The sequence below is a fragment of the Artemia franciscana genome, chromosome 14, assembly GCF_032884065.1.
Source record: "Artemia franciscana chromosome 14, ASM3288406v1, whole genome shotgun sequence".
Lineage (NCBI taxonomy): Eukaryota > Metazoa > Arthropoda > Branchiopoda > Anostraca > Artemiidae > Artemia > Artemia franciscana.
Genome location: NC_088876.1, coordinates 41,515,482 through 41,659,660, shown reverse-complemented (window position 1 = coordinate 41,659,660; position 144,179 = coordinate 41,515,482). Strand labels below are relative to the sequence as shown.

The 144,179-nt window shown below is 35.4% G+C and overlaps 1 protein-coding gene across 1 annotated transcript; it reads left to right on the top strand.

The window, feature by feature from the left end:
• Positions 1-44,684: 44,684 nt before the first annotated feature.
• LOC136035806 (apoptosis-linked gene 2-interacting protein X 1-like) lies at positions 44,685-139,936 on the top strand (the record flags this gene model as incomplete). The annotated part of the gene is given in 10 exon segments (XM_065717777.1): positions 44,685-44,704; positions 54,021-54,176; positions 72,972-73,199; positions 87,749-87,813; positions 94,071-94,253; positions 106,608-106,830; positions 124,025-124,143; positions 126,508-126,635; positions 128,673-128,829; positions 139,812-139,936. Coding segments are annotated over 10 exon segments (1,404 nt in total), but the record flags the coding sequence as incomplete, so codon positions are not given.
• Positions 139,937-144,179: the final 4,243 nt, after the last annotated feature.

Sequence of the window (144,179 nt, the reverse complement as noted above, 5' to 3'; positions counted from 1 at the left end):
GATTCTAAAGCTTTCCCAGCGGATTTCAAAACGTTTTTCCCGCAAAAATAGAATTTAGTTTTGTCACCAGAATGTAATTTCCTTACTTTTGTCATTCAGTAAGGTAAACGTGTCTTCAACTGCTACAATTTGACTGAAAAGAATTGCATGTACGCCTGCAAGTTTCATTCTGATGTATCATCTACTAGACTATGGCTAAACGAAATGTATATTACTACTACTAACAACTCACCGCAGCACCAAGCCACCAGAGGCCAACACAGCTACGCACCCTCCTCTTCCATCCCAATCTATTCGAAGCCTCCCTCTTTATACCCTCCCAAGAAATTCCCATTTCCTTTAAATCTTTCTTTGTGAAATCCTCCCAACCCAGGCGAGGACAAGCTGCTCCCCGTTTAGCCCTAGATGGGTGGTGGAAGAGGACAGTCTTCGGCAATCTGTCATCCTTCATTCGTAAAGCATGCCCTACCTATCTCAATCTTTCTTTTATTATAGCCCTAGAAAGCGGGATTGAACCACACCTTTCGTACAGCCACTGTCTGAAATATGATCAGTCACCCAGGTATCCAGAATAATCCGAAGCCAATTTCTCTGGAAAACATCTAGACACTTTATCTGCTGTTTGGGGCGCCCATGCTTCAGAGCCATATTTAACCACTGTCATCACAGTACCTTCCAATATTCTAACCTTGGTTTGCAGACTTATCTTACTAATCTTCCAAACTTTCTTTTAATTGTGAAAAAAACAACCAGAGCCTTGGCTACTCTACTTCTAATATCTTCACGGCTCCGACCGTCTTTACTAATAATACTACCAAGGTAAGTGATGCTGCCCACCTGATCAATCTTTTCGTCACCCAACCTCACCTTTCATCTTCACTTATTTCTCGCCTTAGTGACTAATCTTCTTAACAATAATTTTCAAACCTATACTATCGCTCTGAACTTGCAAAACCTGTAAAAGCTCAGTCATTTTGCTCAAACTTTCATCTAGGACGCTTAAATCACCAGCACAATCTAAGTCCAGGAAAGTTTTCTCTCCGTTTGATTTCGAGGTCTCCCATTGCCTTTCCTTTGCTTCTTTTGACTAAGTCCATCAAAATTATTCATAAAAAGGGGGATAGAACACAACTCTGGTTAATTCCTGATTCAATACAAAACCAGCTGCTAACCTCATTTCCTACAAAACCACATTTTCAAAAGAAAGTTTTGTCACTCTAGAAGAAATACAAGAAAAAAATTGTGAATTTACTGCCTAAAAATTCCTAACTATTTAGTCTTAAGTAACTGAAATTACTTTGTTGCCACTGCTTGACTCTCCCTGTCTAGTGTTGCCACTGCTTGACTCGAGTCCCAAATCAACTATTGTGATATGTCGAAACCAAAAAACTATTGTCCCGAGTGCCGACTGGTGGTAACCACAAATTCTGTCCAATGCGTGTCAGGACGCGGCAATTGGTTCAACTCGGGCGTTAATAAATGCGCCCAAATCGGACTAAAGGACCATTCCGGCGAATGGTTATGCATGGAATGTCTTGCAAAAAAAATACCCGTGACTCCGAAGTCGCAAGCATCTCAACCCCCACAAAAGCCTAATGCGAAGAGACCTGTAAGAGGAAGCGGAATCGGCACCTCTTCACCACAAATTATTACAGGACCTAAAACTAACTCTGATATACCGAAAGGGACTAAGCTGTCTGCGGTAAGTGTAGACATTCCCAACTATGAATCCGAAACAATACGTCTAAGTGAGAAAATTAAGACCCTGGATGCAAGTTTATTGGCATGTCAAGCAGAAAATCTAGAAATCCGGACAAGGCACTCAACGTTTCTGTCAGAAATGGAGGAAAAGAACAATCAAATTAAAGTGTTGACAGGCCATTTGGAGGTTAAAGACTTTCTTATAGCCCAGCTGAAACAAGAACTCTCGGTGGCTATCGAAGCCCGCCCTTGTGACCCTTCGCAAATCTCCCGTGACCAAGTTACCGAGTCAACGCAAACGGACAAAGATATCGCTGTTGCTAACCGGAATGCACCCATTGATGATAAAGTGCAAAACATAACATCTAGCCCAGGTGTAGCCCACGAACGTGCGATCTTGTCAGTCGAAAGGAATCCTGGTGATACGTCATCAACTAGTGCAAATGCACCCCCTCCCACGCTCGTAGAGAAAAGTGACGTAAGAACGTACGACGGTAAAACAGTCAGTACCACTCGTAAATATAACATACTTTGCCGGTTCTTTGAACGAGGGTTTTGCAGACTGAAGAAAAAGTGTCGGTTTTTGCATATATGCTTAAATTTCAGAACAAAATGTTGCAACAAAAACGATTGCAGTTTTGACCACGTAGATTTGTGTAGTGTTTTAACTTGTAGCAACAGAGAATGTATTTTCACTCATGTCACTCCTGACTTTCGGAAAACAAGAGCGTTGTTTCGGAAAACAAGCTCCCCCTCCCTGAATACCCCTACTTTAGTATCCCCTTTTAGTTTCCCCCCCCCCTCCCATACACACTTTTCCTCCACCTTTTCCCACCATGTATTGTAACAAATATTGTAGTTTTGCCCATTCACCAAAAGTAGATGATGTTAATTCTCCTCCCTGGGGCCCTGTTCCAGTGTCCCTGTCCAAAGATAAAAATTGTAAGAGCCACTCATCTCCCTTCCACCGTCCTTTTTTAGTGCACCGCACTCAAGCAAAATTTCTCATCAAAGTTCATCAGGCACAGCTCAAAAATTGACAAACCCTTCCCGATCCCGAACTCTCCTCCCTTATCCTTTGCTACCTCCCCCCCTCCCCGCATACAGAAGTCCTATTTCCTCCCCCCTCACATATGCTGCCCTATAACCTCCCTACTCTACCACAAACCAGCAATTCCTTGACGGACATGAATCACTATTCCCAACTAGGCCCCCTTTCCCAGCACCTTACGAAACCCCACTCCCAGCCCATTCGTTTTATCCCTCGTGCCTACCCTGTCAACGTGACTCAGGTCTGAGACTTTTTAATTGTCTTATAATGAATCCTAATTGTTCTCCTCGTGCTTCATCCATATCATTGCCCGTCCCCCCACCCCCAAATCCCCAAGAAAAATCCTTCTCTTACTCTAATAATTCATCTATCGAAGTTGACCCTAATAGTCATCCCATAAAAATCAAATGTGCTCCCTTGGTTCCTTGTTCTGACAACATTAATCTGGCTCCCACTAAGAATCCCACCACACCCTCTGTACCCATTTGTAATTTAAATCAAGTTAAGTGTAAAAATGGTACCTTTGCAGGTCGTTTTAAATTTCCCACACTTTTGTTAAGCAACGCTGAAAGTCTTAATTTTGAAAAACTTAGTGAATTAGACTCCTTTTCTAAAATATATAGATAAGACATAATCGCTATTACTGAAGTACACGCTCAAAATACACACATGTTGAAAATGAATAATTTCTCCCAGTTTATTAAACTCAGACCCCGAAACCCACCCTCTGGGTAAGAAAGGGGGTGGAATTCTTTTCTTTGTTCGTAATGATTTTTATCCTTCAGAAATATTAGTTCCTTGTCTTACTCCCTTTGATGAAATTTTGTGGGTTTGTGTTCGACCTAAGGCCTTACCACGTCCTTTCAATTTGATTGTCCTGTGTTGTTTTACTACTCTCCCGGGCATAGAGCGGCTGAAATAATTAATTTTATTGAAAAATTGCATGGCAGCGCTGACTATGTACTATCTAAATTCCCAAACGCTGGAATTTTCCTCTTAGGTGATGCAAATGAATTAAAACTTGAGTCTATATGTAATACTTTTAGTCTAAAACAAGTTTTAAAAGTCCCTACTACCAAAGGCAATTCTACTCTTGATTTAATATGCACCAATATGTCAAATTTCTACAGACCCGTCACCATTCTTCCCCCTCTCGGAGGTAGTTACCACTTTAGCCTACTCCTATCTCCACTAGCTACAGTTAAACATTCCTTTACTATTACTGAAACCGTCTTTAGACCTCTAATTTTACTCAGGACTCTACAATTTTGGCTCTTGGATCACTAGTGAAAATTGGTCCCCTATGTACCAAGCAAATGATGTCGACCTCAAGGCTTTGTCCCTCCAAAATTTATTGAGGAGTAATTTTGAAGCCCATTTTCCCGTGAAAAAAATTAAAATATGCTCTACCAAAAACCTTACATTACTGCGACTTTTAAAAAACTAATAAGGAAAAAAATTAATTTGTTCAAGCAAGGACATATCACACAGGCTAATGATCTAAGAAAGTTCCTGAAGAGAAAATTGAGAAAGGCAGCTTCTGGATATTACAATAGTAAGGTTAAGGATTTGTATTCTAACAAACCCAAACAGTGGTACTGAAAAATTAAAGAGATTTACGGAAAAAACCCTGTTGAAGTTAATTTTCATCTCCCTGAGCCCCCTTACGAGATAACCAACGATTTGAACCTGCATCTTGCGTCCACAGTACAAAGTCCCCCCCCCCTTTAACTGGCTCAGGTCAAACTATTCCTCCCTCCACCTCTTTCCCCCAAATTTCTCCCTCTGATGTTATAAATAAAATCCAAAAGCCCAAAAAATCAAGTATTTGCCCATTAGACATCCCAATTGACTTAATTAAAGCCTTTTCAGACACAATTGCTGGACCTTTATCTGATATTTTTAACCAAATTACAAAATCCGGTAAATTCCCAAGTTGCTGGAAACTAGGTTTTATAACACCCATCCCAAAGAAACCCATCCCAGTCTGACTATAACCAACATGCGTCCTGTTACACTCAATCAAGTTTTTTCTAAGCTTTACGAAGGGTTCCTTTGTGACAGGCTTAAAATTAAAATTATGCCACGCATTGACGTCTAACAGTTTGTTAATTTAAGAAAAACCTCCACCACCCATTACCTTGTACACTTGATTCGCACGATCCTAAGTGAACTAGAGAAACCAAATGTTTGCCTAAACCTGGTTTTAGTCGATTTCCAAAAAGTGTTTGACTTTGTTGACACACTATCCTAATGCGTTTACTACATGATAACTTTGAAATTGACCCACTTTTAGTAAATATTATTATATCGTTCCTTTCAGACAGATCACAAGTTGTAAAATACAAAAATACCTTCTCTAACCCCCTCCCTAGGTACTGTGGAATACCTCAAGGAACCTTATTGGGACCACTATTATTTCTTGTCATGATTAACGAAATTGGCAAGGAATTCCCCCAAAGATGGAAATATGTGGATGACTTGTCGATCCTTGAAGTATGTCATAGGAATATTAAAAGTGACCCCGTTGAAATCCTAACCCAATGTTCGGATGAATCTAAGAATCTAAATATGACAGTAAATCCCACTAAATCACAGATAATGACAATCAACTTCTTGAAATCTACTCCTGCTTTTTGCGATCCGATCCCAAGCGAAATGCTAGTGAAACATGTTAAGCTTCTTGGTGTCACAATTTCTAATGATCTTAAGTGGGACACACATGTTTCTAATATTGTTAAACAAGCAAATGTTTCACTATCCATTTTTAAGCTACTAAACAAATTTAATTGTCCTAAGATACATTCCCTCCGTGTTTACTTATCCTTTATCAGGCCGTTATTGGAATATGCATGTCCGGTCTGGCATTCGCAACTTTCAAATGAACTTAGTGACAAAATCGAGTCAGTCCAAAAGCGTTCGCTCAGGATCATTTACAAAGAAGGCAAAATTCCATACTTTTTCCTCCTTAAAGCTGCGCGCATTACCACCTTAAAAGAAAGGAGGGACAAAAATTTGCCTGCTTTTCGCTAAATCAGTCATTTCCAATCCCCGTAGTGTGGACTTACTCCCTGATTTTCACAATCCCATTAGACTCCGACTCCCCCGGTAAGCCTCCTTGGCAATCCCAACTTACTCTCCGATCCAAGCTGTTACAGAAAGGTTTCTCAAAAGTTTTATACCCTTTATTCTGGAACAACTAATAATAATTCGTGATTATGTTCATGCCAAATTCCCCTTTTCCTCTATTGCCGTTTTTATTCATTTTTTATTTACTGCAGTGTTTTTGTAATTTAATTGTCAAGTTTACTGATTTGCCCTTTATCTTTGATGATTTTGCTTTTTTAATTGACTTAATGTACTGTTTTGAATTTTGTTTTCTTAGCTTTTACTGACATATAAAGCGAATTTGGCTCTATAGAGCTTGTGATAGCCTTTTGAAAATAAATATTATCTTATCTTATCTACCTTAACCGCAGCAGCATTATTCTCGTACATAGCACTACTCACTAATGTATTTGTCTGGTATACCATACAAGGAATAAAACCTTTGCTAAAGCTCTTCTATCAAAGGAATCAAATACTTGCTCATAATCTATAAAACTGAGGACCAACGGTGTTTGACAGCTAAGGCAGTTCTCAATTATTAACAGAAGAGTAAAAATTTGGTCGACACATCCTCTACCTTTTCTAAAACCGCATTGTCCTCCTCTTAAAACTTTGTCTACAACATCTCTCAGTCTAAGAAGTATCATATTACTAAGGAATTTGCTACCTTCAGAGGCCAGACTAATGCTTCGATAACTACGACACTCACTTTTATCACCTTTCTTATACAGTGGTTTTAATTAAGGTTTTCTTAAAACGTTAGGAACTTCCTCTATTACAAAAATCATATTCATAATCTTCAGTAACTTATTTCTAATCTCGGAGCCACCATATTTAAGAAACTCATTTACCACACTATCAGCACCTGGAGGCTTATTATTTTTTAATCCTTTTAGCACTGTCGCTAATTCTTCCTCACATCTAATCTCACATCCTGCTGCACGAACTTTTTCATTTTCATCTATATCTTTTCCTGTAACTGTATCTCAGTTTAGCACATTCTCAAAATGTTCCGCCCATTTCCCTTTAACTTTCCCGTTCCTATCTTTAACTGGGGTCCGGATTGACTACTCCCTCTCAATTAATCAACAATATTTTTTCTATGATGCCGTCTAGCTGCATCTTCCAGATCCTCGACAATTTCATCCATGGCCTCCACTTCACACCTCCTTAGTTCATATTTTAATGCTTTCTCCACTTTCTTTACATTCCTTTCGTTTTCATTTAATCTATCACTCAGATAATTCTTGTACGAACCCCTTCGCCTCTCTATTAAAAATAAATCTTTTTCACTTAATATTCCTAGATACTGTCTTAACCTTCTTCCCTAAGAAACCATCAGCAACTTCCTGAATTGTTTTTCTAAAATTATTCCAAGCATCTTCCTCATTGTAAAATTTTAAACTTTCAAGTTTAGTATTCAGCTGTTCATGGAAAGTTTCTAACAAATCCTCATCCTGGAGTCTACCAACATTAAAACTTCCCGAGAGATAGTTACCCTTCCGAAATTTCAGCTTTAAATTAACCCTAGAAACTACTAGATTGTGACCTTTACTTTTAATATCAAACAGCACTCCTATATACCCTTCTATCTGGTATTGATCCTACCAGTCTTACTATAGTGTAATGACCCTACCAGTGCTTACAATAACATAATCAATAAGTTTTACTGTCTTACCATCACGCGAGTTCCATGTCAACTTATAGGCCATTTTATGACCAAACACCGTATTGGTTATAACTAGAATGGTGTACCTGCAAAATTGCAACAGTCTGTAGCTATTACTGCTTTCTTTTCCTACACAAAATTTACTTAGGCTGTCTCTATTTCTACTGACCTGGGCGTCAAAACTTTCTAGTAGAAACACCATATTTCTACCTGGGACCATGGTTATTTGCTCCTGTAACTGTAAGTAAAATTTATCTGAGTCACTAGTATATCTGTCAATCGTTTCAACCGGGGCATATTCTGCTATAACTGATACCCTGAACTTTTCAGTCATAAAATGAGCAATTATTTTCCTATTATTAATATCTTTACAGCCTAAACAAGACTTAGTAGCTTTCTTATTCATCATGAGCCCTATTCTCTGTCTTCTAAATCACCTAATTTTATGCTTCCTACTGCAGGGATATGAGTTTCTGAAATTTCCATTTCGAATCGTCTGAATTCGTCAGTCAAAATGTCAATACGAGGCATTTTTTTACGTTGTAACATTCCAATTTCCAATTTTAATGTTCTTTAAATCATTGGAATTATTTTGGCCTCAGGAAAAGCAATGATCCTAGATACCAGTGCAAGACGGGATCACCATATCTTCTCAAGTCTACACTGAAGCGCTTAAGGCGGCTTAGAACCGGACAGAAAGAATTCCCTGGGACCTCCAGTATGAATGGGGGCTTTGTACAATCATAGGCCCATCTTGGACACAACATAGTTTTCAGCACTTGGCGATGCTCTTCCATCAACAAGATTTGAAATCGTGCAAAGACAATTCCAAGCCTATTACATCCAACTCATTTGGTATTCATGCCTACAAATATTATGCTACTACAGGGAGGCAACCCATAGTAGACAAATTTGCTAGGAAGACGTTTTCAGCCCAAAAACGCCTGTCAAAACAAACCAAGTCGGGAAAAATTATCCATTAATCAGAATCCCGTGCAAATGCTGTGTTATTTACTAGGTTATAATTTCCTCGAGGGGCGCCACTCCTCAAGTGGGAAGAGTTTACCACAAGGTCCCCAGTCTTGCAGGTACCCCAAAAGTGTTAAGGCAGCCCTTTTCAGAGGCCGTTATCCGTAGAACTGGATCTTTCGCCCTGCTGCAGTTGTCCTCCTAGAGAGGATCCTTCCACGATGGTGTTCTGCATCACCATGCAATGTAAGCCACTGGGAAAAGGTTAGTAACTCATGGGACGTGTGGATACGCCGATGGGCCCTGTTGAGTGTATATTTGAGGGGGTCTTTTTCCTCCTCGACCTGTATTTATGGGCCGGGCGAGGGTGCCCCAGTTTCTATAATGGACCCCAAGGGACAAGGTACCCCTTGGTTCTTGCCTCCTATGGAGGTATCCAACATATCTGTAAGGCTTTCCTCTATCACCACCTGGCGAGACTCTAAGGGGCCTGGGGAGGACCCTATAGAGCAGTAGACTCATAAAGTTCTTTCTTTGGTATAAATGTTTTTTGGAGGGTAAATATCTTAAAATATGTTTGAAAAAGCTTATGTGATGAATTCCTTTACATTATTTGGTGACAAAATTATATGTGAAAGAATGGGTTGTTAAAAATTACAAAAGTGATTTGACAAAAAACATACCCATAGAATGGGAACCTGATGAAAAAAAAATTATTACAAAAAGTGATAATTTCAACACTAGTAGAACAATAAAATGAGACAACACAGACGACCAACGACTTAATAATGCAAGTGCACTTAAATTTTTTTGTAGAAACACTAGTTTTTAATGGGGCACGTTAGTTATTAATATGAAAGCATTATAATAAAAAGTTGAACTGTGTGTGAAGACAGGGGGTTGGATGGGAAATAGCTTTTCATTTTGAAAACCAAGCTCAGAGATGAGGAGGGGGTTAATCCCTCCTTATATGGGCTACAAGATAATTTTAAAAAATTACTGATAATCAAGTATTAATCAATGTGAGCAAACTAAAATCTTTTTTTTCATAAAGCTCTTTTTTCGGTAAAATTCTAGTTAATTGACTTCTTGCTATCTCGGAAAAGGTTTAGGTTAGGAAAAATCTATTCCCAGTATAAGAGAGAATGGAATGCATTTGTGACGGCAATGTGTATAATATTTTTAAATATCGTTATATACTAAAATATTGAATGCTAAATTTCTGTTTTCTCCGTCCGATTTCTGCTTTTACAACGTAAATTTACCCTTTATTCCCTAATTTCCAACTAATTGCCTTTCTGTCCCTCTATACCCGCAATAAGGCAAGCTGGGCCAGTATCCTTTGAAAGTGTCTAGTGTATGCCCCTCGTGAGTTATGGACCCCTGGACTGAGAAACAATTGAAAAGTATATCATTGTATCCACCCTATTTTCTTCGAATGTCAAACTTCATAATTTAAGATATTGACCCCCCAAATAACATTGACCCCCCCTAAAAAAAAGAGAAAAAAGGGTAAAATTCTAGTTAATTGACTTCTTGCTATCTCGGAAAGGGTTTAGGTTAGGAAAATGAAACTTTCAGGGATGGGTTTACAGGCTAAAGTATGTCCCGGGAAGGAGTTTTAAAGTACCCACCTCCACTCCTTCTCCCTCTAGAGAGCCATTAAATCTGCCTACATGACAGGTAACATGACTATTGACATGACCTATTGAAATTTTGACAAAACAACATTTACCTTAATTTTCAGTTACTAGTTGCTTTTTCTCTGCCTTTACTTTTGAATATGCAATTCCTGTTATTTGAGTAGAATTTTGAGCCACATCAGTGTTTTTTTTTTTTTTAATTTAAGAAATGTATTTGCATCTCTTTAAAACCTTATAAAATGGGATTGAGCAAAGTTATGAAGCTGAAAACAATTTTGTTGTACTTCAATTAAGCAGAGGATTTATTTTGCAAGGTTTCACTTTTATAACACACATATTTTTAAAGGTCATCAAAGGTCAGGACCCTCTAGAGCAAGAAGGAGTGGAGATAGCTACTGCAAAATACCTTCCTGGAGCATAATTCAGCCTGTAGACCCATCCCTGAAAGTTTCATTTTCCTAACCTAAACCCTTTCCAAGATAGCAAGAAGTCAATTAACTAGAATTTTATCCTAATTTGGTTTTTTTTTAATTAGCTTTATCTGAAGTAATATAAAGCATTATGTGCCACTCGAATACTAGGCTTCTTATGGAATTACTCTAGGCATTTGTGTATTATTCAGAACACAATCAATAAGTGAAGTTATGTTCTTTCGTGAAACAAACTACGATGCAGGTACATTTTAATTAAATATTTCATACATAGAGGTGGTTAGGTTGGGTTAATTTAGGTATTTGATATAATTCACCCCCCCCCCTCATAATGTGCAAAAATATAGCCCAAACTTTGGATAAAGCTAATGAAATAAAACAAAATATGATGAAAATATAATTATGCAATTACGTTTGATTCTAAAGCTTTCCCAGAAGATTTCAAAACTGATTTTCTGCAAAAATAGAATTTACTTACTTTTATTACCAGAATTTCAGTACGTTAAACGTATCTTCAACATCTACAATTCGACTGAAAAGAATTGCGTGTCCACCCGGGAGTCTCCTGATGAATTATCTGCTAAACTATAGCCAAATTAAATGCATCTTATTCATGTCTCTGTTGAAGCTCGAGGTTCGAAGAAAATAGACTGGGCACAATCATATAGTTTTCAACAGATCGTTAGTCCAGGGGTTTATAACTCACAAGTGGCATACGCTAGGCACTTTCAAAGAATACTATCCTGGTTTGCCTTATGGCTGGTATGGAAGGACGGAAAAGCAATTAATTAGAAATTAAGGGACTAAATGGCGAATTTACAGTGTAAGGCAGAAATCAGACGGGAAAAACGGGAATTTACCATTCAATTTTTTAGTATATAACGATATTTGAAAATACTATGCACATTGCACATCGAGCCAAAGCTAATATTGTCTGGTATAAAGACAATGAAAACCGGTTATTGTCTAATGCTTGCGATACAGGATCTCGATTGTGGTGGCTATAAGACAAAAGTACCGGTGTTTTAAATGGGGGGGAGTAACTAAGTCATGTTAAACACTTATTAAGAACTTCCGTTGATTTTATTTTTGTTTTTCAACTAAGCGGCTCGTGTCCTTACAGTAGATGATGAGAGTTTATGGATATCGCGTTCAGCATGCTACACGCTATGCGCAGGGGCTATTTTGTGAACAGCTGAGAGTTCTGCACATTTGAGAGCTGAGCTGCAGCATATTGTAGCTGAGAGTCGACACATTTGATCAAATGTGTCGACACTATACTTCGTCTAGTCGTAGGTCTTCGGGGATTTTATTTTTCCAAATAGTCCATACCTTACAATACCATACATACAAGACAATACCATACAAGACCATACAGGTCTTGAAGAAGTTTGACTTTCAAGGGACATCGATAAACCAATTATCTATGGTTACATTTCCGTTGGTACCGCCCGAAGGCTGGCAAAGCTTCAAAAAAAATGGGCCACTTTGGCATCGATCACTTTTTCCTCATTGCTCAGACTTATTTAAATACGGCGTCATAGCAAAACCAATACCTTAAAAATCCCAGTGTAAAAATGGTCAAGCATTCCATGGTTTGGAACTGCACTGAAAATGCAATTTTGAATTGGGGAGTTGGAGAGAGATCTATGGAATTTTGTTTTTCCTATCTGATTTCTGCTTTGCAGCGCTAATTTTCTGACCATAGGCTACTCTTAAGGGAGAAAATTCAAAAGGTAGAAATGTGGGGAAATTAGAATCTTCAGCAGTCTAAAAATTCCTTAAAACTTCAGAGAAGGGTTGGGGAGCCATTCTCTTAATTTGTAAATTTTACGTATGAGCTAACACAGGGATATTTAATCGAAATGAGTCAAAATAAAGTTTTTTTCTAGAAAATCTTTATATATACCGTCTGTTCTTGGTCTCCAACCAACCAGAAATTAATATGAAGGCTTTGGGTCGAAGGCGAATAGCTCCTTGTTAATTTTCAAAATATCAAAGCAAACTCAAAAGGCTTCTTTTAGGAGATGAGCTGATCGTGGGCCATAGCTAATAATAGAGTTAGATACTAAATGGCTTGTTTTAAACATTTCTTCTTTTTTTTCATAAGAAGTCTCTAGCTTGATAACGCTAAGACATGACAAATTGAAAGTCATTTTAGATATCAGAAATGTGGAACAGAGAAGAAACCATACCCTGACGTTTCCAATTCCTAAGAATTTTTTGGAGAAAATATATGATTATATTTTCTCTTGTAAACTTCACATAGGTCATACAATACTATACTTGAGATTCGAGGAGTCTTGAAATGCAAGTTCAGCACCTTTTCTATACTTCCAAAAATGCTTTCAGAAAATTGTGTACCGAAATGCTATAGGGTTTCTCTCCTTTTCTTCTATACTTTTTTTTTACTTGGAACTGTCAAACACCAAGTATTCTGAAATTTAGTTTATATTATAAGCTGAAGCTGAGCATAAGAGGAATCTTCTTTCAAGGCAAAAGCACTTTTCAAGAATTGTCCTTTAAACTTATTTTGTTTGTTAATTTTATAAAAAAAAAAGTCTTTCCAACTGATAGTAAGGAACAAGATTAAAATGAAGGAAAATTATTCCCTATATATTGGGAGTCTTCCCCCGTCCAAATACTATTGAATTCGTTACAAGTTTCAATGTTGCATTTTACTTTGAGTTAAAAATAACCTGTTTTTTATTTGATTTTGATAGTTTTCAAATAATGCTCGGATATATGCCTCCCCCCCCCCTTACCCAAAAATCTCACTCCCGACAAAAAATTCACCACCCGTAAAAAATTCCCCGAGCAATTTTTTCCTTGTTGAAAATTCCCCTTGCAAAATTTTCAGCTGACCATTCCACCGAGAAAATTCTCCTAACTTCCATTTGAAAAACAGCATTTTTATTTAATTACTAATTTTTTTCGACTTAAGCCAGAAGTCTTGTGCTCATTAGAATTGTTTTTATCGAAATCCCCTCCCCAATGGAAAGCTTCTGTCGCACCAAACTCGACCATGGGGAATTTTTTCTGCTTCCAGTCCTCCCCCCACCCTATGGGAAATTCGCCTAGATAATTCCAACTTGGATAAAAATATTCCCAGCAGAATTCTCTCGGAACATCTTTATGCGTAAAATAAGACACGTGCGTCACCAAAAAAAAAATTATGCGATACAAAAATTATTTTACATATGCATTCTGGAAAATTTCCCCCGTACAAAATTTACCTGGGAAATTCACCTCCAAAATTTCCATCCCCAGAGAAAGATTTTCTCTTTGGAAAATCTTCCTGTTGACCCCTCCCAAAAAAAAGAAAACAAAAGTATACTTCCCAACAACAAATACTGTGGGTAAACAAAGGGCAGATTTTGTTTGCCCTTTGTTTACCAGGAGCTGTTTCTTTGTTTCTCCAGGAGCTGTGGGGATGAAAATGTCATCCCCAGAGGCATTGTTATTAGAGCTTTGAACTCTACTCAATAAAATGGCTGTCTACAATTTTTTATCAAACGATTTTTGAGAAAAGGGGGGCATGGGAGGAGATTCAGCTGCCCTTCAATATTTGTCACTTAAAAAAGGCATTAGAACTTTTAATTTCCGTGGGAATAAGCCCTCTCCCGATCTTTTAGAGCCATTGGTATACAGTGTTCATCATGAGCAGTAAAACATTTTTTTACTGCTGTTTTACTACTTTTGCTGTTTTACTGTGTTGAGTTTTACTGCTGATGATGAACACTGTATATGTGTTCGAAATATCCAGTTAAATAATTTTATATCTAATCACTGTCAATAAAAAGGTATCATCCCTATTTTGAACTGTTTTACTTTCGTCATGGAAAGGCAGTGTGGTCTTCGAAGTTATCTAATACTAGATATGAGCTTTAATAAATTATTGTTACTTCCATCCGTCTAAAAAGTTTAGGGCGGCAGCATTTTGTAGAAGTTGTGTTTTGGTTTAGTATGTGAAGAAAAAAAAATAGAAATAAGAAGCCATGAAATGAAAGTTGAACAACTTTTCTTTGCTTCCAGAAAATATTCTCGGAGATTTTCCTATTGAAATGCTATCGTATTTTTCTTCTTTTTTCATACTCTTTAGTTTGCTTCGAGCTGTCCAAAATTAGTTATTATGGAATTTAGTTTGTATTACTAGCTAATGCCTGACAGAAGAGGCATCTTCTTTTAAGGCTAAAGCGCTTTTCAAAAATTATCTTGTGAACTTATTTTGTTCACTAGTTCAAAAAAAAAAAAGTTTTTTCAACGGATAGTAGGGAACAACCTTAAAAAAACAAAGATAAATTATTCCAGATAAGTTTGGGGGACTTCCCCTGCATCGTTTTAAATTTTAATGTTGCACTTTACTTTGAGCTGGAAATACCTTGATGTTTATTTGATTTTTTTTTAAATGATGCTGAGAAATTCTTCCTTCCTTTATCAACAAGCCAGTCCACAAAAAAACTCCTAAATAGAAACCACCAAACAATTTCATCTTCGCTGAAAACTCCCCTGGGTCTATTTCCCTCCGACCATTCCACCAGGAAAATTCTCCAAACTTTCATTTAAAACACAACATTTTTAATTTAATTACTAATCGTTTTCCAATTCAATCCAAAAATCCTACCCTCCTTGGAAATTATTTGTGGGAATTCCCTCCATAATGGAAAGTTCCTGTCAAACCAAACCCCCCATGGAGAATTTCTTCTGGTGCCAAGCCCATTCCCCCTCCCCCTCTCTTGAGAAAAACTGCCTAGATAATTTCAACCCGGCTAAAAGTTTTCCAGGAGAGTTCTCTAAGAATATTTTCACGTGTAAAATTAAGTCACACGAGTCACCAATGAGAAATTAAGCCATACGGAATGAATTTTGCATAGGAAATCTTGAAAATTTCCCCTGTGCATAGTTTCACTAGAAAATTCACTTCCAATGACTCCTCCTCAATCCCTCACTCTTTAGAAACTGACAGTACCTCGAACGTATTAATGTCCCTAATGCAACGTTAGTATTTGTTTTCGTGATTGAAGAAAGTCATAATATTTTGTTTTCAGTTAAAAAAAAAATCCTTTTAGTTCAAAAGTTAGTATAATTTTTTGCTATCAATTGGAGAGATATTTGGAAAGTCATATTGTACTCTTGATTTTTCAGTTCAGGAACAAAGAGGAAATCCATAAATAAGAGTCTATAGGGGAAAAGAAAGCATAGAAAACGTCCTAACTATATCCTCCTTGTTTTCTACCATGAAAAAGAAATGACGTATGGGTGTTGATCAATGAAATCTCTCTTTATCTCCTCATACATTCATTTTTTTTATACAAAATAAAAATTTTATAATCCGCTTTCTTTATTTGGATATTCTTCTATTTTTAAGCCGAAACGTACTTTTTTTTGGCAAAAATAGAATATTGAGATGTGTCTTTATAAAGTTTTTCCTTGAATCTTTACCAAATTGTTCTTATTTGGTATTTTTTTTCAACTTACTTCTTATCTACAATACAGCTAGTAGAGAATTTTTGATAAGAAAAAACTTCTTTGTTTTCACTTTTCTAAGAGAAGGGAAATTTGGCTGATAAACTGGCTTTAAGATAAGACAACTAACTTGTTTAGACGAAACATACACATTTTCCAGCACGTAGCATATACATTTACGTGCAACATCCTATTAACCCCCCCCCCTAAGGGTCTGTGGCGGAGAATGCAGGCAGAACAAATAGAATAACAGACTAAAGAGGAAAAGTAAAATGAAAAACACCCACAGGTGAGTTAAGGCTATATGGATGTTCTGTTAGGATTATTACTAGGCCAATAATTCTACCTAAACCTGAAAGAAAGGGTGGAGCAAACTCTTAATACAAAGAAATTAACATGACATTAAGCAAGAGTCTGACACTCGTCACCTAATTGTCTGTGCTGAATGTCTCAGAAGAACGCGAGGGCTGCTGTAAAGTTGTGAAAGAATGTTCGTATAGGGTTGAACTTAGGGACTTTCATAAAATATTAAAGCTTTAGGAGATTTCTAAAATTAAATAAAACCTTAGGATTTTTTTGGTTTTCATCAGCCGAAATTCATTGCACAAATTTCATCAGCACAAACACATTGTCAATAAAGGTTGCTGATTGACTCGTGATTTTCGTTAGAATATTCACGAGTGGATGTAAATCATTTGCTATCATAAAATTTAAAAAATCACCAATTTCACTAGATAGATCCAAGGAATTAAAATTAAAATCCCCCATTACTATATGACTAACACGTCTCGGGACCTTATCAAGGAGTTCATTAAATCCATCATTAAACTCATCCATGTGAATGCTAGCAGGCTTATACATCATATTCATTAATTTTCGGGGGTTATTAGATTCAGTACCTGCTGAAAAAAAATTCAACTTTAACTTCTCTCTATATACAACAATAATCCCTCATAACACTCTTGATCCCTTCTTTCACCAAAATTGCAATACCACTTCGGCATAGTGAAGTGTGATTTTTGACATGTTGGTTGTACCCTGGAAATTAATCAAACAGTTCGTGGTAACGAACTGTAGTAAGGAGCGATCCGGCTCAATAGTAACCAAAACTCTAAAAAATTGAATTTTGATATCAATAGCTACATCAAAAGAACCGCATTTTAATGCTAATTTTAAATATATAAGTTTTATCAAATTTAGTCTTACCCAGAGAAAAGTTGCCTTATTTAGGAAAATAGGGGGAAACACCCCCTAAAAGTAGTAGTATCTTAACGAAAATGACACCATCAGATTCAGCGTATCAGAAAACCCTACTGTAGAAGTTTCAAGCTCCTATCTACAAAAATGTGGAATTGTGTATTTTTTGCCAGAAGACAAATCACGGGTGCGTGTTTATTTTTTTTTTTTTTTTTTTTTTTTTTTTCAGGGGTCATCATATCGACCAAGTGGTCCTAGAATGTCGCAAGAGGGCTCATTCTAACGGAAATGAAAAGTTCTAGTGCCCTTTTTAAGTGACCAAAAAATTGGAGGGCATCTAGGCCCCCTCCCACGCTCATTTTTTTCCCAAAGTCAACGGATCAAAATTTTGAGATTGCCATTTTGTTCAACACAGCCGAATACCATAATAACTATGTCTTTGGGGATGACTTACTCCCCCAAAGTCCCTGGGGGAGGGGCTGCAAGTTACAAACTTCGACCAGTGTTTATATATAATTAAATAAAAAAAGCAAGTTTTTTTAACTGAAAGTAAGGAGCGATATTAAAACTTAAAACGAACAGAAATTACTTCGTATATGAAAGAGGCTGCTTCCTCATTAACGCCCCGCTCTTTACGCTAAAGTTTGACTCTGTCTCTCAATTCTTCTTTTTAAAACAGTAAAAAACCTTAGCGTAAAGAGCGGGGCGTTGATGAGGAAGCAGCCTCTTTCATATACGAAGTAATTTCTGTTCGTTTTAAGTTTTAATATAAAAGTTTGTTACGTAAGTTAATTCTTAAGTTATAAAAAGTTTGTTACGTTATAAAAAGTTAAGAATATAAAAGTTTGTTACGTAAGTTAATTCTTAAGTTAGGTATATTTTTTACTAATAAAAAAATATATTAAAAATTAAAATTTATAGTTGCCTTTTTGTGTAACCAAAAAATTGCATGGCAACTAGGCCTCCTTCCCCATCCCATATTTCTCAAAATCGTCTGATCAGAACTAAGGGAAAGCCATTTAGCCAAAACAGGAATTAAAATGTAAATTTCATTTTAATAATTTATGTGTGGAGAGCCAAAATCAGACATGCATTAATTCAAAAACGTTCAGAAATTACATAAAAAAAACTAGTTTTTCTAACCGAAAGTAAGGAGCGACATTGAAACTTAAAACGAACAGAAATTACTCCGTATATGAAATGGGTTGTCCCCTCCGCAATCCTTCGCTCTTTACGCTAAAGTTTGACTCTTTACCACAATTCTGCTTTTTAAAACAATTAAAAGCTTTAGCATAAAGAGCGAGGGATTGCGGAAGGGACAATCTATTTCATATACGGAGTAATTTCTGTTCGTTTTAAGTTTCAATGTCACTCCTTACTTTCGGTTAGAAAAACTAGTTTTTTTTATGTAATAAAGTGAAAGAGAAGGATTTACCTGGAGTATATTTAGGTAACGTGATGTCACATGGACATTCCAAGAACATAAATACAAACATTGGTTATTCCACTCATATGGTGCACGCAGATAAACGGTATTTTTTTTTTGCATGGGTGATTCTATGATTAGAATCACCCATGGGTGATTTCTCTGGGCATGGGTGATTCCTCTAGATAAATAATTCCCCAGGCTAAATTGTCCTGCTTCAGACCCAGCCGTTTCTTACCAATAAAAAAGTAAAAATACGCATAAGAAAAGGGAAAAAACAACAACCAAAATAAATAAAATAGTTGCAAAAAAAACAAACAAATAACAACAAAATATACGAAAAATAAGTATCATAACATCTGAGACTATATACATCCAGCAATGGATCGGATTTTCTTGACTGGTGACCCTGTAACAGGCTTTGTCAATGTCTGACCATGATCTGACCATGCATTTTGCTGACCATACTTGTCTTTCGCTGCGTTGAAAATGTACTGGCGACGTTTAGTTAGAGACCAAAAACACCAGTGGAAGCAAGTCTAGCTTTCGCTTTAACCAATTTTAAATACGTTCTGAGACCATACTGACTATGCATGACGTTTGAAAACAAGAAAGGAAATAATAAATGGAAAGACAAAAATCAAATAGGTGAAAACCGAGGATTTTGTCAGCCAATAGCAAAATATGAAAAACAAGCAAATATTTCGACAAAGACCTCCGCCAAGTCGTCCTTAGTGCTCGAAAAATAAGAGAGGAAAAAGAAAAAAAGAAACACAAAAAACAACAACAAAATCTAACCTAATTAAGTGAACTGTACGAGAGAAAAAAAGACACAAATTAGATTTTGTTGTTGGTTCTTCTTTGTTTTTTTTTCTTTCTCCTCTTTTTTATTTTTTTTAGCACTGAGGACGACATGGCGAAGGTCTTTGTCGAAATATTTGCTTGTTTTTCATATTTTGCAACTGGCTGACAAAATCCTCGTTTTCATTGGTTTCAAAAACCAATTTTCAGGCCATATCTTTGCTAGAAATTTTAAAAAAGATCGAAGCAACTCTAATAGACTTTTTTTTTTCCTGCTGTGTTGTTGGATTATTCAAGCAGAGACGGTACAAATTACTCAAATCAGAAAGCAACAGGTCAGCCACTGACATTTTGTTATTTAAAATGCGAAATGTCTACACCAGGTAGCTACTTGACCTCCTGAAATAAAAGACATTAAGCAAGGACTCTTGATCATAATCATCAAACTTTTTCTATTCGACCATTTCTCTCCTACAAATTCTCAACTTGAGTTCTCTGATTTCTAAGGGTTCTCAGAGCGTGCTTAATTTTGCAAACTTGGGAATAAGCTCGAGCGTGACTGAATCATAGACCTGGCTGAATATTATTTCAATAGCCTCTTTCAGTCACCAAGCGTCATTGAACTTTTCAGTCACTTCCTTCCTTGTATTTTCCAGCAGATCACTTTTTTTCTTCTCCAATTGGGCTTCAGTTGCAACTAATTGCTAATAAATCGGGCCGATACTTTTCATAATATTATTTTATTGATATTCTGCACATACTACAAAAAATATTTTGTTTCAATATTTGCAACATGCCTTGTTTTTTAGTTCTAATAGAGAATATTCTTGAATATATTTAATACAGACTATTAGTGACATTCCTAGTTTAATAGTTTTAATACAGGGTGTGGTTTATTTAAATATTGTGTCGCATTTGAAAAACTTGTGTAAAAGCCACAATAAATAGTAAGCCCATCCATAGTCTATAAGATACATAGATAGATAGATGAACTTATTCACACGAAAGCCTAATTGGGCTATGGTGACATTTACAGAACAATGGAAAAAAAGAATGCAACCACAAAACACAAACTGAAAAAACACTAAAACTGATTATTCAGGAAAATCATCCCGATGCCCTATAGCTACCCAGACAAATTTTCCAGCATTATTTGTATCTAACTATCTCCTAATTTTCAAAATTTTCAAAAATCTGATCTCTTCCCCTGACCTCCCAACCAAATATTTCCAGCGTAATTACCTCAATTCCTTACAATCACCAAGAAACTGATGCAAAGACTCATCCACCTCTCCGTACACAGGTCAACTGTAAAGACCATCCCTCTATCTAGCCCTCTCTAAATATTTCCTTCATTCTTCAAAAGGGGTAAATTTCCCCCTTACATACTTTACCCGTTTAAAATATTTCGGACTTAGTCCCATTTTTAGGTAGGTTTCTTTCATCCCGTTTCTCCTCGACTTCCGCATATAGCCCAAAGGACATCTGACAGCGAGGTGGTCTTTTCAGCATCCCAAACCTAAACTTCCTGAGACTCTAACCAAGTAGCAAATAACTTAGATACTGTCCCGACTATCCCTCCTGTCCTCATTTCCCTCATTCCGTTCATAGCCCTTGTTCATAGTCTTGCACAGTTTAATATATACTTTATATGATTTAGCTTCCTCCTATCCTAAAACATCATAAAAATGCTTTATTTAACTAGCCTATTTTCCTCTACCGAAGACATCCTTTCCCAATATTTAACCATATTAATTACCCTACTCTGTCTCATACACTGTGTTCCTATATCCCCTGCCAGTACTAACACATTAAACTTATTATCAAGGCCTAATACATGCTTGAAAAACTTGACTGGATTATTTTAAATTTACCCCCTTAACAAACCCCCAACGCTCAGCCCCATGATGCACAGTTGATCTAACCCTAGCATTAAAAATTTACATTAGTATTCCTAGATCCCTAGTTTTCTTAATACTGCTTTTACTTAGCATTCCTAGTAGTCTATTCTCCCCTACTTTCTGTCATCCTAAGATGTTTCCGGCACAACCTAAGAAGTTTGTATAGCATACAACCTATGTGCTGAAATTCATTTACATTATCTATTGCAGTTGTTTCCAAACTTTATGTCACTAAGTCTCCCTTGAAAATATGTAATCGTTTCGCGCCCTCCCCCCTGAAGTTGCTCAAAAAAATAAAACACAAACATTTTTACTTTTATAAAACATATTCATACAAACTAGTGGCAAATGATGTTTGATTATTGTTTTTAATGATATGGATGTGCTTGTCTATTACCACAAAGTTTAATTATTGGCAAATGATGTTTGATTATTGTTTTTAATTATATGGATGTGCTTGTCTATTACCACAAAGTTTATAAAATCTTTGGTGCTTGTGACGATACAGCTACTCGTAGCTCTTTCCAGAATTAAATAAAAAAAAACAAGTTTTTTTAAATGAAAGTAAGGATCGACATTAAAACTTAAAACTAACAGATATTACTTCGTATATGAAAGGTGCTTTTCCTCCTCAACGCCTCACTCTTTACGCTAAAGTTTGACTCTTTCTCTTAACTCTACTTTATAAAACAGTAAAAAACTGTAGCGTAAAGAGCGGGGCGTTGAGGAGAAAAAGCCCCTTTCATATACGAAGTAATTTCTGTTCGTTTTAAGTTTTAATATCGCTCCTTAGTTTCAGCTAAAAAAACTTATTTTTTTATATTTAATTTCTGGAGGTTTTTCAATTAATGCATGTTTTGATTTTGGCTCTCCGCACATAAATAATTAAAACAAAATATATATATTATTTTTTTTTGTCCAAATGGCTTTCTCATAGTTTTAATAGGAAGATTTTGAGAAAAAAGGAGTGAGGGAGGAGGCCTAGTTGCCCTCCAATTTTTTGAGTACTTAAAAAGGAAACTAGAACTTTTAATTTCTTACGAACGTGTTCATTAGTAAAAAATATACGTAACTTACCAACTAACTCATGTAACGAACATCTATATTCGTATGTTTTTATTGTGTATATGAGGGGTTTCACCCCCTTGTCAATACCCCGCTCTTTACACTAAAGCTTAAATTTTGTCCCAATTGCTTAAGAATGACCACTGAGTCACAAAGGCCGAAGAATAAATAGTTGAATTTACTGATAATACTTTAGCTTGGAGAGCGAGGTATTACGAGGAGGTAAACCCCTCATATGCGTAATTATTTCTGTTTGTTTTAAGTTTTAATGCTGCTGCTTACTTTCAGTTGAAAAAACTTTAGATATTTATTTTTTTATTGTTTTTTTTTTAATAATGCTAGAAAATCCTGCGTCCCTTCATTGAAACTCTCTTCCCCCATGGCAAATTTCTCCATGGAAATATCCTTCCACGTACCCTCCACCTCAGATTCTTCCCCTAACACCAAAAAGATCCCCCTGAAAACGTCTGTACAATTCCCAATAACCATTACTATATGTAAACACAGGTCAAAGTTTGTAACTCGCAGCCCTTCCCACGGGGACTGTGGGGGAGTAAGTCGTCCCCAAACACTTAGTTATTAGGTTTTTCGACTATGATGAACGAAATGGCTATCTCAGAATTTTGATCCGGTCACTTTGAGGAACAAATGAGCGTGGGAGGGGGCCTAGGTGCCCTCTAATTTATGCTCACTTCAAAAGGGCACTAGAACTTTTAATTTCCGTAAGAATGAGCCCTCTCGCGACATTCTAGGACCACTGAGTCGATACGATCACCCCTGGGATCAAAAACAAAACAAAACAAGAGCTAAGAGCTCATATGGCACTTGTGACGAGGCGAGAAGAGCTAAGAGCCAAGATTTCATATGGTATGAGCTCTAACAAAATTCTATGAATCAATAGATTGATTTAAAAAGGAAAATAAGAGGCTTAATGCCGGTCTAGATTTAAAATACGAGCTGTGAGTCACGATGTCCTTCTAAATATCAAGATTCATTAAGATCCGATCACCCACTCGTAAGTTATAAATACCTAATTTTTTCTAATTTTTCCTCTCCCTTTAGCCCCCCAGATGGTCGAATCTGGGAAAAAGACTTTATCCAATCAAATTGTGCAGCTCCCTGACACGCTTATCAATTTTCATCGTCCTAGCACGTCCAGAAGCACCAAACTCGCCAAATCCCTGAACCCCTCCCCCCAACTCCCCCAAAGAGATCGAATCCAGTACGATTCTGTCAATCACGTATCAAGGAAATTTGTTTATTCTATCCACCAAGCTTCATCCCGATTCCTACACTCCAAGTGTTTTTCCAAGATTTCCCCCTCCAACCCCCCAAAGTCAAACGATCTGGTCTGGATTTGAAATAAGAGCTCTGAGATATGAATTATTTCTAAAAATCAAATTTCATTAAGATCTGATCATCTATTCGTAAGATAAAAATACCCCAATTTTCACGTTTTCCAAGAATTCCGGTTTCCCCCTCCAACTCCCCCAACGTCACAGGATCTGGTCGGAATTTAAAATAAGAACTTTAAAGCACAAGATCCTTCTAAATGTCAAAGTTCATTAAGATCTGGTCACCCTTTCGTAAGTTACAAATACCTCAATTTTCAAAATTACCCCTCCCCCCTCCAATTCCACCAAAGAGAGAAAATCCGGTCCGATTATGTCAGTCACGTATCTTAGACAGGTTTTTATTCTTCCCATCCAGTTTCATCCTGATCAAGTGTGATCAAGACTTTTGCTTATTTTTCCAACCAAGTTTCATCCCGATCCCTCCAATCTAAGCGTTTTCCATGATTTTAGGTTCCCCTACCCCAAACTTCCCCCAACGTCACCAGATCCAGTCAGGATTTAAAATAAGAGCTTTGAGACACGATATCCTTCTAAATGTCAAATTTCATTGAGATCCGATAACCCGTTCGTAAGTTAAAAATACCTCATTTTTTCTACTTTTTCAGAATTAACCCTTCCCCCAACTACCCCAAAGAGAGTGGATCCATTCCGGTTATATCAATCATGTATCTAGGACTCGTAATTATTTTTTCCACCAAGTTTCATCCCGATCCCTCCACTCTAAGTGTTTTTCAAGTTTTACGTTTCCCCTTCCCAACTCAGCCCCCAATGTCACCAGATCTGGTCGGGTTTAAAATAATAGCTCTGAGTCACGATATCCTTCTAAATATCAAATTTCATTGAGTTCCGATCACCTGTTCGTAAGTTAAAAATACCTCATTTTTTCTAATTTTTCAGAATTAACCCCCCCAACTATCCCAAATAGAGCGGATCCATTCCGTTTATGTCAATCATATATCTAGCACTTGTTTTTATTTTTCCCACCAAGTTTCATCCCGATCCCTCCACTCTAAGTGTTTCCCAAGTTTTAGGTTTGCGCCTCCCAACTCCCCCCCCCCAATGTCACCAGGTCCGGTCGGGATTTAAAATAAGAGCTCTAAGACACGATATTCTTCTAAACATCAAATTTCACTGAGATCCGATCACCTGTTTGTAAGTTAAAAATACCTCATTTTTTTCATTTTTTCAGAATTACCCCCCCCCCCTCCCCCAACTACCCCAAAGAGAGCGGATCCGTTCCGATTATATCAATCATGTATCTGGGACTTGTAATTATTTTTCCCATCAAGTTTCATCCCGATCCCTCCACTCTAAGTGTTTTCCAAGATTTTAGGTTTTCCCCCTCCAACTCCCCCCAATGTCATCAGATCCGGTTGGGATTTAAAATAAGAGCTCTGAGACACAATATCATTCAAAACATCAAATTTCATTAAGATCCCATCACCCATTCATAAGTTAAAAATACTTCATTTTTCTATTTTTTCCGAATTAACCGGCCCCACACTCCCCCCAGATAGTCAAATTGGGAAAACGACTATTTTTAATTTAAGCTGGTGTCATCCCTGGTACGCCCGCCAAATTTCATCGTCCTAGCTTACCTGGAAGTGCATAAAGTAGCAAAACCGGGACCGACAGACAGACAGACCGACAGACAGACCGACAGAATTGGCGATTGCTATATGTCACTTGGTTAATACCAAGTACCATAAAAAAAACAAATAAACACGCATCTGTGATCTGTCTTCTTGCAAAAAATGCGAAATTTCACATTTTTGAAAATAGGAGCTTGATACTTCGACGACCCTGTGGATAATACCTCCCCCCCCCCTCAGGTATTAAAGAAACTTTATAAAAAATGTGAGATTGATATCTACTCCCTTGTGATTTCCGGAAGTATTTCTGGTCTATGCTGTTATTAAGAAAGTAAAGAGTAACATTTAAACCCAAATGAGCAGATTTTATTCTCCATAGTTGGGGAACTGCCCCTTCCTTACCAACATCTGCACCTCACGGTCGCAAAAAATTTGGGTGGTGATCGTTAGATCAGAAATTGAGAGTTTAAGTCAAAGTTAATTTTAGATCGAACAGCCACAAGGGGTGTTTTTCAGGGTGGTATTTTCTGATGGAAGAGTTTCTCCATGGGGTATATTTTCAAGGGGGTGTTTTCAGGGTGGGGGGTCTATTTTCCTTAGGGGAGTATTTTTCAGGAGGCCAAATCCACATGAGTGTATTTTACGCACAGTGTATTTTCCGGCCGGTATATTCAGGGAGGGTTTTTTTCCGTGTGGGTATATTCCAGAAGGTATTTTGTATGGGGTATTTTCCACGGGAAGCATTTTCTGGGAGGGGGTCCACTAGAGGATATTTTTGCGGGAGAGAATGGTATTTTGCATGAGAGGGTAAACGCCTAGACCCTCTTGAAACAGGCTGAGGGGGGGGGGGTAAGGTGTTTTGATTTTAGTCATCCTGGTACCGAATGTCTTTTCTTTATCATTGAAAACGTTTAGGGGGATGAGGTATTTTGATTTTAGTCATCGAAATGCCTAGTGCCTTTTCTTTTGTTTAACACCTCATTAACTTTCCCTGAAAGTTTCGTATTGCTCGCACGGTCTTTTGACAACCTACATGCATATAGTGTGTTTAGATCAGTTTGACAACCCCGTCAAAACCCCTGAAAGTTTTAACTTGATACACTAGCCTGTTTTGAAACCTAGGATCAAACGTGCCTTCCCCTTTTCCAGCAATAACATCCTATGTGTAAACAATGGCTAACTTGCACAGTTTAGAGCTAACATTACAGGGGCTGGGGAGGGGACATGTCTTCCCAAGAGGCATAGCTATTGGATCTTCCGAAAAAAAGGTTCATTGAATGGTGGCTGGTTTTCCTCCAATCTCTTAGGAGATCTTTTTCACTCTTAGAAAGGGTGTTAGAACTTTCAATTTCCCTTTGAATGAGCCCTATTTCAATTTTATGCGACAATTTCTAGCAAATTTGTGCATCCAGTTTGTAAAAAAAAAACTGTGTTTGTAGTATCCCCGGAATGCTTAAGATTGGAAACTTTAAATGAATACTTTTGGGGCTTATATTAAAGTGGTTGTAAAACTAAATAAACAGACATTATGCTCATCTGGGTTGTTAAAAGTTAAAAGTAAACACTAAGCATCAAGGTCGTATCCAGGGAAAAGAGGTTGAACCCTCTCCCCTTGAAATGTTCTTCGACTCGTAAAAACGTAACAAATTGGCTATAAGCAAATTTTGATGTCTTTTGTTTTTGGAACTTCCCAACAAAATTCTTTGATAAAACCCAGTTAAGCTTATTTATTTTGTCAAAAGAGAATATGCAGATACTGTGGGTGTCAAATGAAAAATTTCAGGCCATGTTAACCCAAGTCAAAGAACACTTTGTTAATGAAAGTTGCCGAAATGGCGAATCTGTAGTATCTCAGAAACAGCTAAGGATAGTAAGTTGAAGCTGTCGGGCCATGTTGATTAGTGTGGAATTAAATAAAAAAAACCATACTCCTTTGCTTTGTCAAAAGGCTGTATTTCGCACACCTTAGAAGGGGTCACTTGCATTTACTTGAGACTTTATGAGGTTGTTGAGGGGAAAATTGGAATAGGTCAAAACACAGATTGTATTCATGTTGTCAAAAGGGCATATGCACAATACCCAAAAAACGGTAGAGGGCATTAACAGGAAAATTTAAGGGGATATTGAGCTAAACAAAAAAAATCACATGCAATCAGGTTGTCTAAGGGTCTTATCAGCAATATTAGAATATTTTTTCAAAATATAAATTTTTCCACCACAGAAAACTCCCTCATGGTAAATTTTCGTCTAAATTAATTGCAATGACTGCAAATGGGGGGGGGGCATGTTTGATCTTGGGAATCAAGTGGTATTAAACTTTCAGGGATTACCTTCTTGGTCACCAAAATTTTTTTCTGGGATGAGAAAAGGATTAGAAGCCTGGATATGAGCCAAAAAGTCCCATCCTGGTCGGATTGAAGCTTACAGCTGAAAGTCTGTGAGCCAAAGAGACTATCACAAAAATTGACTCAAAGAATCGGACCCTTTGAAATTGTTCCCTCCTCGAACAATATGGTTCCAAAAAGAACTGAATTTGCTGGACTAACCTGAGACTTATATAGTAATAGTAATAGTTGCGTGCACATTTTACCTTCTGGTTGATTACTCATTCCGCTACTCATTCTCTGAAGGCTCCAACTTAATACCCTAAATCACTCCTGAGATACATCCTTTTGATTAGCTTACTTTGATCTAGTTCAACACTCCCCCAAACATTCCCTGAAATCTTTAGTCAACTTCCTTTGGCCTTTTTGGACATCAAGGGTCAAACTTTCCGTCCTCTCTGATAACATCTGCTACATGTAAACAATGGGCAAATTGCATACTTACAGCCATCGCCCTAAGGTTAGCGGGCCGCTGTTATCCCCAAAGGCAATTCTGAACAGGCTATGCTCATTTACGCTGAACGAAATGGCTATCTTATATTTCTTATCATCTGTGACGGAAAAGGGCTGGTGATGGGGCTTGTTCCCCTCCAGTCACTTTTGACTCATGACAATGGTACTAAGACTTTAAATTTCCAATCAATGAGCCCCTTCAGGAGTTTTTAATTCTACTCCTTTTATAAAAATGCTTTGGTGGAAAAAAATACCAACACATAAAAAAATCCGTAGAGCCAACTTCGCTCTTTACTTAGGCAGCGTTATTGATGTGTCTGTAACGTAGCCCAACGTTCACAACGTCCACATGCCGGTACTGGCTGCTGCTAATGCAGTGTTCTTTTTACTACTGATGTATATCCTTTAAATTATGGTTGTTAATAAATCTATGTCTAACAGCGATTAGTCTTTTTATTTTATCTTTATTATGGACCTTGTGTCTTGAGTTATAGTGAAATCTGCCTTTCCTCTTTTTTCAGTTGCTGTTTGTTGTCCTTCTTCATTAATCCGTTATGATAAGTGCCTTTTCTATATTTTTTTTATAACTTATTTTTACCGCTGCTGAATTATTATAGCAGACTTGGACAATTTCCTTTCCTTATATTTATTACATAAGAAAAACTAGTTTTTTTAACTGAAAGTAAGGAGCGACATTAAAACTTAAAACGAACAGAAATTACTCCGTATATGAAATGGGTTGTCCCCTCCGCAATCCCTCGCTCTTTACGCTAAAGCTTTTAATTGTATTAAAAAGCAGAATTGTGGCAAAGAGTCAAACTTTAGCGTAAAGAGCGAGGGATTGCGGAGGGGACAACCCATTTCACATACGGAGTAATTTCTGTTCGTTTTAAGTTTTAATGTCGCTCCTTACTTTCAGTTAAAAAACTTAGTTTTTCTTATGTAATTTCTGAACGTTTTTGAATTAATGCATGTTTGATTTTGGCTCTCCACACATAAATTATTAAAATGAAATTTGCATATTATTTCCTTTTTTGGCTAAATGGCTTTCTCTTAGTTTTGATCAGACGATTTTGAGAAATAAGGGATGGGAAAAGAGGCCTAGTTGCCATGCAATTTTTCGGTTACATAAAAAGGCAACTATAAATTTTTATTTTTAACGAATTTTTCTATTAGTAAAAAATATACGTAACTTAAGAATTATCTTACGTAACAAACTTTTATATTCTTTAATTTTTATTATGTATATGAGAGGGTTTGTACCCTCGTTAATACACCGTTCTTTACACTAAATCGCAAGTTTTGTCCCAATTCTTTAAGAATGACCCCTGAATCAGAAAGGCCGTAGAATGAATAGTTGAAATTACTAAAAATACTATAGCATAAAGAGCGAGGTATTTATCTCCTCCTAAATACCTTGCTCTTTATTCTAAAGTATTTTTAGAACCCCTCACATGCGTAATAATCTCTGTTCGTTTTAAGTTTCAATGCTACTCTTTACTTTCAATTGAAAAAAAAATTTTCCATGTTTATTTTTTTATTGTTTTTTTATAGTAATTTTAGAAAATCCTGCGCCCTTTTCATTGAATTTCTGTTCCCCCATGACACATTTCTCCATGGAAAGATCCTCCCACATAGCCTCCTCCCCTCAACCCCACCCCCAAAACCAAAAAAAAAATCCCCTGAAACCGACTGTACACTTCCCAATAACCATTATTATATGTAAACACTGGTCGAAGTTTGTAAGTTGCAGCCCCACCCCCAGGGACTTTGGGGGAGTAAGTCATTCCCAAAGACATAGTTATTATGGTTTTTGACTATGCGGAACAAAATGGCTATCTCAAAATTTTGATCTGTTGACTTTGGAGAAAAAATGAGCGTGGGAGGGGGCCTAGGTGCCCTCCAATTTTTTTGGTCACTTAAAAAGTGCATTAAAACTTTTAATTTCCGTGAGAATGAACCCTCTTGCGACATTCTAGGACCACTTGGTCGATACGATGACCCCTGGGAAAAAAAAAAAAAAAAAAAAAAAACAAATAAACACGCACCCGTGATTTGTCTTCTGGCAAAAAATTCAAAATTCCACATTTTTGTAGATAGGAGCTTGAAACTTCTACAGTAGGGTTCTCTGATACGCTGAATCTGATGGTGTCATTTTCGTTAAGATCCTACGACTTTTAGGGGGCGTTTCCCCCTATTTTCCTAAATAAGGCAAATTTTCTCAGGCTCGTAACTTTTGATGGGTAAGACTAAACTTGATGAAACTTATATATTTAAAATCAGCATTAAAATGCGATTCTTTTGATGTAGCTATTGATATCAAAATTCAATTTTTTAGAGTTTTGGTTACTATTGAGCCGGATCGCTCCTTACTACAGTTCGTTACCACAAACTGTTTGATACATAAATTACTAGTTATTTACTGAAGCTAAGAAGTTAAAATACAAGAAGGTGGAAAGGCCTAGCCAAGTTACTGGGAAAAACCCATTTCGGCTAAATATTCCATTAATTATTCTTCATTAATTATCCTTGATTATTCAGCAATACAAGTGAGGAAGTTAAAATCAACAAAGAATGGACATTATTTAAAATCACTGTTTTTATGGCACTTGGTATCTGCCAAGTGACATATAGCGATCGCAAATTCTGTCGGTCTGTCGGCCCCGGTTTTGCTACCTTAGGCACTTCCAGGTAAGCTAGGACGAAAAAATTTGGCAGGCGTATCAGAACCAGACCAAATTAAATTAGAAATCGCTGTTTCCCCGATTCAAACATCTGGGGAGGGGGGGGGGGGGGGGGGTGGACGGTTAAATCGGAAAAAAATGAGGTATTTTTAACTTACAAACGGGTGATCAGATCTTAATGAAATTTGATGTTTGGAATGATATCGTGTCTCAGAGCTCTTATGTCACCAGATATGGTGACATTGGGGGGAGGGGGACCTAAAATCTTGGAAAATGCTTAGAGTGGAGGGATCGGGATGAAACTTGGCCGGAAAAATAAGCACAAGACCCAGATACGTGATTGACATAACCGGAATGGATCCGCTCTCTTTGGGGTAGTTAGGGGGGAGGGCTAATTCTGAAAAATTAGAAAAAATGAGGAATTTTTAACTTACGAACGGGTGATTAGATCTCAATTAAATTTGATATTTAGAAGGATATCGTGTCTCAAAGCTTTTATATTGAATCTCGACTGGATCTGGTGACATTGGGAGGAGTTCGGGGGGAACCTAAAATCTTGGAAAACGCTTAGAATGGAGGGATCAGGATGAAACATGGTGGAAAAAATAAGCAGAAGTCCTAGATACGTGATTGACATAATCGGAACAGATCTGCACTATTTGGGGGAGTTTGGGGGGAGGTTTAATCCAGAAAAATTGGAAAAAATGTCGTATTTTTAACTTACGAAGGAGTGATCGGATCATAATGAAATTTGATGTTTGGAAGGATATCATGTCTCAGAGCTCTTATTTTAAATCTCGACTAGATCTGGTGACATTGGGCGGAGTTAGGGGGGAACCTAAAATCTTGGAAAACGCTTAAAGTGGAGGGATCGGGATGAAACTTGGTGGGAAAAATAATCATAAGTCCTAGATACGTGATTGACATAACTAGAAAGAATCCACTCTCTTCGAGGGAGTTGGGGCAAGGGTTAATTCTAAAAAAATTAAAAAAAGTATTTTTAACTTACGAAGAAGTGCTCGGATCTTAATGAAATTTCATATTTAGAAGGACCTCGTAACTCAGATCTTTTATTTTAAATCCAGACCTGATCCAGTTATATTATAATTATACTATGATTTAATATTTTTTTCAGACAAAAGTAGGGAGCGACGTTAGATTTAAAACAAATAGAAATTAGCCTATACATGAGAAGGCCATCCCTCGACCAACTTCTCTTTGCGTTAGAGTAATTTCTTTTTATCCATAGTTTAAGAATGAATACTCTTGAACAAGGAAAATCTGATATGTAACTTTGGTTTTATCACACCACTTCGAGAATGAAAGAGTATATTTGTTTATATTAAACTTTAAATAGTGTTACTTTCAACTAAAATATTTTGAAAGGCAGTCGGTAAATATAACACTTGTATTTTACAGCTGCCTGTGTTTGTTGCAATATAAAATACACTCAGTAAAGGAGAAGTTAAAGTTTAGCTCAAAAAGCAGGGTGACAACCCCCTCACACATAGGATATAAGCTAATATGGATATGGATATTTTATTGTACCCCCTTGACCCCTTAACTGGACCCCCTGAAACTCAACCCAACTTAAATGAGCCCTTGTTCACTGAACCCCCATTTAAATGAACCCTCAAATAAACTTTCGGGAATGGGTCTATCGCCCTATAAAGTATTTTTTGGGTTTTGCTGCAAATTATAAGTTTTTCAATTAGTGTTCGGGTAAGAATTTGCCAAGGAACAAGTGAAAACTTGGATTTACACCTGGCACCCTATGCTCTTTCAGTTGGATTTGTTAAGTTACGAAAATACATTTTATTTGGTTTCTTCCTCATAAGGACAACCAGGAAATGAAACCCGCCTTATTGGGGTATGGGAATTAAAGAACTAATTCCGATAAGCTTGGATGGTTACCTATTCCAGTGCCCCTACGATGTTCCAGCTTCCAGTGAACCGCTAGAGAAAGAGAAAAAAAAAATGAAGAAATAAGATATTACCGGGTATCAAGTAGCTTTTTGAAATTCCCAAGAGCTTGTTTCATAGTTAATTTTAATACTGAAATGAAAATAAATAGTGTTTATCATTAACAAAATAGCTTTGTATCTGAGATAATTTTTTTTTTTTTTGCTTGGTAGTTTAATCAAAATCATTATTTTTTTTCCACTTTCAAATATGACAGAGACTTTGAAGGTGATTGGTACTGGGATGTCAAATACCCCTTTAAGGGTTTTCTATCTTGAAGATTTCAGTGGTAGACCTTTTATGGTTTCAAGCCTTTACATTCCAAAAATAACACTAAAACATGTATTTGGCACCATAATACATTTTATGATTAGTGGTGATGACGGAACTATAAAAAGCGCGTAAATATAAATATTGGCTTTCAATTGATCTTAAACAGCTCTCTGCGATGTTCTAGCACCCTGTTGGCACTGGAGAAGTCTTTTCAATTAAAGGAATATCAAAGTGGGTTAGATTTTAGAGTCTATTAGTAAGCTAGGTCTTACCAGGTTGTTTTAATGAGTTGATAATGCATACGCTTAATCACAAGCAATAGGCAAAAGGGTTATCCGGAATATCCTTACTTCGCCCCATTCTTGTGAAATAGTATGAAGAATCAGTTTTTTCTTCTTTTTTAACATAGTGCCTACGGAGCTAATATAACTAGCTAGACATTAGATTTTGAAAATAAAGAATATCATTTTTGATAAGAGCAAATACCTACCTATTTAAGAAATGTTTGATTAAACCTTTTTGTGAAAAAGTTGTAAAAGTGAGAGAAGGGAAGCAAATTTCCTAGCATGATGACTCATGTCCAAACAAAAATAACAGTGCCCAGAGAAAGAGATACTTTGATCGATACCTGCGCAACATTCACTATGGCTTCAATCTGTTTGATTTCTCGAGAGACTTTTATTATCCGACTATTTAGATTTATTTTCTAGTGACATTTTTACTCCGTGAATTTAAAATAGATACTTAAATATCAAATCCCTTGGGACTTTGAACTTGATAAGTACCTACAGTGAATTTCTGACCTACAATAAATTTACTGAAAATAATTAATTCAGTGATTTAATTACCCAGTTCTGTATTTCATTCACCTTCCTGCGTCAACCTTGGAATACTTTGAAGCTTAAATCCAGCTATTGAATTTTAAATTTTCTAGTGTTGCTACTAATTATTTACAACTAGCGAAATTTATATACAGAATGACACGTCAGAAAAAATTTATGTAAGTCAAAGAGTACAGATTAAAGTGGCTATGCATCGAGTGCACTACCAATTCAATCAGGCAAAAAATACGTAAGGTTGGAAAACCAACAAGCGATTCGACACCGTCCCTTTCTGATGTCATTACAAATACTCGCCTAAATAAACGAGGAATTGCTACTAAACAGCCTACCGCCCATGGCATAGTAATGACACCCACATCCCATTTGAAAGAAAGCACCAAAAATACTACCCCATCTCCTTCACCAATCTCCATTCCCCAGACTATGTACCTTGTTGATAACGAAGCATATAAAGGGGACTTACCACTACCTTCTATTTCACTGGGGTCAAAGCTTTCTTCCACTTCTTGTTCAGCTAAGTCTGTAAGAAAAGTAAACTTTCTTAAGCTACAAATTAGCTTCTCTTAGGTTATTTTGTTCAACTTAACTGTAGGCTTAACATTATACTCAATAGAAACTATGAATATTTAAAATATAACTTTAGTGATGAAGGCAAAAATTTTGTTCAACTCTATTGTAGGCTTATCCTTATACTCAACAGAAACTATGAATATTTAAAATATAACTTTAGTGACGAAGGCAAAAATAATTGGTGGTCTCTCTCTCTGCCTCTCTTTCTCTCTCTCTCTCTCTCTTTTTCTTCCTCTACTTTTCTTTCCTCAAAGGGAAACTACATTTCTTTCCATTTTTTTGGTACAAGTATAATGTTATATGACAACGGTTCCCAAATTTTGTGCCAAGATATGGCATCGGGTCTTGGAAACACTTTTTTTGTCGTAGTTTTCTAAGGTTTCAATTAACTTGATTGTTTTATTGTTGTATTTTTGAAGTTTGCTTCTCCCCTTCCTACCCAAAGCAGAATGAAAGTCTGTATACTTGCCCGGAGTCACTACTCAAGTTTGTATTAACCAGTAATAGAACATGAGTAGCCCTTTTACTAGGTTAGACTATTAAAAAAGTATCTTATAGTATATTAAAGCAAATATTTGTAAAGTAAATCAATGTAAAGTAATACAAATATAAAGTATAGCAAATATAAAGTAAATTAAATAAAGGAGAAAACAAAATAACACGTGAATGTATGTAAATAAAGTCAAATATAAACTAGAGCGAATATAAAGTATATAAAAGAAAAATATAGTACAAAAGAGCTTCATGTATGAAGGGAACTTTCATCTCTCCTGCTCTTTCGTTCAAGCAGGTATTGGTTAATATATCATCTCAACCTAATGATTGTGGCAATATCTCCACCTTAGCCACTCAACATAATTGAATATCCATTACATAACACCTCTTTTGGTTTGTGTTTACCATTATAATAGACAAAACGTGAGAGAATTTAGAGATGCCGAAACTACTATCATCATGAGAAAGACCATGGCCAACTCAAAATAAATGATATATGGGATCCTAATATCCCTAGGTTGGAGAAATCCCTTCTACCCCGTCAACCTTCAGTAATAGATCCTGCCCCAACAAAGTCGTAACAAGTAGCAGCTTTGATTGCACCTTCTAAATCTCTACTATATAAAATTGATACAACAAGTATATCCCTTGGAGAAATCCATGGGAGAAATATAGGTTGGATAAATCCCTTCTACCCCGTCAACCTTCAGCAACAGATCCTGCCCCAACAAAGTCGTAACAAGTAGCAGCTTTGATTGCACCTTCTAAATCTCTACTATATCAAATTGATGCAACAAGTATATCCCTTGGAGAAATCCCTGGGAGAAATATAGGTTGGATAAATCCCTTCTACCCCGTCAACCTTCAGCAACAGATCCTGCCCCAAAAAAGTCGTAACAAGTAGCAGCTTTGATTGCACCTTCTAAATCTCTACTATATCAAATTGATGCAACAAGTATATCCCTTGGAGAAATCCCTGGGAGAAATATAGGTTGGATAAATTCCTTCTACCTCGTCAACCTTCAGCAACAGATCCTGCCCCAACAAAGTCATAACAAGTAGCAGCTTTGATTACACCTTCTAAATCTCTACTATATCAAATTGATGCAACAAGTATATCCCTTGGAGAAATCCCTGGGAGAAATATAGGTTGGATAAATCCCTTCCACCCCGTCAACCTTCAGCAACAGATCCTGCCCCAACAAAGTCGTAACAAGTAGCAGCTTTGATTGCACCTTCTAAATCTCTGCTATATCAAATTGACGCAGGCTACTTACACTTTGGTAGTTTTATGTTGTTAGTAAGTTTAGTTTGGTTGTTTTGCTTGTCTATTTTAACCAGCTTGGCCCTAGTTCTAACATTCAACACGCTAGTTTAACATTCAGGAAGAATTAACCCTGGTCCCATCGAAATTATTGCTTGCAATTCACATAATATACCTTGAAGTTCCATAACTTAACACACTTTTATTATGATAATAACCAGGCTGGTGTTAAACAGTATTAATGTATATATCAAACAGTTCGTGGTAACGAACTGTAGTAAGGAGCGACCCGGCTCAATAGTAACCAAAACTCTAAGAAATCGCATGTTAATGCTGATTTTAAATATATCATCAAGTTTAGTCTTACCCATCAAAAGTTACGGGCCTGAGAAAATTTGCGTTATATTAGAAAATAGGGGAAACACCCCCTAAAAGTCACAGAATCTTAACGAAAATCACACCATCAGATTCAGCGTATCAGAAAACCCTACTGCAGAAGTTTCAAGCTCCTATCTACAAAAATGTGGAATTTTGTATTTTTTGCCAGAAGGCAGATCACGGATGCGTGTTTATTTGTTTGTTGTTTTTTTTTTTTGTTTTTTTTTTCCCAGGGGTGATCGTATCGACCCAGTTGTCCTAGAATGTTGCAAGAGAGCTCATTCTAACGGAAATGAAAAGTTCTAGTGCCCTTTTAAAGTGACCAAAAAAATTGGAGGGCACCTAGGCCCCCTCCCACGCTAATTATTTTTCCAAAGTCAACGGATCAAAATTCTGAGACAGCCATTTTATTCAGCGTAGTCGAAAAACCTCATAACTATGTCTTTGGGGACGACTTACTCCCCCAGTGTCCCCGTGGGAGGGCCAACAAGTTACAAACTTTGACCAGTGCTTACATATAGTAATGGTTATTGGGAAGTGTACAGGCGTATTCAGGAGGATTTTTTTGGTTGGGGGAGGGGTTGAGAGGAGGGGGATATGCTGGGGGAACTTTCCATCGAGAATTTGTCATGGGGGAAGAAAATTTCCATGAAGGGAGCGCAGGATTTACTAGCATTATTTAAAAAAACAATGAAAAAATTAATATGGAAAAGTTTTTTTCAGCTGGAAGTAAGGAACAGCATTACAACTTAAAACAAACAGAAATTATTACCCATATGAGGGGTTCACCTCCTCCTAATACTTCGCTCTTTACGCTAAAGTATTTTTAGCAATTTCAACTATTTATTCTACGGCTTTTGTGATTCAGGGGTCATTCTTAATGAATTGGGACAAAATTTAATCTTTAGTGTAAACAGCGAGGTATTGACGAGGGGGGAATCCCCTCATATATGTAATAAAAACATAAGAATACAAAAGTTCTTTACGTAAGCTAATTTATAAGTTACGTAAATCTTCTACTAATAAAAAGATTCGTAAACAATTAAAAGTTCTAGTTGCCTTTTTAATTAACCAAAAAATCGGAGGGCAACTAGGCTTCCTCCCCCGCTCTTTTTTTCTCAAAAACATTTGATCAAAATTATGAGAAAGCCATTTAGCCAAAAAAAAAAAAAATGCAAATTTCGTTTTAATTATTCCTCCGCGGAGAGCCAAAATCAAAACATACATTGATTCAAAAACGTTCAGAAATTAAATAAAAAAACAAGCTCTTTTAACTGAAAGTAAGGAGCGACAAAAAAACTTAAAACGAACAGAAATTACTTCGTATATGAAAGAGGCTGCTTCCTCATCAACACCCCGCTCTTTACGCTAAAGTTTTTTACTGTTTTAAAAAGAAGAATTGAGAGAAAGAGTCAAACTTTAGCGTAAAGAGCGGGGCGTTGATGAGGAAGCAGCCTCTTTCATATACAAAGTAATTTCTGTTCGTTTTAAGTTTTAATGTCGCTCCTTACTTTCAGTTAGAAAAACTTGTTTTTTTTAATTTAATATCGTAAAAGGGAGTAGTCCTCTTGATAAATAACATAATTCCGTTTGTTTTGATTTTTAACGTTGCAATTTACTTTCATTTTAAAAACTTTAGGCTGATGGTTGCCCAGTTTTAATTTATTATCTAGAGTTCTTTAAATAGTGGGGGGGAGGCTAATCCCTATACTCTCGGCAGTCTATATTCTTGTATAATTTTGCAGAACAATGATTTGAAAATGAACCATTATGGTTATAGGTCCTGGAATATGTCATTCCTTAGGTCCATCAATAGGTGGTGGTCTATTAATATTTATTTGGAAGGTATCATGCTATAGTCTTGAAAATAGGGGCCTGAAAATACACTTTTTTAGCTTCACGCATTCCACCCTCACACACACACAGATCCACTAGAAATAATCATGTCTTGGGAAAAGGGCATTGAAAAAAATGAACGGAATTGGTAATTACATTTTTTCTTCAAGCCCAAAATTTTGAATATTATTTTTAGAGTCTTAAAGTTATGATGTACTTCACTTGTGTTTCATTTTGTTTTTGTCTTTTTAGATGGTTTTTTCGAAAAAGTAATTCATAATAAAAGCAGACACATGCCCCTGTAATCCAAGACCTTATAGCTAACAATAAATGGAGGAAAATGAAAAACAGAGAATAAATAATACGAAAATACATTTTAACCCAAAGACATCCACCACAGTTTTTTTTTTTTTTTTTTTTTTTTTTTTTTTTTTTTTTTTTTTTTTTTTTTTTTTTTTTTTTGTCGAGTTCTTAGAAAACGGACCTCTTATTCCTGGATTCAGCATTACAAATTATCCTATCAGGCTACATTTTGAACTTAAGGTTGTGTTGAAAAATGTAAATATCCTACTGAAAAATGTCTATTCTCATAAGTAATGGATCAGACCTCTTTTCAGTATTTAAACCATCTTGCTTTATTACTAAGCTCTTCTTTATCATACTACATAAGAGAAACATTACATGAAAAACTATGAATCTTTAACTGAGATAATCTCATGGGAAAGACAGATTTACAATCCAAAGAACCGATTAAGGTTGAATCCAATTAACAATTTCATTCTCTTATTGAAAAATATATTGCATAAATCAGTTTTAACTAACAAAATGTAACCAATCCTGTATGATTGCTCAGCTTGGAACTGTAGCATTATGGGACTTCCTTTGTGACGTTGAACTGGGTGAACAAGTTGAGCTTGACCTACGAAGATCAAACCTAACTTGAAATTACCTTTGATCTATTTCAAAATAGCCCTGATGTTTTAATTACATACCCAAGGCTATACCTTAAAAGATTTTGTATTTCACGACTTAACTTCAAAACCCTTTCCTTCAAAATGCAAAAATTATTACAGGGAATTTTGTATTTTACATGGTTTTTTTTTAGAATTTCTTCCTTTTTTTAACGAAAAACTAGCTTTGTTATAGAGGCTTGAAGTGCCTGGATGTACGATTAGATTGACCAACTAATTAGATTGACCAACAAAATGATATTTTTAAGAATTTCTTCTTTTTTTTACGAAAAACTAGCTTTGTTATAGAGGCTTAAAGTGCCTGGATGTACGATTCTAATTTGATTGACCAACAAAATAATATCAAAAATTCGATTTAGATTTAATAATGATTTGAAACACTAGGTTTCTTACTAGAGTTTCATGTAAGCTGAATCTAGTAACGCTTCAGGTACAACCGAATATTCTATAAGAACTGAAAACAAAATCTCTATAGATAAAGATTAAATTTGTTTTAAAGATTTACCATATTCCTTTATTCTGCTACACTCTTTCCCCAAAATTATTATTTATAGAGTATTTCTTTATTTAAGCCTTTATTGTTCATTTCTCTTTGTGCTGCTGTCCTAAAAACTTACTCCTAATCTTTACATTTGAAAAATGACTATGGAGTGATGACATAAAAGCAAGTTCTTACCTCTAACAATAAGACGAACAGGCTCAGAATAGTGGTAATCATGCGAATCAAATCCAGTAATGAGACATTCCCATAAACCATCATCGACCTTTGCATAAGCACTGCTAATCTTGATTCTGCAGTCACCTTGCTTTTGATCCCCTGAGTACCAGTATCGTCCATGATGAGTACCAGATCCAATAGGCTTCAAAGAAATATTTATTTGACCTGTTGACCAAGCTTTGGTGAAGTAGAAGATATTTAACTTATTTCTTTTGCCAAAAATAAAAAACCCCATTTTGCTTACCATTGGCTGTTATTTTGATAAAGAGTTACCCAAAGGGAGTGAAGGTAAACACTGAATATAAACAAAATAAAGGAAGTTACTTGAGAGGGAAAAAACAGGCTTTAAAAAGGGGGCAGGTTTCATTACTGGTCCTGAGAATTCCACCCATCAAGGATGACACCCAAGAGAAATTAGGGGTTTGGAGCCAGAGTTTGCACTTAAGACCCATTTAATATACTAAGATGTCTGTGTCAAAGGGGGTGAAAATAGACAAAACCCAAACCCCAATCCTCAGCAGGTGAAATTTTCTGGTAAACTTCAAAGCAAATTGTCAATTTTCAATTAAGCTTGGCAAGTTGCTTGGACAAATAATATTGCAATTTTTCAAAAACAAACTACAATTATAATGCTATTTATTCATGCTTGAGCTTTCCAAGTTGAAAAGACAAGCTCGTTACTTAATGCTTGGCAATTACTGCATCAAATGATTTTACAATAAATACTCAGTATTATATGTATTTGCATGTGTTTTTTTTTTTATAAATACCCCCCTCTCCTGGATAACCCTCTAGAAAACACAGTGACCAAAAGAAAAATTCTCTTAATGCTATTTTATTTTCCATGGGTTTTCCACGATAAAAGTTTTAAGTTTGATTGATTAAGCTTTAATGAAGATGCAAATTAAGCTTTTTTTCAAAATCGGGAAGTGGTTATTTTTTTAAAGAAAGACAAAAAAGGTGTTTTTAGACACCTCGGGGGCAATTGCAAACCTTCACATCCTTATTGGTACATATGCTGTCAATCTCAATAACATAAGCCCCAGTCAATTAAATTAGTAAATAATGCAAAATAGATTTTTCTAATTAAATCATTCAAGTTGTTTTATGAGGCCTGTCAATTAAATGCTGATTAAACAGAAAATAAACAATTTCTAGTCGTTGGACTAACACGATTAGTTCTCCATGATAGGCCAAATTCCGGAACCCTTTTAAACTCCCGAGTCAATCAAAAACTTCAAGCTTACTCTTTTGTCCTTGTACCACACGCAGCTGCCCTTATTGATGACCTTGCAGTCCATAACAACTGGGTGACCTACATTAACCACAGTCTCTATCGCCTGCTTCTCAAACGACTGTTTCATTCCTTCCAGCGGCATTGCATCTATAACGACAACATGAGAAATAATTTGTATTGATTATCAGTAATTAAATGAAGCAGCATTATTGATAGGCAAACAAAAATTAAGCACTTTCAGCTTTCCAATCATTGGCCGAAGTAATTAGATTGTTGCTATAACTTTAGAAGAAGTGGTTAAATATGTTACTAAATTTACACACTGGACATTATTATTACCATCTGGTCTATAGGAGGGAGGAAAAGAATATATTTGGTACTATTGCCAAAATTGCTCTAAAAAAGAGACACTAGATCCAAAAATCAGCTACAAGAGCAAAACTGAAAATAAAATGGAGTCTTGGATTTAATTAAATAAAAAAAACGAGTTTTTTTTAAATGAAAGTAAAGAGCAACATTAAAACTAAAAACGAACAGAAATTACTCCGTATATGAAAGGGGCTTTTCCTCCTCAACGCCTCGCTCTTTACGCTAAAGTTTGACTCTTTCTCTTAACTCTATCTTTAAAACAGTAAGAAACGTTAGCGTAAAGAGCGGTAAAAAACAAGAATTGTTTTTTCAAATAATGCTAGAAAATCCTGCACCCCCTTCATTGAAATTTTCTTCCCCAAGGAGAAGTGTCTCCATGTAAATATCCTCCAACGTAAACCCCCCCCCCCCCCAACTCTCCCCCCTAAACCAAGAAAATCCCCCTGAAAATGTCTGTAACTTGATTTTTTATTTAATCCAATCGAAGGCCATTTCAAGGTACAATTGGTTCCAATTTGAGACTTTTGAAATAGTTTCTAATACCTGCATGCGCATGTACTTAGCACTGCATAAGCGTACTGGTCTAAAATAGCACCACTGGGAATACGTTTTTAAAATGAACATGGTGAGACTAGAACATGGTTATAACTTCTAGTACTAGAGTTTTTCCAATTACTTTGTAATATTGCTCCCTTGTGAATAATTCTTTCTAACAAGATTTTTACCCAATAGAATTTGAGGCAAGGACACATCACCAAGTAGCAATAAAAAAAGAAAAGAAAAACAACTACATTTACTTTAAAATAAACAACAAGATTGTCAAAAAGAAAAAAAATAGCTCATTCTAATTAAATGCAGAAACGGACTTAGTTGGCAGTTTCATTTGATCTTTTTATGCATATCTATTAAGTTTAAAAAGAAAAACATGCGATTGTTAAATAGAGACCTTCCACTCATCAGCCTCTCACACAGTACGCAGTTCACGAGGCTTTTAACTGTCTATATTATAAATATGGTATTATCTCGGTCTAATCTATCGCATTTAGCTTCACTTTCCTCGCATTGTGGGTTACCTGATACGAATATTTCAGAAGTTCAGTTCGAAACTTAGCTCGAGCTACAAGTCGAATCCAGAATCACTAAAATGATATTCACGAGAGCTGAAATCACTATCTCATTACCCAAACTTCTACTCTTCAAGATATTTTTAAAGATTCTAGATTTAAGAAAAGTTATAAAGTTGCACAGAACTTTGTGAAGTTGCTTCGGAAAATCAGAGAAACCTAAGTGAGGTGAAAATAGAAGTGGCCTAACTTGTTAATTCCATTAATAGAACCCAAGGGGGACTCACTGGGTAAAGAAAATACTAAATGTAAAAAAGTAAAATAAACGAAAGTCAAGAGGTACCGAATTCCAAGAACGATTTTACTGAATGCGCTGTAAAAAGGAAAAAAAATATAACATCTCAGATTTGAATCAGATGTAATTATGAAAAATAACTTTAAAATTAGAGCGTTCTGTGAAAGCTGTCGTATCTTTAAAGGTGTGGGGTGGCATGAGGGGACCAGCTAGTGTCTCTCCCTTAAGAGAGAAAACGTAATGACGAGTTTATTAAAATTGTTTATTTTAATAAACAAGTTTATTTTAACTTTATTAAAATTGGTAAGTGAGAGAGAAAATTTAAAACCTCTCTCCGAAAATATTCAGGGGCTTATTTCTGGGGGAAAAGCATACATTTAAAAAATTTTGCTTGACAATTTTGTGGTGGACAGGGGGGGGGGGGGGGGGGCTCTAATCAACATTTTGCTCGGGCCCAGGAGAGGCCAAGACTGCCACTGATAACCGTTAAGGCCAAAGTGCAATGAGAGCCATGTTCTTTTGAATACTTCCAATTCCTTTCTTGTTTCTTGTTTGAATTCTTGATTTCTTGCTCCAGCGTGTTTCCATTGACATAGCTAATCATTATGTGGAAGTCTTGTAGAAAACAAGAGAGAACCACAGAGAAAATAGTTCGATTTTTTTTCAGTGGAAATATTCTTACTTCAACCGTGTGAAGATTTAGCTCGCAATTTTGAGGTTTTTAACAAAAAGAATAATTACAACTTTCCTGAGAAAGACAATTAAAATGTCCAATTAGCCCTGTTCCAATTTGACATTAGTGCTGACTTAGCTAAGGTCAAATCGGAAAGTCACTTATTCCATCTTTGCAAAAATTACCAGAAATTCTACCCTCTACCCCATACATGTACATGTCGATATTAATATATTGATGTGTGTGGTGTTTTCTTAACACGAGTTAAGATAAAATTAGCAGAGGCATTCCCCAAAAAGGATGGTGCCTAAATCCAACTAAATTATTTCTTATCTGGAAGACATCTACAAATTCTATGCTGGAATAAAAAAAATTGTAGCATATCGACTTTCAGGAATGGATCTCAGTCAAAATTAGGGCTCGAAAAGATGTTTTCCAGTACCCAAACTCCACCTTTTAACTCTAACCGTTTGGGAACTGTCTTTTGACGAACTTAGAGTCAAATAACCTCTAAACGAGTGCAAAATATTCAATATAGAGCCACAGTTAGCCAGTAACATATTTTCTATATAATTGGAAGTTGATTTACTTATATAACTAAGTTGATATTACCATAGTATATAATTTAATTATAATCAAAATCAAAGGTTAATTCATAAAATGAAACAATATAAAACAATACATCTTATGATGCCCCTGCAAAGTCAGATTCATGGATTGTTATTATTACTAATTTATTTATTATTAAATAAATCATTTATCGTTGTTAAACGCCTGAAACTTTATGAGTTTGATCATTACACAAAAATTGCAAAAGTAGTAATTCAATTTTAATATCAAAATGTTGAGTTTTGACCTCAAGTAAGTGAGTTTAAAAAAAAAGTTTGAAAAGTTGTGCAGCCAAAAACACGAAAAGTTGAAAAGTTGTGAAAACAAAATAAAAAAGAAAAGAAAAATTGTAAAAAAGTGTAGTTCTGCACTCTCCTGTAATTTATTTGCAAACTTTAAGTGTTTGATAAAATTGATTACTTGAAACGGCAGGTCTTTCATCGTTATTAGGGATTGTAAGCAAAATCCAGAGAATTGGGGTTATTCATGGGGCAACGTACTACATTGGGCCCAGACCCCTCTGTAACGTCCAAATACTTGAATATCAATATCCAAGTGACTTTTGACCTCAAACATATAATTTAATAAGAAAACGTTATTGCCTGTAACACTCAGAGGAATTAGGAGAAAAAAAGAAATTAAGAAAAACAGCAGTTTATTTACAACTACTTGCTTCTATTGTGAATGGAATTGCTTTTAAATGGGAACTTCCTGGGAGGGTGTAAAGAGATAGGGTTTGAATAGATTGAGATTGAGGAGGAGCGTGCGTAGCTGTGTTGGCCTCAGGTGGCTTGGTGCTGCGGTGAGTTGTTCGTAGTTGTAGCAGTAGTTCCTATTGCACCACTGAGCAAATGAGCTTATAGAAGATTTCTAATACCTATCAAACAGTTCCTGGTAACGAACTGTATAAGGAGCAACCCGGCTCAATAGTAACCAAAATTCTAAAAAACGGAATTTTGATACCAACATATACATAAAAAGAACCAAATTTTGACGCTGATTTTAAATATATAAAGTTTCTACAAGTATAGTTATACCCATCAGAAGTTACGAGCCTGAGAAAATTTGCCTTATTTTTGAGAAAAGGGGAAAACACCCCCTAAAAACATACAATATTAATGAAAATCACACCATCAGATTCAGCGCATCAGAGAACCCTACTACTGAGGTTTCGAGCTCCTATCTGCAAAAATGTGGAATTTTGTATTTTTTTGCCAGAAGAAAGATCACGGATACGTGTTTTTTTTGTTTTTTTCCCAGGGGTGATCATGTTGACCCAGTGGTCCTAGAATGTCACAAAAGTACTCATTCTAAGAGAAATTAAAAGTTTTAATGCCATTTTTAAGTGAGCGAATAATTGGAAGGAAACTTAGCCCCCTCCCACGCTAAAATTTTCCCGAATTCACTGGATCAAAATTTTGAGATAGCCAAATGGTTCAGCATAGTCGAAAAACCTAGTATTTATGTTTTTAGGACGACTTAATCCCCCCTTATCCCTGGGGGAAGGGCTACACGTTATGAGCTTTGCCCATTGTTTAAATATAGTATTGGCTATTGGGAAACATACAGCCGTTTTCAGGAGGGATTTCTTCTGGTGGTAGGGTTGTCTCAGGAAGGGGGTTACATGAGAGGATCTTTTCATGGAGGGGTTTATCATGGGAGAAGAGAATTTCCATGAAGGGGGCGCTGGGTTTTCCAGCCTTATTTAAAAAAAAGGATTTATTCATTTATCTGTATAATTATCAGTTACCTGTATGTTTGATGTGATTATATATTTAAATTTCTGTTCGCTTTGGGTTTCATTTATTCATTGACAGTAATTTCTAGATGTTTTAAGTTTGAATTATTATAGGACTTTACTTACGTTCGTTTTATGTTTTAAATGGCTTTTTACTTTTCTTTGCAAAACGTCCTTTTCGAAAGGTTTTTTAAAATTAATAATTTAAATGTCTACATTTTATCTGAAGGTTGTTGCAAGTGCAAAGAGCTTCAGACAGAGAGGAATATTTTTGTAGAATTACACGTTTTTAATCACTTAAAAGTTGGCGTTTAATTTTTCGTTGAAATTATTTTTATTTTTATCCATAAAATGGATTCCCAGTTAGATAAACGTAAGACATAGAGATAAGACATAAGTTTCCACTAGGTTTAATAACATAATATTTTTATTGCGCAAGTGCCAAAGGCAGAACTTAGCGCAACGCAAATTTTCAACACATACACACAAAAAAGAGCTTTTTCTCAAAATGAATCAATAATGAAAGCTATAAAACCAGCGATGACATGTTTTACGTTTTAAATGGCTCTTTGCTTTGCAAATCTTCTTTTCGAAAGTATTTTTTTTTTTTTTTTAATCAATCATTTAAATGTCTACATTTTATCTTGAGCTTGTCTAAATGAATATTGTAATTTCAAAGACTCTCAGACTGAGAGGAATAATATATGTAATTACACGCTTTTAATCTCTTAAAAGTTCGCTTTTAATTTCTACAAGATTTCTCTGGAAACTATTTTCGTTGCCCTGGGATAAGGATGAGAGAGAACCAAGGCAACAATTAATTGCAAACGATGTGAAAAGCTATTGTTAAATACATAGTTTGTTCAGAATATTTCTTGAGTATAGACATAAATACTGAGAAATAACAGGCTATTACAGGGCTATTGATTATTCTTTGTGCTATAGGTATATTTATTTTATGACTGTTTTACTTATTTATAGATGATCTTTTTATTTTTTTTTATTCTTTATTTCGTCCATTTCCTCAGTATGGTAATTGAAACTTTTATTAATGGAATTGCATATTCGACAGAAGATGATTATAAAAAAGATATTTTGTTCTAAAAAAAATTATTATAAACAATGATTTTTCGAGTCAATAAAATAAAAACATGACAAAAAAACATAAAAAAAATGTAAAAAGTAAGACATTGGCTAAGAATAACAAAATTAAAAATATCAGAATGAAAAGTCATTCGCTGGTCAATAATTAAACTTGGAATTCTCATAGCTAGTTCAAAAGACAAAAACCGCTAAAACTTAATAAACAAAAAAAATGAATAAACATAAAATAAAAAGGAATATTAAAAAGAGGGAGGGGGAGACAAAATAAGTGAAAACACACAACACTTGTGCAGCACCAGTACCAAATAATAAACGAGGATGTTTTGTCATGGTTGCGAATGGTTGCGAAAATATCCTTCTAATACGTGTAGACGGTTAATGCTCGTAAAGTTAAAAACCTTAAAGTTAAAGACAAATTGAAAATCAGATAAATCAGACAATAAGTTGTTTCTTAAATTCGCTTTTTTCTTCACCACAAGAAATGTTCAAAATATTTACCAGTTTTTTCCCCATATTTTTAAAGATAATCCAGTTTGGATATATCTCTGCCATGAGTTTTTTTTTCCGTTTTGTAATCTCCACTTGGTTCAAACTCTAAATCAAGATGTCTCCAAATTACTGTCTTAAAAGTTGAAAATTTCTTTAATCCTGAGTTCCGAGTCACAAACCGTATTTTTACCTTACCTCTCATCCCTACGAATTAGAAGCAGAAGTATTTACCTAAGGTAGCTCTGTAGAGTCTTGTATGCGTACGTTTTTTATTCTTTTTTTAATGTCGCATGGTAAAAACTTTTTTCTACATTATTAAATGGCTCAAACAGAAACAATCAAACTAATGATTATCAAAAAATGAACCCAAAAATTAGCCAATTCAGTCTCGAAATATTTTCACCACCGCTCTTTTCCTGTTTTAGAATTTGCATCTTGTTCAAAATGTATCACTGAATAATTTTATTAAAAATTTTTAATCTGGACACATTATTAGCATAAACTTTTATTTTAGGTATCTTTGTAGAGCCTTGTATATGAATATATTGTTTTTTAATTATTAACAAACAAATACAACGTAGAGACAATAGGGAAAATTTTTTCAAGACAATGGAAATTATTTATGTAGATATTTCGGCCCTATGTCCAAGGGCCATCTTCAGTACAATACAAGAATAAGAGAGAAACTATATATATATATAAAAGAACTTACATCAAATTGTGAGAATTAAAACTGATTAGTTAAAAACACTTATTAAAACATTTTTTTTTAAATATAGCCCTAGCATCCTTACTTCAGCGAAGTTCAACCAGGACTGGCGAAAAGAATGAAACGAAGAAATATAAACTCATTCAAACTAAAGAGAACAAAATGATTAGATGCAATTTCTTAAAGCTAATCTTGCTTGTTTAGCAGCCTGTCTCAAAGGCCTTTTCGTAGTTGGTTCAGTACTATTATAAATTGGTTTAGTAAAATATTTTGTTAGATCATTTTTAATTAAATTTGAGTATAAGGAATTTAGTGAGTATTCCCCCAAGTCCCTGTTCAAAGAAATATTTTTATTTATTTTGAGATTAATTTCAATTGATTCTCGAACCACCTGTTTTATTCCCAAATCATTACTAATGAGTGAAGAGTTTTCAAAAAGTATCATGTGGGACGGATTATTAAATATATGCCAACCTAGAGCAGAATCAAAGGAGTTGTTGGAATTATTTGAAATTAAGGCCTTGTCTATGTCATTTTTATGCTGTTGTAACCTTTTGTCTAGATTCTGATAGGTCCTGCCGACATAGTATTTTCCGCAATCACAGGGTATTTGATAGACCCCTCTTTGGCGAGTAACTGGGGTCTTATCTTTACCCGAATTTAAGAAATTGATGATTTTAAAATTATTAGTAAAAACTACGTACAGATTATTTTTTGTGCAAATATTTTTAATTTTGTTGTAATCTTTGGGATATACAGAAGATAGACAATTTTTGAGGGCTTATCAGTAGCCTCACATTGTGAAGTATCTTCTTCGATTTTACAAGAATGTCTTTTTATTCTACGGCTAATTATTTTATTTACAAAAGGAATGGGGTATCCATTACCAAAAAGAATATCTCTGATAAAATTTATTTCTGCATTTATATATGAATGGGAGCAGATATTTAGGGCTCTCTGATACGCTGAATACGATGGTGTAATTTTCGTTAAGATCCTATGACTTTTAGGGGGTGTTACCCCCTATTTTCTAAAATAATGCAAATTTTCTCAGGCTCGTAACTTTTGATGACAAAGACTAAATTTGATGAAACTTATATATTTAAAATCAGCATAAAAATCCGATTCTTTTGATATATCTTTAAGCATCGAAATTTCGTTTTTTAGAGTTTCGTTTACTATTGAGCCGGGTCGCTCCTTACTACAGTTCGTTACCACGAACTGTTTGATTCTTCTTTTTAAAACAGTAAAAAACTTTAGCGTAAAGAGCGGGGCGTTGATGAGGAAGCAGCCTCTTTCATATACGAAGTAATTTCTGGTCGTTTTAAGTTTTAATGTCGCTCCTTACTTTCAGTTAAAAAAACTTGTTTTTTTTAATTTCTGGACGTTTTTGAATCAATGCATGTTTTGATATTGGCTCTCCGCAGAGGAATAATCAAAACGAAATTTGCATGTTTTTTTTTGGCTAAATGGCTTTCTCATAATTTTGATCGAATGATTTTGAGAAAAAAAGAGCGGGGGCGAAGCTTAGTTGCCCTCCAATTTTTTGGTTAATTAAAAAGGCAACTAGAACTTTTAATTTTTACGAATCTTTTATTGGTAAAAGATTTACGTAACTTATAAATTAGCTTACGTAAAGAACTTTTGTATTCTCATGTTTTTATTACAAATATGAGGGGATTCGCCCCATCGTCAGTACCTCGCTCTTTACACTAAAGCTTAAATTTTATCCCAATTCATTAAGAATGACCCCTGAATCACAAACGCCGTAGAATAAATAGTTGAAATTACTAAAAATACTTTAGTGTAAAGAGCTAGGTATTATAAGGAGGTGAGCCCCTCATATGGGTAATAATTTCTGTTTGTTTAAAGTTTTATTGCTGTTCCTTACTTCCAGCTGAAAAAGCTTTTTCACATTTATTTTTTATTTTTTTTTTAAATAATGCTAGTAAATCCTGCTCTCCCTTCATGGAAGTTTTCTTCTCCCATGACAAATTCTCGATGGAAAGTTCCCCCAGCATATCCCCCTCTTCTCAACCCCTCCCCCCAACCAAAGAAATCCTCCTGAAAACGCCTGTATACTTCCCCTCCCACGGGGACTGTGGGGGAGTAAGTCGTCCACAAAGATATAGTTATAAGGTTTTTCGACTACGCTGAATAAAATGGCTATCTCAGAATTTTGATCCGTTGACTTTGGGAAAATAATTAGCGTGGGAGGGGGCCTAGGTGCCTTCCAATGTTTTTGGTCACTTAAAAAGGGCACTAGAACTTTTCATTTCCGTTAGAATGAACCCTCTTGCAACATTCTAGGACAACTGGGTCGATACAATCACCCCTGGGAAAAAGAAAAAAAACAACAACAAAAAAACAAATAAACACGCATCCGTGATCTGCCTTCTGGCAAAAAATTCAAAATTCCAAATTTTTGTAGATAGGAGCTCAAAACTATTACAATAGGGTTCTCTGATACGCTGAATCTGATGGTGTGATTTTCGTTAAGATTATATGACTTTTAGGGGGTGTTTTCCCCTATTTTCTAAAATAACACAAATTTTCTCAGGCTCGTAACTTTTGATGGGTAGGACTAAACTTGATGAAACTTATATATTTAAAACCAGCATTAAAATGCGATTCTTTTGTTATAGCTATTGGTATCAAAATTCCATTTTTTAGAGTTTTGGTTACTATTGAGCCGGGTCACTCCTTACTACAGTTCGTTACCACGAACTGTTTGATATCATTGTAGAGCCTTGTATGAGAACATGTTGTTGTTTTTTAATTATGGCACATCAACAGTCTTCTTTTAATATTTGTAAATGGTTAGAACAGGAAAAAACTAAAATGTTGATATTGAAAAATGAATCCAAAAACAGCCAATCCAGATTAGGGTTTAGTTTAGGGTCCACCACCGCTCTTTTCTTGTTTTTTTGCTTTGCATTCGACTCAAAATTTAATGCCAGATCCCTCTAAATAACTTTCTTAAATTATCTTAAAATTCAAGAGTCCAGAAAGTGATTCTGAAGATTATTCGCACAGCGCGGCTGATTCTCTTTCCCCCAAAGCTCTGAAGAACACTCCCCCTTTCCAACAAGATATTGCTCCCTCTACCCGAGGCAATGGCGGACGATGTAGAGCCTTGTATACGTATACAGCTAATATGTACGATGAGCTTACAATATATCCAGGTAAATCTTTTTATGATGTCTTTTTTTAATGGCAGTACATCTTAAGCAGAAGAGGGGATGGGTTACAACTTGGGGAAAGAAGAGATATAAGGGTCAGGCTTTTTAGCAAAAATCTCCTTAATTTTGCCCAATGTGTGAGAGTATAGGGGAAGAAAAGTTTATTTTTAAATAATTTTTTTTCAAAAGAAATCAAGAGCTACGTTGGGCTGAAGAAGGGCAGAAACACTGTCAAATTGCTTTTCAATTTTAAAATGAGTAGAAATTAGTATCAATGAATAAAGAAGACCCAAGCCGAATAGAAATCACAATAAATAATCAACTCAAATCTAAAAAAACAGAAATTACCTTTAAAAGGAGTAGGGCTAACGCCCCCTAGTCCTTCTAGTGGCAAGAGCGTCAATTATGATTATTTAAAAAGAAAACGTATGTTTTCTGCATACACTTATTATGCATGTATATGTGAAAAAATATAAGTACATATTAAATAATTTATATTAAACTTTTTCTCTTTTTTGACGTTAACTGAGACTCTTAGGAATTAATATTGTTACAGATTCAAGAGTCGGTCTACTTTTATCAGTTCTTTTTCAGTAGCCATGGTTATTACCGTTATTTTCTTTCTTTTTTGTTGTCGCTGCTGATCTTTTGGCAAATTAAATAAAAAAAACAAGTTTTTTAAAATGAAAGTAAGGAGCAACATTAAAACTTAAAACGAACAGAAATTACTCCGTATATGAAAGGGGTTGTCCCATCCTTAACGCTTCACTCTTTACGCTAACGTTTGACTCTTTCTCTTAACTCTACTTTTTAAAACAATAAGAGACTTTAGCGTAAAGAGCGGGGCATTGAAGAGGAAAAGCGGCTTTCATATACGGAGTAATTTCTGTTCGTTTTAAGTTTTAATATTGCTCCTTACTTTCATTTTAAAAAACTTGTTTTATTTTTATTTAATTTCTGGACGTTTTTGAATTAATGCATGTTTTGATCTTGGCTCTCCGCACATAAATAATTAAAACAAAATTTGAGTATTAATTAATTGCAATTAATCGGAAGATTTTTGATAAGAAAGGAGTGAGGGAGGGGGCCTAGTTCCCCTCCAATTTTTTGATTTCTTAAAAAGGCAACTAGAACTTTTAATTTTTTTCAAACGTTTTCATTGGTAAAAATTATACGTAACTTACGAATTAACTTATGTAACGAACTTCTATATTCGAATGTTTTTATTGCGTATATGAGGGGGCTCAACCCTCGTCGATACCTCGCTCTTTACACTAAAGCTTAATCACAACCCTCTGAATCACAAAGGCCGTAGAATAAACGGTTGAAATTACTAAAGATACTTTAGCGTAAAGAATGAGGTATAACGAGGAGGTAAACCCCTCATATGCGTAAAAATTTTTGTTCGTTTTATGTTTTAATGCTGCTCCTTACTTTCAGTAGAAAAAACTTTTCATATTTATTTTTTCAATGTTTTTTCAAATAATGCTAGAAAATCTTACGCCCCCTGCATTGAAATTCTCTTGTACCATGAGAAGTTCCTCCATGGAAATATCCTCCCACGTATTCATCCCCTCAACTCTCCCCCCTAAGCCAAAAAATCCCCCTGAAAACGTCTGTACACTTCCCAGTAACCAGTACTATACGTAAACACAGATCAAAGTTTGGAACTTGCAACCCCTCCCACGGGGACTGCGGGGGAGTAAGTCGTCCCTAAAGACATAGCTATTGTGGGTTTTCGATTATGGTGAATAAAATGCCTATCTCAGAATTTTGATCCGGTAACTTTTGGGAAAAAATAAGCATGGGAGGGGGCCTAGGTGCCCTCCAATTTTATCGGTCACTTAAAAAAGGCACTAGAACTTTTAATTTCCATTAGAATGAGCCCTCTTGAGACATTCTAGGATCACTCAGTTGATACAATCACCCCTGGGAAGAAAAAAAACAAAAAAACAAAAACAAAAGCGTGATCTGTTTTCTGGCAAGAAATGCGAAATTCCACATTTTTGTAGATATGCGCTTAAAACTTCTACAAAAAGGTTATGAATTTCAACGCCTCAATTTCAAAACTGTCGATAACAGACTTTCATAAAATTATTCTTCTTTCAACATTCATTCCTCAAAAACACTGGTTAGTGGCAGAATTCTTACAATAGGGTTTTTAGGGTATCATAGCGCAAGTCTCCCAGGAACATGAATCCTAGCAGACGGTCCTGTGTTAGTATTCTGAAACTTACCTGGTTCTTTGTTGCATAAAAATTCATATTTAGTATTTTTATTCTCACTTATTTCGAAGATGCAATACGCCACTTTTTAGAATTCTAATTTTAACTACTTTTTTTTCAGAAAAAAAGTTGTGCTTAGTATTGGAAAGGCTTGTGGAATTCTGAAATTTGATGATATAGTAGACCAAGTTGTTGAGCGAGACATTCAAAACGGCAACTTCAATGAGGCTATAACGCTGCTAAAAGAAAGTGGAAAATATGCCGAAATTGTACAACTGTAAGTTCTTTTAACTCCCAGGGGGCTTACGAAGCTCTCGGGCTAACTTCATTTTGGAATCCCCCTAATATCGTCTAGCATGCCCTCATTCTTCCGAACTTGTGGATTAGTACCATGATTTATTTAATTGATTTTGTGATCGAAGTAAGACCTTTATTTAAAGTTGAGGCCAGCAAACTAAGAGGCATTAATGGTCCGTTCATACCACGCTATAAAGCCTTTCACGCTTGACAAACATAAGACTACGTTAGGTCCCGTAGTGCGGTGGAGCCAATACTTTCTGCACCGTAGGTAGTTCCAAGTAGACCCAAGCTTTACGCAGAATTTTAAGTTGTGTAATTTTGTGTTACGTTTTAGAAAAGTCCATATAGTAGCACAAAGCGGAATTCCTAGACGATTATTTAGCGAATTTATAACTGAATTAATGCAGTTTTCCTAAAAAGCCTTGCACGCTTAATCAGCACTTGAATTTCCATCTCTATTCGACATAACTATTAAAGGATATTATAGTGAATAAATTATTAATTATTATTTATTATAAAATAACTTATACTAAATAATTATATTTATACTAAAAGTATATTTATGATTGTCATGATTTTAGATGATGATTGTGATGGTTTTATGGATTTTTACGCTAACTCAATATGAAACTACTTGTTTAAGTATCACATTTTATAGTTAATAGAATCAACTTAATAAATTAGCATAGACAGTTACTCAAAATAATTTATGTTGTCATTTTAATTTAAAATATCCGTTTTTTGCTTTAATTTGAAGAAAGTGCGTTTAATTTAATTTTTGATCTTTTAGTGCCATATTTAGTGTGAATTTAAATTTAAGAGAGGCCCAAACACCTCTTATTATGCATTATTTACAAATACTTCGAGGATAAGGGCTTCACCCTGGTGTTTTTGTATTTGAAAATAATTTCATTAAATAAAAACGATTCGAACCCTCTTACGCTTAATTTCAAATTCTCATTACAACAATCCGACACATAATAAATAACTTTTTACCTTTAAATCTTGTTGTTTTCACAGTAAGGCCTGAGGCCTTAGGCCTGAGACACACTTGGCGTTTTTTACAGAGCGTTTGTTTCACCAAACGTTTAGTAGCTTCTAATTGATTACTTTCGCCCCCCCCCTCCCCCCCACCTGTTCGTATAATATATCCACACAAATATTAAGTGAGAATACAATTTACTTTTCAATGTGTAATGCAAATTTGTCGATTTTTTAATTATTTTCAATCAAGATAAAAAAGACAATTCAAAAAACCAGTCTAGTTTTTTTCTGTTGGATATAATTTTTCAGCAGTTTGTACAGTTTGTCAAATGACGAGATTGACATCTGAGAATAATTGAAACCCTTTTCTTCATCGTTCCTTGAATTAGGAAGCATAGTGTAGAAGGCCCCAACTTCCTCTCTCTTTTTATTAATTCAATGACCACAAATAAGTCTATTTATTTGCTTCCTCTTAAATCGACGGTGAAAAAAAGTTAATATAAAACGTTATTCTCCATTCATCTTTTGCACAAAACTATGAATGAAACAAACTATTTTTGCTCGGTTTCAGATCTATTCCTCATCTATCAGACCTTTTATGAGTGACTGATGTTGTGACGGTAAAATGTTTACCGCCCAGTGGGTACGCGCCAAAGCAACTACGATAAAAAAACGCTCGGTAAAAGAAAACGCTCGGTAAGAAACGCCAAGTGTATCAAGGACGTAAGAGTAGATAATCAGCCTCTCACATCTATGTTGCACGCCTAGTCGGTGTACGCTCCTAAAAAAGCTGGAAGATCAGAGGTTAATCTGAAGAAATTCTAATTGAAATTTCTAAAATATCAGTGTAAAACCCTCTTTTTGAAAACTTGAAAAGAATTTTTTTTGCGACTTCAAATATACAAATCTCATTAGTTTAAAATTACCCACCAAAGACTATGAGCCAACGAAAATTTTGACCAATTAGAAAAAGAGGTACCTCCCTTATAAATATTGATATTCATGAACCTGGCACTATCAGACACTGGCTATCAGAGAAGCTCCTTCCAGAATTTTCAAGCATCTGTATACAAGGTAACCAAATTTTGGGTCGGTCAGGTGTGTGTGTTTATTTGTTTTTAGGTTTTTTCGTTTTCTTTTTTTTTGTGTTATGAACCAGTGATTGCAGGATATCGAAGAAAAGTGTTATTCTAACGAAAACCAAAAATTCTACCGCCATTTCTTTACGTAACAAAAGACATAGAACCACAGAAATGGGGCGTTTTCTTCCATTTTCTAGAAAAAAAGAGTTTTGGCCCAAACAATACAAAAACAATGTAAAATTAACATTACGATAGAGCCAATCAATTTATAAAGCTATTAAATAAAAAAACAAGTTTTTTTAACGGAAAGTAAGGAGCGACATTAAAACTTAAAACAAACAGAAATTACTTCGTATATGAAAGGGGCTGCCTCCTCATCAGCGCCCCACTCTTTACGTTAAAGTTTGACTCTTTCTCTTAACTCTACTTTTTAAAACAGTAAAAACTGTAGCGTAAAGAGCTGGGCGTTGATGAGGAAGCAGCCCCTTTCATATACGAAGTAATTTCTGTACGTTTTAAGTTTTAATGTCGCTCCTTACTTTCTGTTTAAAAAACTTTTTTTTTATTTAATTTCTGAACGTTTTTGAATCAATGCATGTTTTAATTTTGGCTCTCCGCAGATGAATAATTAAAACGAAATTTGCATATTTATTTTTTTGGCTAATTGGCTTTCTCGTGGTTTTGATCGAATGATTATGAGAAAAAAAGGAGCGGGGGAGAAGGCCTAGTTGCCCTCCGATTTTTTGGTTACTTAAAAAGGCAACTAGAACTTTTGGTTTTTCATCAATGTTTTTATTAGTAAAAGATGTACCTAACTTACAAATTAGCTTACGTAACGAAATTCTGTATTCTCATGTTTTTATAACGTATATGAAGGGGTTCACCCTCTCGTCAGTACCTAGCTCATACAAAAGTAACAAACTTTTGTATTCTCATGGTTTTATTACATACTAGCTGTTGGGGTGGCGCTTCGCGCCACCCCAACACCTAGTTGGTGGGGGCGCTTCGCGCCCCCCCCAAGCCCCCCCGCGCGCGTAAGTCGTTACGCGCCATAATAGTTACGCGCCATTGTAGTTGTGTCCCTATGTCCCACCTGTGAATATAGATAGATATATATATATATGGTTTTAACTACGTAAAACTTGCGAATATACAACATTCTTTGCTGTCCCATTGTCTTTGCATATAAATAGATTGTCAGGTTTACCGACTCTTGAACATGCAACATATAATGGTCCCGTCATTTACATCCCCCTGTTTCCTCCGGTGTCCCCGTTGTAGTTGTGTCCCTGTGTCCCGGTCGTCATTTATATTCCCTGTGTCCCGGTCGTCATTTGTATCCCGGTGTCCCGGTCTGTATATACATTCGTTTTTTAGTTTTGTTTTTCTCCTTTATTTTTTTCCTTTTTTTTTCTTTTTTAGCTTATTTAGATTTTTAGATTTTTTAGTTTTTTTATTAGTTTTTAGTTTTTTTTTCTTTTTAGTTTTTTTGTCCCGGTCGTCATTTATATCCCCCTGTTTCCCCCGGTGTTCCCGTTGTAGTTGTGTCCCTGTGTCCCGGTCGTCATTTATATTCCCTGTGTCCCGGTCGTCATTTGTATTCCGGTGTACCGGTCTGTATATACATTCGTTTTTTAGTTTTGTTTTTCTCCTTTATTTTTTTCCTTTTTTTTTTCTTTTTTAGTTTATTTAGATTTTTAGATTTTTTAGTTTTTTTATTAGTTTTTAGTTTTTTTTTTCTTTTTAGTTTTTTTGTAGTTTTTACCTTCTTTTTAGTTTTGTTAATTTTTTTTTTACTTATGTCCTGGTCGTCATTTATACTCCCTATGTCCCGGTGCTTTGTTGATTGCTAATCGAACATTCCTTTTGTCCTGGTCGCTTTCTCTTTGAGTGTCGTCATTTATTTTTTTCTTTTTTAGTTCTTTTAGTTTTTACCTTTTTTAGTTTTTTTTAGTTTTTTAGATGAAATTTTTTTTAGTTTTTTCCTTTTTTTCTTTTTAGTTTTTATTGGTTTTTACCTTTATGTTAGCTTATTTTTCAGTTTTTTCCTTTTTTTTAGTTTTTTTTTATTTTTTATTTTTTTTAGTTTTTTACCTTTTTTTAGTTTTTTTAGTTTTTTTAGTTTTTTTAGTTTTTTAGCTTTTTTACTTTTTTTATTAGTTTTTAGTTTTTTTGTAGTTTTTGCCTTTTTTTAGTTTTTTCAGTTTTTTTTTGGTTTTTTATTGGTTTTTACCTTTATTTTAGCTTATTTTTCAGTTTCTTCCTTTTTTTTAGTTTTTTTTAGTTTTTAGTTTTTTTAGTTTTTTACCTTTTTTTAGTTTTTTTAGTTTTTTTAGTTTTTTAGCTTTTTTATTTTTTTTATTAGTTTTTAGTTTTTTTTGTAGTTTTTGCCTTTTTTTTAGTTTTTTTTAGTTTTTTAGCTTTTTTATTAGTTTTTAGTTTTTTTGTAGTTTTTGCCTTTTTTTAGTTTGACAACTTATTTTTATGTATATAGATAGTTTTTTTTTTTTTACTTATGTCCTGGTCGTCATTTATACTCCCTGTGTTTTTTTTTGTAGTTTTTGCCTTTTTTTAGTTTTTTCAGTTTTTTTTTAATTTTTTATTGGTTTTTACCTTTATAGTTTTTTTAGTTTTTTAGCTTTTTTATTTTTTTTATTAGTTTTTAGTTTTTTTTTGTAGTTTTTGCCTTTTTTTAGTTTTTTCAATTTTGACGTCACCTGATCCAGTTTTTTCAGGTGACGTCACCTGACACATCCATCCACACATCCATCCACACATCCACAGACAGACAACTTATTTTTATATATATAGATATGAGGGAGTTCACCCTCTCGTTAGTGCCTCACTCTTTACACTAAAGCTTTAACTTTGTCCCAATTTCTTAAGAATAACCCCTGAATGGTGACTTTGGAAAAATAATTAGCGTGGGAGGGGGCCTAGATGCCCTCCAGTTTTTTTGGTCACTTAAAAAGGGCACTAGAACTTTTTATTTCCGTTAGAATAAGCCCTCTTGCAAGATTCTAGGACCACTGGGTCGATACGATCACCCCTGAAAAAAAAAAAAATAATAAAAAATAAACACGCATCCGTGATCTTCCTTCTGGCAAAAATACAAAATTCCACATTTTTGTAGATAGGAGCTTGAAACTTCTACAGCAGGGTTCTCTGATACGTTGAATCTGATGGTGTGATTTTTGTTAAGATTCTATGACTTTTAGTGGTTGTTTCCCCCTATTTTCTAAATTAAGAAAAATTTTCTTAGGCTCGTAACTTTTGATGAGTAAGATTAAACTGGATAAAACTTATATATTTAAAATCAGCATTAAAATGTAATTCTTTTGATGTAGCTATTGGTATCAAAATTCCATTTTTTAGAGTTTTGGTTACTATTGAGCAGGGTCGCTCCTTGCTACAGTTCGTTCCCACGAACTGTTTGATCATCTAACTTCCAAGCTCAGGGCCCAGAATACTTTACGATGTTACATTGCCTCTAGAACTTTATAGAGAGGACAATAGTGTATTCAGGATTATTGTTTGAAGGGGAAGGGGTATTTTCAGCCATTCGATGCACATTTCTGTGCATCACACGCATAAAATTGCATTTGTTATGATTTTATGAGCTGGAAAACCTTTTGCGGGGAGGAGGAGGTTAAGAACAGGTAACCCCCTGGATATGGCCTTTGAGGGGGAAATCATAGGCCCCCGTATAACTTTTCCTGAAGTTTATCCTTCTATCCATTATACAAATATACAGTATTCCGTAATTGCTAGTTTAGTGAATAAAGGTTCTTTAAAAACAGCTAATAACAACAGTTGAATTAAAATAAATTTGCCATCAAGCCATTGGTAATTGGAGAAAAGGCCAAGACAGATAGTATGAGTGAGAGGCACAGCTGACATGAGCCTTTTTCAGAATTGCATAAAAATGATGTCATTTTATAAATTGGATCAATTTTTAGGGCAAATACGTCTCTCTGCGCAAATGTGGGGTCGGAGAATGGGGGACTCTATAAATGTCTTGTCGATAACAAGACTAGAAAAAAACTCATGCAGAAGAAAAAACCGAGTATATTTCCATCTAATAAAAAAGTAATACCCTTGAATTAAAATTGAATAGTTGTGGGTATCAAGCCATGGCTAATTGTAGAAAAAGCCAAGACAGATAGTCTGATTGACTGAGAGGCAAATCTGGCATTAGCCCCCATTTTAGGTTTAAAAATGATGTTAGTTCATTTGTTAATGATGTTAGTTCGTTTGGTTAAATGGCACGGGTAAAGGGTGAGTGAAGTATTCCTCTCTTATTAGACCAATACTAGTTTGTTATCTTTTACAAGGCACGCCCGCCTAGAGTCTCAGGTAGGTTGACCAGGGCTTCCACTTTTCGGTTTCAATTTTCCCTATTTTTATATCGATTTTCTCTAAAATTCCTTGTCTTTAGATCTGATTTCTCCCTATTTTTCTCCCTAGAAAAAAGATATTTTGTCTTAGATTTCCATACAATCTTAAAACGTAACGTAGAATCAAAGTGTTATTTTTTACTTCAGATAATGATATACATAAAATCTTTTACACTATCGAGAACCAATAAAAAAGGTTCAAGTAAGTGTCATCTCCAGCTCTTCATCGCAATTAGCGTTTGCTTTAGTCTTGAAGCCAACAACAGCTTTCGGTATGCTGACAGTTGATGGAGTTTTATCTTCGTTTTCCAACCAGTAGTTGACTCGAATAAGTGAGACTAGTGTGATGTTCTCGAAACTATTTTGGATGTCTGTTTTGATTAATTTCAGGTGACTAAACGAACGCTCAGCAGGTACATTACTAAAGGGTAATGAAAATATCAGTGATATGCACTTCCACTATTCTGGGTACTTGATTTTACCACTGCGAGTTTTCAGACTAAGTATCTTCATCCAGTACTGCTCAACTGACAGGTCTTCAACTTGCGCATCTCCCAAATGAAGCTGAGTGACATCGGTCATTGCCTGAGATCTCCATCCTTCGTCCGTTTTTTGGACGCAATACTTTACTGTTACAACAAGAAATCTCGCAAATAGTGGCCTTAGAGATTTTAGCTTCAAATTTCTTGCATTCCTTGGTTCAATCAATCCCAAAATGTCTAAAATTTCGTCTTCAAACTTGAAACGGTCTTGAATGTGCTTGATTAGGACTATATAATAGTTTCGACAAGACTGGTAAAAGAGATCAATTTTAATACTTGGCTCTTGATCATCTACGAGTTCTTACACTGAATCGGTTACAGCTATTCCCACATATGTCTGGTTTAAAGGTAGGTACTCACTCGAAAGGTAAGGATTCAGTTCGGTAAAGAAACCAAGACTGCGAATATAGTCTGGTTCCATTAAGGTTAGACGCAACATTATTCACAAGTTTGCTGACACTTACCTTTAGGGAATGAAGAAGTAGAAGCTCAGATTGGAAAACTGTGTTGAAGTCATTAGAGAGGCCAAGAGAGTTGTCCATAAATTCAACTTTGTCAACTTGCTTTGTAATGCTGACTAGTTAAGGTCATTGGTTATAGTTGGGTCGTCAAACGTGGTTTTATAAAATAATGAGTAAGAGCAACCCGGTGCTCAATAAGCCTCTTTGTGCAAACCTGAAGGGACACCCAAGGGGTCTGGGGGTCTGTCCTGGTGCAAGAATTGGGAGTGCTTTGCATTCAAGGAACTTGTTAAATTCTGCATACTTATCTCACCTGGAAGCACTCCTGGAAAAGTGGGCATATATATTTCGTTCCAAGTCTTCTAGTGTCTTGGGAAGTGACAAGCATGCATAGGATGAACATAAGTGAATAAGATGGCACGAGTATTTCAGATTCAAGATATGAGGCACCATCGCTTTCATTAGCGTTGAAGTACATCTATTAGCTCCAAGCATGACTTTAGTAGTATCTGCATAAAATTCAAGAATATTTTGCCAGGGAATAGAGTTTCGTTTCAATGACTTGTTTGATGCAGTTAGTCAGATGCTCAGCTGATCCATTACTACACTTAACCCTGTCCAATACTTCAACATGAAGTTTTAGATCTTTCTCACTAAGAAATATTACAATGATGAATTTTTCAACTTTTTGTTTGAAAAAATCAAACTTTCACTGAAAATCCTTACTTAACTCCAGATTTCCCTTTGTCCCTATATTTAAAATAAGTGTCCCTAAAAGAAGTGATTTCTCCCTAAAATGGGGTAATCTCCCTAAAAGTGGAAGCGCTGAGGTTGACCAAGAATTTAAAATTGACAAAGGACAATTAGGTTACCTGGAATGAGAGGTAAATAAGGTAGTCCTACCTATGGTCTTAGGGAGGTTAAACCAAGAATTCAGAATTGACACAGGACCGTTAATTTGCGTGGGATGACAGGTAAACAAGCGTCTTAAGTAAAAATTGGATCATTCTGCAATCAGTGTCAGGCAAGGCGATTGATTCAATTTATAAACTTAGACATTTACACTAATAAAAATTTGATTTAATGTTAGTTGACCAACAAGTTGATAGGAATTATAAGGGGAATAAATGTCCAAAGCCTAAAAGGGCCTGTCTGCCGAAAGTCTTATGCAAGTGAACTCAATTATAAGCTAAGACAGTTGTTCTAACAAAAAACGAATTAAATATTGGTTGACCATTATTTCGTTGACTGTCTGTGTTTGTGTCTCGGGTTTGACTGTCTAAGCTTGTCACAAGCTTAGGGAGTTATACCAAAAAAAAGAAAAAAAAACCCAGATAGTCAGTAAAATGGTATTACCTCAGACTGGGCAGCTGAGAAAAAAAAAGTTTTTGCTTAATTAGTAAGTTAAATATTTGCAACCGGAACCCCTGATGATAATCCATAAGCCTTATACGAGGGGTCACTATAGAAATGCAAATATTTTAGACGAGACCTCCACTCACTCAAACGGAAATTAAAAGCGTTAGTGCCCTTTTTAGTGACCAAAAAGATTGGAGGGTAACTAAGTCCCCTCCGAGCTATTCGTGGAATAGCTCTTGAGTTAGTGAGATCTTATTTATTAGAAAGAAATTTTACAGTCCAAGTCGGTGAGGAATCATCTCATATTTTTCCTTTAGAAAATACAGGGGTTCCACAAGGGTCTGTATTGGGACTGTTACTTTTTTTATATACATAAATGTCCTTACAAAATGCATGCCTTCGGACGATAGATGACACAGTAATTAGTTTGAAGGCTGGCAACGAGAAGGATATACGAATGGCCCTCGAAACTGTTGCTTTTAATGTAAATTCTTGGTTTCATGCTAATCGACTGATAGCTAACCTAGAGAAGTCGTAATTTGTGGTTTTCGGGTGAAGTTTGAGAACAGTGAAGCGTGTGTCATTTAAAACTATTAGTATTGGAACTTCCTCCATAAAAAGAGTGGATGTATTTAGATATTTAGGTATCTCCATTGACTCAACTCTGTCTTCTAAGGCAAATATTAATAAACTCGAGGCAATAGTCTCCAGGAGTCTCGGTTGTTTGTATAAAGTAAAGTTCCTGTTTCCTTGCCAAATAAAGAGAAAATTATATTTTTCATTAGTGGAATGCTATTTTCAATATTGCCAAACCGTTTGGATGTTGACATTCCATTCACATTTACAAAGACTCCAACTTGTCGACAAATTGAGCGACACCAAAGTCCTTATTTCTAAGGAGAAGATAGGTTTCACCATTTTAATGTTTCTTGAGGAAACTCGGGCAATATTTTTCTCTTTTTTTCATGTAATTACGTCTTTTTCAAATTATTTTCCCTAGGTTTCACGATTTTCAAAATTTACTTCAACTGTTTCCGTCTATTTCATTTTTATCTCAAATTTCTTATGATTTTCATCATTTTTTTCAAAAGATTTTTTTTCAGATTTTGTTGAGGGAATTCAAAGATCTATTATTTTTGTAGCCAAGGAACAAAACTGCATTGCTTTTAGATGGAACTTTTCTAAAGATCCAACTTTAATCGAGCAAAAACACAAATTTCTAATTGTCGAGTGTATCTCAATTTTTCTACTAGTCCTTCTGAAATTTGTATCTTCCCACGTATTTTCTATATTTTTCATATAATTTGCCAATTTCATTTAACTTTTTCCTCCATCAGATATTGCTCAAGCCATCTTGAGACAAGTTCCTCTGTATATACTTGTTATAATCACTGGTCCCTATTCTAGCTACGACATAGTTGATTACCTTCGTGCTCACAGGAGGAAAAACAACTTTAATTAAATTCGCCATTGCACTAATTTTACCATTAGGTACGGTACGAAAGGTACACCTTGAGGCACCGAAGAGATTCCTCAGGTATGTTGAAACATAATTCTTCAGGTAAAGATCATTGTTAGTCTTAAACCAGTTTCCTTCTACTTATAATTTGCAAGAAGAAATTATAGTTTTTATAAATACACACAAGTAAGAACTTATCAGATTATTATTTCCAGCTTTTAGGTTGTATTTTCTGATAAAAATAAAATAATGCCGTGCTTACCTGTGACTTTATCCATAGCTACTATAGCTGTGGTTATTTCAGTGACTTTATTATCGATTGCTTTCTCAACCGACAACTGGGTACTGACTTCTGTTGGCAGAAATGCATTGCAGGTATTATTGATTCATTTTTCGCTCGTTTGGAAGGTAAAAAGGTAAATTTCCTAGGATGACCTGTAAAATCATTTCTTAAATATTGGAAAGAAACTGGTATGGCTTATAATGCTTTTAAAATAACAAGAATTGCTGTTTCAAATTTTGGCGCACGCATTTCAATGATTTTCCAATTTGATCGAGCTAATGTTTCTTTTTTTTTCGATTTTTCTGTAGTTCTCACAAATTTATATTTTGTTTTTCGAGGATCTTCACAGATTCTTAACTTTCTTGAGTGTATTTTGTCTTTTTTGCTATTTTGTAAATTTATATTTAAGTTTTATTCAAGTAATTTTTTTTTTTTATTTTGGTCTAAAGTTTTTGGCATTTTCATTTTTGTTCAAGTAATGTGGGGTTTTCAAAATTTTATTCAAGCAATTTGGTATTTTTCAAAAATTAAGTCCGTTTTTTTTAGTTATTGTTGAAGCGTTTTTATCAGTTTTTTATCAAGTAGTTTCGTCTTTTTCAATTTTTGTCCTTAAGTCATCATCATTTTAGTTATTTTGTTCAAGTGATTTCACCTTTCAAACTTTTATTCAAGCAATTTTTGCTTTATTAGGCTTCATTAATGGATTGTGGTGTGTTAGTTTTCGCATTCTTTAAATTTGAGAAAAAAATTCAAAGGGTTAGAAGGCACAACATACAAACTTCCTTAATATTCTTGCATTGGGAAGAATTTTGTTGAAGAAAAACAACAAAAGAACTAACATTTTGAAAAAAAAACGTGATTCCTGAAATGTAGAAGGTTTTTTAGTTGTAAAAATATGAAACTAAAGATTTGGAACTAAAAATGCTAAAAACAAAAATTCTTGGTATTTGAAGGTTTAGTTGGCAAAATGATGCCATATGAGCTCTTAGCTCTTGTTTATCAAGTAGTTTCGTCTTTTTCAATTTTTGTCCTTAAGTCATCATCATTTTAGTTATTTTGTTCAAGTGATTTCACCTTTCAAATTTTTATTCAAACAATTTTTGCTTTATTAGGCTTCATTAATGGATTGTGGTGTGTTAGTTTTCACATTCTTTAAATTTGAGAAAAAAATTCAAAGGGTTAGAAGGCACAAATTACAAGCTTTCTTAATATTCTTGCATAGGGAAGAATTTTGTTGAAGAAAAACAACAAAAGAACTAACATTTGGAAAAAAAATGTGATTCCTGAAATATAGAGGGTTTTTTAGTTGTCAACATATGAAACTAAAGATTTGGAACTAAAAATGCTAAAAACGAAAATTCTTGGTATTTGAAGGTTTAGTGGGCAAGATCAAAAGATTCAGACTTGAAGCCATGCAAAAGTGAAAAAACTTGAATTTTTCAAATGTGAAGTTGTGTTATTTTGCAAGTTGGAAATTCAAAGAATTTATTATAGAAAAATGAAAAATTTTAAATTTGAAGGTGTATATGTCAAAATCTGAAGACTAAGTCTTAGAACTCTGAAATTGCGGAAAACTTACATTTCTTTGAACATGAGGTTTTTTTGTCAAGATGTAAAGAACAGAAGTCATGCTACTCTGAATACATGAAGAAAATTTAGTTTTATTTTAACCTAGATGTTGGGGTGGCGCTTTGCCCCACCCCAACATCCCCCAAGCCCCCCCCCTGCGCACGTAAGTCGTTACGCGCCATATTAGTTACGCGCCATTGTAGTTATGTCCCTGTGTCCCACCTGTGAATATAGATATATATATATATATATATATATATATATATATATATATATATATATATATATATATATATATATATATATATATTTTTAACTACGAAAAACTTGCGAATATACAACATTCTTGGCTGTCCCATTGTCTGTGCATATAAATAGATTGTCAGGTTTACCGACTCTTGAACATGCAACATATAATTGTCCATGGGAAAAACAATCTGTATTCAGATCTATACCTCACTATTCTAATGATTGCCCTTGAGCTTTATTGATGGTGATTGCTAATCGAACATTCCCTGTGTCCCCATCGTCATTTATATATCCCCCTGTGCCCCCCCCCCGGCGTCCCCGTTGTTGTTGTTTCCCTGTGTCCCGGTCGTCATTTGTGTCCCGGTGTCCCAGTCTGTAATTTCTCTTTGAGTGTCGCGGTCGTCATTTATATTCCCTGTGTCCTGGTCGTCATTTTTGTCCCGATCGTCATTTGTGTTCCGGTGTCCCGGTCTGTAATTTCTCTTTGAGTGTCCTGGTCGTCATTTATATTCCCTGTGTCCCGGTCGTCATTTGTATCCCGGTGCTTTGTTGATGGTGATTGCTATTCGAACATTCCTTGTGTCCCGGTCGCTTTCTCTTTGAGCGTCCCAGTCGTCATTTATATTCCCTATGTCTCGGTGTCCCGGTCGTCATTTGTTTCCCGATGCCCCGGTCTGTAATTTCGTCAGTCGACAAATATGACGTCAGTCGACACACAAGCATGAGGTCACCCGACACACAGACAACTTATTTTTATATATATGGATGTGAAGGGTTTTAGTTGTCGAAATTGGAAAATTAGAAGTCATAGGACTCTGAAAATGTGAAAAAAATAATATTTTGGAATATGAGGGATTTCTTTTGTCAAAATGCGAAAAATAAGAGACTTGGATCTAAAAATATAAAAAAGAAGAAATTCATCAAATTTGAAGGTTTAGTTGACAAAATCTAAAATTTATTGCAGAGTAAATATCAAAAGTAACGCTACTTTGAAAAACTGGAGAAACTTGATTTTTCTAAGCATGAAGGGCATTTTTAAGTATTCATAGAAATCTGAATTTAAATGTTTTTGATTTTTGAAAATGTTAAAAAAGGTGAATTTCTTGGAATCCGAGGGTTTTTTGTTGTCGAGATGTGAAAAACCTATAGACTTGGATGTACACAAGTTTGAAAATCTAGAAAAGATTAACCTTCGAAGGTTAAGCTAACAAATATTAAAATGTTGCTACTCTGAAAACCTGACAAAACTTGAGTTTTGAAATATGGATGTGTTCTGTTGTCAAAATGTAAAAATCCGAGTTTGAATCTTTGTTTGACTCTTTGCCACAATTCTACTTTTTAAAGCAATTAAAAGCTTTAGCGTAAAGAGCGAGGGATTGCGGAAGGGACAAACCATTTCATATACGGAGTAATTTCTGTTCAATTTAAGTTTTAATGTCACTCCTTACTTTCAGCTAAAAAAATTAGTTTTTTTTTATTTAATTAAATACAAGACCTAGACGAATTGTTGCAGTCAAAGCAAGCAAGAGGATTATTTCGCAACAAAATAATTAATTTCTTTTTAATTTTGTTTTTTTTTTATCTATTTACTTCACTGTTTTCATTAGAGAAACTCTATTTAACTTCTTTGGTGCTTAATCATAGTGGTATCAATTGTATATATAAATATTTTTTATTTTCTTTTTGCTTCTTGGTTTTATATTTTGATTAATTTTAGGCTGTAACTTTGTTTCTTAGCGTTGAAGACGCCTTGTTTTATACAGGCGAAATATTCGCGCCGTATATCCTTTTTCTTCTACTGTCCGCAGTCCCGTTTGTTTTCTTTATCGTGAGATTTTCCTCTCTCGTTGTTTTTGTCTTGGCTGGCCAATTTAGCTTTTGATGTTTCATGAAAAAAAAATTTCATTTTATTATTTATTCGATTATTTTGGCCCGCTCCCCGTTTTTTACTGTTCTTTTTTCGCCTGTGAGTCCAGGCGAAAACAGTTCCCTGCTCTGCATTCAATTCCAAAGTCCTGTGAACATTTGCAGTCATAAATCTTTGAAAATCTATTATTTGGGGTCTGCCACTACCTTCAAATGGCTCATAAAACTCACAGAATATTTGAATTACCCTTATTCCGCGCCTATCTGCGTTACGAAAGTAGAACAGTTCAAAATAGGGATGAAACCTTTTTATTGACAGTGAATAGATATAAAATTATTTAACTGGATATTTCGAACACATATACAGTGTTCATCATCAGCAGTAAAACTAAAAGACATGAATAAAAATAAACAAAATTTATACCTAATAAACTAATTACATATAGTTTATTGCTCTTATTTTTTTTCAATGTAACAGCGGAAGCCAATCTCTTTGACCTTTCCGGTTCCGGTTCATTAGATTTATCTGACATATTACGTGGACATCTACTATCTGCGTTAGTTCTGCCCTAGGATGGATTGATGGATGAAAGACTATCAACAAGGGAAATGACATCATTTTTATACAATCCTGAAAAAGGCTTATGCCTGCTTTGCCTCTCACTCATACTATCTGTCTTGGCTTTTTCTTCAAATAAAAAAACAAGTTTTTTTAAATGAAAGTAAGGAGCGACTTCACAACTTAAAACAAACAGAAATTACTCCGTATATGAAAGCGACTTATCCTCCTAAACACCTCGCTCTTTACGCTAAAGTTTGACTCTTTCTCTTAACTCTACTTCTTAAAACAGTAAAAATGCTGCATTAAAATGCTGCATCAGCATTATTAATAGTTAGAATAGTTTAAGTCCCTGTTGTGACCCTGTTGCAGGATTTTTTTTTTTTTTTGTAAAACCGTAGCTTTTGATTCCAGGCCGCCTCTACTTTCGATCAATTCGTCATTTCAAATACTGAAAACTTGACATCAATGAACATCATTTTTATACAATTCTAAAAAAGGCTTATGCCAGCTTTGCCTCTCACTCAGACAATCTGTCTTGGTTTTTTCTCCAATTAACCATAGCTCTGAACTTTTTCAGTTCACTGCTTATAAGCTCTCTGCTGAATTGCAGTGCAAAGAGAGTTGTAACGAGTTATTCTTGTCACCTTAACTCTCTGACTTTCTTTTTCTGTTCTTCTACTTCTTCAGAAGGGGTAAACAGCAACAAAACTTCTTTTCATTGAAAGAAAAAACCCTCTTCTTCTCCTTCTTCAGATCAGCGACTTATTCTTCTTTTTGCTTTCATTAGTATGAAAACGCTTTCACAAAATCTGATCACTGGAATCAAAATCTGCCTCTTTGAAATACTAAGGAACAAATTTTCCAAGAACTTTTATTCCGTGTTGTTTTATCAAGCAAACTCTTTTGGATATTTATATCTACAAATTATTTCTATACTATTGACTATCACATACTGTTGACGAAAAACATTCAAATATCAAGTTGACAGTTGTCAGTTGACAACTTAACCAGTCAGTTTTGTCAATCTTGTGCAAGGTTTGATGGTAACAGCTTGGATTTTTGTAAGATTGTAAATCTCAAAAATTGGTTGGTAATTAGGTTTGAATCTCTGAAAAATGAATTTTAGAATTGCTCAATGTTCAGCATAAGTGCATGGTGAATGTCAAAAACGCATAGTTGCTTGGAATAGAATAGAATTTTATTTTAAAATTTCTATCACAGCATGGTTGCCGAATTTGAATTTTACATCACAAAAAGCACCAGTATGTATAACATATCAATTCATCATATCATATATATATATATCATATCAAAAAATTTGACCTCCACGTCAAACATATTTCATTGTACAAAGTACATAAAAAAAAAGTCAATACTTAGTTGAAAAGTCAAAAATACACAGATAACAATAAAAATAATGACTTGTATTCCTGGTTATTATAATATTCAACAAAACTCGGATCAAAACTCTTGCAATATCTTTCATGTTTAGCGGGGATGGGAGTCAGTTTGGAGACTTTTTGGCATTTTCTACGGGACGGTCTATAGCGGGAGGAATGGTAGGGTTCGGGAATGATGGAATATAATCGGGCAAAAGACAGGATCTTGGTACCGAAACGAAGTCACTGGAGGTTTCTTCTCTCATCCAATGTGGTGACCTTGAATTTACTTAGCAGATAATGATATGGAACATTCCCTTCGTCATTTATAATTCTAAAGGCTCGTTTTGACATCGTATAGATATACTCTGAAGAAAGAGCGAAATGTCACACTGGACAAGAAACTCGATTATTAGCTGAATAAAAGAACAGTAGAGTTGGAGAAGATCCTTAGGGGGGCAAGAAAATTTCATAAAAATTTTTAGAACGTAAACCGAAGGAGGAGTTTGTTTGAGGATGCTTTGAACATAGGCGTCCCACTTCAAGTCAGCAGTAATTGTCATTCCAAGTAGTTTAATGCATTTTGGTTTTGGAGGAATTTTGGGAGGAATAGGGTTTGTTCAAGAATGGAATGATTTAAAAAAACTAACTGTCATAACTGACGATTTATTAGCGTTAACTTTATCTTCGACAAAGAACCCTCCTGAGTGACTTGGTCAAGTAATATCATAATTGAGCTTATCTCAAAAATGATATTGACAGAATAGAACGAATCCAGAAACGCTTTGTGAAAGGACTTCAAGGATTAAGAAACCTTCCGTATGACGAAGCCCAACGAAGGCTCACTCTCCATAAACTTGAGACAAGAAGAACGATCTTAACTTAAAATCCCTCTTCAAGATAGTTCACGAGAATTTTGGGAACGTAAAAGACAAGCTTGTTGAAATAACTACCCAAAGCGACACAAGATCGCACAGTCTGCAATTGGAGCCTGTGAAGATGAAGATTGCAAGATCTAATTCTTACCATCTTTCGTTCATACCCCAGGTCACCAGGATCTGGAACAAACTGCCATTCCCTGTCCAAAAGATGAAATCACTGGAAGCCTTTTCCAATAGCCTAAATATTAACATACCATATTTCGAGGCTTTCAACGTAGGACGACACTAAATGGCAATCCTGCCGCAGTCGATCCGCTCTTCGCCCTGCCATATCATTTTTCTTTTAATAAGGTGTCAGCTATGTGGAAATTTTTTGTCGATAGGCGTAAGGAATAATATATTATTATTATTATTATTGTAAAAGGAGTTTCCGGAATTTTTTAGAACTTCTTTCAAAAGTGCCCCTGTTCCTAACAATTACTGAGTTAGGCAAATGAGGCTTTCAGGAATAGCTTAGAATATACCACGAGAAAGTGTTGTGAAGCTACTACTTCTACTTTGTCGTTTTTTCAAGGGCTTTGAAGATTGCATAGAAGATATGTTTTGCCTTTTGATCAAAATAACTCTGACCACACATACTGCACTAGAGATGATCAGCTAGAAACAGTACTGAAGTGAAGAATATTGGGATTATTCTTGCCACTGTAATGAGCAAAAATTTTTGTTGCTGCACAGAAGTCCAAGAAACGAAAACCTAGCCAAGCACTCTGGCTTATTAGGCACACTTTCATTACAAGAAACCCATGTATAGTAAAGAACCTTCGTGAAGCCCTTGTCGGCCCTCAAATTAAGTTTGGATGGTGGTAGCATCCCTACAGTACAATATAGATGCTAAGGTCCTACAGAGTGGTCAGAGAAGGACTCCAAAACTTGTAACCTAGCCTGCAATGTACTCTGTATGAATAACGTCTATAAGCAGTTTTCCAACCTTGCAAATTGATGAAAGAGATGTAATTATGCTAATTAAATAGAAAAAATATATATTGAAAAAAAATCACCAGTGCATCAATACAAACACAGAAACAAACTCACACCACAAAACCAAAGATAAAAAAAGATAAAAAAAGAAGTAAGACAGAGGGAAATAGGAAGACTGTTTTCCTACTTTAGTAATTTAAATAGATCAGTACTTGAACGATGCCTTAACCTTACTCTTCTATCCAATTACATAGGTCAAACAGCATAGCCACACACAATCAACCGCAAAGAATAATCCATTGACAGGCAGTCGTGTCGTAAGTAAGTATAAGTCGTCATATACCGTCATATACGTCATATAAGTCGTAAGTATAAGTCGTCATATAGTAAGTATAAGTCGTCATATATAAAATAAAAAATAATAAATAAGACAAATAATTCAGAGGCTACAACCCAACACAAGGGCTCATCAGGATAATACACACTTGCCTATAGGGTTTCGTCACTTTAAATTCCCAAAAAATTAAATACCCAGGCAAGTGGCATACCTACCATAAATTCCCTATGGTCTCCTCGTGCTAGGTATCGCCCCCGAAATATATGCCTATTAAAAATATTTATTAGTTCTATTTATATTTTTGATATATACACATATGTATTTATTAAGACACATATATAGAACTATTAATTAGCATTTACAAGAAACCATTAATTTTTTTAGGAGGCAGACAATGGTAGATCCACGAGCAGAACCTCTGAATGGGCAAAGAGTTCCTTATGTCATTGTTTATGGTTCACCCGGACTTCCCCTAATTAAATTGGTTAAAACCCCACTTGAAGTTCTAACTGATCCTTCCTTGAGGTTGAATGCAAACTACTACATTTCAAAGGTTATTCTCCCGCCTCTAGACCGTTGTTTCTCTCTCATTGGCGCAGATCCATTCAACTGGTAAGCTATGAGGTTATTACCCACAATCGATAACATTATGTATCAAGTTTTTTAACTAATTATCTTGTATTTTGTAACTAATAATCTAATACTAATACTTTTATTACCTTTTAATTACTTGAATTTTTCGAAATCAAGCTGGGGATAGTAAAAGTCAAATTTATATCTTCTTTCTCATTCAATTACAAGCAACTTCGTATTCTTATATCCATTTGGCATTTTTTGGAGGGAATAGATTCAAAGATGGGCTTATACCAGGAAATCAGGGGGAGGTGAAATTTTTTTCTTCAAATATCCGAACGAATATCCATATAAATTGTACTTTTAAAGTATAAGGGCTCTGGTATTTTTTGTCATACATAAAAGTAATTTTCAGAATCTAAAGGGGGAAATTACCCTCTCCACCCTTTCTAATTGATGGCTCTTGCAGCACCAACAAGGCTTTCTCAGCAATATGCCAAAACCAAAGTTTTTCTATAGTTTTACAACCCCTTAACAAAATTCGTCTCTCTTGTTTCGTCACATCCCCCTCTTGCTATTATTTCCAACACACACAGGTTAGTAGAAAAGTCTTTGGAGTTAGTTGCCTTAAAAATGAGTATCTGGTAATTGTAGGGCATAGGCAACCTATGGTATATGCCATATTCTCTCCTTCCACTTTCTTTTTTTATGGCACGCCAATTATACTCAGTAGCATCGATTCACAAAAAATTTAAGGAAGGAAGAATAACACTTTTTTTTGAAGATTTAGGACCTTAAAAATCTTAAAAAGATTTAGGAAGATTAAGGAAGCTTAAGGCTCCAATTTTGTGTGTTTAATGCCCTTTTCTCCCGCCTTTGAAAATCGCTTGGTATAAGTCAGCACTGTAATTATTCTTACCGGGGGGTTATTTTATACTGGAAGGGGGGTGGCAGGGGAGTGGGAGCATTTGACAGGGAGTGGGTATTTTCTACGGTCGTTATTTTCCTTGGGAGGTGGGGGGTATTTTCCAGGAGGGTTTTTTTTCTCTAGGAGGACTATTTAACACTTTTTTAAAGATTTAGGACCCCAAACTTGCATATTTTTTTCAGCGAAAATGACAGAATAAAAAAAAAATTCAAATTCTCCCTTAAAAAAGAGTATTTTTTAATTTAGGGTGGGGAATATAGGGGGTATGATGCTAGGAGTATCATGATCCTCTCCCCACGGGAAAAATTCCAGGGAAAACACGCAGTCCCCACAAGGCTTGGCGTGGTTCCGGAAAGCTTGAAAGACTTTCAGATTGCCATGCGTCACCTGGTTTACATGATTTCTGGAATTCGGCGACTCCTTGGCACAAACTATCCGGCATGGATTTTTTTCTGTTTCTTTAGGGTTGAATAGTTCGGGTGTTGACAAAGTGGAATGCTTGTAAATGTTCTTGTGTGGTAAACATATTTATGACTCAGACATAATTATTTTTTGGAAGAAGTCCAAGATCATTTTAGAGTGCTTTCAAAGGCAAAGACAGTTTCGTAGTTTAACAATAGAAAAGGCAATTATACAATCATAAAATTAAATGATTAATACAATCTTCTCTATATATTATACAGAGAAATCTGGACCCTTTCTTGAATAAAAAAAGAAATTCGTAAATAAAACATAGAGTAAGGACATGGTAGACAAAATCATGATTTTTCAGAGGAAGGATGCCCTGGGGGCTCATTCCTTCCGAGAAATCTATGCTTCTTGAACAGTCTTGGAAAGTACAAACAAAATAAAACATGTATTTGACAAATAATGACAATTGTTGAAAGATAATCACTTTGATATTTTATTTTGCTGTGTTTTTTTTTCCATGCTTTAGTAAGCGGTAAAGATAATATTTGTCATATAATTCGTTTTTAGTGAAGTGCCAATGACGGAAGAGGCTTTAAACTTTTACAGCTAAGGAAGAAGACAGTATGCAAACTCTTGTTTTTAGTGAAATTTTATTTGTTTTGAACCGTTTTGGAAAGAAATTACAAAATAAAACTGAATATTTGATATATAATTATATTAATTACTGAAAGCTCATCATTTCAAAATTTAATTCTACTCTAGTTTTCTTCCCAATGTTGTAATAAGTACAAAATGAAAATATATGAAATCTAATGCGTTTTCAGTAAAGCGCCAATGACGCCGCAGGTTTGAAATTTTTACAGTGAGAGAAGGAGGCAAAACCCAAACTCTTGTTTGCACAGAATTTTGTTTGTTTCAAGCTTGATTCGTATATTCAATGCAAGTTTCACTCTTTAAGATTTATTTATTCACTTATATGAGTACCTATTGACCAATTACCAATACCCCTGGAAAAATACCCCCAAGACCCCCCCCCACTGTGGAAAATAAGGCTTTCCAAATTTGAATATTTCATTTGAGTTCTTTTCCGTAGGGGGAAGGAACTTTGATACTTGTGTATTATGTGCCACATACTCAAGTTTACGCTGCGTAAAACTCGAGAACAAACCGGTTTCTTCGTTAGTTTCTCTCAGCTCAATACAAGACAAGGCAAAGACAAGTGACGAAATAGATGGGAAATGATATAATTTGGGCTATTTATCAAACAGTTCGTGATAACGAACTGCACTAAGGAGCGACCCGGCCTAATAGTAAACGAAATTCTAAAAAATAGAATTTTGCTACTAATAGATACATCAAAAGAATTAGATTTGTATGCTGATTTTAAATATATATGTTTCATTTAATTTAGTCTTACTCATCAAAAGTTACGAGCCTGGGAAAATATGCCTTGTGGAACTTGTGGAAAAATGTGGAACTTAGTATTTTTTGCCAGAAGACCGATCACGGGTGCGTGTTTATTTGTTTGTTTTTTGTTTTGTTTTTTCCCAGGGGTGATCGTATCGACCAAGTGGTCCTAGAATGTCGCGAGAGGGCTCATTGTAACGGAAATTGAAAGCTCTAGTGCCCTTTTTAAGTGAACAAAAAAATTGGAGGGCACGCAGGCCCTCTCCCACGCTCGTTTTTTCCCAAAGTCAACGAATTAAAATTTCGAGATAGCCATTTTGTTCAGTATAGTCGAAAAGTATAATAACTATGTCTTTGGGCCTGACTTACTGCCCTACAGTCCCTGGGGAAGCGGCTGCAAGTTACAAACTTTGACCAATGTTTACATACAGTAATAGTTATTTGAAAGTTTACAGACCTTTTCAGGGGGTTTTTTGGTTGGGGAGGGGGGTGGAGGTGAGGTGGCTACGTAGAAGATCTTACCTTGGTGGAATTCGTCATGGGAGAAGAGAAATTCCATGAAAGGGGTGCAGGATTTTCTAGCATTATTAAAAAAAAAAAACAATGACAAAATAAATATGAAAAAGTTTTTTCCACGGAAAGAAAAGACCAGCATTAAAACTTAAAATGAACATAGATCATTACGTATATGGGGGGCTCATCTCTTCCTAAATATCTCGTTCTTTATGTTAAAGTATTAAAGGGGGGGCAAATCCCCTCATATACATAATAAAAATATACGAATATAGAAGCTCGTTGCGTATTTGTAAGTTACGTATATTTTTTACTAATAAAACGTTCGTTAAAAATTAAAAATTCTAGTTGCCTTTTTTAGTAATAGAAAAATTGGAGGACAACTAGGCATCCTCCCCCACCCTTTTTCTCAAAATCGTCTGATCAAAACTAAGAGAAAGCCATTTAGCAAAAAAAAAATAATACGCAAATTTTGTTTTAATTATTCATTTGTGGTTAGCCAAAATCAAACATGCATTAATTCAAAAACGTTCAGAAATTAAATTAAAAAAAAACAAGTTTTGTAACTGAAGGTAAGGACTGACATTAAAACAAACGAATAGAAATTACTCCGTGTATGAAAGGGGCTGTTCCCTCCTCAACTTCCTGCTTTTTGCGCTAAAGTTAGTTACTGTTTTATAAAGTAGATTTGAGAGAAAGAGTCAAACTTTAGTGTAAAGAGCGGGGCGTTGAGGAGGGAACAATGCCACACCACGACACAACACCCCTATCAGCTGTTTCTGCTTCTCCATCAATGTGTGTAAGAGGGGAGGAGCACGGAGTGAAATTTGCCAGTTCATTAATCATTTTCTCGAGTGATTCAAAAACTGCGGTGTCAAACAAGCCACTGTCAATCTATTGATCAGAGACCCCTGTTTGAGCTGGGGTAATGTCCATTGAAATATTGGGGTAGTCACATTCGCCTCGCCCAAAAATTTTAAAAATTTATCGGTCTAATCGGGGCTGTTGTAATAATAGGTCAAGTCAATATGCAGATTATCATGAAATACGTTATCAGTACTCACCTCTCCAAAGCATTCTTTTAAAAATTTATCAATCCAATGTGGCACGCTGTTATCCTAAGGCAAGTCGACATGGTGATTATCTTGAAATCGTAATACGGGTGTTTAATATATTTATCTCCATATCGTCAAAGATTTTGTATTTCCAAGATGTTGGTGACAATACAGAAATGTGAACCTAGAATAATAAGAATATAATTTATTTGCTTTTGAAATTGGTACAGTTTTACGAAGCTGAAAAAAGAATATTAAAAAGCTGAATTTTAATATGATTTAGAATACATGCATAATAAGTAAAAAATTATTAACAGAAACACACACACACACACACACACATAGACACACACATATATATATATATATATATATATATATATATATATATATATATATATATATATATATATATATATATATATATATATATATATATATATATATATATATATATATATATATATATATATATATACGTATATATATATATATATATATATATATATATATATATATATATATATATATATATATATATGTATATATATATATATATATATATATATATATATATATATATATATATATATATATATATATATATATATATGTAACCCAACACCTAGTTGGTGGGGGCGCTTCGCAACCCAAACCCCCCCCCCCCCAAAGCCCCCCCCCCCGCGCGCGTAAGTCGTTACGCGCCATATTAGTTACGCGCCATTGTAGTTGTGTCCCTATGTCCCACCTGTGAATATAGATATATATATATATATATATATATATATATATATATATATATATATATATATATATATATATATATATATATATATATATATATATATATATATATATATATATATATATGTTTTTAACTACGTAAAACTTATGAATATAAAACATTCTTTGCTGTCCCATTATCTGTGCATATAAATAGATTGTCATGTAGTTTTTACCTTTTTTTGTTTTTATAGTTTTTTTTTTTACTGATGTCCTGGTCGTCATTTATACTCCCTGTGTCCCGGTCGTCATTTGTGTCCCGGTGCTTTGTTGATGGTGATTGTTAATCGAACATTCCTTGTGTCCCGGTCGCTTTCTCTTTGAGTGTCCCGGTCGTCATTTAAATTCCATATGTGCCGTTGTCCCGGTCGTCATTTGTGTCCCAATGTCCCGGTCTGTAATTTCGTCAGTCGAAAACATGACGTCAGTCAACACACAAACATGACGTCGCCCGACAGACCCACACACACACAGACAACTTATTTATATCTATCTATCTATCTATCTATATATATATAAATAAGTTGTCTGTGTGTGTGTCTGTCTGTGGATCAGGTGACGTCATGTTTCTGTGTTGAATGACGTCATGAAATTAGTTGTCGTCAATTTTGCTATGACGGTGACGTCATTAAAGATATTTAATCATGAAGTTAGTTGTCGTCATTTTTGCTTTGACGGTGACGTCATTAAAGATATATAAGACATATGTTCACGTAGAAATCTATTAATGTTTAAGTTTAAAATGACTGATGAACTTACAATGGCAAAAGCCGAAGAAGATGCTCAAAGAGTGTATGCCAAAAAACTTGCTGCTGATAGAGAAAGTCAGAAAAGAAAGCGTGCCGAGGAATCAAAAGAACAGCAAGGAAACAGGCTTGAGGCTGATAGAGAAAGAAAGAACAGAAAGCGTGCCGAGGAATCAAAAGAACAGCAAAGAAACAGGCTTGAGGCTGATAGAGAAAGAAAGAACTGAAAGCATGCCGAGGAACCTTCAGAGCAACGCGAAAGCAGACTTGCTGCTAAAATAGAAAGTAAAAAAAGAAGGCGTGCCGAGGAATCACAAGAACAGCAAGAAATCAGGCTTTCTGCTGATGGAGAAAGTAAGAAAAGAAAGCGTGCCGAGGAATCACAAGGGCTGCACCACCAGAGCCATTGAAGACTTTCCTTACTGGAACTATGTCAGAATCTAATTGTTTTTTGTCAAAAATCAGAAAATACAACTCATGTTTCCAAATGACGTCGTTTGGAGCCCAAATCGAAAATCCAGATCAATTTATGTCTACTTTCAAAGTAAAAGGGCAAATTTATCATAGGGCAGGGTCCCTTCTACCATTCTCAGGCGAGAATCATAAATTTTTACAATTGTACTTCATCATTGATAGAAATTCTGAATTGAATGCACGTTGCGAAATTTCTCCCAACGTTGAAAGGACAATCGTTTCCCAATTGCAACATCTTTTCCACGAAAATAATAATTTAGTGCGTCTGTTCAAAACAGCCATCGATTTGATGCCTACTGATACGCATAAAATTGTTATTTCCGCTGACAAAACGCCTCCTGGCCAACTTGTGCGTAGATACAATGCTCCAACTATCGACGAAGTGGCAATCGTTATGGTCGGTATCATTTTTTGGGATGGAGCCGACGGCTATAACTTTAATATTAAATTGATGAATCCAGCCACTAACAAAGAAATGAATAAGAAATGTAGTGCAATGCATTATTATTCCTATAGACTAATTATTCGGCAGGATGAAGAAACTTATATTTTAAAATGCCGTAAATTGTTTCACCAATTTGTCGTTGATATGTATGCTAAAATTGAATCAGAACGTTTGCTATATATCCGCCTGAATCAGACCAAGCTCCGCTCTGAACAATACATTCATTTGCGAGATGCAGTTATAAATGACGGTAATACCACAAACGTTGGAAGATTAACAATTTTACCTTCGTCATATCCTGGCAGTCCCCGTCATACGCATGAACATGCTCAAGATGCTACTGCGTATATTCGTCTCTATGGTCGTCCAGATTTATTTATTACATTTACATGTAATCAATCTTGGGACGAGATACTGCAGCTTTTACTTCAAGGACAATCGGCGGTTCATAGGCATGACATTACGGCCCGTGTTTTCCGGCAAGAGTTGAAATTACTGATAAACTAAACAGTAAAACTTGAAGTGTTTGGGTCAGTGCGATGCTGGATGTACTCAGTGGAATGGCAAAAACGAGGTTTGCCACACGCACATATACTAATCTGGTTACATAAAAAAATTACTTTGAACGAAATTGATGATGTGATTTCCGCTGAAATACCTGATAAAATGTCGATAAGGGGTGTATGTTGTATATTCGCAATTTTTACGTAGTTTGAAACATATATATATATCTATATATATTCACAGGTGGGACACAGGGACACAACTACAATGGCGCGTAACTAATATGGCGCGTAACGATCCAATTCTACACATGTCGAAACAGCAGCGATACGGTTAGGTGAAGGCATTCCCAAATCCTGAAGAGGTTTGTTTGCCATACGTACGCACAAATCTTCTATAATAACTAAAGTGTAGTTATAAATTTCTGATGTAAAATCAAAAGTCATATATGACGTCTCTAACTGTTTTCGATAGAGTATATCTTCGGACATTTTTGACTTATATTTTTCCCATAACTCTGTAGGAGCTGACGGAGAGCAAGTTGTTAAAATGATGCCAAACAATGCACGATTTGACTTGGGGTTGACGTTTCGCACGCGTCATTGATGCAATTATCCCAGTGTTGGTCATTCTCCAATAAATTCATAGCTTGGTATGCACTACGGTAAGTGTCATGTATAGTATCGTTTACAGTTCTCAAATACTCAAAGGATGTCGGACCGGGTACATTCACCAAAAGCAGGCGTAGAAAGAAGCATTCATGTTGATTGGGGTGAACGGTGTAGAGTCTTCCTATCGAGGTATCTTTGAAGATGGTAGGTTGGCCGTCGCCTGACTTACCCTGTTTTCGACGTTCAAATACTTTATTTTTAGTATTCCACGTGTAATACGAAGGCACTTCAGTATCCAGCAGTTTTTTTGCAAAAGAACCATTTTTGCAAAGCGAAAAAAAGCTGTTAATTTTGTATCCGGTGGATTCAGGGCTCTTTGTTGCACGTTGGTTTCCGAGAAATAAACACGTTGACCATTCTGTAAATGTACCGCTAAGTGAACAACAGCTGGACTACGTTCATGAATCGGAAATGAAAGAATTCGCCAAACAGCTTCATTACTGCTTATGTATCTTCCAGCCTGATATTGTACGATTTCGTCAAAATCTTTGATTTCGGGCTGCAAGCCAAAAACTGCCATGTCACTGCCTTTGTTGACGTATTTACATATGTATTTGATTGCCTTTACGGAGTTACAGTATTCAACGTTTATGTGTGCATTAAATGTTTTTGATAATAATGGGGAATATGGAACAACCCACTGGTTATCTACTTCGATGGTGGTACCGTTACGCTTCTTCATTATTGCTGTTTTGCCGCCATCTTCAGTAGATTTTCTTCTATATTGTGGGTAACCATCATTGCCAGTAATTGTGTTGGATACTAAAAGTCGAGAATATTGCTTTGTGCACCTTCCTTTGGCCATGCATGGTGAATTTTCGTTCAGTGCACCGCAAGGTCCATGTATCATATTTTTTACAATAATATCATGTAACCCCTTATCGACATTTTTATCAGGTATTTCAGCGGAAATCACATCATCAATTTCGTTCGAAGTAATTTTTTTATGTAGCCAGATTAGTATATGTGCGTGTGGCAAACCTCGTTTTTGCCATTCCACTGAGTACATCCAGCATCGCACTGACCCAAACACTTCAAGTTTTACTATGTAGTTTATCAGTGATTTCAACTTTTGCCGGAAGACACGGGCCGTAATGTCATGCCCATGAACCGCCGATTGTCCTTGGAGTAAAAGCTGTAGTATCTCGTCCCAAGATTGATTACATGTAAATGTAATAAATAAATCTGGAGGACCATAGAGACGAACATACGCAATAGCATCTTGAGCATATTCATGCATGTGACGGGGACTGCCAGCATATGACGAAGGTAAAATTGTTAATCTTCCAACGTTTGTGGTATTACCGTCATTTATAACTGCATCTCGCAAATGAATGTATTGTTCAGAGCGGAGCTTGGCCTGATTCAGGCGGATATATAGCAAACGTTCTGATTCAATTTTAGCATACATATCAACGACAAATTGGTGAAGCAATTCACGGCATTTTAAAATATAATTTTCTTCATCCTGCCGAATCTTTAGTCTATAATAATAATAATGCATTGCACTGCATTTCCTATTCATTTCTTTGTTAGTGGCTGGATTCATCAATTTAATATTAAAGTGATAGCCGTCGGCTCCATCCCAAAAAATGATAGGATATTGTAGGCCATCGTAGCCTCGATGAGTTTCAGCAATTCTTCACAACTGAGCGTTTCGCTTATGAAGAATAATATCTCGAGATAAAAACTGATCACCGACCATAACGATTGCCACTTCGTCGATAGTTGGAGCATTGTATCTACGCACAAGTTGGCCAGGAGGCGTTTTGTCAGCGGAAATAACAATTTTATGCGTATCAGTAGGCATCAAATCGATGGCTGTTTTGAACAGACGCACTAAATTATTATTTTCGTGGAAAAGATGTTGCAATTGGGAAACGATTGTCCTTTCAACGTTGGGAGAAATTTCGCAACGTGCATTCAATTCAGAATTTCTATCACTGATGAAGTACAATTGTAAAAATTTATGATTCTCACCTGAGAATGGTAGAAGGGACCCTGCTCTATGATAAATTTGCCTTTTTACTTTGAAAGTAGACATAAATTGATCTGGATTTTCGATTTGGGCTCCAAACTACGTCATTTGGAAACATGAGTTGTATTTTCTGATTTGTGACAAAAAACGCTTAGATTCTGACGTAGTTCCAGTAAGGAAAGTCTTCAATGGCTTTGGTGGTGTAGCCAATAGAGGAAGTTTAACTTTTCCTGAGGCGCAACACATTCCCATTGTCTCACCATTGAATTTCAAGGCCTTGCAATAGGGACAAATTTTAGACATTGTCCCGATTTGAACACATCTACTCAAGCTATAATCATCGACTGGGCTGTACCTGAATGCCAGGTGATAACTTTCAGGTTGCTCTGATTCCTCGGCACGCTTTCTTTTCTTACTTTCTCTATCAGCAGCAAGCTTGATTTCTTGCTGTTTTTGTGATTCCTCGGCACGCCTTCTTTTTTCACTTTCTCTTTTAGCAGCAAGTCTGCTTTCGCGTTGCTCTGGTAGTTCCTCGGCACGCTTTCTGTTCTTTCTTTTTTCTATCAGCCTCAAGCCTGTTTCCTTGCTGTTCTTTTGATTCCTCGGCACGCTTTCTTTTCTGACTTTCTCTATCAGCAGCAAGTTTTTTGGCATAGACTCTTTGAGCATCTTCATCGGCTTTTGCCCTTGTAAGTTCATCAGTCATTTTAAACTTAAACATTAATAGATTTCTACGTGAACATATATGTCTTAAATATCTTTAATGACGTCACCGTCATAGCAAAAATGACGACAACTAACTTCATGACGTCAGTCGACACAGAACCATGACGTCATCTGATCCACAGACTGACAAACAACTTAGTTTTATATATATACTAGCTGTTGGGGTGGCGCTTCGCGCCACCCCAACACCTAGCTGGTGGGGCGCTTCGCGCCCCCCCAAGCCCCCCCGCGCGCGTAAGTCGTTACGCGCCATATTAGTTACGCGCCATTGTAGTTGTGTCCCTGTGTCCCACCTGTGAATAGAGATAGATATAAATATATGTTTTTAACTACGTAAAACATGCGAATATACAACATTCTTCGCTGTCCCATTGTCTGTGCATATAAATAGATTGTCAGGTTTACTGACTCTTGAACATGCACCATATAATTGTCCATGGGAAAAACAATCCGTATTCAGATCTATACCTCATTATTCTAATGATGTGTCCCTGTGTCCCGGTCGTCATTTATATTCCCTGTGTCCCGGTCGTCATTTGTGTCTCGGTGTCCCAGTCTGTAATTCTCTTTGAGTGTCCCAGTCGTCATTTATATTCCCTGTGTCCTGGGGTCCCGGTCGTCATTTGTGTCCCAGTGTCCCGGTCTGTAGTTTCAATTCGAACAATCCCTGTGTCCCGGTCGTCATTTATATATCCCGCCTGTGCCCCCGGCGTCCCCGTTGTAGTTGTGTCCCTGTGTCCCGGTCGTCATTTATATTCCCTGTGTCCCGGTCGTGATTTGTGTCCGGGTGTCCCAGTCTGTAATTTCTCTTTGAGGTTCCCGGTCGTCACTTATATTCCCTCTGTCTCGGTCGTCATTTGTGTCCCGGTCTGTAATTTCTCTTTGAGTGTTTTTTCTTTTTCTTTTTTTTTAGTTTTTTACCTTTTTTCTTTTTTCAGTTTTCTTTTTCTTCTTTATTTTTCAGCGTCACTATGAAGTACATATCGACGAACCTCTGTTTTTTTTAACTTAAATCTGGTAGGCATTGATGACCTTATCCAAGTCAAAATCCCAAACCCAATCATCATCGCTATCATTTTCAGTTTTGATATGTTTTGACTCTCGCTGTCCAGGTGGATTTTCATCTAACTGCGCGGTTTTGCGTTCTTTAGCCGCAAGCCTGTTTTCTTGCTGTTCTTGTGATTCCTCGGAACGCTTTCTTTTCTTACTTTCTATATCAGCAGCAAGTTTTTTGGCATAAACTCTTTGAGCAGCTTCCTCGGCTGTTGCCATTGTAGGTTCTTCAGTCATTTTACAATTAAACATTTTTCCGTGAACTAATGTCTTAAATACCATAAATGACGTCACCGTCATAGCAAAAATGACGACAACTAATTTCATGACGTCAGTCGACACAGAAACATGACGTCACCTGATCCACAGACAGACAGACAGACAACTTATTTATATATATATAGATAGATAGAAGATAGATATAGATAGATAGATAGATATATATAAATAAGTTGTTTGTTTGTGTGTCTGTTGACTGACGTCATGTTTGTCGACTGACGTCATTATAAGGATTGAGCTGTATGTCGTCATGAAGTTGTTTGTCGACTGACGTCTTGTTTGTCGACTGACGAAATTACAGACCGGGACACCGGGACACAAATGACGACCGGGACACCGGGACACAGGGAATATAAATGACGACCGGGACGCTCAAATAGAAATTACAGACTGGGACACCGGGACACAGGGAATTTAAATGACGACAAGGACACAGGGACACAACTACAATGGGGACGCCGGGGGCACAGAGGGGATATATAAATGACGACCAGGATACAGGGAATGTTCGATTAGCAATCACCACCAACAATGCTCAAGGGCAATCATGACCTCATTATAAGATGACACTGCAGACCGGGACACCAGGACACAAATGACGACCGGGACACAGGGAATATAAATGACGACCGGGGCTCTCAAAGAGAAATTACAGACCGGGACACAAATGACGACCGGGACACCGGTGCACAGGGAATATAAATGACGACCGGAACACTCAAAGAGAAATTACAGACCAGGACACCGGGACAAAAATGACGACAGGGACACCGGGACACATTGAATATAAATGACAACCGGGGCACTCAAAGAGAAATTACAGACTGGGACAACAGGACACAAATAACGACCGGGACACAGGGAATATAAATGAGAACCGGGACACAGGGACACAACTACAACGGGGACGCCGGGGGACACAGGGGGATATATAAATGACGACGGGGTGAGCAATCACCATCAACAAAGCTCAAGTGCAATCATTAGAATAATGAGGTATAGATCTGAATACGGATTGTTTTTCCCATGGACAATTATATGTTGCATGTTCAAGAGTCGGTAACCCTGACAATTTATTTATATGCACAGACAATGGGACAGCGAAGAATGTTGTATATTCGCAAGTTTTACGTAGTTAAAAATATATATATAAATATCTATCTATATTCACTGGTGGGACACAGGGACACAACTACAATGGCGCGTAACTAATATGGCGCGTAAAGACTTACGCGTGCGGTGGGGCTTTGAGGGGGGGGGGCGAAGCGCCCCCAACAAATAGGTTTTGGGGTGGCTTGAAGGGCCACCCCAACAGCTAGTATCTATATATATAAAAATAAGTTGTTTTTTTGTCTGTTGACTGACGTCATGTTTGTTTGTCGACTGACGTCATATTTGTCGACTGACTTCATTATAAGGATTGAGCATTATGCCGTCATGAAGTTGTTTGTCGACTGACGTCATGTTTGTCGACTGACGAACTTACAGACTGGGGCACCGGGACACAAATGACGACCGGGACACAGGGAATATAAATGACGACCGGGATACTCAAAGAGAAATTGCAGACTGGGACACCGGGACACCGGGACACAAATAAAGACCGGCACACAGGGAATATAAATGACGACCGGGACACAGGGATACAACTACAACGGGGACGCTGGGGGTCACAGGGGGATATATAAATGACGACCGGGACACAGGGAATGTTCGATTAGCAATCACCATCAACAAAGCTCCAGGGCAATCATTAGAATAAGGAGGTATAGATCTGAATACGGATTGTTTTTCCCATGGACAATTATATGTTGCATGTTCAAGAGTCGGCAAACCTGACAATCTATTTAACTGCGCAGACAATGGGACAGCGAAGAATGTTGTATATTCGCAAATTCTACAAACATATATATATCTATCTATATTCACAGGTGGGACACAGGGACACAACTACAATGGTGCGTAACTAATATGGCGCGAAAAAAGCTAAGAAAAAGAAAGCACCTAAAAAGAAAAAAAGTTAAAAAAAAGGAAACAAATAAAAAGGTAAAAAACTAAAAAGAAAAAATACACCGGGACACAAATGACGACCGGGACACAAGGAATATAAATGACGACCAGGACACAAGGACACAACTACAACGGGGACGCCAGGGGGCAAAAGGGGATATATAAATGAAGACGGGGACACCGGGAATGTTGGATTAGTAATCACCATCAACAAAGCTCAAGGGCAATCATTAGAATAATGAGGTATAGATTTGAATACGGATTGTTTTTCCCATGGACATTTATATATTGCATGTTCAAGAGTCAGTAAACCGGACAATCTATTTATATGCACAGACAATGGGTCAGCGAAGAATGTTGTATATTCGCAAGTTTTACGTAGTTAAAAACATATATATATATCTATCTATATTCACAGGTGGGACACAGGGACACAACCTAACCTAATATGGCGCGTAACAACTTACTACTGATCTACTTAAGCCCTAAAGGCTAATAATATCATAAGCTGATCTACATAGGGCGAAGACAAGTTCAGCTTTTTATCTCATGTTTTATACTGCTCTTTTTCCGTCTATAACCATTAAACTTGGTTTTGTTTAAAGGTATGCATCTATGCAGCGACCGGTTTATTCTATGCCTTATCATGTAATGGCGTCAAGTACATATGGTAAGCATATCTAATTTTTTTTTAACTCTTTGCTTTTAAGATTCATATAAACATACCTTGATGATGGTAAAAGGAACGGCAGACCCCTCCTCCAATATTTTGACCAAGATTGGCTCAAGTTCATTTTTACCTTCACCTCTGAAACCCTTTTTTTGTCATTTTAATGACACTTCGAACGAAAATTTTTGTGAACCTTAAAAAAAAAAAAAAAAAAAAAAAAAATTAGAGGTTTAGCGTCGATTTAGATTGAATTGAAAATTGAAACCACCAATGACTGTGCGTTATCGAATAGAAATTAAAAAGTTTTTTTCGAGTTCATTGAAATCGAAATTTTAGTTTGAGGTATAGATAATTTTTTTTTTTTTTTATCCAGTCTTAAATCTTAAGAATATGGAAAAAAAAAATTTAAGACTCGAGCTAAGTTGGAACACAGAATAGTTTTAAAAAAAGATAATGCCCTTTCTGGAAAATGATTCCTTTTATCTTCTGTCTGATGTAAAGCAAAAGAAAAATAAAAGAGAAATTTGCAGATATGCAAGTATTACTAATATTCTCTGCTGATGATTACCTTGTATATTATGCTGGGTAATCCTAGGTGGCATTGGTTGTCCTTCTTACATTTTTTTTTAGAGATAGGATTCGGTTCGTTTTATATTGATTTGTCATTCTCACTACATCTTCTAATGTTAGTAAACATCATACCAAATATATGGTTTAGCATTGTCCCTTACTTAGTTTTTAGAACTTCTGTATTATTTTTTTTCATATAATTTTTTTTTAATATTCAGCATTAAGTTTCAGCGTTACTCCAGTCAGTTCAATTCGATACAAGTTTCAATCCAGTATCAGTACCAAAAGGACTTAGTTGTGTAATTGCTGATGTGACAAAAGAAAAGGGAAGGTACTAACCTGTGATTATGCCTGTTGGTTAACCCGACTAACCCAACCTCTTAATGTTGGGTGCCTCTTAAGGCTTAAACCATGAAACCATTTAACCGACGATAAAAATAGAAAATAAATTCGAAAGGATATCACAGTTTTAACAGAAAAAAAAGCTTAAAAAAATATACTGTAGGATTGTCAGGATTGTCAAGCATTAAGGAAAACAGTCAAGAAAGCCACGATCTCCAAAAGATCAGTAAAATATTATTTTGGTAATTTATTTTTTCAACCAGTTCAATTTAGCGCATGAAAGCACGTTCAGTTTATATTAAGTAATTTGTGTTGTTTTTTTTTTCATCGCCAGTTTCTGTTATGTTTTTTATTGTGAAGAAACTGTCGTAATTAATATTTTTGTTGTCATAAATTGTAAGCCATGAACTTTTTTTGAGTGGATGCTAAAAGAGTTTCATTTGGTGTTTATGTGCTAATGAAATAATCTTTTTTTATTAATCTTTTTTTTTGTTTAAATGAAATAATCTTGAGTATAGTGGCTTTTTTCCTTGATACTGAGGAACATGATAGGGTACGCCCGTATTCTGGTACATTTTTATTGTGGTATAGGCTGCGGTTAAATAATTTTGCCCAAACATTGACGAATGACAGACTGACGGCACTAAAACCACTAAGTAACGCTAAAAAACTTCAGAAAGAAACATCTGTAATATGCCTCTCACAGATTTAAGAAAACGTCTTTTTAGGCATATTCATTGAGAAATATCCTTTTTTTGTATTTTCATTGGGAAAAATCAAGAAAAGGACAAATTGGCGCCTTTTCAACATCTTTGAGAATTTGTGGCACTAGAGAAGAGAAAGAAATTTGTGAGAACGGAAAGATGAAAATATGACTTTTTTTCTCCATTTCAGTGGAAAGGGGAAGGTCGACTTTTAGACCTATCTAAGGGGGTAAGGCGGAACTACATTGGGAATAATCGACCAGTTTAGTCGTAACATGGGTGCGGGGGAGATGAGTCCTGAAACGTAAGAGTTTTATAAACAGTTTTATGAGAGTATGGAGGTAACATAGATCTGCAGAGTTTTACATCCAAAAAATTAAAGATCAAGTTACTTTGCCTTTTGACTTTAGAACGCAGACTTTGACGCCTTGATTCACCATGATTGATTCGTTATTTTAGTACTTTTATTTATTTAATGAGACAGTGAATTTGGCCTGTTGGGTATGTGAGTAGTCATTTTGAGAGACATTATTGACTCGTTCAATGTATTTTTTCATAATCTAGGATGGCCTGGGGGAGGGGGGAATCTTGTTGTTGTCTATAATATTTAATGAATAATACCAAAAATAGGCCTTTATAATGAAAATACTAAGAACAATATTTTCAAAACATAGGGGATGATTCCTTCCCCCCCACTGACGCCAATGGATGTACTCAAATTTACAGTTTTTGTTTCAGACCATTTCTGGTTTTTAAAATAATGAATTCAGTTTATTAAAGAAAATGCGTAATTACAACAATAATCAGAAGCAATAGCCTTAAAGGGGCTTAACAAAATGACAAATTAGTTCAATTAAAATTAGAAGAAAATACGAAAGAGAGATATAAATGAAGAAAAGAGTTCAACTTACATGGCTCAGAGACCAAAACTGCGCAAAACATCAAAAAACGAATTACCACCACACCGTCGGATTTCGGATTTTGGATTCTTCTTTTTCTTTTCTTTTTCGGATTCTTCGTTCTCGTTTTAATTATACAGCTGTTTGATTTTTTTTTTCAGTTTTTTTTCTGCTCCACATATTTTCGTCAGAACTTGACGTTAGCGCTTGTGCGCTAATGTTTGAAGTCAAAAAAAAGTATTTTGTAAGCAATTAGCGCAATATCGAAGACTTATCATGGTAATTATATAAAATAGAAATTTACTGCCTACTTATTAAGAAAATGAAACGATCGATTGCGACAAAGAAGGAAAAGAAAAAAAGACACAAGACAAAAAAAAGACAAAAAGCAACCTTACATGCAACGCTAGAACAATACGAAAAAAAATGCAATATTGTAATTTACAACACACTTCTTAGGAGAATAATGAAACAATGGATTGTATCAAAGAAGAAAAAGAAAAAAGGCATAACAAATAGTAACTTAAAATGCAACACTAAAACACTAGTAAAACACTAGTCCAATTTTTTCAAGAATCCTAATTTCGTCCTAACTTTATTTTTTCCTACTGGTTTGAGTTATGTGCATGAAATGTTTTGTACAATATCTATTTGTAGTCTACCTTACTTCGTTTTTGTTTTTGATGTTTTTACTATTCTAATTTTTTTTTGCTACTACTTGACCCCCAAAATCATTAAAAATAATTCAGGAATCTGATACAAGAAGTTAATTATTCAACGGATATGTGTTTTAATTTTATTATTTATTTACACATGTTTTAACCCGTTAAAAACATGTAAATGACGTTGTGATTTCCAACTACAATAAAAGAAAGATCATAGTAAAAAATGAAAATGACAACATACAAAGAGCTAGATAATTTTGGTAGAAAAAGAATACAAAAAAGATAGTGCTGCTTTCTTTATTGATATTTTAATGAATGTTAGCTTGAATGAGATTTCAACCTTGCTTACTCTAGAATTATCTAGGGTTCGAGACTTCTAGACTTTCGAGACTCTAGACTTAGATAATCATCATTTTACAATTTTCAGTGAAAACTTCCTTTTGAATCTCCTTTGGAAAAACAAAAAGAAATACCCCCCAAATTAAAATAAAATAGACATTTCGCCAAACACCCCCTCTCCCCTTATAATACAGATATTTTCGTTAACTGGCGCCCCAAGAGAAGAGATTCCTATGCACAAAAATACGAAGATAAATAGAGGGGAGATGACTGGTTTTTAGACCAATATAAGAGCGCGAAGCCACTCTATAGAAATATTAAATTTGTTGCAAATACTTTTTTTTTGGCAAAGATTGAGCCCTGGTGCGTACGATTTTTATCAAAAACCATAAAAATTTGGAGACAATGCAAAAAAAAGTTCAGATTAGCAGAATTTTGCCACCTAAAAAATCAGTAGGTGAATAAAATTTTCCGGAAATGAATTTACAGCTAAAATTAGGGTCTGGGAAAGTGTCAAAAACACAGCCACACACTATAGGGTATTTTGACTTAAAGTTTTTTACTTAAAGGTCAAAACACATAATATACATGCAGGAAATCAAAGGGGCATATAAGGGGCATCTTAAGAAGAGATTATAGAATATTAAGGCTACTAAGGCTAAGGTTATGATGGTGAAAATCATAGGGGATATTGAGGGAGTTTTGAATTAAATGGACACCCAATATTTGCAAGAAGGTTGTTAAAAAGACATACCGGCAATGTTCTAGGAATGGATTTGATTATTGAGTTGAAAATTACTGGGCAGATTGCGTAGGGATGTGGGACTAACCAAAAGGCAATCTTTGTATGTTACAACTGTTACTTTTATTGCAATTACTACTATTACTACTACTACAACTCTTAAAGCTAAGGGTAAGAGAGTGAAACTATCAGTGAGTGTTTTTTAGAGAAACATTAGACTAAATCAAAACACACTCTCTGCATGTAGGTTATCAGCAGGGCGTATCAGCAGGGCGTATCAGCAATATCCCAGAAATTTTCCAGGGTACGTTGAAACTTTAAAGACATGTTTAACTAAAAAACGACACTATGTGTATGCTACTGCTACTACTGTGACTACTGCTACTAGTAGAACCGGATGTAATGGTGCTACATTGAAACTTATAGGGAATGTTGAGGAGAATGTTGAATTAAATCAAACCACACTATGTCGATGCATGCTATTAAAAGGGCATAACAGTTATATCCCTGGAACAGCTTAGAGTATTGAGTAGGAATGGAACATGACAAGGCGTGTGTTGAAGTAATAAAAACGAAATATATGCATACTACTACTACTAGTAGTTGCAGCACAACTGCTGCTACTCCTATTAGTACTACTATTACTAAGGCTAAAGGTTATAGTGTGGAATTTCGTGGGACTGTTAAGGAGGGTGTTGGGGTGAATCAAAGCACACTAAGTGAAAACAGGTTATAAAAAGGGCATACCAGCAATATCTCACGGACGGCTAAATTATTAAGTTAAAACTATACATTTTTATATTTTTCTTTTTTAAATTTAATGAATCCAAAATTATTAAGACTTTCCAGGACAAATATCAGCATACATATTAAACTGTCAATTTAGATTCATTTTTTTTATACTTTTGTGATGTTTTTTCGATACTACGACAAATAAAAACACTTAGCTCAAAACAAAGATTGTTTTCAGTAAAGTGCAAATTTTGTTATGGTTTTCAGAAGGCACGGGAGGTGTCTGCCCCGCTCTTCTTATTTTCTGCCAATTTTGAGTTTGACTTGGCCATTTATTTTAGTTTCCATTTGTTTTGGGTTTCCTTTATTTATTGATCGTTATTTATGGTGCTTTTAAACTGGGATAATTAATTTACGTTTATTTTTGCTTATGTTTTGTTTAGTGTAGCTCTTTAATTTTCTTTGAAAGACTTTCTTTGTGGAAAAAGTTTTTAGGATTAATATTTAAGAAATAAGGACTGCTAAATAGCCTTGAATCAGATGGAAATACTTCAGTGTCTACCTTATTTAGAATCACTTATTGTTTGCTAACTCTCCACAAACAATCGTTTGATCAATATTTTGACCAAGTGACACCTAGGAATTTGAAACCTACTAGAGTTTACTGTATTACATATCGGTTTTTTCTCAAGGGTTAGTCCCCGAAGAGTTAAATAATTTTCGTAACAGAAGAAGTATTTTAAAAAAGAATACATTAAATTATGCCCTATTGTTTTTCAACAAAAATATTTCTGAATGAGACGGTATCCTTGCCAATATCAAGTACCAAATAGCAAGCGAAAATAGCTCAAAACAATAATTTTTTTGGTAGAATTGCCATATGGAGGATGTCTAAAGAAAAAGAAGACATTTCACAGCTACCCGCACAAAAATATAATTTTCTGTATTTTCAATAGGGCAGGGGGGGTGCTCAACACTTTCAATTTAGAGTTTCAACTGCGATGATTCAAATGGTGTATTTTTCATTTCGATCCACCGTCATTTCCATGGACATCTATGGATTTTTTCTGCATGGAATCTCTCTTTCATGGATCTCTTCCATGGAAGCTCTCTTTCAACTCTCAGAAATTTATTTTGGCAATAAACTTCTACTATTAAGATAAGCCTGTATAATTTGGACTTATTTCTTAGGTTTGCATATATTTTCTTCATTTGTTTTGTAACTTTAGTATTATCCAAGTTTTTATATAATTTAATTTTTAAGGTAATGAGGGACGATTTGGGGAATCGTCAATAGCGTCATTTTTCAAATCTGTGCACTGTGTCGTTTGTGAAGGAACATCTCAAACAGCTATTTGTCAGAGCTGTCGTTGTCAGCCAGATGTTAGCGTTACAGCTCTTAATGCTGGAATAAGACTTGGAGAAGAGATATTCAGACTTACTGAAGGTAAGGTTCATTCACAATGAGATATAGCTTGCGCTTAAATTTGAGGCTTTGGCTAACGCTACATCCTGGCATGTACGCAGAGGGGGGGGGGGCTTCAGGAACGCCCCCTCCCCCAACCCCCGAAATTATGTGAAATGTTTAATTTCTCCATGGTTTCTTGGGATTTCTGGCAAAAGTAGTACATTTATTAAGAATCTAGATACATGTTTGAAGCCTTTTTTGAGGGATTTTACAGCCTGCAATTATCCGGTCAAGTCACTGCCCAATTATTAACCCATTTTCTGTCGATTTTTTTACCCTCTTCGAAGTAATTAGCAATTGTGCTGTTTTTTTTTTTTTTGTAAAGAGAGTTTGATTTTCACAGCAAAATAGAATCATCCTTGATATTAGGGCGTTTATCCCCCCTTTTCAAGATAAAGGGCAGCTTTTAATGGATCAATTTTGGAAACAATCATTTTTCATTAAAATCTACATTTTTGCAATTGAAGAACTACCCCCCATTGCACCCATATTGCACTGTTAACACTAAAATTTCACTTTCAGAGGGATATAATAGATTAATCACTGGTTCTAAATCGCTATGAACATAACCTGAGCCTAAAACGTACTTTTGAGGCTTCAGTCATCTTCCCCCATCCGCTACAATACTACAGATTAAAGTTATTCTGTATTTTCCGATAAACGTGCTTTTTGCATTACTAAATAAAAAAAGCGCTACTTTATATCTACTGTTTCGAAGGTTTTAGCCCCCCCCCCCGAAAAAATTCCTGAGTACGTGCCTGGTTACACCTATTTCTAATAAGATTTAGTTCAACTCTAGAGCTAGTTTGAGCTTGCTCTTAAGTCTTTTTATTGAAAATTTAGACTAATCTTAAAGACTCATTTGAAAATTTATTCTTACTTAAACTTTAACTCACGCCCATCCTCATATGTTGGAGCTAGCACATGAATTTAAAAATCAATTAAATACCACTTCTGGCAGAACCAATGTCCATCTGTAGTCTTATTTATATGGATATTGTATATTTTTTTCCCTGTTCCTCGCCTATTTAGGTCCTTTTTTTTATTAGTTTAAATACCTATTACGAAATTTTGCATTTCCCCCTAATTTACCGCCACAACTCCTTTCCAAAAAGCTGATCAGCCTCTATCCCCCTAGAGATAGACCAGTGTATGCCTATGATTTACATTACAAAGGTATTTTCTTTTGCCTTTTTTTTGTGTGTATTTGTGTGCTATTTCTTGCTTGGGGAGATCCCTTTTTGAAAATGCTTTTTAAGATATACTGGGAAATTTGGTGTTCTTCTCTATCTTATTCTCAAAAATTCACTCCCTGAAAAATCAATCAATCCCACTACTCCCTTATGGATGCAGCCTTTCTCTCATAATAGCCCTAGAAAGCGGGATTGCAGCACACTTTTTGTACGGCCTATTATTTGTAATACGGGTACCCAGAACAATCCTTAGGCAATATTTCTAGAAAACATCAAGTAAATTTTCGTACGCTTTTCGGAGCGCCCGTGATTCAGAGCCATATTTGACCACTGTCATCACTGTAGCTTCCAAGATTTTAATCTTGGTTTGCAGACGTGTCTTCCTATTCTTCCAAATTTTTTTTGTAACTGTGAAAAAAACACCCTGAGCCTTAGCTATTCTACTTTTAATATCTTCACTGCTCCCGCCGTCCTTACTAAGAAAACTACCAAGGTAAGTGAAGCTGTCCATCTGATCAATCTTTTCGTCACCCAACGTCACATTTTTATTTTCACTTATTCCTAGCCTTTGTGACTTTGTCTTCTTAATATTAATTTTTAAACCTATTCTAGCACTCTGAATTCAAAAAATCTCTAAAAACTCATTCATTTACTCACACTTTCATTTGGAATGCTTAGATCATCAACATAATCTAAGTCCAAGGGAGTTTTTCCTCCCTATTCGATTTCATGGTCTCCCATTGCCTTTCCTGTGCTCCTTGAGACAAAATCCATCCAAATGATACGTATAAAGGGGGATGGAACAGAACCCAGCTTAACTCCTGATTAAATACGAAAGCAACTGCTAATCTCATTTCCTACCTTAACCGCAGCAGGGTTATTCCCGTACATTGCACAAATCCCTTTATTGTATTTGTTTGGTATACCATACAATGATAGGATCTTTATTAAAGCTTCTTCTATCAACAGAATCGAACACTTGCTCATAATCTATAAAACTGAGGACCAAAGGTGTTTGACAACTCAGGCACTTCTTAATTATTAACCTAAGAGTAAAAATTTGATCGACACATCCTCTACCTTTTCTAAAACCGCACTGTTCTTCTCTTATAACTTTGTCTACAGCATTTCTCAGTCCAAAAAGTATCATATTACTTAGTAATTAGCTACCTAGAGAGACCAGAGTAGTGTCTCAATAATTACCATACTCACTCTTATCACCTTTATTATACAGTGGTTTAATTAAGGTTTTCCTAAAATTGCTAGGTACTTCCCCTGTCTCAAAAATAATATTTGAGAAACTCATTTACTCATTTACATTACTAAGAAACTCATTTACCACACTATCAGCACCTGGAGCCTTATTATATTTTAATCCTTTTAGTACTGTCGCTAATTCTTCCTCACAAAACAAGTCTTTTTTCATGTTCGAGGTATCAAAAGCTTTTTCGTTTTCATCTTTATCTTTTCCTTCATCTGTATCTCGGTTAAGCAGAATCTCAAAATGTTCTGTCCATCTTTCTTTAACTCTTTCCTTATCTCTAATTGTGGTCCCATTCCTATCTTTAACTGGGACAAGCCCAGATTGACTATTCCCTCTCATTTTATCAACATACCAGTACGATATTTTATTATTATGCCGACTGGTTGCATGTTCCAGATCCTAGACAATTTTATTCATGGCCTGTACTTCACACCTCCTTAGCTCATATTTTAATGCTTTTAACTTTCTCTATATTCCTTTCGTTCTCATATGATCTATCACTCAGATAATTCTTGTACATGCCACTTCCGCTTTCTATTAAACATAATTTTCACTAATATTCCTAGCTGCGCTTTTAACTTTTTCCCTAAGACACCATTAGCAACTTCACAAATTATTTTCTTAAAATTATTCCATCCGTCATCCACATCGTCGAATTTTAAACTCCAGTTTAGTGCTCAACCGTTCCTGGAAATTTTCTCTAAAATTTGTCATCCTTGAGTCTACCAGCGTCATAGATTCTCGGGAGGTAGTTACCCTTTCAAAATTTCAGCTTTAAATTAACCCTAGACATTACTAGATGGTGATCTTTGGGCTTAACACCAACAAGCTCAACTGTTCCTGAAAAGTTTCTCTAAAAATTTTCATCCTGGAGTCTGCCAGCGTCATAGCTTCTCAGGAGGTAGTTACCCTTCCAAAATTTCAGCTATAAATTAACCCTAGACATTACTAGATGGTGATCTTTGCGTTTAACATCAACAACAACTCTCCTATTTACCCTAATATCTTGTATTGTTCCTGCCAGTCTTTGGTTTATAATAACATAATCAATAAGGTTTGCTGTCTTACCATCACATGTTTACCATGTTAACTAATGGGCCATTTTATGCACAAACGCCGTATTGGTTATAACTATGTTATTGTACCTACGAAATTGCAGTAGTCTGTAGACAATACTGTTTTCTTTTCGTACATCAAATTTACCAAGGTTAGGATACTATCTATCCCTATTTTTACCAACCAGGGTGTTAAAATCTCCGAATAAAAACACCTTATTTCTACCTGGTACCCTTCTGTTTGCTCCTGTAACTGCTAGTAGGAGCATGCGTTGCTATGTTGGCCTCAAGTGACTTGGTGCTGTGGTGAGTTGTTAGCAGTAGTAGTAGTATTTGAATGTGACTTATAGTCCACCATGTTGATGCTGCTTTTTTTCAATTCTACATGTTAGAGATTACCATTTGAGATTGCCATAAATGACCTGTTGGAAAATTTGGCTTTTTTTAAGTTTTATCCTCATAAACCTCTTCCCCGAAAAATCTGTTAACCCCCACCCCCTCATGTTTTATCTGTGTTTGCCTATGATATATAATTAACGGCTATTTCTGGGGGGTTTTTCTGGTTCTCTACGTAGTAAAATTCCATTTTGAGGTTGAACTTAAATGTCTCATTTCCTTAAATAGCTTTATTTTCAACTTCTCTTCTTGTTCAGATTAGTCGGGGGACAATTTTACATAGCCAAAACTTTGACTTTTTGTTAGAAGATATTGGCTCTTATTTCAATTTTATTCTTATTATTTGTCATAAACTGTTGAATTTTATTTTAGATATTTTTAATATCTGATGATGGTATAGCAATAGCATCACCCATATTGAGGTTGCACATAAAGGCACGTGGGAAAATAAGTTTGTTCATCCAATCAAATCGCTTCATTTTCTACTTCTTTTCTTATTCAAATTAGTCGGGAGACAATTTTGCATAATCTCTTAATTTCTTGTCATAAAAGCTGTCATAAAACCTTCGAAACATCAGATATAAAGTAGCACTTTTTTTATTTAGTAACTAAATTAATGCAAAAAGCACGTATATCGGAAAATACAGATTAACTTTAATCTGTAGTATTGTAGCGGATGGGGGGAAGGAAACTGAGGCCTCAAAAGTACGTTTTAGGCTCAGCTTATGTTCATAGTGATTTGATGAATAGGAGGGGGGTCGTAAACATCAATAATTAATTTTATGGTTTTCATTTCCGCTGCTTGCACTGTAAGATGCCCCCAATGAACACAGACAGGAAGCTAGGGAAAATCACCCTTCCGGGAAATGCCGAGGAATTTTTTCAGCAATAAGATGGGTACCATCACCCTACAGTAACCAAATTAAAGACTTAATTCAAAAGTATTTTTGGGGATTAATGAAATTTAGAAATTCAATTCTACCCAGTTTCATCCCCTCCCCCAGCCCGAACTATTTTCTATATATTTTTTTATTTGTTGAAAATTGATAACAAACAAAGAAAAACTGTTGAGAAAATAGAAAAAAAGAAAAGAAAAATCGACAACACACAGCTCAAATTACTAATTGAGATTGCGAAGTTCATGTCGATAAACCTTACGGAGGCAGTAATAACAAAAGACACGTACATAATATAGTAAACGCTTGTGCAACGAATCTTCAAAATTAAATTCTAATAATAGCAAAAAGGAACTGAAAATTAATAAAAAAATCGTCATTCCTTCCAAGAAAAAAGAAAGAAAACAATTTCGTAGTTAATTGTAAATATGCATAAATCATTGCATTGTAAGTGGGTCTAAATCCACTTTTTAGACCAGGTAGCGGGTCTAAACAAGACCAGCTACTTTTTGTTTTGTTTTCTACTTACCAGAGAGAAAGCTATCACAAGATCTGGAATATTTATTTTTGAACTGTTGGGGTCTTCTTTGCCAGCTAGGTAGACATTACAATATTTTGAGAAACGATTTTTTGAAAAAAAAAACGATTTTGAGAAACGATATTTTGAGAGAACTGATTTTGATTGGTCTAATTTTTCAAGGATTTTCCAAACTTAGGCGATAATTAAAACATGAAGGAGTGCTACTGCATTGCAAAGGCTAGCTTGTTTATGATGGTTAAAACAGATGGTTGAGATTGTCGTCATAAAGCAATAGATGCGTCACACGATGACAATGTGTCACAGGGATGACCTGTAGAGGGGCCTAAACATACTACCCGATAGGCATGATGAATAACTGAGCTTTCGAGCTTTAATAAAGGGATGGAGGTAATCATTTCCAACTGAACAGAAACATTTCAGACTTCTTCGAGTTAAACTGAAACTTCATCCGGAGAAATTCATTTCGAACGATATCATAAAATTCCCCGATCCCCTACAGCGTAGGATTGAGATTGATTCCTTCTGGTGGTCCTCTACAAGGGTAAAAACATATTAATGAGCATATATTTGTAGTTTGGCATAATCTAAATTTTTCCTTTGACTCTACTGTTTAAAATATTAATTAAGCCTCAAAACGAATTAAGTTAATTGATTTAAGACCAATGAAGTTAATTAATTGAAAAATATTTACTAAATCCATGACGTTTTTATTGCCTTAATCTAGCCATTCCCCTCCAAAGTTTTTATTCACGAACAAGAAATTTTTGTTATTTTTTTTATTTGTTTTTTATTAACCAATCTTAATTTCTTTAAAGTCTGTTTTAAAAGTTAATGATAATTATCCAGACAAAGGAAAACGCACCTAGGCAGACATTACCCCCGTATTTTCTTCTTTGATACAATTTTTTTCGTTGACTTCCTTTGAAAATTATTGCTACCTTCCCCCCTCCAAGACACAGGGTAAAGGAAGCTTTTATTGATTTTGCTTTGCATTATTTGCGGCCCAATTTTTATCGTTCAAATTGTAATAAGTGGCAATAATACTATCAACAAACTGTTATCCTACTAGCAAGATGAGTGTACCGACGCGTACTGACTCCCCCTCCTATCTCCACTATGAATTTAGCACAATTTTCAAATGTTTGTATTTCGGCACTGTACTATCTCATCTGATTTACTTTTTATTCACTTAATATAAAAAATTTCTAATCCTTTGCCTCTGTCTTAAAAATCAATCATAGCTCACTCCCCCCGCCCCCTTCATATCTTTCTGTGCATTCAAATAATATTTCTATTTTTGCTTTGTTTGTATTTTTAAGTTTAATTTAAAGCAATAAAAACGATAGTTTAACTTCAAAAGGATAAATGCTTGGTAGTTTAAACAAAACCTAGTTCCTTATTTTTAAGCAGAAGGTAAGTTTTACCCTTTTAATGTTTCCTGAGAAAACTCGTGCATTATTTGTCTTTTTTGTTCACGTAATCTCGTCTTTTCCAAATCATTGTCCCTAAGGGTTCGCCCTTTTCAAAATTTTCTTCACGTGTTTCTGTCTTTTTCATTTGTGTCTCAAATTTCTTATGATTTTCATCATTTTTTTAAAAGATTTTATCTTTTTTCCAATTTTTTGTAGGGAATCCACAGATGTATAATTTTTACAGCTAATTTTATAATACATTGTTTTTAGATAGAACGTTTCCAAAGATCACTTTTGTCGAACAAAACACGAATTTCCAATTGTCGAGTGAAAGCACCGATTTCCAATTTTTGGCGCATACATGTCAATGATTTTCAAATTTTATTGAGCCAATTTTGTTTTTATCGATTGTTTTGTGAAGTTTTCACAAATTTTCATTTTTTTCGAGTATTTTCACAGATTCTTAACTTTCTTGAGTGTATTTTGTCTTTTTCACTATTTTGTAATTTTCCAAAGATTTCAAATTTTATTCCAGTTAATTTTTTTTCGTATTTTGGTCTAAAGTTTACCATTTTCAGTTTTGTTCAAGTAATTTGGTCTTTTTAAAAGTTTATTCAAGTAATTTGGTCATTTTAAAAATTTTGTTCTACTAATTCCGTTTTTTCAGTTATTGTTAAAGCGTATTTTATCAATTTTTTATCAACTAGTTTCGTCTTTTTCAATTTTTCTCCAAAAGTCATCTTAATTTTAGTTACTTTGTTTAATCGATGTCCCCTTTCAAATTTTTGTTCAAGCAATTTTTGCTTTATTAGGTTTCTTTAATGGATCGTGGTGTGTTAGTTTTCACATTATTTAAATGTAAAAGGTTTAGTTGGTAAAATATAAAAATTAAAAGGGTTAGAAGGCAGAACATGTATAATTTGCGAAAATTCTTGCTTTGGGAAATATTTTGTTGAAGGAAATTAGCACAAGAGCTAACATTTTGAAAAAACTTGTGATTCTTAAAATGTGGATGGTTTTTTAGTTTTCAAAACATGAAACTAAACGATTCGGAACTAAAAATGCCAAAAAAGAACATTCTTAGCATCTGAAGGTTTAGTTGGCACAATCAAAATTAAAGATTAAAAGATTAAAGATTAAAAATAAAAAAGAAGATTAAAAGATTTGAAGCTGTGGAAATGCACAAAAAATTTCACGGAAAGTTCTCCCTGTGGAAAATCCCCACCCCTGACCCTACTCCAAAAAGAAAGGAATTTCCGTAATCTCAATAATTAGAAATCCCAATAATAAATACTGTCTGTAAACCCAACGTATGGCCAACGGGACCAACGTACGGCCACTTCCTCAGGAATGCTATAATTGTTACTATAATATCCTGTTAGGATGTGCTATAATTGTCTAAAACTGAACATAAAAATATTGACAAAAATATATACTGGATTAAATAGTTACAAAAGCATGCGTGTCTTTTTAGTGTTTAGGGAGGTCAGGGATCGTATCATTAAGAGAGAAAAAGAGATGTATAAAAATAAACTCGTGGTAGAACATAAAGGGTCGTATGTAGGATGATATGGGTGGCTTTGACGCTTTTGCACGAGGATGAGCCATAACTTTTGTTTGAACATAAAGATGATATGAATACATAAAATAAATAGGAGTTAATTATTGTGGCAGGGGTATTTGCAGATCTTTCGACCTGTTAGATTCTTGAATTGGGAAGGACTGTATCTTCGAATTTTTTTGTTTTTTGTATTTTTTTTAAGCACACTATTTTTTGAGCGAACTTTCTTAGGTATCTTGGGAGGATTAAATATTATTAATTTTGATTATTAATTTTGAAAATACCACATTTTTTAAGATACAAGCTTGAAATCTCCACAGTAGAGTTGTTTGATATGCTGAATCTGATGGTAGGATTTTCATTGAAATTCTGTGACATTTTTGGGGACAAGACATTTTGGGACAAGACAGAACGGACTTGAATCAGAGTTAAACGCGATTAGAGCAATGACAGGGTATCAGTTTGTGTTAGGACTCTCTGGAAGATTGGCTATCATTAATAATAAAAAAAAATGACAGGTCTTGATTTATGATTAAAGAATGAAAGAACTACAGAAAACTTTCTTAGGTGTCTTGGGAGGACTAAATATTATTAATTTTGATTAATTATTTAATTTTGCTCAATGTTAATTTATGATTTAAAAAATGAAAGAAATGCAGGAAACTTGTATTAAAATCAAAGAAAATAATTTTTTTACATTAAAATTTTCCATTATAAAACATTATATTCAAGAAAACAAAGTCGAAAAAAAGCTTCAGAATTTGTTACTTGTGTTTAATTAGATTGGTATCATTACTTTGAATTATCATGGAATTTCTTTTTAAGCATGTCAGCCTTCTTAGTAGTATGAACTAAATAAAAATGCCTCAAAAGAATTTCACATTTCATGAAAAATAAGTTTTCTGGGGCGATAGAATATTGGTGTTGCTGATATTGATGGGTGACAGAATGATTGATGCCGCAGGCAATTTCAGCCGAAGAAAGAACACGAAATTATCAGTATTTTTGCTTAAAAAAACGTATGAGCCTTTTCCGTCGCATGAAGTTGATTATTCTTATTGATTTTTGAATAGAGTTAAAGAATCAATAGCTTTTTTCCAGGGTTGGGCTAATTATCATAAATTTTCTCAATATTAAAAAGAAAAAATTAAAAGTCTGGGATGTGCATTGATCATACACGCATGTTCGTAGCCTTGGCATTCACCACTATTTCAATAAACTTCGGACAATGAGATAAAACTAGGGTTGAAACGAAATGCCATATATCTCAAATAAAAAAAATGAGGGATAGGGAGGAGGGCTCAATTTTGAGGGAAAACCATTAGTAAGATCTCAATAGTCATTAGTGAAGCACAAAATAGGTTTGTTTTTATTGCTCGGGGCTCCAACATACGCAGCCCCTGTATGTGTTTAGTATGTTCTAAAAGAAAAAAAAAATTCTGAACGAGTTCAAACATGTTAAAAGAAAGATCTTGCGTGTATTAATTTCATATGCATGATTATGGGGAAGTATGTTCCGAATAGCTGTATTACTTAACCATATAGCCTTAACAGGTTTGTTGCTGCCGTAGGTTTCTTTTTCGATAGCCCCTGTACTTTTTTATACATGTAGTGGCTCACTTTATTTGAAGGCCTCTTCGCATTCATGGCAATTGTTGTCAACATGTTGGCGCAGAGCCTGCCGTATTTTTTTCTCTACTAAAATTTTTAGCCTCTTGTACTCATCCTGGATTATTTGGTCTTGTTTGTTGGTGTGAATACGTTTTTCAGCACTGATACTGATTATTCTGGGTGTGATCCACAGTTTATCAGAGCAAGACTGTTCTCCTAAGATTTCATTTGCCGTTGCTCTGATGATTGAGGCGCTTTCATCAATCAGACGGTAAACTTTCTCTGTCGTTGGGACTCCCGTGAGTTGGATGCTTGACAGCTTATTCGAGAGAGTGGTTTTATACTTGTGTCTTGTTTTGATGTTTTTCGGCAGATTGACACTTACAGACCAACGCTTACAGACCAGTATGAGGTCAATGATATTTGAAGTTCGGCCGTCTGGGGATCTCCATGTGACTTTTCTGTGTTCTCTGTGTCGAAACGTTGTGCTGGTAACAAAAAGCTCGTTATCACGACAGAAATCGATTAGCATTTCCCCCTATGGTTTTATCGCCCATGTCCAGACTTGCCTATTATGTCTTCGAAACGTTCATTTGATTGTCTGATGACATCGTTAAAGTCCCCAATCACGAAGAGAGCATCCTTCTTGGGCACCTGGTCTATGGTTTGTTGGAGCTGGGCAAAGAAACCTTCTGCATCTTGGTCATTCCGGGAGGAGTCGAAGGCATAAACTTGGATGATTGAAATGTTAGTAAAGGATCCTTTAAAATGGGCGGTGATTGATGATACGCTCTGAGAGTGGATTTATGCCAAGCAGAGATTTCTTAGCACTTTTCTTGATTAGAAAGCCAAAACCTTGACGTTGAATACCATCACCCCATGTTTATTTTGAAGGACATCAAAGTTTTATTCATCCGTTTCAGTTTTTGACTGAGATTCAAGATTTCATCCGCCTAACAAACTATGAATATAATGATAAATTTAAGTTTTTAGAGTAAGGCATTATTCATGAACTTCCTGTATAAAGTTGGCGAAGAATTCGGATGAAGGAATTGCACCCTATGGTGCAGCCCTAAAGACAGGCTTAAGCTTTCCCCGAAGAAAGTGGTATATATTTTCAAATGGCTGAAGCTAAAGGTGGATTAGTGACCTTGAATACTTAGTCATGAGTTTGTGAACAATATCCGGGTTGAAGTCACTTTTGCCAATTATAAGAAGTATAGTAAAATTAATACGTGAAATAAATGTAGTTTTAACATGATGACCAGAGCTGTGTTTTCAGGTTTGAAGCGTGTTTAAAGCAGGTTCGACAAAAATCGTTTTAAGATTCTCTGTGTTCAATCTAGCAAAACATTGAATTATTTGCATCTTATAGGTTCTAAGCGTGTTGGAAACGGGTTTTTCAAAATTGTATAGCACCAGAATAGCAGGGTTGAACACGGGTTCAGTGAGGACACTCGCCTGTCCTGAACATGGCCCTCAAAACAAAAATCTGTTTAAACCCGTGTTGAACTAGGTGTTATGGGTGGCCTGAAAACAAAGCCATGTTTTTAGGCGACCTACATCTAACACAGAACTTGACACAGGTTTAGTATATTATCATTTTGACTGCCGTGTTCAACACGGCAAATGTCTCCTCAGAACCCGTGTTCATCCATGCCATTTTAATGCATTACTGTTTTAAAAAACCCATGTCCAACACGCTCGGAACATTGTAAGATGAAAACGGTTTAAAGTTTTTCTGGGTTCAACACGGAGAACCTGTAAACGATTTTTTCGAACCTGCTCAACATACACCTCAAAATCTGTGCCTGAAAAAAAAAACTCAAGGCTCATCAAGAACTAAACCTTCTTCTGCTGATTCTGCCTGTTCTTCTTTCAAGTTAAATCGGTAGCGTTATATATAGCTAATTGTTGGCAGCTCATCCTTAAAAAGAAGCTCGAAATGTTTACAGAGAGAACTTTCTATCACGATGGGTCCAAAACAAAAAACCTGGGATTCAATTTTTCCCTTTTAGGAATCAGATTAAGGTCCCCAAGGTAAAAAAAAGTATGCTAAATGTAAGAAATATTAACAGTCTGAACTCTCTATCAATGCTATGAGGATAGGGCTTCCTGCTTTATTTTATGATCTCGTTTTTAAATATTTGACTTAAAATTCTCCAATAATGATCCGATCTTTTAGGTTGATTCTCTAACATTGTTAACTTACGGGTTTTGTTTGGACAGAGGAAATATATTTGCTAGGAAAATTTTTAGCTCAGTTTTGTTTGGACGTCGGAAAAAAAGCCTAAAATCTCCTATCAAATGCTTTGGCAAAACACAACGGTTTCTGCACTATCATCATTACATAATTTTTGAATATATAAATTTTTTGAACTTCGTAAGCTTTAAAACTTCTCAGGCATAGAATTTGACGGAATGGCTGAGTTTATAGAAGTGCCTTTGAAAAGATCTAGTGAAGTGGACCTGGTGCGCCCATTTAAAGCTTTAGTACAGTCAAGAAATGGTGATTCTGGGAAGCAAGAAAACCTAGATTCTGCATTTGCTGAATTTAACAATCTTAGACAATTCTCAACAAACAGAAATGTAGAAAAACAACAAAGTTATATAGATTTAATGGTCAAGTAAGTTCTTCCAAGTTTTCTGTTTTTAAAGCTAAGCTTGGTGGTGAAGAAAATGTACAGACTAAAGTAGGCTATGTCAGGGAAGATATTTTGAAGTACCTAACTCCAATCCCCCTCCAACTAGAGGACAGTGACCTTTGCAAAGTGAAACCATTCAAAATAGATCTTCTGCTTTAATGAAGTAAGCCAAGACCAAAATTGTTTTCAGCTTCACAACTTTGCTCAGTCCCATATAATGAGGTTTCAAAGATCTGCAAATTTATTTCCTAAACTTGTAAAAAAGCTATTGATATGGTGTAAAATTCTATTGAAGGAATGGGAATCCCATTTTACTAATTAAAATCAAAGAAAAAGAAAATAAAATTTAAAAATTAAAGTAAAATTTGTTTTGTCAAACATTCAATAGATATAGGCTACACCTGTCAGGTAGGCACACTTGTTCAAAGTTCTCTAGTTACCAGGTCCTGTTGCATGATCTTAGCATCTCAATTGAGTTTACACTCTCTGTAGGACCACCCATCATTCAGCCTTTGTTTGAAAACATCAACAGATTCAGCAACAACTGTTTCATTAAATAGTCTGTTCTAACTATGGATAATTTGTAAGAAAAAGAATTGAGTACAGACTCTAACAAGTTTCAGGTGATGTGCTATTGAATTTGGACCAAACAGTAGAGAATAATGCAGGGAGTATATTAGCCCTCATTAACTCATCCCTTCTATTTGTCCTATAAACAAGTGTAGAGATATTCATCTTCAATAGTCAATCTGGGTAGGAAAGCTCTTACATATCAAATATCACTTTAGTGGCATGTCTACACATTTTCAACAACTTTTAAGTCTTTTTAAAATTTTGGGAGGCAAGAGACATTCCAACTTCAAGCTTAGGATCCATAAGTCCCTTATATAGAAGACTGATGACATTAGGGGGACAAGTGGAAAGAGTATGCTTAATCAGTCCCATAGTTGATCTAGCACCATCAGCAGACCTCATAGCATAAGATCTAAATTTAGTTCATTGTCAATAGTGACATCAAGATCTTGCTCATCATTTACAGAACAGAGTGGGTGGCAAAAAAAAAAAAAATATAAAACAAACAAGTGCAACAAGGATTCAGTTTGCCCAAGTGAATTATACGGCACTTGGAAACATGCCCAATGACCTAGTAGTTGAAGATTATTTTGTAGAAGGGCATGATCTTCACAGGACAAGGCTGGTCCAAGAAGCTAATGTTGTCTGCATGGAGAAGTGATTTACTGTTGATAATAGAAAGAGCATCATTGATAAAGATATTAAATAGTTTAGGGCCCAGAACACTTCCCTGAGGAACTCCTCTCAAAACATATATAGAGGAAGAAAGAATACAATTATTAGAGTCATCAAATAATTGAACACATGGAGGTCACAAATCAAGATAATCAAGGATCCAGAGCAGAGATTTCTCTTCAAGCTTGACTGTAGATAATCTTATTGCAAGTTGCTTGTAATAAACTTTGTCAAAGGCTTTAAAAAGTCAAGCAGAATCATATCTGCAGGAATGCCTATATCAATTAACTTGGTGTTATGACCATACAATTCATGGAGATTGGTGTCAACAGATCTCTCCTAACAAAAGCCATGTTGTGAACTATGCAAAACATTATTTTATAATGTTTATTGTATAACATTATTGATGCATCTTAACCTTAATAAAGAAATTCAAATACATATCTTTGATCAAGGTTGTCAAGTTTTTGGGAACTCCATAATGCAGAAGTTTGTACCAAAGCCCATTGCATCAAATTAAATTGAAGGCCTGTTTAAAGTCAATAAAAATTAAAAACAACTCCTTTGCAACTTCTACATATTTTTCCATCAGTTGCTGGGTGGAAAATGTATGATCTATAGTAGATCAATCTCTTTGGAAGCCAGCCTGATATTCCTCCAAAGTGAGGTCTGTCAGGGATTTTACTCAGTCAAGTAGGATTTTTGTGAGGATCTTTGCCAGTTGGCTTATCATGCCAATTGGTCTGTAGCTGTTACAGTTGCCTTTTTGTATAGGGGGACAATCATGGCTTTTGCTAAGGATCCAGGGAATTGGCCTGTTTTCTAGATGCCTATTGTGACTTGATGATAGAAGTCTACTAGTTCTTCAGGACCAGACTTAAGTTGCTCTGACTGTATATCATCTGGACCAGGAACTATATTTGTTTTTAGGGATTGTATAGCTGCAACTACTTCTTCTTGTAATGATAGTGGACTTGGATCTACTGGGTACTCCAGTAGTTGAAAAGACACAAGGATAGATGGATTGAAAGTTATTGCAGGGCTCAGTTTTTGGCAGAAGTGTTCCTTCCAGCATCCCTGCCTCTCCTTAGAATCTGTGATAAGTTGGCAATGCCTATCTAACAGGGTTGTTGCTGCTGTAGGTTTCTTTTTAGACAGCTCCTGTACTTTTTTATACATGTAATGGCAGTTACCTTATTTGAAGGTGTCTTCATATTCATGGCACTTGACATTGATGTATTGGTGCAGAGCCTGCCTTTTTTTTTCTCCTAAATCTTTTAGCCTCTTGTTTTTATCCTGGCTTTTTTGGTCTTGTTTGTTGGTATGAATGTGCCCACAAACAAGCAGTATAGGTGCTATACTGAAAAGCTAAAATTACAAGCTCATTTTTGTGAGGATCTTTGCTGGTTGGCTGATCATGACAATTGGTCTGTAGTTGTTACAGTTGCCTTTTTGTATAGGGGGACAATTTTGGCTTTTGCTCAGGATCTTGGGAAATCGCCTGTTTTCCAGATGCCTATTGTGACTTGATGATAGATGTCTACTAGTTTGCCCCAGTGGTCCTAAGTATAGAGATGAAGGGGATTTTAAGATAAACTCAAGTTATAATAGTTTAATTAAGGACCAGGTAAAAACTCCAGCAAGTAGTGATTTACATAATTGTCCTGAAACAACTGATAATCTTGCAAACAAAAGTTAGAATGAGGTTGCTGTGAAAAGTCAACAGACTACAGCTAAACTAGCAAATAAAAAAATCCATACAATTAATAATTCATGAATTTATTCATTAATCTGTAAGACTTCTTTATGGGTGGTGGACCAGGGGTTTGGTGACCTTCTTTGTTTTGTTCAAGTGTGAATTAAAATTGAATAGTTGTGGGCATCGAGTCATGGATAATTGTAGAAAAAGAAAAAAGATTTCTTTTTAGACAGCTCCCATACCTTTTTATACATGTAATGGCAGTTACCTTATTTGAAGGCGTCTTTGCATTCATGGCCTGCCTTTTTTTTCTACTAAATGTTTTAGCCTCTTGTACTCATCCTGGCTTCATGTAGGATATATGGGTGAATGCTGTCTGGACTGGCAGATTTATTCAGTTTTGAGGGATATAAGTTCCTCTAGAACTATTGTAGTAATCAGAATTGGTTCCTTCTTATGCAATACATCATGTTAGGGAGGCATGGGATAAACAGCACTGGAGTTAGAGAAAGAAAAAAAAAATAGATGAGGATTATTGGTTGAAGATTTCAACTCAGGATCAGCAATTGATTGACTATTGTGCAGGATATCTGGGACTGTGCATCTGCTGCTACATTTTTGAGTTGCATTTTGCCAGAAAGATTTAGAGCTATTTTTAACATCCTCAAACCTATTTTTTTTTCCATAGCTTCTCTTCAACTCCTTTATGTGGTTAGTTGTCTGATCAGAAACAGATTTGAAGACTTGCTAGTTTTCTGCAGTCTTATTTTTTCTTTAGCAATTTCATGGTTGGTGTTTTCTGTTGATTAGCTTACTTTTTTTTGGTAGTTCAAAAAAGGTAAACTTTTTACCTGAAACATTTTGGTGCAAGACCCTTTTTGCCTGATATATTCACTTTCATTCTTGCTAAATTCTGTTGTAAACTGCAAATTTACCAAGATTACCTACAGTATAAGATATAAATTAGATAGAACAAAGAGTAGGCCAAAGATTTATAATAGTGGTTCTTCAGAAGGAGACATGCTAGAACTGAAAAATCAACTTGTAAAGAATACCAATTTTATGTCCATTTTTATGGTTTTATTTGTATTTTTGGCAATTCATCCACCCCAACCTCCTAAGATCATATCTCAACCAATAAGCTGTATTAAAAATTTGGCTCAGTCCTGCTTTCTAGGACTATTGTGAGAAAGAGGTTGAGATGACTGGAGCACATTCTTCAGATAAACATAGACAGATTACCAAAGGTTATCCTTGTTGGCCAAACAAAAAGCAGGTTATCCCTGAGTAGTGTGGGAGGATGTTGTAAGGAAAGATTCAAGAGAAATGGGAACTTCCTTGGAGGGTGTAAAAAGGGTGTTTTTGAATACATTGGGATGGAAGAGTACACAGTTGTGTTGACCTCAGGTTGCTTGTTGCTGCTGTGAGTTGTTAGTAAAAGCAGTTGAAAATGACATGCTAGAGCAAAAAGACAGATACTTTTAGGTTGGTAATTGGCACAAAATTAAAATTCGTCAAGTTTGATGTTACCCATGACCTACAAGCTTTAGAAAATTTGCCTGATTTTCAAGAAAATAAGAAAAACGCCCAGCTTCACAGTTTCAGCAGATCTGAAAACTTTATTGTAGAGGTTTAATGCTCTTATGTACAAAAATGTAGAACTTCACATTTTTACCCAAAAACAAGATAAGGGATTTATTTGTTTGCTTTTCCAAGAGTAATTATTTTAAACTGATGGTCCTAGAAGATTGGGAGAGGGTTCATTTGGATAGAAATAAAGTATCCCTTTTAAGTTACCAAAAAGATTGTGCCATGGGAAAGAGGGATTTTCTGTTGTTTTGTGGCACTAATCTAAGATTTGCTCCACCGAGGAACATGTTACTATCAACTAAAATTTCGAGATAGCCAATCAATTTAAAAGTAAAAAAGGATCTATATTGAATGTCTCAGTTGCAGAGGAATTAATGCTTCATGGTATTTTAACCCTTAATTTATCTAAGTTGATTCATTGGATTTTTCATGAAAAAGTCATTGATTTATAATTGGGCTTTGGGAAGGGGACAAGGGTAATATTGCCCCTCTGATTAGGACACTGTTTTTCTATGTAGTGTAGAAATAGTGCAATATTTCTTTTTCCCAGCTTTATGTAATGTTTCAATGTAATTTGAACAAAGGTATACAATACATTTAAGCTTTAGAAGACCCTCTTATTGAGGTTTCATCTAAATAAATGTGGATTCATTATTTTTTTTTCAGGAACAGGATCATGTATTTGCATTTATTTGTTTGTGTGTTGTTTTTTTTTACAGGGGATTTTGTATAACCTATAAAAGTTCCTTGTATTGGACATTACAAATTGTAGTGCTCTTTTTAAGTAATTAACTTAAAAAACTTTTTTACAAAACAAGTTTTTCAAAGAAAAGTTAAGAGCTCCATTAAACCAAAAATGAGCAGAAGTAAAATCAAATATTTTTCAAAGCCTAAAACTCCCACAAATTGCCGTAGTAAAAATAAATGAAAACCAAAAGGAAAAACAATTACAAGAAACAACCAGGTCAGACTGAAATCAAGCAAAAATTGACTTGAGTTTGGCTGACAGCCCCAGTGCCTTCTCAAGACCAGAACATAATTTGTACTTCACTGAAAACAAAATGCCTTTAACATTTTTTCACTTTTTTGACTTTAATAAATGAAAAATATTGAAGCTTTGGGGAATGAATATCAGTATGCCTATATAAAACTGTCAATCCATGGTCATTTTTTTTTCAGTAAAAAAAATCCTCCACCCTCTATCCAAAATTCCTTGAAAGTTTCATCTTCATATCTTTAGGTATAGTTGTAATAGTAGTAACAGTAGCAATATTTGTATTGCTAGTAGTAGCCTTTACAAGTAGTTGCAGTTGAAGCAGAAGTAGTAGTGGTAAATGTAGCAGTGATAGAAGTATTAGTAATATCATGTACATATTGCCTGGTCAGATGATTTTCCCCTTTTAGCATTCTCTGAAAGTTTCAATTTAATGCTCAAATCAATTCTTGAAATGCACTCTTTTGACAGTGTACATACACATAACAGCTTAGGATTTAGTTCAAGTTTTCCCTCAATTTTGTAAATGGTAAAGTGTGGTAGTAGTAGTAGTGATTGAAGCAAGAGCAGCGTGGTAGTAGTAGTAGTGGCAGCAGGAGTAGTGTGGTAGCAATAGTAGTGATGGTAGTTGTAGCAGCAGTGGTAGCATGCAAATGTTGCCTTTCTGATCATCTCCCTTGTAATTTCCTAAGAGCTCCAAACTAATTTACCCATTCATCCATGAGTTATGCCCTTTTGACACTCTGTATACACCTAAATTGTTTTGATTTAGCTCAACAATCCCTTCAACATTCTCTGAAAGGCTCACTTGAATGCCCTTCATGTTTTTGGTAAGTAAAGTTCAGACATGCATACATCTCTCAATAACATATACTATATCTAAACAATGAATAAATTTTGCCTTAAGGACTGTGGTATGTTGACATCCTCAAAGACATAACTACTGGACCTTAATACAGTGCTGGACATAACAGCTCTCTTAAAACTTTGATTAGACATGTTTGGGGAATGATAGGCTTTGGAGAGACGAGCTGGTTGCCCTCCATTCACTTTTGACTCTCAAAAAAGGACTATATCTCTTGACTTCCAATCAAATGAGCCCCATCTGATCTGAAGTTTATGCAACAACCCATTCCATAAAAATATCATAGGCTATGTCCTGGGGTATAACTTATAACGTTTTCCCCTGGGCTCTGGAGGGTTGTGTCTACCCTGGAGGCATTATTATATGCTCTTTGGGCTATTGTCAATAAAATGGCTATCTCACAGTTTGGTTAGATGCGTTTGGGGAAAAGAGAGTGTCAGGGAGGGAGGGGGGCTAGTTACACTCCACCACTTTTGACTCTTAAAAGGGAACTAGAACTTACAATTTCCTATTAAAAGGGCATATCAACAATATCATTGATATTTTAATGGAGCTAATTTGATTGGAAATTATAAGTTCTTGTGCCCTTTAGAGTAAAAAATGATAGGAGGGCAATCAGTTTTCCAATCGTGTTTCCCTGAAAAAGACTATGTCAATATAAAACGAACAGAAAAATTAAAAAAAAAAACTTTGATTAAACCAAAACTGACCAGAAACAAAATTAAATAATTTACCATGCGTGTAAGTACCACAAATCAGCTTCAATAAATACGTGAAACCCAAAACGAACAGAAGATACAACAAATTCCCGAGTCAAACTCTAAACAATGATAAATTACCATAATTAGGGCTCACAGCCCCTATGCCTTTTTAAGGTCAAAACATAATTTACCTTTTACGAAAAAAAAGTTAATGAATCTGTATTGTCAGTTTAATATACATATGCTCATATTTATTCTTTAAAATCTTAACAATTTTTGAATTATTAAAGCTTTAAAAGTGAAAAAATTAAAATAAGCTTCAGTAGAGTGCAAATTATGACCTGGCCTTGAGAAGGTGTACGGTATGTGGGCCCTATTCATGTTAATTTCTGCGCGTTTTGAGTTCGACTCGGCCATTTATTGTAACTTCTCTTTGTTTTGGGTTTCATGTATTTATTGATGCTGATTTGTGGTAGTTTTGCGCTTGGTAGATTATTTGATTCTATTTTTGCTAATTTTTGGTTTAATGAAGTCCTTTACTTTTCCTTGAAAACTTTGTTTTGTGAAAGAATTTTTTTTAATTAATAAAAAATGGTGGATCCGGTGAAGACGTTAAAACTAAAATAGCCAAGGCCCAGGGCATTTTTTTTCAAGCTGAGAAAAATTCGGAAGAATAGGAAAATAAGTCTGCAAACTAAGCTTGGAATTTTGGAAGCTTCAGTGATGATAGTGACAAGTATGGCTCCACAGCGTGGGCACTCAAAATGCTAAAGGGAGATTAAATAAAAAAAAACAAGTTTTTTTAACTGAAAGTAAGGAGCGACATTAAAACTTAAAACGAACAGAAATTACCCTGTATATGAAAGGGGCTGCTCCTTCTTCAACGCCTTGCTCTTTGCGCTAAAGTTTGACCCTTTCTCTCAACTGTACTTTTTAAAACAGTAAAAACTTTAGCGTAAAGAGCAGGGCGTTGAAGTGGAGAACTGGGTGCTCTCCAATTTTTTTGGTCACTTAAAAAGGGCACTAGAACTTTTAATTTTCGTTAGAATGAGCCCTCTCGTGACATTCTAGGACCATTCAGTCGATACGATCACCCCTGGGAAAAAAAAAATAAAAACAAACAAACAAACAAAAACAACAAATAAACACGACTCCATGATCTTTCTTTTGGAAAAAATGTGAAATTTATATTTTTGTAGATAGGAGCTTGAAACTTCTATAATTAGGTTTTCTGATACGCTGAATCTGATGGTGTGATTTTCGTTAAGATTGTATGACTTTCAGGGGGTGTTTCCCCCCATTTTTTAAAACGAGGCAAATTTTCTCAGGCTCGTAACTTTTGATGGGTAAGGCTAATCTTGATGAAATATATATATTTAAAATCAGAATTAAAACGCGATTCTTTTGATGGAACTATTGGTGTCAAAATTCAATTTTTTAGAATTTCGGTTTCTATTGAGCCGGGTACAGCTCCATACTACAGTTCGCTACCACGAACTGTTTGACAAGGATTGTAGTTGCTAACTACTACGCTTTTTAAAACTACAAGCATATACTACCTCAAAGGATTAAAAAAACCCTAGGAGGATGCAACAATCTAATTAAGGCAACTTCTCATGTGTGCAAATATGAGGATATACAGGCAGAAGTTCAACCTTGTAATAAGAAACGTACGCAGAAATCAACTTTGGAGTGGTCCAGAATTTCAAATAGAGCACAAACTGAAAAAAAAAACATATACAACGAAAAACCATAGGAAAATATCGAAAATCTTGCAATTTTAAAAGAAAGACGGGTATTAATAATAATGACTAATAATGATTAATAAAAATGACTATCAATAGTGAAGTTTGGATGATAGACTGTCTATCAAAAGTGAAAATGATATCATTTTTATATATTCATGAAAAAGGCTTATGTCAGTTGTGCCTGACACTCAGGCTATCTGTCTTGGCTTTCTCTCCGATTATATATAAAAAAAACAAGTTTTCTTAATTGAAAGTAAGAAGCAACATTAAAACTTAAAACGAACAGAAATTATTCCGTATATGGAAGGGGCTATTCTTTCCTCAACGCCCTGCTCTTTGCGCTAAAGACTGACTCTTTCTCTCATCTCTACTTTTTAAAACAGTAACAAACTTTAGCGTAAAGAGCGGGGTGTTGAAAATTTGCAAAAAACTCTGCTCCCCTCCTATAGGCCCAACCTTCTTGAGAGCTACTGGGATAGCAGCCATCAACGCCTCTACCCAAATTAAAAAAATTGAAAAATAAGGTCACAGAAAACGAGAAACCATAGGAAAAAGGAAAGGACGGGCATTAATATACCATGCTACCACACTCTGTGCAGGATTGCTTATAACTATCAGTAGTGAAGTTTCTTTAAGGAAGGAGAAGCCAAACGGATTTATGATCCTTCAAAAGAGCACACAAAATTCAGTTTATATTCTAACTCATATAGATAATTTCATTATTAAAACTAGCAATCAAACGAGTTACAAAATATGTAGGAAAAGGATTATCATAGTCTCTTGTAAGTATAGTGTTTAAATAATAAGTTGCAGAATCATAAGTTTCATAGCACCCTATAGAACAGTGATTCCCAAAGTGGTCCAGGTGGACCCTTAGGGGTGCACGGGAAGCTTGACGGGGGGCTACGTTGGTGTGACAAAAATAAGGGTTCACAATCAGTAAAAGAAGTCCGCAAAATTTTTAATATTGGCTTGGCTTCACCTATTAATATAGGCAGATATTATTTTAAGAAGCTTATTTTAAGCCTTTTGTATCAATATATATATATACCAATAGAATTAGTATATTATGGATTTTTTTTGCATATTAAGCAGCAACTACCATCTGAAACACTAAATATTTAACAAAGAACTGAAAACAGCTTCCAAAAATCCCTGTGAACATGATATATTTTGAAGTATTTTATTATTTTAAAAAGTAGAGTTGTGACAAAGAGTCAAACTTTAGCGTAAAGAGCGAGGCGTTGAGGAGTGGACAACTCCTTTCATGCATGGAATGATTCCTGTTCGTTTTAAGTTATAATGTTGTTCCTTACTTGCAGTTAAAAAAAACTTTTTTTTTCTATGGTAGACTACTTGGTATTTACCAAGTGACATATAACGATCGCAAATTCTGTCGGTCTGTCTCTCTGTCCTGGTTTTGCTAGTTTAGGCAGTTCCAGATAAGGTATGACGATGAAATTTGGCAGGCAAACCAGGGACCCGACCGAAGTAAATTAGAAATAATCTTTTCCCTGATTCGACCATCTGGGGGGCAGTGGGGGGACGGTTAATTTCGAAAAATTAGAAAAAATGAGGTATTTTTAACTTACAAACAGGTGATAGGATCTTAATAAAATGTTATATTTAGAAGGATATCGTATCTCAGATGTCTTTTTTAAAATCTTGACCGGTCCAGTGTCATTTGCAGGAGTCTGGGGGGGGGGAACCGGAAATCTCGGAAAACACAGAGTGGAGAGATCAGGATGAAACTTAGTGGGAAGGATAAGCACAAGTCCAAGATAAGTGACTAACTTAACCGGACCGGATCCGCTCTCTTTGGGTAGTTGGAGCGGGGGGGGGGGGGTAAGTCGGAAAAATTAGAAAAAATGAGGTATATGTAACTTACGAACGGGTGATCAGATCTTAATGAAATTTGATATCTAAAAGGATCTTGTGCTTCAGAGCTCTTATTTGAAATCCCGACCAGATCCGGTGACATTGGGGGGGGGGGGGGGGGAAACCGGAAATCTTGGAAAACGTGAAAATTGAGGTATTTTTAACTTACGAGTGGGTGATCGGATCTTAGTGAATTTTGGTTAGAATGTCTCAGAGCTCTTACTTTAAATCCCGACCGGCATTAAACCTTTGATTTTCCTTTTAAATCAATCTATTGATTCTTAGAATTTTGCTAGAGCTCATTAAGTAGGGGAGAGGTGGGTACAGTGGCGCACTTTCAGGTCAAAGCATCGTAACTTTGGCAAATATTAACATTTTTGGACGGTTTTTGAACTGTTGTGCAGGCAGTTTATTATTCTACACTGGTGATTTATTTCACACTTCTTCTTTGAACCAGTTTTTGATGGAGTCATGTTTTCTGACAGCCACTTTTTGCGCCATTGTTGCCGACTAGGCGGGAACTATGGCGCACCCCATCTGGAACAGTGGCGCACCCATCTGGAACAGTGGCGCAATCAAACTGCTAAGATGAATACTTCGTTTAATGAGTAAGGAAGTACAAAATAATGAACTGAAAATACCTAAAAGATGAATACTTCGTATAATGAGTAAGGAAATAAAAAATAATGAACTGAAAATAAAAGAAGAAGGCACACTAGTTAATATTGTAAGCAGTCAGGTCAATGGGGAAGACCAGTTGCTCCGCCTGTCTTTCTGTGCCACCAGAAATATTCGGAGCAGGTAGCTTCATTTCGACACTCGACTTGCTGAAAGTGTAATTTTCACTGGTCCTGATGACCTTGTAGAAAGGAACCATTCTCTTAATATACATGAGCTCAATGTCAAAGCTGGACTCAGAGAGGACTTCGCCCACGGAGTAAATTTTGTTCTTTTTGATCTCCCCCTCGCAAACAAGAACATAATCTCCAGCACGGACTTCATCATCACACAAAAGATCGTTTTGGTCTTCAAGGCCACAGTGGAGGCTTTCATCACTATCACAGCTACTATTGCCTTTTGTGGCAGAGTCACCAAAGTCATCATCAGACGAAGAATCAGAAAACAGGGTCTTTACATGACTGTTTCTCTTGAAATTGCGGTGAAATTTAGCAAAGTATCCAACAGCACTGCCCCTTTTCTTAGGTTGGACATCCTGTTTTTTTGGCACTGGCTTTTGGACAACGGCTTTCTTTGTCTTGGGGTTAATCTTAGAAGTCTTGGCCTTTTTTTGCCTCCCTTTCCATGAATTCTTTCTCTAAAGCATCTTTCACTGGGGTATCCATGGCATCGATGGTTTTCTTCCTCTTCCGAGCTCCTTCTGGCAGCTTCCTGGGGGGCGCTCTTGGGCAGGGCCTTACAGCTTCGGGTGTAATGGCGGTAGGGGAGGCAGAGCTTGGACCCGCTTCGTTATGACTATTCAATTCTTGCTCGACTTCTTCGGCCTCTGGAGCTGCGCTGGGATTAGGGTCTGGTCTGTCGGTCACAGCTGATGCGAGAAAATCGTCGTCTGTGAAAAGTAGGCGGTTGAAGGGGAAAATCCCAGTAGCAGCAAAGCCACTGACTATGTTTTCCTGTGTGAAGGAGAGTTGGAAGGCCTTTCCAACAAGTTGAGCGATGATAGAGATGCCAATCGTCTGTCCGGGGTTGCTGACCATCCAGTCATTGCAGGCGATGTTGTAGTAGTTTTTGAATGATTTGTAGACTGTTCTGTCCAGTGGCTGTAGCTTTCCGCTGGTGTGGGGTGGCAAAGTCAGAACCACTATCCCGTTATCTTTGCAGTACTGAATGGCCTGGATCGACACATGAGAAGAGTGGTTGTCTTCTATCAGCAATATGGGTCTCTCTTTTGTACAGCGGGCATGTTTCACAACGTGTTCGAGGACAAGCAGGAAGATGTCAGATGTCATCCATCCTTTGGCAGAACCGCTACCACCACTGCCTGGTGGTGTACCATTCATCAACTGGGAGCCAAATCTTTTCCTTGGGAAGATGAAGTAAGGTGGCAAGAAATTACCTTGAGCATTGATGGTGCAGCAGACTGTGGTCAGTTCGCCTCGCTCAGCAAAAGTCACTTGGCCCACCTGTTTGTGCCCTTGGGTGCTATCACATTTGGTGGTCTCTGCACTGTTGTTGCCCCCGTCTCATCTAAGTTATAAATATCACTAGGCTGAAACTTAAACTTATTCATAACAGTCTCCAAGTTGTCATAGAACTCGTTTACAGTTGTTCTGTTGAATGCCGTGGCTCTGGCCAAGCTTGTTCCCTCTGCTTTGCGGATAGACAGGTCTGGGAAGCGTTTCATGTAACTGTAATACCAGTCTTTCCCCATTATCTTTTTCTCATGCCATGTTGATGGCACCTTCAATTGGTTCATCTTTGAATTTCGAAAGCGAATTGGCGGACGTTGAGCCGTGTCAAACCATGGTGCATTTTGCATGCCTTTATCAAATAATCGTGTGAAGTTGCTGTTCAAGTTCATCAGTTAACACTTGACGGATTTGGTAATTCGGCTCAAATTTTAAAGTCAGCTTTTTATCGTCCGATGCATTGCGAGCCTTATTTACATATCGACGGAGTGTTGTCTCTGGGATCTCGTATTTTTTGGCAGCAGCCCGTTGTGAAAGCTTCAATTCCAGTACCGCGTGCACGGCAAGCTTCATACGCTCTGCTTCATTAGGCATTCTGCAAAAGACCAATAATGTTTGGGGGATGTAGCCTTTGTTACTGAACTTCTAGAACTTGTAGCCTAACCTGAACCGAGCTTAACCTAGAACCCCAGCCTAACCTGGGCGATCGAATTCCTAGATTAGTTCTACTTAGTGGTCTGAAGGGGGGGACAGGATGTCCCACGTTAGACTGGGACGAGATCATAAGAAATTACCCAAAATCTTTGGGGGCAGAAGCCTTAAACAGGGTGGTATGGAGGAGAAGTGTTCGCCAGTGTGTCGGTCTCAGGCGGCTTAAGGCTGTGACGAGTTTGTAGTAGTAGTAGTAGAAGTCAAAACTATCATATAGGCTACCTACCACGTGAAGTTTATGAATTTAAAAAATTTCGGGGTGCGCCACTATACCCTCCACCAAAATGCGCCACTGTAGCCGAAATGCCCTCTTTTATCCATTTTGTGAACCAAAATTTGAAATAATGACCGAGAGACAAACAGATGGCTGAACTATGTTTAGAATTGTTGGAGCTTCCAGATGAACTAATATTCGCCAGAATTCGACACTATTTGTAGCCTACAAACCTTAGCAAAGTCAAAAAATATTTTCCATTTGTCCAAGATTTTATTTTTCAAAGCACTTAATCACATACCTCAAAAACTGCAATTGCTCCAAAAAATTGAAAATGGCTGACAATCATAGACCATGTGACTGCCCTCCTAGTGCGTATTTTTTTAGAATTTAATCTAATTACAGGTGGCAGTGGGATCAAGTGCGCCACTGTAGCAGACTGCGCCACTGTACCCACCTCTCCCCTACCCATAAAACCGAAATGTATGTATATTATCTGAAAGTACGTGATCGAACCGTAGGTTTTCAAAAATTCTTATAAAGGTAATTGCTAAACATATATCACACATCCAAAATGGTGATTTGTATTGGCGTACTTGACCAATGATTTGGGGTTGGAGGATTATTAGGAGGGGGTTTTAGTCTTCAAAATGTCTGAAGTATGGTTAAATATCACAATTTTTGAAAAAATCAAGATCTTTTTAAGGAATTTTGCCTTTGTAGGTTGGGGGGGGGGGTTTGCCCTTTGGCCGCCTTTTCTGGTTAAAAATGTAGCAAGTATGTATCCTCTCCATTTCCATGGATAGGAACGAGAAGATGTATGCTGTCGCAGATGATTCTCCATTAAAATAAGATTCTGCGATAAGAAGGAATATATTCCCCCGTTAATATGCTTAGTTCAAACAGATACACCTCCCTCTATCTGGGAGGGGGTACTGGATTTGAATCTCCCCTGAAGTTTTTATCCGACTAGTAAAAACGTCACAAAAATGCATATAAGCAATTTTTCAGGCGTTTTTAAGGTTTTTTGTCTCCCTCACCTCCCGAACAAAAATCCTGGATACGCCGTTGTTCTCTATATATGGAGCCGAAGAATTTTCCACGGAATATAGTAAAATTTAGCTGTATAGGTGAACTTTTGAGGGTTCCAACTCGCCTTCTCCCCACAGAATATGTACTCGCATCTCTCCATAGCTGGTTTGTGGTGATGCAGTGCTGCTTAGCCGTTAGCAATACTACATGTATGTTCTATAATAATCGCAAAACACAAAATTGCAAAGAAAGGAAGAACGAGGACAGCCAGTGAAAAATTGAAAATTATGCAAATATTTCGGTCAAGACCGACCATCCTCAGTGCAGAATAAAATATAAAATATAAACAAATATAAAAATACTTTATATTTTCGGTCAAGTGCTCGGTAAGGCCGTTGTTTATATAAAAATATAAACAAGAGCTAAGAGCTCATATGGCACTTGTGACGAGGCAAGAAGAGCTAAGAGCCAAGATATCATATAGTATAAGCTCTAGCAAAATTCTATGAATCAATAGATTGATTTAAAAGGAAAATAAGAGGCTTAATGCCGGTCAGGATTTAAAATAAGAGCTCTGAGTCACGATGCCCCTCTAAATATCAAAATTCATTAAGATCCGATTACCCACTCGTATGTTATAAATACCTAATTTTTTCTAACTGGCTAATCATAATAAAGTACAAAATTATAAAGAAAAGAAGAATGAAGACAACAAACAGCCAGTGAAAAAATTGAAGATTATTCAAATATTTCGGTCAAGACCTCCGCTTGACCGTCCTCAGTGCAGAATAAACTGGCCAATACATAGAAAAAACCAAATAGTAAAATAAAACACAAAACTAAAATATGATGACCCTTTCTCAGTAACGATGAAAGGATAACAAGTGACCCTTTCACGGTTACTGAGAAAGGGTCATCATATTTTGGTTTTGTGTTTTGATGTAAGGTTTTTTTTTTATGGCACTCGTTATTAAGCAAGTGACATATAGCAATCGCAAATTCTGTCGGTCTGTCGGTCCCGGTTTTGCTACTTTAGGCACTTCCGGGTAAGCTAGGACGATGAAATTTGACAGGCGTATCAGGGACCGGACCAGATTAAATTAGAAATAGTCATTTTTCCGATTTGACTACCTGGAGGGGGGTGTGGGGGCCCGTTAATTCGGAAAAACAAAAAAATTGAAGTATTTTTAACTTACGAACGGTAGATCAGATCTTAATGAAATTTGATGTTTGGAAGGATATCGTGTCTCAGAGCTGTTATTTTAAATCCCGACCGGATCTGGTCCCCTTGCAAAAGTTGAAAGATAGTGGTTAGAAAAGCAATCTTTTTCAATTGTCTCTCACCTCCCCCGAGGTAAAATGTTCTGGTAGCCATTCCAAGGATTGGACAAATGTATACTTATTTACATAGTGACGTTCCTAGTCGTTCTATGCCTATTTGTATGTGTAATTATTGCAGAAAACAACATGGCCGATAGTGTATCTTACTCGTAGTTTGTTCAGTTGAACATTTGTAAAATTATGAGAGACGGAAGGTGGAAATATCGGTTTTCCAGCGTGTATGATGAATATGGAGCCGTCCTAGCCGAATGGTTGACAGGCTAAACTTGAAATCCTTTTTCCGCGATGAAGGGGGTTCGAGTCCTGGGATCGCTGGTTATTTGGTTTGGAACGGGGGTCAGTGGCGTGAATCTGTAAGCTCAGCCAGAGTCGACCTAGTTCTAAACGAATACCCAAAGAAATCTGGGGAAGGTAAGCAGAAAGGGTATGTTAAAGTACCGGATGGCTAGCCCCCAACCTCCTGCTGCACTTCCTGGCTGAAGGGCCATGAAAAGAAAATCTGTACTGCCGGTAGGGACTATAAAATCCAATGCTATATCTTTTAATTATTTTGATGAATTCTGACAAGATACAAAGGGAGAGTATTAGTAAACGATTCTTAAAATTAGGATTGTTATAGGTCATTCGAACCTTTTACATTTTAATTGCTCGCTTCTGCAATTCAATTGTATATTTAGAATCAAGGAAAAGCTCATTTCATCTTGACTTTTTTCTATCAATCGTTATATCAATTGGTTGTAGGTTATTATATAATATTTTATCATTATATCAATATTTTCTATCATATTATATCAATCATTATATCAATGACTTTTCTATCAATAGGTGTGACTTTTGTAACACTGGAATAAAGTCTAGTTTCTTCTTTTAAAACGAAACAGAAGCATTTAAAAAAAAGGTGTCCAACTTAGAAAAAATTTTAGTTGGAAGATTGGATGTAAATATTCATATTTAAGCTATAAAAAAATGCTAAACTGTTTTTTATTTCGATTTTTTTTTTACTTTTAGGTATCATGATCAACTTTTAATGCTAGAATCGAAATTTCAACCTCAGGATATTACAATTCCTTTCAAGTGGAAGGATGCCTTTGATAAAGGCTCCATTTTTGGTGGAAAACCTTCTCTGAGTAAGTGAATCTGATTTTTTTTTTTTTTTTTATAAAGGAATTTTATTAAACCACCAATCAAGGTGTCTTCTCACATAAAAATAAAGCCATGAGTTATTTCTTGCCTAGTATCTAATTGTAATGTTTATTTCCCCCAGAAAAACTTGAATAATCAGAATCGGCCCCTAATAAAGAGGATCTTGCTTTAATTTCCTCTAAGTATTGTGAAACTGATGAGAACACCTTTTGCAAAAAGATTCATTACACTTGTATTTGACACTTAGCTGTGTTTCTTGTGTAATTTTGCTTGCATTGTAGACACTGAAAACGGTACAACCACTACTGAGGCAGATATGACGTATGTATACTCCTGAAGTGTGCACATAAATATGACGTCACTCGTATGGATTTTTTTCCATAAATGAAGGCTCTTAACGAATTTTTTCAAACTCTTGACCTATACAGATTGTTTTTTTAGGCCAGAAAATCGTAGGATGCCAATTTACCACCAAAAATATAGAGCTGTTTTCGAGAATACATACATAATACATACAATACATACAATATATACATACATAATACAAATACATATACAATACATAATACATGCATATATACATACATACAAATAACAAAAATATACAAATATTGCTCGTTTGAAGATATAACATATATATTGTTTCTTGTATTTTAGGTTTCACAGCCAAATATTAAATGCGAAAATTCGCAATCAAAAGCTACACGTAGAAACTCACAACTAAACAGGTCTTAATCAAAGATCACTATCAAACAAAACCAATAAGAATAGTTATGGTTATGGTATAGTTATGGTATACTGCGTCATAGATCCATTTTCACTTGCATAACATAAGTCTTTATGCTACGTTGTGTAATCTTACGATTTAAATTTTGTCCGTAATCTAGGAATTTCCATGTAGACTCAAATCGTACATTGAATGTTATGTTGCGTAAGCTGATGTAACGGTGTAGAAAATTTGACGTAGTAGCAATGAAATGGAATATCTGAAAGATATATAAATGATATAAGTAATTTGGTTTAATATGGTATACAGCAGATATAGAAAAAGTTCCAAAGCTGTCAGTAGCAGAATTCGACAGAATTCCAAAACCTGCCAAATTTGACGCCAAATTTCACCATACAGCAGGTATAGAAAAAGTTCCAAAGCTGTCAGTAGCAGAATTCGACAGAATTCCAAAAGCTGCCAAATCTGACGCCAAATTTCACCGTACAGCAGGTATGAGAAACGTTCCAAAGCTGCCAGTAGCAGAATTCGACAGAATTCCAAAAGCTGCCCAATCTGCCACCAAATTTCACTTGGCCATGAAAACTGCCGAGTAGCATTGCTACTATGGTAGCCCGCTTTTTCCACGGGAATATGTGATATATAGATGATATATAAATGGAATAAATGAGTAGGATGTATAATAAACCGATAATAAAAACTTGGTGATAATAAATTTTAAGTTATAAATTGAATTTTTTTTATAGGATTCGGGCCTTCAGACTTGATCAGAGCTTGAATCTCTGTCGTTATTCCAAATTCTTAGTTCTATTTTGCTCATGTCTGTTATGTTTGCTTATGACGGTTGTGATGATTTTTGACGATGGTTATGATAGTCTCAAGGTTTTTTTTTAACCTAGTATAGGACTTTAAGTGTGAAAAATTATACATAATGTAAGGTAGTTTCATCACTTAGTATAGAAAACTACATACGTTCTGTGAAGCTGCTTAAAACTAAAACGGGTTATTATATTACCTATTGTATATACAAAGTCAGTTCTTCATGCTTATTGTAAACAAAGGGTTGTATTGATAGAGGGAAATAAATCATTAATTGAAGGAAAATAAACAAAGAAAATTAATTAAGGCAGATGTTGGAGGAACTGTTTTTGGATTTGTCCTAATCGTCAACAAAGATGCTTTACAGCTATCCCTCTAAACTATCAGTATAGCTAGGGCTTAGATAGGGGTAAAATTTTCAACATTCTAACAGAAGAAAGGTTTTGGATAAAAAAAAAATACCCTTAAAAATTATCTCCCTCTCATCCCCGGAATCTGATGCCCATCTTGATGATTAATAGTAGTGAAGCCTGATAATATTAAGCGTTTTTTTAAGCTGTTACAGCACAAATTAGCCTTTTGTATATGTGGTTCAATTATTTTTTTTTTACCAATTTTTATCGATCGCCGAAAATCTTATATCAGAAAAGACGAAGCCAAGTTTCAACGCCATCTAATAAGAAACATTGAGCTTTGATCATTTATCTCAGTTTAATATATCCGTGGCTTGATCGGAATTTCATTGCTTTGGCTGTTATTTGGTATGGAGAGGGTATATATGTTTATAATTTGATTCTTCTAGCAATTACGTCCTTATTGTGGGAACGATGCTGTGTTCTTTTTAATATTGGAGCACTGCAAAGCCAGATTGCCTGCACGCAAAGTGTTCACACAGATGACGGCCTCAAGACGGCATCGAAACTATTCCAGGTAACCTTTTTTTTGGGAAATTTCTATTTGATATTTTTTTTTTATTTATGTTACAAAGTAACCAAAATTTAGTATAGTATAATAATAATGTAATTACTAATTAGAAAAAAAAATGATGTAATTAAAAAATAAATCACTCTAAAATTTGTGAAAATAAATTTAAAAAAAAATAAAAAAAAAATTGGAGCACTGCTAAGCCAAATTGCCTGCACGCAAAGTGCTCATGCAGATGATGGCCTCGAGACGGCATCAAAACTTTTCCAGGTAACTGTTGTTTTAGGAAATTGCAATTTGAAAAAATATTTTTTTATTTTATGTTACAAGTTAATAAGAATTTAATATAACATAATAATAATGTAATTACAAATTAAAAAATGATGTAGTTCGAAAATAAATAATTCTAAAATTCGTGAAAATTAATTAAAAAAATTAAAAAACAATTCAAAAAATATTGGAGCACTGCAAAGCCAAATTGCCTGCACACAAAGTGTTAATACAGATCACGGCATCGAAACTATTCCAGGTATCTTTTTTTTAGGAAATTGCAATTTGAAAATATTTTTATTTTATGTTACAAATTAATAAAAATTTAGTATAATATAATAATAATGTAATCACTAATTTTAAAAAATGACGTAGTTCGAAAATAAATAATTATAAAATTCGTGAAAATAAATTAAAAAAAAATTACAAAAATACACAATTACAAAAATACAAAAATTACAAAAAATTACAAAAACCCAGAACCCAAAATCAATCCAATTTTTTCATCTCTTAGTTTTATGACTATCTACCTTAGTTCTGCCGTAGGAATGACGTATGGACGGATGATAGATAGACTTATCTATCAACAAATGAACTGACATCATTTTTATACAATCCTAATAAGGGCTTATGCCAGATTTTCCTCTCACTCACTCGGACTATCTGCCTTGGCTTTTCTACAATTAGCCATGGCTTGATGTTCACAACTACTTGATTTTAATTCAAAATCAACGGGCTCGAGCGAGGTCAACTCAAAATCAATCCAATTCCTTCACCCCTTAGTTCGGCCCTAGGAATGACGGCGCATGGACGGATGATAGATAAACTTATTTAAACAAATGAACTGACATCATTTTTATAAAATCCTAATAAGGGCTTATGCCAGATTTGCCTCTCACTGCCCACAACTACTTGCCTCCGTAAAAAAAAAAAAAAAAAAAAAAAAAAAAAAAATGCTACCGCAAACACTCGCACGGAATACATTTTTCAGAAAAGTCCCATTCAGATCCCGCGCTTCTTTAGCCGTTTCTAAGCCTGTTCTTGTCCTGTTCGCTGCTGTACTTCGCCGGATATGAAGAAATCTTTTGTCCCCGGCATTACGGAAGAAAAAAAACAACAAAACATCCCGCTAGTTTTTCGCTTTTTATTAATTGGTACAGGTGCTACTCATGTTTTTTACTTCTTCGCTTTCCCCCCTTTTTTAATCCCTTTTAGATTTTTTATTTTTATTTATTTTTGTTTGTTTTATTGATATCTTGTTTTACTTTTTTAGCATGTTATTGCCAAACTCAGTATGATGACTAATGATTGGATTTCATTCTAATAATTTTAATTTTGGCAGTTTTTCTTGCAAGTTTTTTGGTTTTCGTTGCTGTTTTGCTTGTCCTATTTTTTTTTATTTATTCACCTCGAAATTCGAATTAGGGGCTTGTGGAAAAAAAATTGAACTGAATATCTGAACCTGTCTTAAGAATTAAATACGTTTAAAGAAAGCAATATCTTTTCTTCTTTCTCTATTTTTTTTGTGGGGGAAAAGGGCCAAAATTAAAGGGCTGTAAATTTGGGGGGGGGAGAGCAGTAAAAAAGGCCCCCTTAGACTATGAAAATACTCCTTTTTGGTGTTTCCATTACAAGAAATAGTAAAAACTAAAACAACCGTCTCCTCCTTCCTAAATTTTAGCGAATTAGCGCCATCGGTATTTATTGTACTCTAAATGTAATTTTGTACTTGTGTTGATAAATACTTTACTTATTACACAATTCTTCGTTTAGCAATCTTCGGGGATCTTTGAACATCTTAAGGAGTTGTTTACTGAGGCTCTGGGACAAAATATCCCAACTCCAGACATTCAGCAGGATACATTAGCAGCGCTCTCGGCACTTATGTTGGCTCAGGGCCAAGAAGCTATTGCTTTAAAAGGGATAAATGGTAAGTTGTGTTATTCCCGAACTCGTTCTGATATTTCATCCGTGTAAGCAACAATGGTTCTTTGTTGTAAATACAAACACTGTGTTTAATCTACTTTTCTATTACCATTGTTGCTATTTATCTACTATTTACTATTTACCATGTTTATTTACCATGTATATTTACCATGTTACTATTTACTAATTACCATTTGCTATCTTCCATAGTGGCTGGCTGTTTATCGAAATGATCGAAGCTATGATCGAAATGAATAGCTCTTATAATGGTCGTCACAATACGTTATATCATAATTCTTGATTTCAAACTGGGCTTTTTCGTAGCCCAGATGAGCCTTTCTAGCCGAGTGATAATCGCGCTAGATATGAAATCCTTTGTCCATGAGAACGGGGGTTCGAGTCCTGGTATCGCTGTTTTTCTGTTTGGAACTGGGGGTCAGTTTTGTAACAGTAAGCTTAGCCACAGCCGACCAAGTTCCAAATCGGTAACTGGGAAAAATAGGGGAAAGACGGCAAGCGTCGGATGATTTTGCCCCCAAGCATGCATTGCATTTTCGGCCTAAGACAGTGAATCCAGAGATCCAGTGAATCCGCAGGCCATTGGTCAGCATCCAAAAAAGTTTTGCGTTTTCTTCCAAAGGCTACCTTCTTTTGCAGTTGCTTTTTCCTGAATATATATGAGATTAACGTCTTTAAGATAAGATTTATCCATCAAGAAATACGCATACAATATTACATTTTACTATTCCCCCAAAGGCTCTTTGGTCTGTCAAGAAGGGGGAAGACAAACGCGTCACTAACTCAGAGAAGAAAAAAAATCACTCACTCACGAAAACGGGTAGTACGGGTGTACATTTTCCCCTTTTTTGAAGGATTGCTGGTTCTCATTAATAATTAAAATTTTTAGTTGAATCTTTCTAAAATATAAAAATATCTGATATACCTGGAATTTCTGAATACTTAATTTAGTTCCATTGTTAATTTAACCCTTAAATGTAATAATAGCTAATGTACCTGAAATTTCTGAATACTTCAGAAATACCGAATTTACAATTCTAAATTTTACCCAAAATACATACAGGCCAAATAAGATTGAAGGGTAAAAATAACTATATATTTTTTTCTGGAAATTTTCTGAAATTTCTGGTTGGTTATTAAAAAAAACTTTCTAATACGAATAAATATGACCAAAAAGCATTAAAGAATATTTAGACAACTTACTTTAACCAGTCTGTGTTATTTTTATCTGGTTCGCTTTCTATTTTCCTCAATAAGTGAATGCTTTGTACAGGGTGTTGTTTTAGATTGTTATTGTTTTTGCCGCCGTAGTATAACAATAGGAAAATTGTACAAATTACAATACCCAGATATAATGGCAAATCGTCCCTGATGCACGAGGGGCTGTACAAGCTTGCTATTTAAGTTTGGAGCCATACCACGGTTTTCCCCATGTTTTTCAATTAGTGGATTCTATTTTTTATATATTTTTCATATTTCTTTATTATTATTAATCTTAATATTAATTAATATTAACATTAATTATTATTAGAAGGAGTCAGTAATATCAAATGCAACAGTGTTGAACTTGGGTAACAATTAGGTTGTTTAATTCCGCTGTATGACTCTGCATCCTGTTAGACATCCTTGGTGAAGGGGTGGAGGGGGTTAGAGTAGGTGTAACAAATTGTATGTTATACCCCTCCCTCGTTTTCACACTGAGCTGCAAACTTGTATATTCCTGCTGGAAGCCGCTCCCAAAGACTGAAGCACTAAATTTTGTTCGTGTATATTATAACTTTTAGTCTATATATTGTGTTGTAGTCTATATTATATTTTCTTCATTACTTAACCAACGATAAAAAGAAAGATCAGTTCCCTATAATTCTATGGTAATAAGTATGCTTTAATATCATTGATTTATGCCTGTGGACGAAGATTTTTCACTTTGACCAGACCGAGGTCAATCTGGGAGGTTTTGGACAAAGTAATGAAATATATGTTCTAAGGCATGTATCTACATTGCTGGCTCTGAGACCCCTTGAATATTTTCTTTTTCATTTTGGCATTTAATTTCACCCGATGAAGAAATTTTTGAAAATTTTTAATCAAAATACCGAAAGAAAAAACAAGATTAATCATTGCTTGGATGGAATTCCATCATATTCTCACTGCTGAAGAATACTTAGATTCCGAGACGTCAAATCCTTTAGCTTCTGCTTGTTTCTTATTTATTATCACTATTTTCTCAAGGCTAGTTCCTATTTTCTCATGGCTATTTCCATGCTCTTCATGTTCAACCGTGGCGAAATGAAATCTGTCCCCCCTCCCCCTGAGTCAGAATTGAAATCTATTCTAAACTAAAGAAAAACCTATGTATGTTTATATGTTAATGGTGACACCTTTAAGGTAAAGGTGATTAAAGCTAATCTAGAAAATATGTTTCAAAAACATGTTGTCTTTCAGAAAACGCGGGCTCTAAATAATCGAAATTAAATTTATCCAAAAATTGAACTAAAGATAAACAAATGAAAATTCTTAAGTCGAAGGTAAACAAAATTTTGATTTCAAAAACGTACCCTGTATCTCGACAAAATGTGTTATTATAGAATAATTTGGACCAAATTCTTATCAATTTAAAGTAACGATTCATCCACATAGTGAAAACATTTTCAGTGCAATTATGAATCATGATTTCAATCATACTTATTACCACCCAGTAGCTTTTAGCTGGCATATTCATCGTAGAAACGTTTATTTATGCTAATACGTAAAATGTAGTGCTAAACGAATACGTTGGTAAGTTCCCTAAGCCTGGTCCAAAAGACCCTCATCCCCCCAGAAAAATTATATTGAACAATTTCTAAGACCACACTGATTTTATCAACTGAATGTTGAGAGGAGAGCGACCCATTGTTTTCACTATAGACATTCGCTTTGGTTTTATTCTTATGTAGTAACATCAGTGCCGGAAGTTTGTTTATAATGGGAGTTGCTCTTACTTTTCGTTTCTTTTCGTGTGTTTAGTTGTCCTTTTTTGTGTGTTATTTGTCTTGAACTATTTGTATATATTTTTTCGTCTTTTTATCTTCCTTTGAGAAAGGTTCCCAGACATGGGGCCGAAATATTCGGAATTTAATTATTTTTTAAATTTAATCTATTAAATTATTTTAATTTAATTTTTAATTAAATTGATTTTTTATTCTTATTTTTTCTCTACTTTGTTGAAATTAAAACCCGTTTTTCTTGCTTAATTTTTTGTATTATTTTGAAAATATGCCCTGTCGCAGTTTTGATCCTTTTCCCCATGCTAGGGTATGTGTACTTACACGTATGTAGTCTTACGCGAGGGAGGGATATGTGCACTTGTTGTTTGGGGCAACGAAAGGAAAGTTTGATAATTTCAGCCTAATTGTAAAAGAGAATTGATAAAGAAGGGAACTGCGCAATGAAAGGTAACTGTGGAATTTAAATAGAATTGATAAAAAAGGAAAATGTGGTGCTAAATCAAACTGATGAAAAATGAAAATGTGGTGCGTTAGCAGCCCTGAAATAAAAATTGTTAGTGTCGCCATCTATTTAGTTCTATTTTCCATAACTCGAACATTTCACCACAAGCACTGCTGTAGTTTATCAATGCTGGGATTTCACTTTTTGAATTTTTAATCAATCTCTTTTATATAACGTCTGTCCGTTCATAATGTCATTAAAGATGATACTAAATTTGAGGGATGCTGCTATCCCCTACTCACACACTATCCCAGTTATAAATTTTGTATTGTAGGTACTTAAAAATTAAAAATAACCCCTTGAAATAACTGCCCTGAAATCAACTATCACCTCTGAAAGTTGGTAGCTTTTTTGCCCTTTCGAATAGTTTACAGCTCGATCTTGACTAGTAGATAATCTAAAATGATTAGTCTAGCTAAGTTCAGATTAGTCCACAGATTACCTGTAGTTAAAGAAAAATGCACATATATACCCATTGTGTATTTCAAATATACTTTTTAAAGCATACTTTCTAACACAGATTTATTGGAAAGAAATCCCTCTTACTCTTTTTGTTTGTAGTTCCCTGTTTTTTTCTCCTTTTTTATGCCTCTTTTTCTTTTGTTAGTAATTCCTCCTTGTTTTCTCCTGTTTCTCTTTTTCTTTCTTGTTTCATCCCTCTCTTTCTCTTTTTTCTTTTTACTTGCTTTTCTTCTTACAGTTTATTGTCTCATCAGTTTTCTGTAATCTTTGAGTCTAGCTCATCAAACATAAAAATTTTTGAAATCTGTTAGTTTTTTGGCCTTAGCCTTTTTAGACTAGTCTACAGCATGGTCTGGACTAGGTAGTCTAAAGTAGCTTGTTTGAGCAAATAGCGACAAAAATCACACTGCCTTTCCATCACAAACATCAAAAACAAGAATAACAATAGGAATTTATTTTCGTAAAACAGTGGAATTCTGGTTTGAATGAAATTTCGGCCTTATGTCCAAGGTCTGTCCCTCGCAAAACATAAATAAAAAAAAAAATATTTTTAAAAATTTTTATTCACTAATATCAAAAATTAATAATGAATTTTTATTCACTAATGTTAATAATATTAATAAATTTAAAAAAAAATTATTCATTTTAGTTTTGTTGGTCGTATGTTGTTGTAAGTCTTTTTTTCATGTATTTATGTTATACTGAGGACGGCCCTTGGACATACAGCCGAAATACTCATTCAAAATAAAATTCAACTGTCTGACGAAAAGAATTAACTTCTTGTTCTTCTTAATGTTCCTTTTGTTTTTGATGTTAGCTAGTTTTAGACTAGTGAACAAAGTAAAGTTGAATAAAATATGTATCGCTGCCATTTTTTCTCGAAAATGCATATCCTCTTGACCTACATTACCATGCTGATTGGCCCTTTGAGAACAGCTTAACAAATTCTTATTGAAAATTGCCTAAGACTTCTGAAGATGTAAGATACGACCTTTAAGCATAATAGTGTGGATCTATTACATATATATCTATTGTCTTTTGGCAGAAATACTCGACTCGTTTTTGGCTTGATGTAAAGCGGAGGTAAAAAAAAATATTTATATTTTGATGTATTTAAAAATTGGTTTAACATTAATTTATTGATTTAAGGTCGTTGGTCTCCCTGACTACTTGCGTGGGGTCTTTAACGGGAGCAATAATAGAGGCCTTTTCAATCAAAACGGAGTTGTCTTGGTCGTCTTGCATGTTTTGTCACACTTATCCAGTGTGGTCTCGGAAATAATGGTTAATTTTAAGTTTAAGCCGTCTTCTATATACATGATTTTGAATCCTTTCACCTTTGGTGAATATAATTTTTTGCCTTTACGTTATTAAAATTTCAGTTTTGATTGCTTATTGGGACAGCTGCTGGGCAACTTCTGGTATCAAAGCCTTAATTATAACAACTAATTAATTATAATTATTATATTTAATTATAATTTATATTTTATTAAATACAATTATAAATTATATCAAATATATTAAATATATATTGTATTAAATAATTATATCAAAATTGAATTAAATCAAAATTAAATTAATATATTAAATATATAATTATAGATTATATTAAATATAATTTATATTTAATTATAATTATATTTAACTATAATTATTATAATCATAATTAATAATAAAGAAAATTAATAATTTGTTGACGCCCTCTATACATGCATGAATGTATAAAAGCAAGTATAGAATGCATAAAAACGAGAGTAGAATGTGTAAAAACGAATAAAGAATGTATAAAAACGATAAACGTAGAATGTAAAAGTTTTAGAATGAATGAATGAATGACTGTATTTAAAGCCATTTTTCAGGCCGTATACATACATATATAACAACAAACAAAATAAATTATGTAACAATCGACTTTCGAATAACAAGACCCTTCTGGACAAAATTTGCCACTGCTACTATATTTATTTTCGACGTCGACTTCAAAGTTCCAAGAAGGGGCTCACGACCACCCATCCCAAGAAAGCTCCCTCTTAGCTCATTTAGCCCCTGACACCTGAAAAGAAAATGGTCTAGCCCATCAAGATAACCGTAAATTGGGCAAGTATACCGCATTTCCGGGTGACACCTATTTTTCCAAATACTGTGAAGAGGGAGACAGTTTGCTCGCACCTGCATCCAAGACCTCAGGGATTCTTTTGGAATCCCTAATTTAAAATATAGCTCCTCACCATAATTTTCTTTCACCTTATAGTAAGAACTTAAGCTTTCCAACTGGCTAAGGTCATTCCACCATTTCTGAATTTCTTGGTCTTCCAGCCTTGTTTGGATCTCCGACAGAAAGGCTTTTTGATCTGAGATTGGACCCTCTCCTCCATTCCATGCATACGATAGACCTGTGCTGTCCAGTAGTTTTTTGACATGGAAGGGCAATGACGATTTTTGTCCCAGGGTAAGTAATTCATTATACGCTGCTCTGATGAGTCTTGAGGAGGGACATTGCAGTATTTTCAGCCAAAACTTAATTAATTGGATCTGTCTCTGTTTTTTCATGGAGAAAAGTCCCAAATCTCCCTTGATGAAAAGTGAGTGAGTTGTGGCATGCAGACCTAGCATTCGTTTATAATATTGTAGCTGTAGAGTTTCTAATGAATTTGCCACTTCTAGGCCCCATACTTCGCCTCCATAGTGGAGGATTGGGCTTATTTTTGAGTTGAACACGTTTTTGTGCATCTTTAAGTCATCTATTCCCGTCAAATTACTGTTCCTGAATAGCGTTGCCATTGCTGATTTTCCTCGATTTGCCATCTTCGAAATATGATTGCTCCATCTTCCATTCGATGTTAGATGGAATCCTAAATATATTGCTTGAGACACAACCTTCACAGCTTCACCATTCAAATTAAAACTTTCTTCATCTTTATTTCCTGTTGATTGTCTACGGCAAAAAATCATCACCTCTGTCTTTTTTGTGTTAATTTCCAGTTTCTTTTCCTCTAAATATTCAGCTGTTAAATCTAACAGAGTTTGTAGCTCCGAATTGGATCTGGCGAACAGGGCAATATCATCGGCAAGTAATAGTAATGATAATACTTTACTTCCAAGGTGTACAACTGGCGCCCACCTTTTTCAAGGTATTCGGCAAGATCATTTATAAAAATAGCAAAAAGTTTCGGTGATAGGGTACTACCCTGTTTTACACCTTTTACATTAAAAAAAACTCTAGATATACCACTTCCTGCTATCTTTACAACATTTCTGGTCAAACAATACATCGAGAGAAGAATTCTTAAAAAGGGTGACGGAATTCCTGTTCCTAAAAGCGTTCTAAACAGAATTATACGGTCAACATTGTCAAATGCTCTACTTAAATCAAGAAAAGCCACGTACAACTTTCCATTTCCCTTGCAATACTTACTAATCAATGCATTTAGAACAAACATTCGATCAGATGGTGAGTATCCTTTACGAAAACCGGCTTGCTCTTCTCTCAGAATTTGCCTCTCATCCAGCCATAATTCCAGCCTTTTGTTTAAGATTTTGTCCAAAATTTTTCCAAGACAGTTTCCTAAGCTGATTGGTCGGTAATTTTCGCACAAACTTGCATCACCTTTCTTAAATAGGGGGATAACTACAGATATCTTCCAAGGATCACAACCCCAGAAGCAGAGGTAATAAAAATACTTGTAGTACATTCAAAGCCTTTGCTGGAATTCCATCTGGTCCTGGCGCAGACCCACCTCTAGTTTGTTTTATGGCATCTTCTACTTCTTCCCGCTGGATTTGGCGGCAAAGGTGATAATCTTCTTCCAGTAGGGGGTATTCAGTGTGGTCACAAGAGGGGGTTCCGGCTTCTTCTGCCAGTTTTTCGAAATCGAGTGGGGGCTGTTGTGTGCCAGATGCTGTACCTGCTTCTAGTTTCTCAAAGAAGGGGGACCACTCGTCTTCCTGCGGAATACAGTTGGGAGCAGTAATTTTTTTTTATGAAACTCTTTTCCAGAATTCCCGGAAGTCATTTGTCTTATAGAAATGCGCAAGTTCATTTTGTTCCCGCCATCGAAACTCTAGTTTCTTCATTTTTATCATTAGTTTATATTCTTTTCTTTTACTTCTATACTGTCGGAGCAATTCCAGTTTCTCAGTTTCCTTTTTGGATTTTTTAACATATTGTAGCATGTGATTTAATTCTTCTTTTTTCCGTTCACATTCATTGTCGAAGAACGTGCTTTTTTGTTTCCCTTTTTTTTCATTTTTTCAAGTAAAGGACTCCGTATCAGCTCGGCAAATTTTGAAGAAACTTCATTTACATTTCCCGTATTTCCCTCAATCTCACATGCTAGGGCATTCAACTGTTGAACCATCGGCTCCAAGTAAAAATAATCTTTTAATCGGGTTACATCTTTCTCCAACCACTCACATTGTATTCTTGATTTTACCAAGCCAGTGCTACTCGTTCCTGTCCCAAATGTCTGATACTTCAGTTTTTCTCTTTTCCGCTGATTTTTACTAATATTTGTTGACTGAAAATAAAAAATTGATGTGTAATTGTCAGAACCAGCAAAATGCACTACCTCAAGGTTTAGTGAAATAGGTGCGAGCTCACTGTCCACCAAAACATAATCAATGACACTAAAATTCGTTCCGGAAATGCAAGTAAACTCACCGCGTCCCGCATCATTTCTAAACCTTCCATTTCCAATGACTAGACCAAATTCTCTGCAAATGCCCAACAACCTCCTTCCCCATTGGTTAACTTGTCTTTTCACATCTTGGCTCCTCCTTGGAATTTTGTAGCTCTCTGGAATCCTCAGTGCCGTCAAATCATTTCCTGGAAGAGAAACAAGGGGAATTTCTGGTTCTTCTGACGTATAAGCATTAAAATCACCCATCAAAACAAAAAACTCTTCACTATATTTTCTCTGTAAATATTCTCACTCATTTTCAATCATTTTCAAGTCCACGTATCTTCTTTCATATAACTACTATTCTGTGGAGCAACATATATGCAACCCAGGACAATCTTTGATCCATCATGACACTTAAGGTTTAACCAAATAATGTTCTCAGATTTACTTTCTGGTCTATGACAAACTTCAAAACTCTGCTTTTTCACAAAAACCGCGACTCCGCCGTAAAAACGTGCATTACGGGAAATTTGCCGGTCAGCACGGAAAACTGTGTAATCTTTAACCGACAGATCCTCTGAAGGCGGGGTCCATGTCTCAATTAAACATGTTACATCACACTTCAAAAAAGACTCATTTAGACATTGTTGTTTTTTACTCATTAAGCCTTGGACGTTCCATGTCATAAACTGAATTTGTTGTACACAGCCTACTTCCAATTCCTCGAAATTGAAAGGGCTCCTTCGTCTATTTCTGAGTGAGCGGCGTGGGGGTTCTCGACCAAGGCCTCGATTTGGTGGTTCACGAGTTACGTTCCGACGATCCTGCCTGTGACGATCTTCGGCGCTGATTATCTCTTCTAAACCTCGTTTACTCGTGGCTCTGCTCACTCCGGGTTTTTTACCGTCTGCCTGGCTAATAGCCTGGTCGTGTGAGAGACTACCGCTACGAATATCCGAGTTTAGCTCTGACATTTGATCCCCACCTTCACTTTCCATTTCCGCGTTTGATCCAGTGTACTCTTGCACTTGAGATCGCGCTAGTTCTTTTGCTTTATTTCTTCCATTATTTCTAATTTTTCCCTGATTCATGTTCATACGTGAACAATTCACCGTCTACAAATAAACGAGGGCCCCTGAATTTCACTTCACGGTCCTCTTTGATTGCTTTCTGCAAAAGTGGTTTCAGAGCGTTGCGAGCAATTCTCTCGGCCCGTGTATAATCCGGAGCTAGGGAGATACCGCAACTCTGGAAGCGAACTGAGTTTCGCAAAATCAAATCTTGCAAATATTTGGTTGTGAACTTCACTAAAACTGGACGGATTTCTCCTTGTTTTTTAGTGCTCAAGCGGAATGCGTCATTTATGTCCCATCTCCTGATCTCAATCTTTGGCAAACAGCCGGGAATGACCTCACTGATATTCCTCCGCAAGTGATCCCCTAGGTGGGTTTAGGGGTTTAAAATTATAAAAAATCAGGTTTGACCGTTTTGCTTCTTTTTCTAACCACTCTCCGCGCCTCTGCGATTCGTCTATCTTTTCTTTTATTTTCTGGATGTCCTCCGTGGTTTTCGATTGCGACGCCTCATTTTTCTTTATTTGGGAGGATATGGTTTGCAGTTCTTCCGCTATCGACGCGAGCTTAGAAAGGCCCCCAAGCTGGTTTTCTATATTTTTCAGACGCTCTAAAATATCCAGACTTGTTTCCTGTTGAACAGACATTTTCGTTATTTAAAATTAATTGAAATTTACTTATCTCAAATAGGGACAGGCCCACGCAAGCAGTGGCAATCACTTTGTGGTCAGTGGCCCGATGGGACGTGGGACCTGCCTGGCTTATTTCCCACCGTACTCCGACATCCAACAATCCAAGCCTTCCTTATTGCGTATATATTTCACTTATTGCGAAGCTTCAATAATCACTGACCGTCACTGTATTTCAAACGTAATTTATTCCAAACTTTAATCCTGCTTCAAAATTTTATCGATGCTCACAGGTCAAATGCCAAACGATAAACGATTTGAGCCTTCGCCCCCCCCCCCGATGGTTTTGTCCAACTTGTAAAAAAGTAACAAATATGTAAAAAAACAAAAATTTTATGCGTTTTGTAATTATTCTAGCCATCTCCCTCCCCCCGTACAAAAGTTCTGGGTACCATCTTGCCGTGGTTATACTAAATATCAATTTTTTAGGTACTTTACTTGTTTCTGAACTATTTTGGGATTCCAAGAAAATATATGTCGCACAAAGGTGACCATTGACAGGGCTTGGAACACTTGTGGGTTTTCGGACCTATTTTTGTAACATTCGTTTTTGTCAAAAATTCATTTTTTTAAGCCTTATCCAGATACCCCCATGAGAACAAAAAATAATTGGAAATTCATTTTTTTTTTCAGATAAAATGAAGGATACAACCGTGGCGAAGTTGGTCAGCCAAACCCACGAATTATACTCGGGAGCTTATAAATTAATGCAAAAGGATCAGCTCCGAAAAATTTGGGACAGGCACTGGCTCCCTCGAGTAAGTTTATTTATACACCCTTGGATAGGAGCAGAAACATTTCCTACAAGCTTGAAACTTTAAAACGAGTCTCATTTATAGTAGTTTGAGCAACATTTTCCGCTGAACACTAATTTCTCCGGATGAAATCGGTGAAAAATAACAACAAATATTTGCCCAACAACTTATTGATTGAAACGCTGTCTACAGCTAGCCGAAAAACAAATAAGAGTTCCAAATAGGGACAGGTCCTTTTATTGGACAGTGAAACAAACATATACAATAACTCTAAATACTTTGGTGACATAGTCATCATCATCATCAGTAAAATAACTAAATTATTAAAATTAAAACAGACTATATTTATAGTGAATAAAATAATAACTTCTAGGTCACAGCAAGTTTACGGTCCATTGACTCTACTGATGATCCTGACTGGCTGTGTCATCGAAATGTCTAGAGCTTTTGTATATAAATAGCGATCACCAAAGCTCTGAATTCTAATATTGCTACTGTTTCTTTTGATTCTGCTTTAAGCAGCCACGTATTTGAAAATCCTAGCCGCAAAATACTTTTGAAAAATCTACCCTTGTTAGGATTGACCTTGGCATAAAGCAAGTAGTTCGAGAAGCAACTGAAATCAGACTTAAGATTAATAATAATATTTCCTTAAATAGGTACTTGGGGGAATATTCACTAAATGCTCTATACACAAATTGAATTCAAACGATCTTATAAAATATTAAAAAAAAAAGTAGATATTAACACAGAACCAGTCACAAATAGACCTTTGAGGTTAGCTGCCAAAAATCCAAGACAAGGACTTAATTTTAGTTATTCTTCCTTTATTTCAATGAATTGCCTTGTTTCATTTCACTTTATTTATCAGTCCTTTTTGAACTTCGCTTAAGTAAGGATGCTAAAGCTGTTATAAGAAAATTTTCATTTTAGTTTTATTGGTCGTATGTTGTTGTAAGTATTATATATATTTACTAGCTGTTGGGGTGGCGCTTCGCGCCACCCCAACACCTAGTCGGTGGGGGTGCTTCGCACCCCCCCCCCCAAGCCCTCCTGCGCTCTTAAGTCGTTACGCGCCATTTTAGTTGTGCGCCATTGTAGTTTTGTCCCTGTGTCCCACCTGTGAATATAGATATTTATATATATGTATATATATATATATATATATATATATATATATATATATATATATATGTGTGTGTGTGTTTTTAACTACGTAAAACTTGCGAATATACAACATTCTTCGCTGTCCCATTGTCTGTACATATAAATAGATTGTCAGGTTTCCCGACTCTTGAACATGCAACATATAATTGTCCATGAGAAAAACAATCCGTATTCAGATCTATACCTCATTATTCTAATGATTGCCCCTGAGCTTTGTTGATGGTGATTGCTAATCAAACATTACCTGTGTCCCCATCGTCATTTATATATCCCCCTGTGCCCCCCGGCGTCCCCGTTGTAGTTGTTTCCTTGTGTCCCAGTCGTCATTTATAAACGCCAAACATGACGTCAGTCGACACACAAACATGACGTCAGTCGACACACACTTCCCAGTCGTCATTTGTGTCCCAGTGTCCCAGTCTGTAATTTCTCTTTGAGTGTCCCGGTCGTCATTTATATTCCCTGTGTCCTGGTCTGTATATACAATTCGTTTTTGAATTGGTATATGATGAAATAGTTTTTTTTTTCTTTTTTTCTTTTTAGTTTTTTTTGGTTTTTACCTATTTTTTTTTCTTTTTTTCTTTTTTCTTTTTAGTTTGTTTTTTAGTTTTTACCTTTTTTAGTTTTTTATTATTTTTATTTTTTTTAGTTTTCTTTTTCTCCTTTATTTTTCAGTTTTTTTCCTTTTTTTAGTTTTTTTTCTTTTTCAGTTTTTAGTTTTTTTATTAGCTTTTAGTTGTTTTTTCTTTCTTTTTAGTTTTTTGCTGTTTTTACCCTTTTTTTTAGTTTTTTAGTTTTTTTTTTTAGTTTTTAGTTTTTTACCTTTTTTTAGTTTTTTTTTAGTTTTTTAGCTTTTTTTAGTAGTTTTTACCTGGTTTTTAGTTTTTTTCAGTTTTTTTTCTTTTTTAGTTTTTCTTCTTCTTTTGTATTAATGCTAAAGCCAAGGTTCAAAACTGGAACCTCTCGGACCTAGAACCTGGAACATAACGCTTTACCAACTCAACTGCTTCGGCTTGAATACATTTACCTTTTTTAGTTTTTATTTTTTTTATTTTTTTTTAGTTTTGGTTGTCTCCTTTATTTGTCAGTTTTTTCCTTTTTTTTTAGTTTTTTTTTTCAGTTTTTAGTTTTTTTATTAGTTTTTAGTTTTTTTATTTTTAGTTTTTTTTGTAGTTTTTACCTTTTTCTAGTTTTTTTTAGTTTTTTTTATTTTTTATTTTTTTACCCTTTTTTTTTTTTTTTAGTTTTTTAGCTTTTTTAGTTTTTTCAGTATTTTCTTTTTATCTTTTTTTGTAATTTTTATCTTTTTTAGTTTTTTTTCTTCTTTTGTATTAATGCTAAAGCCAAGGTTCGAACCTGGAACCTCTCGGACCTAGAACCTGGAACATAACGCTTCACCAACTGAGCTACTGTATTTGTATTTGTATCGGATTAACGACGCTTCCTGACTACTAAGGTCCCTGCGCCGGCCCTGTAGTGCATTCCTGCAGCATGGTTCGATCTCTTGGTCCCGTATTACCACGTTAAGGTCAAACCCCTTGCGCCAACACAGGTAATTATATAACTGAGCTACTTCGGCTTGAATACATTTGTTTTTGAATTGGTATGTGATGAAATAATTCAGACGTCATATGGAGACAGTGACGTCACTCGACACACACACACACAGACAACTTATTTTTATATATATAGACTAGCTGTTGGGGTGGCGCTTCGCGCCACCCCAACACCTAGTTGGTGGGGGCGCTTCGCGCCCCCCCCCCAAGCCCCCCCGCGCGCGTAAGTCGTTACGCGCCATATTAGTTACGCGCCATTTTAGTTGTGTCCCTATGTCCCACCTGTGAATATAGATATATATATATATATATATATATATATATATATATATATATATATATATATATATATATATATATATATATATATATATATATATATATATGTTTTTAACTACGTAAAACTTTCGAATATACAACATTCTTTGTCTGTGCATATAAATAGATTGTCAGGTAGTTTTGTCCCTGTGTCCCGGTCGTCATTTATATTTCCTGTGTCCCGATCGTCATTTGTGTCCCGGTGTCCCAGTCTGTGATTTCTCTTTGAATGTCCCGGGCGTCATTTATATTCCTCGTTTCCCGGTGTCCCAGTCGTCATTTATATCCCCCTGTGCCCCCCGGCGTCCCCGTTGTAGTTGTGTCATTTATATTCCCTGTGTCCCGGTCGTCATCCCGGTATACATTCGTTTTTGAATTGGTATATGATGAAATAAATTTTTAATTTTTTCCCTTTTTTTCCTTTTAGTTTTTTTTATTGGTTTTGACCTTTTTTTAGGTTTTTTAGTTTTTATCTTTTTTCTTTTTAGTTTTTTTTTGAAGTTTTTATCTTTTTAGTTTTTTTATTTTTATTTATATTTTTTTAGTTTTCTTTTTCTCCTTTATTTTTCAGTTTTTTTCCTTTTTTTAGTTTTTTTTTTCTTTTTTAGTTCTTTTAGTTTTTACCTTTTTTAGTTTTTTTTAGTTTTTTAGATGAAAATTTTTTTTAGTTTTTTCCTTTTTTTCTTTTTAGTTTTTTATTGGTTTTTACCTTTTTTTTAGCTTTTTTAGTTTTTTTCGTTTTTTCTCTTCTATTTTTCAGTTTTTTCCTTTTTTTTAGTTTTTAGTTTTTTTAGTTTTTTATCTTTTTTTAGTTTTTTTAGTTTTTTAGCTTTTTTAGTTTTTTTATTAGTTTTTAGTTTTTTTGTAGTTTTTTTGAAGTTTTCATCTTTTTAGTTTTTTTATTTTTATTTATATTTTTTTAGTTTTCTTTTTCTCCTTTATTTTTCAGTTTTTTTCCTTTTTTTAGTTTTTTTTTCTTTTTTAGTTCTTTTAGTTTTTACCTTTTTTAGTTTTTTAGATGAAAATTTTTTTTAGTTTTTTTTTCTTTTTTTTTCTTTTTAGTTTTTTATTGGTTTTTACCTTTTTTTTAGCTTTTTTAGTTTTTTTTTCGTTTTTTCTCTTCTATTTTTCAGTTTTTTCCTTTTTTTTTAGTTTTTTTTTTAGTTTTTAGTTTTTTTAGTTTTTTACCTTTTTTTAGTTTTTTT